A 144,179-nucleotide genomic window follows, 5' to 3' on the forward strand; every position below is an offset into this window, starting at 1 on the left:
TGTGCATTTGTGCCAATTCCTGAATACTTTTGTAAATCACAGCAAATTCAGATTTTTGACAAGTATATACAGGAAATGTTTATTATTCAGAAATCCAACGGATGTGATTTAAAAGGCCTCTTTAGGCTGTATGTATGAAATGATTGTAAAGCTGTTTGTCACACACACACACACACACACACACACACACACACACACACACGGATGCCTGCACTGTGGCAGCTGAACAGAGCCGGTTTCCCAGGAAAATTAAGCCTTTGACCTTTAATTTTACACTAACTTGCTGTTACAGCACCACTCTGTGGACATTCCTATTCATCCCAGTGAGCTGATTTATAATAGTTTTACAATTTTCATCTCATTTCAGTTCGACTTAATTTGCAGATTCATTCTGACAGGTCTTGGCTGATGCAAACCGAGATTAAACACACGTTTCCTGTTTGCAACCAGGCACAGCGAGAAGCACTGCATTCATGTTCTGACCTGCTGCATGAGTATTTTCACATTACGTTCACATTCATAAACGTATAGATACTTCTTCTTTTTTTTCTTTTTCTTCTTTTTTTTTTTTTACCATAGCTTGCCTCCCAGCCATCCGGAGGTCTGCAGGTGCTTCTGGGCTTGCCAGATGTCTTTGGTTGCTTCACACAGTGAGTGTGATGGATATATTTAGAGATACAGCACCCTCTAGAGGCAAAGGTGAGACGGCTTTTTCAGGCCAATGCTTGCTGGGAAATTGATTCCCTCTCCCCCTAATTAAACTTGCCTTTTTAACCTTTTAAGATGAATATTTAATTGAATTTTTACACTGTGTGAAAGAATCATGAATATAATGTATTACAGTTGTAGCAGGTGAGCATTGAACAGTTGATGCTGAAGTCAGTGTATATGAAATGGTCTTTATTGAGAATTATTATTAAATGAGTTGTTGACATGGTAAATTTTCATAGAGACATTTTACAAATTGAAGATAAAATGATACTGAAGATGTAAATTTGCTTTCAAAGGTAAAGTTTCATGTATGTGATACTTTTTTACTTAAACCACAATTTACGTAAGTAATATAATAAAAAAAGGCAATAAAAGCTGAACAAGAAATAAGAAGTACATCAATTAGTTATTTAACTTCTTACTTTGAGATACAAAACATTGTTAATACTAAATCAAGGGTGCAGGTGTCGTTTCAATGTCAGGGGTTCACCACAAAAAAATGTTGAGAGTCAAACACTCAATTTCCTTCATTCTGGTCATTTTAATGTGCCAGTTTGTGCCTTTTGTGCATCAGATTTTGGTGTAAATGTCATCAATTTTGCACAATCAAAGTCCTCTGCTACATTCATGTTGTTGTTGTGGGGAACAAATGCACATGTTCTAAATATTGAGGGGGACATATCCCCTGCGTCGCCCCTGAAATCTAGATGATTAAAAAGAAAGATTATATAATCAGATAGATTAAACTTGATATAATTGTTGAAAGAATCACGTCTCCATAGAGTGATGGAGCCTGTAAATGTGAAAAATGTGACACAACTGATGAGCTTGAATAAATTTAAGATATTTCTGTTTTTGTATAAATTATCAACAGAAAACTGGATTGATTGTTTCAGTCTTACCTTCACCGTTTGTCCCCTTTTGAGAAGAAACTTAACTGCAAAACATTTCAGAGATGCTCGTCACTGCTTCGTCAGGCCTTCATGTGTGTTTACTGTAACTTAATGTCTGTTTTAACTCCAATAATACACAGTAGCACGTAAACTTTATATTAATACATTCATGTTAACTTCTGCCAAGCTTTCTTACTGGCAAGTAAAGTAAACTCACATGCTGTCCTTTGAGTGGCTTGCTGTAAAAATCAGACTCCGCTGCTTGGCTTCCTCTTCGACTTTCAGTCACCGAAACACCTGGAGGGAAATCATCCAATATGCACAGCTGAACAGAGGATTGTTCAGTAAAAGAAAATAAAAGACTTCCATTTAGTGCAAGTGAGACTCGCTCGATCAAAACGTGGCACTGGGGATTTCATTAAATAACACTTCCCTGAGGATTAATTCCCCACCACTGCAACTGGGACTGAGGAAACTACAAAGGCATGCAAACACAGGTTTTCTCCACGCACACTGAGATAAGTTTTTAAAGACTCACTTGGCGTATGATGAACGATGTTGATTTTATCTAGGGGTGGGGGGGGGGAGAAGAGTTTCTAAGCCATTTACAGTATGCGGTTTAATACAGTCATTTGTAAGGTTGCTACTTGTTCCAACTTTAACTGCACTGCACGTTATTTATTTTCATGTGGAAGTTCCAGGAAAGCTGAGCTCTGTGGAGCGTCTCTGTGATGACAGCAAAGCTTAACCCTCATATCCAGATGGAGGAATATTTACCATAGACACTGTCATCATCCTCTCTGCTGCTGGTCATACTGGCTCTCAGCTGACTCGACCTCTCCTGCAGAGACAAAGATCACTGCTATAATAAAAGACTGATACACAGAAAACATCCATTTATTTACCAAGTGATGAGATTTCCAAGTATCTGTGTTCTGTTTCCACAGAATGAGAAAATAATATATCAATATTTTGTTATGAATCCTTTCGTACCTTCATGGAGGTCTGCTGGAAAACTGACTGTAAATAATGTCTAATGTCTTCCTCTTGAGGAAGCAGTCTACAGTGGCAGGGAGTGAGATGGAGGGATCATGGGGTGGCTAGCTAGCTAATCCTTGTCTCATTTGGAGTCTGATAAACATAGAGAGAAAGAGCAGGGGAAGGAGGGATGGAGCAATGAGCTGAGAGCAACTCTACAATGGCATAAGATTAAATAAATCAGTGTATGGGAAACACTGGGTTACTGTATGAAGCATGTGCGTATGCTCATGGTCGTCTGATGGGAGGGGCTTAGGACAGAGAGGGGAGAGCTGCAGGAGGAGGGTGTATTTTTAAATGCTGCTGTTTTTGTTAGCCTTTTTTTTTAGTTCTTCCAACCCCAACATTTTTATTTATAATCGAGTATTGTTTAATTATTTTCATTGATAAGTAACTCAAGTAAAGAATGTGAATACTTCTACCGTTAATTTCACTTGACAGTTGGGATTATTGTGACTATTATTGTAATATTTTTAGGAAAAATATAAACAAGCATATTAGACTGCGTCTTCTACACAAGCATAAACCATTGCTTTACAGCCTCAGTCATGATACCTCTGACAAGCCTTTTTGACATGTCATAGCAGGAGAAGCACAGGTGTTGCTAAGCTTCTAAATGGAATGCAGCCATCATTCATTTTGTAATTTTGCTTCCCCTACTGTGATATTTCAAACTGGGGTATTACAACAGCTGGAAGCTAGGGAATTTAGTGTAAATTAACATTCATATCAGTCTATTGTCATGACAACAGCACCATTGCAGTTTATTTTTGTACATTTTTCAACCATTCGTCATGTTCTAACAGCTCCTGTCATCCCCTCCCCACCCAGCAGGTGTCCTTAACGCTTTGCACTACTCCCCAACTGCCTGATTGTCACGTGACTGCACACCTGTTCCTCATTCCCCTGATTAGCCACTTAGTATATGTACTGGTTTGTTTTTACTGTACAACTCTTCTTCCTCTGTGTCCAGCTTCATTCATCTATTTTATTAAGTATGTTCTGTTGTTAATGTTTGCTTCTGAGGCTCTTTCTTTAATGTTCCTTTTCCTTTTTTCCTCAGCTGACCAATCACTGATTAGTTTATTTGACTGTTAAACGGAAGCTTGAGATGATGCCACCCACACCTGCAATCACGTTTTCCCTTCTTGTCCTGGGAAAGTAACACATGCAAGAAAAGCAATGGTAAGTGGGCTTCATTACTATCACCCTCCAAACATTTGGGTCTGAGCTAGTGTTAATGGCCATTTTCTTTACCCTCAGGTTAATGCTTCTTGTGTTTTCATGTTCCACTGTGAGCACATTGTGTTGCAGCTTGGCATAGCACGAGCAGCAGATGGTTATAGTTTTATTAGGGTTTGGTCCTGCATGCTTATTAAAGTCCAGTGTGAGTGCGATCACAGCGTGTGATAGTCTTACCTGCTGGAGCGCATCCATGCCCTTCTGATCCCGCTGCAAGTTGCTGACGCGCTCCAGGGCCCCGTCCACGGTGAGCGAACCGGCCTTCACCCTCTGCTGGAGCTCGATGAGCTGCTGAAGCCCGTTTATCTGGTTTGGCACAAAGGTGTCATAGGTGGAAGAGATGCTGTCTTCTCGTTCCCGTGCTGCAACAAACAACAGCTCAATAAAAATATCTGGGGAAAAAAATCTTTTAAAAATTTCAGCAAATTATCACCACACGTGAGGATTTCATACGTAACATCATAAATTAAAGTGTTCATTTCTGTGACAGGAATAAGACAAGACAAGGTTTAAAGCCACTCCAGATGGCATCCATAGAGAGGATTGGTTGGTAATGTGATTTTGCTTAGCACATCTGTAATGTCAGTGAGTCATGACGATGGTAAGTAATTTTCTGGGTGACTGTGATGATCTATGGACCTGTCACTCAGTGTCACCAACAGTACAGCAAAGCAGAAAAATGGCTTTGTATCTCTGTGGGTGCGCAATAGCAGCAGCAGCAGCAACTCTTTTCACACTTTGATTTTTTTTTTTCCTCATCGTCTTGGCACCCAAATGTGTTGAAATGTGCTACCTTCTCTTTTTATTGCCTTTTTTTTTTTTTACTGTTTGCGTGCCCATTACTGCCGCAGTGACTTCTTTCCCCATGGTGATCACTGCCATTTTAATTCATTTAACAAAGCACCACAAATTATCTAAGAATATCAACATTAACTGATAACACCCAGCAGGTAGCTCAAACAGGTAATCAGTCAGAAGAGAGAAGTCAGCAAAAATATTGGCACAGTAAAAATCCTGCAGTTATGAGTTAAAAAAAAAATTACAATCTGCAGATCTCAGTGTCATAACACAAATTCTGTGTGGAAATAGGAAGTAAAGACACATTTTTGGAGACAGTGCAAGCAGAAATAAACGGCAAATACCTACTGTAGCTGAAGTGTGCCTCACATTTTTGTTATTTTTGCTTCAAAATTGATGGCCACAGCTGTCCTTTTAAAATGAATGATAAAGCCAGACCTCCCAACTTGAGCAGAGAGTGAGGATTAAATCATCAGTGTATTTTTTACACAGATGGAAACTCTCAAGTCTGAGAGAACAGGGGAATCCTGGTGGCCTTGTGGTTAAGACGCACACTGCATGTCCTAACGTTGAGTTCGACTGAGGCTTTTGTTGCATGTCATACCCTGCTCTTTTTCGTGCATATGTTCCTCTTGTATATGAATACCAAAAATATCTATAAATGCCAAAAAATAATCTTTAAAAAGTTGGAGTAAATATCTCTTAGGATGTTAACAGAACTGCTGTGTTTGCTGTTTCAGGATCAAAAGCTAATTATTTCATTATCTTGAGATAACAGAGCTCAATTTCTGATTATAACAGGTTCATTTATGCCAATTCTCAAGAAAACAAAAGGCTGATTTCTCATGATAACAAGATAATCTATCACAGTAAAACAACTTTTGTTTTCTTGAGATCACGGCATAACTAAGGAGACCTTGAAAATGAGTGTCTGGTTCATTTGATCACACCTGATTTCAGCATTTTTTGCAAGCATAGTTGTTCTTGGCTTCCATAGTCATTATTGTGGACAAACCACAAATGTATTTACCTGGACAATGCTTTAATTCCACTTTGGCCTTCTTGATGTCAAATGTCAGGTTTGATCAGACTTTAATGGACTAAAAATTAAACAGGAATCCAGCTACAAACTGGGATTGTGGAGATTAAAAACATGGATGTTAAAGAGGCAGGGGAAGTTGGGATTCTAGGGACTATAACTCCCAACTGTCCCACTGTCCTCTTGTGCTGCTTTGATATTGATCATTAATTTTTGTAATCTGTCTTTGAGTTCTCAGGGTTTTTAAAAGTGCAATACTAAGTCGTTGGAGTAATGTGTGACATTAACTGATCAACATTTTTCTAGCGAGTCCCATATCAGCTGACACTCACCTTGTTTATTTTGAAGTGATATGAATGAATAGAGATCAGCCTCACTCTGTGGTGTTTTCTTCTTCTGGAACACTGTAAACACAGAGCAGCTTATAATAACACTCTCTATTTTTATATAACATTTATCTAATAAGCTATATCATAATTTTTTACTTTTTTCTGTCTAATTTTCTCAGAGTGACATTTCCCTCACTGAAAATGTTGGAAACAACCCAGGGTTGATGCTGCAGATTTCTACAAAAGGTTTGTGCTCCTGTCTATAACCACAAGATGGCGCCATCACCCTAAACTTACAAACAACCCACAGCCTGTGGAAAGCTACATGTGAATAGCCAGCAGGGAAAAAAAAGTCCTATTCGTGTTCCAGAAAAACATAATTGAATCTTAATATCTGTGAAATAACAGGTACCCTGCTTTGCTATCCCAGAGCTTATATCTGTGTCTCTCTGCGAGAAAGACACACACATTCAGCTCTGGATTGAATTAAATGCCATGAATGATGCTTTTGGTTTGGTAGTGAGCACTGAGAATGAAAGGCTACACTGTTTAGCTGTCTGAGGCGGTGGAGCTGCGGCTGTGGGACCAACGCTGGACTGAAATTCAGCATCCACACCCTGCAAGATAATCCCACCTCTGACTGCTTCCTCCATGACAGCGTCTCTCTTTTCCACTTCATGTTCAAACACTGCGTGCTCATAACACAAGCCTGGCTTTATGGCTTCATTCAGAGTGAAACTGTGTGTGGAGTGCAGCTGAGGGGCAGGTCCACACGACTGTAGCTTTGCCTTGCTTTCAGAGTGCGTACATTACTCTCCATGTAGTTTACATGCCGAGTAATTCCATTCACATTTCAGCATTTCAGTCTCATTGAGCTCGAAGCCGCTGCTGCTGCTAACAAAAGAAAAACTCCTCATTATTTCCACTTGTGCAGTGGACTCCAATAACTGGCTCCTCGCCTAATCCTCCACCAAGCCTCATCTCTCCTCTCACATCTTTCACTGCGGCAGTGGGAGTGAGGAGCAAAATGTGATCCTTGTGTGGTTTGAAGCTCCACTGTCTCAATAGATGGAAACCTCAAAATCCCTCTCCTTTCTCTCGTGCGCTCTGGGGACAAGGACGATGGAAAACATGTGTAATGACTTATTCTGGCTGACTTGGCCTTGGTCTGGCCAAGATTGGTTGCAGATGGCAGCCCGGTAGTTCCCTCTCTGTTACAGAGGGGATGGTTGGGATGCAGGGAGTTCAGTGGTGCACTCAATTTCTTCTTTGCTTTGTAGGTCCCATTGGGCAGAGAGTTAGCTTACTGGATACTAGGGAGCTCAATAAAAAGCCGCATAATGGAAATAGAGTGCCTGTTGCACACTTCTAATCTTTTTTTTTGTGTATTTTAAATGTGCAAGTTGGTTACTAAGAGGCTAGTGTAATATTATCTGTGGGAATAACAATTAATAGTGGGTGCGTGTTTGCATTTGCAAGATGAAAAAGAAACGTCACAGCCATTTTTAATGATTTATAAGCCTTAATAATACCAGTCACTTTTGGATGTTTCATCTTCATGAAATATTCACGCAGCTGAAATTGAACAGTTAGGGACTGTGGGCTCTCAACGCAGGCAAATGGGTCTTTCTCCGTCTTCTCTCTTTTGTTTGTTTTCGCAGCAGAGGGAGCGACCCTGTTCTTGTTGTTTAGGGGATCAAAACAAACTGCATCGCAAAAAAAAAAAAAGGCATCTCCTCTCTATTCAGCAGTGCTCCACTGACAATGGCAATGCACATTCCAGGCTCTTCCTCCCACCCACATGATCTCTTAAACTCCCCTTCGCATACTGTGCATAACTCAGTGTTGTTTTTACTCCAAATCAGCTCAATCATGTCTGTGACTTGGAAGAAAAGGATGCAACAAAAGAGTCATTTTTGAGTTACCTTGAGTGATGTAAGGGGTTCTGTCCTCCTTCACATGGGTGCTCTCAGGCCGAGGTGTGGGTGCTGGCGGGCGATTGGCAATAACCGCAGCTTTTGTTGACTTCAGGATGGTGTCATACTCATCACTCACCCCCAGTGGTGCGTAGATGTCCTCATCCTCCCCCTCTTTATCCTCTCCTTGTTGCTCTTTCTGCGTATGTTTGGTGGAGGGAGTCCCTAATGCACAAAGTGTTTACTGCACTATTGCTTGCACTTGAGTGTCATGATGAAGTTCTGCATGCTGCTTTTGGCTACTGTCATTTCACAGCTAGTCGGAAACAACACTACACAAGCTGTGCCCATCAGCAAGGGGAAAATATTCAGTGGTCGGAAATGAACAGCAACCCAGCATAATGATGTGCTGGGGGGAAAAAAACAAAACAATTCCATTACCGGCTTTCCTTTGTCCTCCTTCCACTTCCCATCAGTCCTTCACTCACCTGCAGCGCGCATCATTTCGTACACACTGGCATCACCATTGTCCTCGCCAGAGTTGAACATATTCTGCAACAACAGAGCATGAAGAGATGCCTCATCCAAATCACAAAGAAGCAGCTCAATAGAGGAAATTTAGAATTCAAGGAGAAAAATGTCTAATCTGTTATGTTGCCGAGCATTTGCTATGTAAAAAGGACATTTTTTGTCTCAGTGTTCATGCAAATCTTGATACAATGCAGGCTGATTTTTGTAAGAATGTGAATTTATCCTTGGCCGGCTCACTGCGTCCTTCCTGTCGACTCATTTTCTCACCTGTATCTCCCGTCCAAGGCTCAATCATGAGGTATAAAAGCAAAGATGATTATCCATGAACCACTTTGTAAGCTCTGTCACACTATAGGCTGATATCCGCCTCCGTGCTGTGCTTTAATATGCAGTGTTTTTTCATGTCAGATGTTACAAACGTCCACATTATTAATTGCGGTTTCTCACCGCATGCGTTAGGGCTTCGATTGTGGAAAAGCAATTTCAGGGCTATAGCAGGAGGTGTGCTGCTGTAACCCTGCCTGCTGCTGGCTAACAGAAAGCAGTTTTCCCCCTGACAGCAAAGCTGCAGCAGAGTCGGCCTATTTGCTAATAGCATGTTGAGGGACAGACAGGGGTATGATCAGGGTAATTATGAAATCAGACAATCTTCCCCTTTCAGTCTAAACATATCATTTAGTGAGCAATTCAAGACCCTTGGCTTGATGTTTAGACTGCATCCGCAATTAGATTGAGATACAGATATTAATTTACTGCCATATTTCAACTTCTGATGGAGATGTGAGGAACGGAGGCGTTGCATCATTAATTTTGAATTTACTTACAGTGAAAAGCTGCTTTCTCATTTGTTTTTACAGAACAACAAGAAAGTAAAAAGCAAAAAAATGCTGTTTGACGATGTGAATAACCACTACTCATTTTAAATCAAATAAATTGTATTTACTATGTGTTAAAACAGCTGCTGTGCTGTGTTGTAGATTTTCTTTCGAACAGATTGTGGCAACAAAAGACTCCATTATAATACATATAGTAATGCATGCATGACATATTCTGAATTCAATAAAAAAAAAAACCTCAGTCAATAATACCAGTCTTTGCAGAACACATGAGATGCAGCTCACTTTGATCAAGATATCCTCGGTATAACCCGCCATGCTCTGTGTGCAGTTTCCAAGCAACACAGCCACTCATGACTCAATTACAATATTACACTGTTCCTCGTACTGCAAATTACTTATTGGTTGCCATGAATGCATTACTTAACAGTGGAGGTTCATAACAGGCCCAACAGGTAGAAAGGACGGGTTAATTACCACCGCAGCGTGAACATTGAATTATAATAGTTGGATGCTGTGCTTAAGCACAGTGTGGTATTTTCAGAGGTAATTTCTGGACATGGGAGGGGAATTTATTTACTAACCGCCAATGCTAAATCATTTTTACAGATGTCTGAAACTGCAGGAGCCCCGGGCATTCCAGACACATTCAGTTTCACCGCCGCAATCCAAGCAGCAGTGCTTCAGACGAAAAACAGCAGGCATGATTTTGTTAGAGGGGGAGCAAATCTCAAGTGAATCTAGGAGAAGATAAGGAGTGTAAATCTGTTTTCAGCAGCTGAAATGGTCAATTCACGGGCGGCCATGTCTCGGCTGTCAATGCCAGCATGCTGGCTGTCTTTTGACATGGTGGTTTCAGGATGAGAGTGTTCGATGCATGGCAGACTACAGAGTGCAACACTGAACCCTTCACTTAAGTGCCATGCAAACCTAGTCTGTCCATCTTATTTTTTTGGCTTGGGAAAATAAGAGGTGGTCAGCTCAGCAGGCAAAGACACACTTATGTAAAACTAGATTTACTCTATAAAGCGTTATATTTATTGTTTTAATTTAAACCAGACATGTATCATAGTAGGCTATTATAACAAGACTCTAGTGATACTCAGCTTACTGCGATAGGCTGCTGACCATTTTCTAATTCACAAGGATTCCCCGGACCCCCCGACAGAGGTCTGGTCCCTGAATGTCCTCCAATCCTAGAAACGCCGCTGTGTACTCCTGAAAATATGCAAGGTATGCAGGGTTCCTGGTTCAAATCCGGGTTGGGGGAGCCCTTCTATGCAGAGTTTGAATGTTCTTCCCGTGTCAGGATGAGTTTTCTCTAGGTACTAGGGTTTCCTCCCACCATCCAAAGACATGCAGGTTAATTGGTGACTCTAAAATGGCTGTAGTGTGAATGGTTGTCTGTCTGTGTCAGACCTGTGATAGTCTGGCAACCTAGGATAGGCTCCAGCCCCCCAGCAACAGGATCAGCAGTTACAGATAATGAATAAATAATGTTTGTTTATTAACTGGCTCCTGGCCTCCTGTATTTTTTAAAAGTGGGCCCTGGGCAAAGCCAGCTGAGTATCCCTGCTGTACAGCCATGCTAGCAGCTCTTTGTGTCCTTAAACACATTGGTGGTAAGAGCTAAATGCTAATGGCAATATGCTCACAATGGAAATGCTAACATGCTGATGTTTAGAAGGTACGGTGATACCATTACTAACCAATAACTTAGCATGTTAGTATGCTAACATTTGCTAATTAGCACTGAACATAAAGCATGGCGCTAAAATAGTGGCGCTAAAAGAAAAGTCAGCAGATCATCAAACTCAGTAGGATTCATCGTGTAGGAATTGTAAATATTTGTGTAAAATGTTGATGATGACAATCCATTGACTAGATGTTGACCTATTTCAGTTGATAAGGAAAAACGCTGCCCACCTGATAGCACCTTGGGCGGATTATGAGACAATGGGCCCCTGGGGACAGACATGCTAAAGGCCCCACCACCACTTCTAAATAAGAGCAGCACAAACAGTTATTATGGTGTTTTTGTCTTTTTTTTTTATTTTTTTTTTGCTGTCGTTGCATCTCTTTGTAGTCATTATGCATCTTCTTTCTGGTTGTGTCTGTTGGACGTTATTTTGTGTCTTTTCTTGGTTCATTTGCGTCTCCTCGTGGTCATTTTGAGTCTCTTCCTGAGCCCTACATATTACTTTAAGTGACAGTGTGCAGGTGAAGGCTGGGGAGGGGGGTCTTGACACTTGGGCCCCTGGGCCTGTGCCTGGTGGGTCTGTTTAGCAATCCATCCATGGATGGCACTAGATGAAACGTCAGGGGATCACTGGAGTCAGAAAGATTCATCTTCTGGGGAACATGAATGTAACATTTTACTGCCAATCCATCCAATCGTTGTTGAGATATTTCTGGAAGTGGTGGACTGACATCCTGAAAGCAACTCTGCTAGCATAGCTAAAGACTGACTCAACATGGTTGGACCAATGCAACATTTTTTCAACAGTCCTGCAAAACACATGCAATATGTTTCTTTTCAGCGTGTGGACGACCGTAACATGCAAATGATAAACAAATCTCTGGACTTTGCCGGTAATGACTTGTGCAGCTCGTGGCCGAGCAAACATAACATGCAAAAGACGGTCGTCAGAATCAACAAATCCCTGGTTTAGGAGTGTCACCTAATTTGGCTCTCCTGCATTTGGATAGGAGTACACTGTACACAAACACAGCACGCAGCACATAAATAGCTCTTTGTAGTCTTTGGAGCACCATACAGTTGCAAGCTAATTTGTGTTTATCGAGCCCAGCTCTACATCTGAGAGCACACAGTGGAATCTTGGTTCAGAAAGCGGAGTCCATCCAAATGCCAAGTGACACTCAGCCAAATTTGTGACCCAGTATTAAAATATTAAATAAAGACAATGTGTGTTTGTGTTAGTGATTACGATGAGCAGGCACAATATTGCAATCTGAGGACATGAACATCGTAGATAACAGCGGAGCATTTTCTATATTTGTATTCTAGTTATGCTCTCCCTGAATAATTCAGCTTTCCCCTCTGGAGCAGTTCACAGCTAATTAACAAAGAAGTGTGGTGCCAGGGCAGACTAGTGGATCTGACGCAGGCCCTGTGAGTGATTCAGCCTGTGTATGAAGCAGGGGACCGATCCATCTAGGATTTATTGACAGAGTGCTGCTACACTGACGCCCAAATCACTGATGCATCATGGGTTGATTAATTGGAGGTGGGGGGAAACACTGCAGATGAGTTAATGAAACTGCTGTGCAAGAAAAAAAAGAGCGGGAATAGAACCCCACCCCACACTTCCTCTAATACTTCCTCTAACGCACCACACGGGCGCAGTACGCATTTTAACTGTTAAGAGGAATTTTAATTACCCTCCAAGAAAACCACAAATGTCAGTTGCTTGAATCTGTCTGTTATGCTACATCTATAGGCCTGTTGAAGTCCCTGCGGGGGGACCTCTGTTTGACTCCACCGCTCCCCTGTCAGCTCAGCCGACTCACTGCAGACTCACAACGAGCACTTTGACTCACTAGAGCGATCTGATCAAACCTTGCTCCATCTGCAGTCACTCTCAATTAGCAGTGTTGCTAGGGGGATAAATACGTTTGCAACAGCTGTTGGAGTGTCTAAATTTCCCTCGAGGCGGAATTCTCTATAGGTCGATCCAAGCCATCAGAGAAAGTTAAAAGTTGTCAGTATTGTAAGGGAAGCGGGGAGATAAGAGCAGAGATTTTCATATGAATAAATGAGCATTGTGCTGCTGCCTGTTTCAAATTGGCACATCGGGGATTCAACTGCCGATACGAGCTTTAAAGGATTACCCCAATACAATGGAGGTGAATGGGATTTTGTTTGTGCTCAAAGCACTGAAAAATAACACTGAAAAAACTCTGACAGCAGCATTTCTTTTTTCATCTTCTTTTTCTTTTAGAATCAGCACCCAGTGCTGTAAAGTAACACTTGAGTGCAATTTCAAAGTAGCTTTACTTAAATATTTGAATTGAAGTATATCTGAGAGGTATTTTTAAATCCACTACCTTTTTATGACAGGTCTAGTTACTATTTATGTTGGAGAATAACATCATAGGTATAAAACATGTTAGCTTGCGAGTATGACACAAAGCTACAGTATAGATGAAACTCAACAGCATATAAAGTAGCTAAAAATAGCTCCACACTGACCTGCAGCCAGTTAGCTTAGCTTTGCGGACAGACTGGAAATGGGAAACTGCTAACCTTGTTTTGCCCAAAGATAACAAAATCTACCCAGCAGCAGCTCCAAAGCTCTTACAGGAGGTTATGTGCCACCACCAGTATCTTAATGGAGTCATTTTCACCAGCCAAAGTGTCAAAGTCATGATGGCTGGTATCGTTCTCACTTTGTGAACCTGTGTGTGTGTGTGTGTGTGTGTGTGTGATCATGGCAGAATGTGGTCCTGGTAGTCACCTATTGTAGCAGAAGAACTATCACAGAACCCATTATGAGTATCTTAGCAGGCATTTATATGTCTGTCTGTTTGTGGACAGATTTTGTCATTACATTGGCATCATCACAATAAAAAATGCAGTCACAGAACATTAAAGATGTGTAGCTATACAAAGATGGATCTGGTCTGAGTCAGGGGGCTGGGAATAGAGGCGTAGGAAGTATGGAAGAGGCCATTACCCCTCCACTTTACGCCCCTGGCCCACATTCATTGTAAGTCACGCATTGCTGTATCACAGCTGGAGTGATCCCATCACAAAATGGTCACCAGTTTTACTTTGTTTTTGTACTGATTAAACACAATGTGATGTTTTAATTTAAATGTGAGCATTAGATTTGCTAGTACGTGGATTTTTTTCACCAGCTGCGACAACGCTGTGACAGCTGCAAAATGTGGTACTGGTGGCACCTATTGTAGCAGGGCGGACTACCACTGAAGCTGCTTTGACTATTTTGCCGTGCGTTTACATGTCTGTCTGTCCATCTGAGAGACTGTGGCAACAGGATGGCATAGCAACCTTGTAAGATGCAGCCATGGAACTTGACAGATGTGTAGTTGAGATCACAATGAAGGCTGAGTTTGAAGATGGACGCCGGAAGTAGGGGGATAGGAAGTACAGAAGGGACCATTGCCTCCCTACTTTACACCCCTGTCTCTCACTTTAAGCTGTGGATTGCTGTATTGCAGCAGGAGTGATCCCATTGCAAGATGGTCTCTAGTTGTTTCTCTGTTTTTAGCTAGGCTAGCTGTTTTAGCTCCATTCAAATACATACAGGCAAGATCTGAGGGACTCTAGGTATTGCTTTTCCCCCCATAAAAACAGATCATGCTCAAGGGGAAATGTTAATTTGTTTCTTACATTGTGTGCATCTGTAATATCTGGTTAAATATTTGCAGGACACATCAGAATTGATGTGGTGTTTTCAGCCTGCCTTCTTGGCTTTACCACTGGGCGCATCATGTGTTTCCTTTAATGATAATGTCCTCACTGCCTAATGAAATTAGCATCGGAAAAAAACATTATGATCCCAGTGTCCTCCAGATTTATTAAATAAAGGGATGTGCATGCATGCAAGGGATCTATTAAATCTGGATTGCAGCGAAACGTGCTGCTCTTGTGTTACTCTGCGCAGTGAAATGAGAGGTTGAGCAGGAAGAAGCTCTTTATATTAACGCAGGGAAATGGCAGCCATTACGCGAGAAAATCTCGATATTAGTGGCTGTAATAATTGTCTGAGTGTATGCAGACGACCTGCGCTCTGAGCCTCTGTGCATGCATGAACAAACACAGCCTCTCCAGTCTCTGTGGGGGTGTGCATATTCAGGACGAGAGGAGAGGGGTTCACCATCAATCCACTAACTGTGCTGTGAGCTGGATGCAAAGACACTAGTTAGGATGGAGTGAGGTTGCCCCTGACATACAGGTCACTCCTCCTGCTCTCCACCTTTCTGTCCTCTCCATTCTGTTCATTATTGATAAAGCACCACTCACTCATAGTCCTAACGCTTTATTGGTGTTAGTAAGAGCTTTCCTGAGTGCTGCGCTGCATCCTCTGGCTGTCAGTCCTCAGGCACTAAGGTGCATTGCGCTGTTTTTCACAACTGTAACTGAAACTACGGAATTCCACTGCGGCGAAATTACATCCAGACAGCTCTAGAAAGACAGTAATATCATTGGGAAGTTTTGATTAGCTCACAAATCAGTGAACATGAGACGCTGTCATCAGATATTGGCATTTTGAGAAATGTCTTCATTGTAAGGAGGGTCAGTATAGCTAATATCATATTTTTGTAGTATGTTCCAAGGGCGAATAACAACTGGAGCGGGGTGAAAATTATCAACAGATGAAAAAAAAAGAAGAAATAATACGCTGTTTGAGAACTGTAAATATGGAAGTAGTTACCAGTGCTTCCTTCAATAAGACGTGAAGCTCTCTATGGCCATGACTCTTGGCAATCTCAGCAGGAGTCTGTCCATGGCGATTGGCCGTGTGCAGTGCTTGCTCAGCACCAGGACACTGCAGGAGCAGGCTGGAGGTGCTCTTGAGTCCATACTGGGCAGCAAAATGGAGGAGCGTTGGTGCGTCTGCACGGTGGAGCTCTGGTGTGGATATTTGTTGGTTTTATCAGATGGGGGGAATAATTTTTCAAAAGTTAGGCCTAAAAATAAGCATTTGTACACACACTATTCACCCCACAGCCAAGATTTCCCCACTTATATTACTTCCTTTACAGGTGATAAATTGAAGTTGCCCTGATGTGAGCAATCAAACACAACCAGGAGTCGAAGAAAGACAGCTCGGAGGCACTTATTGACCTGTTTGTCATGGAAACATTTCCCTGTGCCCTTTATAGCAGAGTTAAGGATCAATCTCAGGAGCTGATGAAGCCATCAATCTGCCGCATAATGAGCCAAGAAATAATGGAAGGCTTTCTTTTCATGGTGGATAATGTGCATCATGCAACAGGAATGCATTCCAACTGTGAGACTTATGTTCAGTCCACATTGCTGCATAAACACATGCTCAGAGGCATGGGCGAATTATAGACAATGGGCCCCTGGGCACATATATGTGAAAGGCTCCACCACCTTTCCTACATAGGAGCAAGATACACAGACTTTGCAGTGATTTTAGCTCTTTATTTTGTCTCTGTGTGGTAATTTTGTGTCTTTTTTTGGTAATGTTTAATTTCTTTGTGGTTGTTTTCCCCCTTTTTGCAGTTATTTTGTTAATTTTTCTTAATTTGAGTGACTTTTTTGCAGATGAAAGCATGGAAAAGAGTGGAAAAAGTAAATTAATAAGCCATTTTGTTGCATTTACATAAATGCTGCTGATGTCTCGTATGGCATCATTTCAATTAATCATTATTTGTTACAACATGAACCAACTATATGTTACTTATGTGTACATATTATGAAAAAAAGCATTTTCCACACAATAAGGGACTAAATTACTGTTGTGTTTTTGTGTTGTTTTGGGGTATATCTTGTATCCGATCAGACTGCAATGAAATATTTTACAGATTCCTGTCAAACACAAACAATTTTTGATAAGATATACTGTCAGCAAATAATTTTAGATCTTTGCGTATATATCCCTTAAATAAATCAAATTAAATTAACTTAATTAATTCAATTAATTAATTTAAATTTAGTGAAAGTTGGACTGGATTGGGTTTTTCTCTCAGTGTACAGTAAATGCTTGTAATTTTTCATTGCAAAGTTGTGAGTAAGAAATCTCACAGTGCTGTACCTCGTTCAGGTTTGTTTTCACACTGCAGTCCACAAAATCCTCCACTGGGCATGCGCTCCAACAACATGGACAACAGCTTCTGATCCAGCTTCTCCACAGAAGACAACTGAAGAGACTGAAATCCATAAACAACATACAGTTTACGAGCAGAACACATTTTGAAATAGAATATTGAGGCAAGGCAAGTCAGTACAAGCAAATTACTAACTAAAAGTTGAATTTGGTGAGGAATCAAAAGCACCTACAAATAATGGATTTTATGGTGAAATACAGTCTACAGCGGCACAATAAAGATGCCATCCGAGTCTCCGTCGTGTCAGTCCAGTCTCGTACTTTGAATTCTCTTGGCAAATTCTTCTTTTGGCATCGCTCGACTTTGCCTCTTCAGCAAAAGAGACCTAATCAAATTAAGTGTTCATGGCAGAAAGAGGCCTGAAACCTGCCGTCTCTTCATTTCCAGGGAGGAGACAGTAAACAGTGGCGCATATAAACATCAGAAGAAATATGCTGATTCAAATGGCTTGAAGTGGATCAATTATAAGCAGGGTTCTGGGGCGTCGATTAACTAATTTCTATTACTGCGTTACATAACGATGAGTCACTAAGTAACATAACACATTCAAAGTGCCTGAGAAGAGTCACTTTTATTGAGGAGGAGAGAATAGAACAGCAGTCAAATATGCTTCCTACATTGCTAAATCAATGATTGATAGTCATTTGAATATATTTGCAAGTGTTAGAGCTTTAAAACTTGAGGTGTGCTCACTGCTTGTTCTACACAAATTAACAATCTTTGCTTACAGAGAGTAACATTAATAAATGTATTTATGACATGTTGTAAGTGAGAAGTTTGCCAGTTCTTCATGCAGACTACAATTTAATATTCAAATATGAAATGAAATTTCTACTACTAGCTATGTATTAAAGGAGTCCTCCATTCAGCATTGCACTTTCATGAAGTTTGGGGACTGACAACAAACAGACCGAAGAAATAATGGCCAAAATCAAAGCAGCAGAAGCCGAGATATCCTGACTTTTTGTTCATAGTATGGCAAAGGTTTGAAAAACTCTTAATCCTACATTTCCACATTAGCATTTACTTGTTAGACCCTCTTTGCCTGGTGTTGGGGCAATGAGTAACTTGGACAAAAGCACCAAAATAACTTTGATTACATTGCCATGGCTAGTTTTTCAGTTGTGAAGAAAGCTCCTTCCGAACCACAGATGACATTATACAGCTGCTGTCACAGGCAGAACTCCTCATGACTCGTACTCTTACCGCTACATGTAGAAACCGTGGAATTTCCCATGTAATCATAAAGCTCAGATAAGGAACAACAATTGAAGTGAAGCAACCCTTTAATGTCTTTACCTGACACATGAAGTCTACAGGGTCTGCTGCCTTCGCTAAAAGGCAGGATATTTCCTCCATGTTGCTGTAGTACTGCAGCTGTGCCTTGCTCAGTGGCATTCCATTGTGATATACCGTCACTCGTACATTTCCTGCTGGAAAATCTTCAACAGAAAACATACAGAAACTGTACACAGGCAGTGTTAAAACAGCATTCAGACAAAAGATGTTATTATCTACTGTAAGTATTTTGTTAATCACACATCCATTACTTAGTTATCATTTTGTTTACCTGGTGCACTGAGACACAGAATCCGTTCATTCCAGCACACAGGCTTCACTCTCAGCATCTGATTCTCACCAGTGAACTCAACCTCAGCGTCGCTGCCGACCGACTTATTTTTCAAAAGAATGAACAATTCCATAGAGCTCTGCCAAAGAGACAGTTCAGTGCAGTCAATGTTAGGGACGCTTTATAAAAAAAACAAAAAACAAAATACTGACTGAGTGTCTCACCCTGCATGGAACTCTGGAAGGAACGACCACAATGGATCTGACACTGTGGGCTCCAGCTGACTGCATTTGTTCCGCCTTTTGCCCTGATCCTGATAGTTTCCTTGTCAAGGGGGTGACGTTTGCCGCTGAGGGTAGCACACCTACAAAAGATGGGACATTGAATCTCTTGCTGAGTTATGTAGCCTACAAATGATGTCTGCAAAATTGGTTTCAGATACCATAAGCTATCCAGGTGCATTTTTGGCCATACTAGCCAGCCCTAATGTGGCGAACGTGGCTCTAATGTCAAAAATACACCAAGTGCGGCCTGCAGTGGGCTTCTATGTAATGGCAATGGAAAGCAGCTGCAGCCATCCCAAGCTGCAACCTTTTGATTCTGCGGCGAAGTGCAACCAAACTAATAGTCAACAGTTAGTGCTAAATTGCAGCCAGAGAATACCCATTGCCCGCTGCATGGCTGCATGTTATTTGCAACAAGCTGCACTGTGCTGCTGTTTGGTTTGTTTTCAGCATCAGGAAATCTATCTCCCTAACTTGACGCATTGCCATGAAACTTGACATTTATGGTCCCCTGAGGACAAATCCTACTGACTCTGGTGATCCTTTGACTTTCCCTTTAGCGTCATCATGAAGTTCCCATTCATGGTTTTGATTTGAATGTCTCAACAGCTGCTATAAAATTGCTTTTAACATTCAAGTCCCTGTCAGGGTGAAGTGTAATCACTTGCCAATTCCATTACCTCTCTACTAGCACCATTATCTAGTCAAAATTTCAAAAGGTTTATGGCTAGCCTAAATACCTGTTAAACTATTGACGTTCTCATCAGCCTTTGCTGTACTTGGTGTGGTTAGTGACAATTAGCAAATGTTAGCATGCTAACAAACTAAAGTAGCTAAGGTGAAAATGGCCAACATAACATTACACCTGTCTGGCATGGAAACACTGTCAGATATTAGCCTACACATGCTATAATGTTGTCATTGTCATTCTGAGCATGTTAGCACGCCTTTAGCTTCACACCACATTGTCTGTCAGTAGTCTGACAGAGCAGCATGGCTGTATAGAATCTTTGTTTCATTATTAAAACTGGTTTAATTACACTGAAGATCCAGTGTGTAGGATTTAGTGTCATCTAGCAGTGAGGTTGCAGAAATGAAACTTCCCCCATGTGCCAAGGCTATATTTGAGACATGTTTTTGGGAATCCTGTGGGTCACGGGATTCCTGTGGTTTACTGCAGGATGGGAGTCAATTTTACTATTTCTCACATGAGCGGAACAGTTAAGAAATAAGAGTCAAAGGAAATGGGTGAGATGGGAATCATAATATATTGAGCTAGCAATGTGAATTCAGCAGCTTATAGTTTAAAAACAAAAAAAAAAATTTGATTTTTACAGACCATATGAAATATATGCATGTATTTAAGAGCATAAATGTCCTTTTTATGTTAGCACATGAAATAGGATCAATATTATTGATATTGTAATGCAAATTACCAATAGTGCGTTAATGGTAATTCCTATTATGTGTTAGCTTCGAGCTAAGGGACCAAGCGCTAGTCATTTGCCATATGGTTGTAGTAGTTAGAATCAAAATAAGGTTTATTATCAAGTAGGTTTTCATTTACAAGGACTTTGCCTTGGTGTTTGGTGCATATAATAAACATATTAAGATGAAATTAAATTAAAGGTAACAGTGTAGAACACATGTACACAGTTCTAGACTAAAAAATTGCAATAAAATTTTAAAAACTTCCTAGAAAATTTTAAAACATAACAGCTGTATATATGTCTGGTATGTTAGAAGACATTTCATCGTCATATTATACTGTATAGTTCAAGGGTAGGCAACTTTTGGCTCTAGAGCCCCTCGGCCCCTCTCTGGTGGCTCCCTGTAGACATGACAGAAAATTATATGGAAATGAATATCTGAATGAATAACTTTTTTGTTGTTGTTGTTGTTGTTGTTGTTGTCTGTTTTATTAAATTTCAATTTTATTTATTGTTGCAGGCCTAAGGTGATTCTTACATTCTTCAACTATAAGAATGCATAGCCAATACACCAGTTTAAAAAACTGTTTTAACATTCCGTCAAGTAAAACATGCGTCATATGTCTGTGACTTGGCACCTTTTTATCTACAAACATCATTAGCGCAGTAGTCTTGAGTCGTGACAGCCAGGCTAGCTGTGGATTCCAAATCCAAAAACGGAAAAGACTCAGGGGCAAATACAGAATTTAATAGTGCGTGGACAAATTTGTTTGCTTTCATTGGCTTTGATAGGCTAAATTCGACTTAAAAGGCTGTGTTACGCTCCATATGTAGATATAAACAGCTCATTGTAAGGTAATAAAAACATAGCAATTCTGATTTTCAGGTGATTATAAACTAATTAAAACCTAGTTATGAATATGTACTATTTCTGCTAATAGATGCCCCTCAATCTTTCCCTCTGGACAACTCAAAATCTCTCTGGTATATATTGTTACAATCGACATTTTGAGTGATGCAAATAGAAAACAGAAAGACAAAAGGTCTCATTATTTCTTCACTGTTGATTTGGCTTTTCTGGCAGTCATCAGAGAAATCCGTCCAGAAGTGTACCTTCATCACCTGTTTACTCCTACATGTCTGTTGCGTGTGCTAACAAACAAACAGCAGCATCCTGTATGAATAGAGAAGGCACTCCTGGGTTAAAATATAACTGTCCGTGGGATCCAGGCCTGAAGCACTTCACTGTATCAGTGCAATGAAGTGATACAGAGTGCACTTGAATTTGCATGGCACGGAGACTAGTCAGTGGTGGCCAAAGAGGAAAGACTGGCCTATTTGCATCAGATGTTCCTCCTGCTCGCACACACACACCTGTTTAAATACGAGCCCCCTCCTCCGCTTTATGATCTTATACAAATAGTGCAATTAGGAAAAACAGGGAAGGGAGGCAGAGGATAACTGGCAGGGCAGATGAGGATATGCTGGAGATACACCGAGTTTTGCCAAGGAAGTCTCTGCAGCTGGTGCTTAAAAAATATTGGATGTCAATCTCCAGCACACACAATTCGTGGGGAAAAAGAGTCGGTAAACAGGTTTCCAAGCTGCTGCTCAGGCACTCTTACAAATAATGAGCATTCTTTTCCCTCTGCGTTCATGGCAGGGGAGCGACAAGGCCATGTGAAATGTCTCCTGAAGGAAGGGCTACTGAAGAGGGTGATTGTGTTCTGGGTTTGTAAGACTGGGATGCAAACTGTGACTAAATTGCAGTCTGTTTTACTGTCATGCATCAGGATATTTCAATGCAGTATACAGGAAGTCATTATAATGAAATATATTAGAGTTTCAGTGGATATTTAAGATTAAAATAATGTTGAAAACTGGGCATTAGCGATTGGAATAACACCTCACAGCTTTAAATGTATTGAATAAACGCACAATAAATCAGATATTGAAGTTGCAGGGAGGCAGGTGGGATTTCACACCTCACTGGTTTCTGAAATAAGGTCAGGGACCTTTAGGGGTCTTTGAGGGCATTCTAGGAGGTCCCCAGTAAATTATAGAAATAATTGAATTTCACAATTAATTAATTCTGCAGAAGCTGGTAACATGAGAGAGCAATTACTTTGCACTTTTACCTTCCTTTCTAGAGTACAGCCACTAAGTCACATCTTAAGTCGATTTGGTGGTCCACCAAAAAAAAAGTGAAAATGAAATTTTTTTGGTGACAATGCCCTACCTTTTCTCACAATATCGGTCACAGCGGTCAGATACTCATGAGCATCTTGTTCACTGGAGATCTGTAGACACTCGCCGCCGTTCAGGGGCACCAGCTCCAGCAGTGGGCTCAGACTGTCCACCCCACAGAGCAGCACCACCACATGAGCTGCAGGACGCAAGACACGGGACAGGAAGAAGCGCCACTTCTGGCACAGACCCTCCAGCATGCCCTTGGAAAGGATCAGCAGCTTGCAGGTGTACTGGGCCAGCCTGAGGAAGTCGTCCTGCGGGCTGGACACTACAGCAATGTCATAGCAGCAGATCCCAGCCTCTGAGATTGGACCAGTGAAGACTGTCCGCAGATAGGTGGCCCATTGTTCTGCCTCTGTCTCATAGATGATTAACAGCTCCTCAGCTGCAAGAAAATTGTTTTAAAAATGTTTTAAAACGTACCTTAGCCCCACATTTAGGCTGCATAAGATATATTTATAGCAAAAACAGCTAACCCACATGGTGGAAAACACTCTGCTGTCACTCTATCACATAACAAAACTTGTAGAGGATGCAGTGACATGCCTTAACTGTCAAACATTGCTGTTAATGTTGCTTTGACATTGACATAACAAAACATGACATATACAAAAACAATCAAAGCATAGCAGTTCTACTAAATTCTATAAATATTTTTCCAAGAGCCAGTATTAATCAAACTGTTGCTCTGGGCATTGCAAACAATCATAAATAAGCAAGACTCATACATTAAAGCAATTAATCATCTTCATTACCTCAGTAAAATGTAATGAAAGAATAAATAAATAATGCAAAGGGACAGCTTACCTGTCTGGCTCATGGCTGCTGCGCTGCTTGTCTGCAGGTCTTACTTCACAGTGACATGGAGAACAGCGCTGCTATTGTCAGGAGGAGCTCAGATAAGAGGGAGTTTCCTGCTACGCCAAAATGGATAAAGAAATCAGACCATTTTTTTTTTTAAGTGAACATAAAGCTGGTTCTCTGGTCCGGTGACAGGGAAAGTTTGTTCCATGTTTTTTTTTTTTTCTTTAATTTATTTTTTATTTTACTACAGCACTAGTCCAATTGCAGCAATTCCAAGTAATTTAGTCAGCAGGATTAAGTGTACTTCATGCGATTTTATTGGGGTGGAAAATTCCCAAAACTGATACTGTGGATTGGACATGAAATGCTTGTTTTCCGAGTTTTGTTTTGCTGTCAACAAGTTGCTTGTGCTGGCACTACCAAACCTGGTGCACAAAATGGGTAGTTGTAAATGCAAAGCCAATGTCTAGATAATGTTTATTCACTGAAGAGGGCGGTACAGATGAAGATGAGATGAAAAGGTCACTTAATATAATTATTTTCAGTTACTTTTGGTGGAGAATTTCTGATTAATCCCACAATTTCTCATTATATAACTTCATATTATATAACTTAATATTTTAATGGAATAAAACTGCTAAAGCTACAGTGGGAGAAGTCAACACTGAAATGGACATAGAAACACACATACACACAAATAATGACGGATAAAAAATCATGGCCTCCTATTTCATGATATGCCATTTAAAAGACAGAGGAGGTCTATAAGTGAGCAAAACAGCAACTAGCAAACACAAAGGTCGCTGTCAGACAGACAACAGGTGATCAGAGAGAGAAAAAAACTTGAGCCACGGACTTGACCAGAGTTTAATTAAGTCTGCAGTGCCATGGGTGCAAAGCAGAACACTAGAACCTGAGGCGTGTTAAAACTAATGATCTGGTGTGAATGTCTCCACTACAGGCAGAGATAAAAGGGCTGTGGGATGTTCTGGCCTACTATGCACACGCACACACACACACACACACACACACACACACACACACACACACACACACACACACAGAGTCCCTCATTGAGAGAAATGTTAAACTTAGGGCTTCATTAACTGCCTCCACCTGCCAAATAACTGACTCATACCACACCAGTGCCCCGCTAATAGCAATTTGCCACCATTTATTTCCTTTGAGCAGCACTGGGGTAAGTGAAATGCACAATTGTGGAGAAAATGAGCAGGTGAAAGCTGAGGTCTCCTTCAGGCAAATTGTCAGTATCTGATGACTCACCAATGATGGATCATTCTGTTCCCATGCATGCAGATCCACACACTACCACTCACTCGCAGTTTCTGTGTGCCCACTTTGATCTAACCACAGAGACAGCATGTTGACTCTGTGCAATGACTCTTCTATAGTGGAGAATAAAGCTATCAAAGCCAGCTACTTTTTTATGACTAATGACATGGAGACAAATAAAATGTCAAGTTAACCGTGACCACAGTGACATATGTTATCCCCAGTGTAAACAAACAAGACTGAAGTGGCAAGTCTTGTCCTGAGGGTGGCACTAGAGTAAAAGTATTGAAGAATCAGAAAAAAACAAAAACATGGAGTTCACTGAAAGTATCAGGATTCATCCTCAGGGTACTATGAACATCCAGAGTAAATTCTATGGGAATGGGCAGTCAGTTAAAGTTTGACATGTATTTCTACTGTTATTATTGTTGACTTAAAAGCAGAAAAAAAACAACAACAGATGATTATTGTATGAATGGCGCTGATCTACGGAAGCCCATTTCGGCCTGTGAAAGAAAAAGAAAGATGAATAGCTAGCCATGACAAAAAAAAAAAAGAATATATGTGAAAATAAAGAATATTTTACTTGTTATCTCATCATTTTGATTTTTATTTAAAAAAAATTTGATTTACGAACTCAGTGTTTGACTTATCCGTTAATAATTTTGCCTTATTATATAATAGTTTTAATGTTTCATCTCATAATCTTTTACTTACTATCTGAAAAATTTATAATTAATATGTATATTATTGGGGCGGCACAGTGGTGTGGTGGTCAGCACTCTCGCCTCACAGCAAGAGGGTTGCCGGTTCGATCCCGGGCGTGGGAGCCCTTCTGTGCGGAGTTTGCATGTTCTCCCCGTGTCAGTGTGGGTTCTTTCCGGGCACTCCGGCTTCCTCCCACAGTCCAAAGACATGCAGATTGGGGACTAGGCTAACTGATAACTCTAAATTGTCCGTAGGTGTGAATGTGAGCGTGAATGGTTGTCTGTCTCTATGTGTCAGCCCTGTGATAGTCTGGCGACCTGTCCACGGTGTACCCTGCCTCTCGCCCGATGTCAGCTGGGATAGGCTCCAGCCCCCCCGCGACCCTCAAGAGGATGAAGCGGTTAGAAGATGAATGAATGAATGTATATTATTATTATTGACTTGCTATCTCTATTTTGACAGTATACCTTATAAACTTCACTTAGGGAGTGTTCATTACTTATGGGGGGCTGGATACAAAATGGGGCATGTCAAGTTGTTTTTAAAGCACTGGAGAGGGACTTGTTTTTTCATGATCTTTTTAAAATACAACTTTGGATGGTTGTATTTTGTATTTATTTTAAACACCATCTCAACCACTAATCCCGCCAACGGGTTTGAAAGGTTTTTTGTTTTGTTTTTTCGAATTACCCAAATCACATTTGTTAAAAGGCAGAAACTTGAAAAACAGAAATTATTTTTGCTATTTGTTTTGATTATAACTAAAAAAGCCAGGTTCAAAATGGACGCGGAAGCACCCTGATTTGTTAATTGCTGTGCAGGTGCTGTCAGCAGTCGCTGGGCTGTTCACACCAGAAGCACATTTCCTCTGGGATGCATATTCTATCATTAATCATAATCAGATTATTAGTCATATTCAATATTTACCAGTGTTTTCTTGCCAGATTTGCCAAGTGCTGAAATTATTGCTGCAGATTACAAGCTGGCCAGGTTGCTTGGTACCGCACCGCATCCAGTATGAACAGCCCAGCTGGGCGCCAAAAGCACGCTGGCAGTGCTCCATGGAAATCGGCAATATTTGTGGCACCTCCATGTCCAACATGAACCTGGCGTTACTCGCATGCTGTTTGTTTGTTGCTTTTGCTCCAATACCTAAAATTGGTGCGAATATTGAAAAAAATGGTTAGGACCTATTTACTGTGGATGAAGGGTCATGCATTTTCCCCAGTCTCTCAGGGAGGCTCAATGACAAATATTTGTGGCTTTGGGAAGGGTCAAGATAGAAATAAAATAAATAAATAAATAAAAAGTAACAGTAAGTAAAGAACAGTCCCTTAGTCAGGTCAAGATTATTCACATTTGTTGATTTTATAATATCTCGTCAAAGAACTGCAGTTGAGAATTAGCCAGCAGGCTAACACTGGCACATTCTTGTTTCATTTTCTGGTGGAAATTGGCTTTCAAACTGAGAATGTAATTCCAAATACATTTTCAATAGATACATGATTTTGCATGTTAAACTTAGTATTTTATCTGCTGCTGCAAACATATTTTGAGTAAAAACAATTCTTTGTTGATATAAATCTGTTCAGTCAAATAGTTATTGTGCATAGCCAGCTATATTTTTTTTTTATAAGGTATTCATACCAGGCCGGATTGACACACAAACAGCCCTTTGATAAAAGTAAATGTACTAGCATAGCGGCAGCCTGCTGCTCTCCACCAATGGGAAGCCTTGGTGTGAGTTGGGGGCGGGCCTCGTTGGTCAGCAGGTTTGACTGCACACTGCGCTCAGACAACTTGATACAGAGTAACAGTAAATCAGACAGAGCAGCTCCTACAGCACCAGCAGTGAAATTGTAACCCTGTTGCAAGTATTTTTGGCCGCTGATAGGACCGAGTGAGATCACTGCGGTCTCTTTTCTCGGATAGACTCAAGAGTTGTTCGGCAAGAGCAACGCAGGGACCGTTTTCAGTCTCATTTCTGCTATATCTCAATATTATATCACACTGGAAATGTCCGAAAACAAGCCGAATGATGAACCGAAGTTATCTACGACGGACAGGGTGGTGAAATGTAAGTGTAATTTTTCCTGCCACGCTCAAACGAGACGCTAGCACAGCGTCTGTCTTTGACCAGCAGAAGCAGACTTGGGAAGAATTCACGGTCGCAGCAGCAGCAGCAGCAAATGTAGACGAAAATTGTTTGCTGGCTATGGAGGAAGAAGGGTGTTAGCCGAGCTATGACAGCAGCAGTCAACTAGGAAGTGAGGGTAACTCCAGTTAGTAGACCAGAGCAAGAATATTTCTCGAAATGTGTCACATTCAGCCTGTGAGGCGTGATACAGCTTGTCTGTACGTACACTGTTTTCATTAGCAACGCATACAGCCAGCAGTGTGCCAGATGCATGATCCTTTGATTCATATACACAGTGTACAGCTTTACAGTATGCATGCAGATATTGCACAACCATTGCATTCAACCCAAGGGCGATTTTCCCTCGTTTTGCATGCATCACCAAGCATAGTTTTATCAAGGCTCCTTTTTTTCACCATTGCATAATACTACTTGATGTCGCCTGTGTTTTGTAATCTCTCATATGGGGGTGTTCATCGTGTGCTTTAGTGCTCATGCCATATGGGGTGGTTCTTCCTGCCTTCTGTGTTTACAGGTCTGACATTCCACCTTTGCAGTCTACCATAAGAATGCAATAAAGATCATAATCAAGTCGACCTACCCCTTGACACACACACACACACACACACACACACACACACACACACACACACACACAGAGTAGGAGCAATGTAGCTTGCCCAGTTTCATGTCAGCTGACATATTGACTTAAATGTGCTCTGCTTGAGTTGCAGTATTTAAAGCCTATTTCTGTCAGAATCTGAGCGCACTTTGTGTCATTGTGAGATCTCATGTTGGACAGCAAAGCCCGTCCTCTGAAGCAAGATGACAGAATGTGTTTATTTGTGCTTGCTGGTTGGGATCCAGCACTAGTTGCAGCCATTCTCCTCTCCAGCTCAAATAGGCTACATCACAACAGGCATTTGCAGTGATCACAGTGTGCACAGGCACGGGAGGGAATCGTTGAGTGGTTTTTATTCAGGCTTAGTTGCAAGGGTTCAACCGGTCGAAATGATTAGATCATCGGTGACCATTAAACATTAAGATTTTGTCGAGAAAGGAGGCAAGGCACCGCTACAGTGTTCAAAACACCATGGAATCATTGAGTATATTAAAGGCAAGCCTGAGCTCTGGCTCACTAAGCTCTGTCACAAATATAGTTTCACTTCAGTGCTTTCTCAGGCTTAGCTTGTGTTATTTGAGACAAGAAAATGTTTTAGCAAAATGATAACTGCAACTCTGGTAAGAGCAGAGCTAACCCCAGTTGTGTTATGGCTACATTTTGCTCAGAAAAAAAGGGGTTCAGTGATAAAAGAGAGTCGCAGCATGTCTTGGGTGCTTTTTGTGATGAATATTTCAAGAGATCATCCCCCTACAGTCTCCACCAACTTGAAGGGTGATGAAAAATAGATATGACAAGTATGGGTTTTGAAGAGATTTAACATTATCACTGGGAGACTTGGCCGGTCGTGTTATACAGATCTACTTTTCCCTTTGTCACGCTGAGGGGATGCCATTGTATTGCTCAACACTGTATTTGCAGTGCTCTGCCTAGTGTAGGTCTGCTATGGCCTTAATCAGGTTAAAATGTATCGATTAGTCATTAGAGAGGCTGTCAGGGAATCTGAGAGCAGCGTTTCAAGGGCTCACACTTGGATGTCGAGATCAGCAAAGTAATTTCTCATTATTCATTCAAGTTTTGAGAAGTCAGTGTTTTGGTAATGCATCAGTATTATGACAACACGGACGCTGGCTGTGTACAAAGCACCTCTCCAAAATAACTGCAGGCTATAGGTGTGAAGTAATTTGTTTTCAGCTGCCGAGTTTGCCCCGCTACAAGGTGTCAGTCCAACTTATCATAAGTGCTTTGCATCCACCTGTTTTCAAAATGCATTATCATAATGCTCCTGAAAGCCACTGCCGCATAGTAATTACTCATAAGAGTTTAATCGGCTGAGGCAGGAGAAGTTGCGTAATTTTCATCATGTTTTCAACCTCGGGAGGAAGAAACTGAAATATATGAGCAACTTTCAGCATGTAACCATTTCATATGATAAGCTCCATCACATGTATGTTAGTCAGAGTTTGGTGTTGTGTAGAACTCCTGCTTGTTGGTTGAGCATTGCCGCTGCTTTGTGTTAATTTGGCTCACCTGTTTAAGCAGGATTATGTTGTGACTCAAATTATAATCCTGATTATTTAGCCAGATATTGTGGTCATCAGTTTTTACTACAATTACCAGCCATACAGCTTCAACTAATGACTACTTTTGTTATTTATAAATCTTTAGTGCATAAAATGTCAGAAAAAAAGCAAGAAAATGCCCAAAAGAATTTCCACATCCCAAGTTTACATATTCAGATTGCTTGTTTGTTTCTGGCCAACATTTAAAAACCCAAAGATGTTTAATTTCATAACACAGAAGATTAGAAAAAAACAGCAAATATACACATTAGCCAACCTGAAACCAGTACGTTTTTGGCACTCAGCTCAGATTAGTCATTATTATGCATCATTCATCAAACTTGTATTTTAAATCACATCACGGTGCAGCTGCTACAGTCTTTTGAATATGTAATTATTGCCAGTAAACTATTCCTACAATTTAACAGTTGTACCCTGAATGACAAATTGCACTAGAGCTACCCTCAGTTAGATATCAAATAAATAAACAGTTCGTAAAAAGGTTGTCATGGAGCGATCGTGACAACCACCACGCTTCAAAGCAGAGCAAGCTCAGTAATGGTGTTTTTCCGTCACCGGCTAAAAAGCAGGGCCTCCGAGCCCCCGATGGTGGGTCCTTCTCTATGAGTGGGGATGGATAACATCTGACATTTGACTTTTGAGGAGGGGCCCCCATGCTCAGACATGCGTGGGTTGGAGAGATGGCAGTGGTGACAGCGGCGCAATGCCAGCCACTGATCCCAGCTGGATAGCCGAGTCATTTATAGAACAGAACATTAAGTAATGCCACATACTTGATCCTTGCCTTACATGTGATCACCTATCACCTGCATCCTGCTTCATGTTCATAACCCGGCATGTGTGCTGTCATGGTGGGTCTTTCTTATCAGGTGCAAACACAGTGTAAAACATAGACATAAAATAACCATTTGTCAGGAATGCCCTTCGGGGTGATGTCATTCTGAGCAATATCTCCTCATTAGCATGCATAAACTTCATCATTAGCTTTATTTGGATGGAAATAAGATTACTATGGGAAAGTTAAACGATTTATAATAACCGCTGTGGGTGTTTGTGGTTTTAATGCTGTGCCAGTCGGCTGTGTCTGTAATTTGTAAAGATAAAATTTCAGTTGAATTAGTGAGTCTGCCATATTTTGGTGAAGTCAGAAGTCCCTTGCTGTTACTAATTCTGAGGGAATCAATTGTCAGGAAATACATTCTTAGTTTGTTTTTGCCACATAATTTCTTCTTTTGCTAAAAGAATTTTAATAGAGTGAATAATAATGCACGTGTGCTGCTCTGTGGGATGGAGACAAAGCCCATTAGATGACATACTGTCTTACGCATTTAGCTTTCCAGTATTCCTGTGTGGTTGCTATACAGTTTGACTGGCGGCCCAGAAACGTAAGCATTTAGTGTGAGGATATACAGTGCATTGTATTCACTCTGTTATGTTGTTTTTTTCTCTGATGGATTGAATTGATCTCTGTGAGAGTTTCCTAAGAATTTGATTCATTCATGGTAGATGCTCAGCATTTCTCAGCTTACTTTCTAGAAAGTGTGAATGGAAGACAGGCTCAGAGGAAGACCACTTTGTGATTGTGGCATTGTGGTTAATATTAATTCCAATTATTAATCCATCTTTGGGAACAAAATTGTTTGATTTTACCAGAACATAATGCTACATCTGAAATGGCAGAAGTGGACGGAAAATATAACTTATTACTGTCAGTAATTTCACAAGCAAAAACGCCAAGAATTTCTAAATTGTGTTGATTTGCGGACTTGTCATCTGTGATGTGGACAAAACAAGCAATTTAAAGATGTCTTATTGGGCTTTAGGAAATTGTTATGGGCATTTTTTTTTTTTTTTACATTTTATAGATAGAAAATTCACAACAATTGTGACCACGTATGTGCATGCATCCACGCGTTGCTCCTTTTCGCCAATTGGCATGTAGCCTACATTCAGTCAGCTGTTCTTTGGCACATGAGCAGACTTTCCACAAAATTATGGGCAAGTCTGTGAATCCATTTGGAAGTTATGCATCTTTTTATGATAGGCCACTCCCATTGCCAATCCACCCACCCCTTTTTAACCTTTTTAACACACAGTTGATCTCCATGCCATATTTCAGCCTCCTACGCTAAAAACGGGATTCCACAGGTGTACAGGCTGTACAGCTCCTGGTTGCAACCAAAAAATCTCCAGACTAATTGATAATAAAAATAATCATTAACTGCAGCACTTTACAATATTAGTTATGCTAGTATTAAATATTGTTATGCTACCACTTGATGCAGCTTAAATCAAATGATTTAGCCCTTAATACACACAGGTGAGAGGGTGAATATAATCTTCTGGCAGCTGCTTCTGTGTTTAAGGAGCAGAGTGGTTAATCAGAGCCTGTGATTGGCTAGACAGTTGACCTGTGAACAGGGATTACTCGATCTGCTGCATCAGAGCAGGCACTTAAATAGCAAACTGTCAATATCATATCCAATCAAGTTTGTTTGTGGAAGGAAAAATCATGATCACAATTATCATTATTAATTGTGCATCATTGTTTGCTTTCAGCTGCTGGCCTCAATTGATTTTCAGTGTTTTCTTTCCTGGCTTCAACCTTGTCATGAACGGTGGACCCGCAAGATATATGTTGGGTGTGCAAGGCTGTTGTGTTTTAAACTTTTCTGAACAAGGTAAAGTTAGTATGTCAGCATCATAACTCTTCAAGGATGCCCCCTCCCTGCTTGCTGTCATGTCTCCTTGGCATGTGAAGGAGCCCGGGTGCTGGTGGCTGGCGGGCCGGCCACCTCCTCCTCAGCATATTTTGACAGCAGTCCACTCAAACAGCTCGACCTGGAAATGTCGCCCACAGCAGAAACTGTAAGTGACAAGAAGATAACCAAACAAGCGATCACAGCCTGTCATGTATCTGCTTGTCTAGTCCACCGTGATGAAAAAGATTCTTCTGGCGGTTTTTGATAACAGCGTATCGCATCATGGCGTAGTGGGGAAGACGTGAACTACCTCTGTTGTGATGTGATGCTCAGATACACAGTCTGGTATTCTGAACCTGAGTAAGTGCACCTTTACCGCTCATTAGATTAAAGAGGAATTAGGCTCTGTTGTGGATTTAGGGCACAGCAAAGCGGCGGATTTGGACAGATTAAGCTCCATATAGGGGGATAAAGGCGGCTCTGCTCAGAGGTTGTAATCTGACTCCATGCATTAGCTGCTGCTCTTGCTAATTCATGTGAACAAATGGATGTTGGGTCTTGATAAAGCAATAGGGGGAGAAAAACTGTTTACCTACCATGGCACTTTCAGATTGTTGCTAAGCCTATGAGTACAGTTCGGGGATTTGCAAGCCTTTGAACTCACACTGTTGATACATTTGAACCAGTACGGTTGTGTCAGCAGCAGTTTTGTAGCATATACGTCAAGAGACGGAGTTTCACTGCAGCTGTGTGCTATTGTTTCTCATCATAAGGTGCCTTACATGCACGTTTTCCTCTTTAATCACCACAGAACCATTTTGCAGAGGACCAACCAGAAAAAATTCCACTCTTGATTGCCTGTACCCACAGTGGCATCCGTGAGCCATAGATCATAATACTGCCCTATCGTATTTGGTAAAAATCAGCCTCCGTATAAACAAACCCATAGCATTTCCCTTTACATGGCTGGCAGACACCAACACATGGTCCTTTTGTCGGCTACAGTGGCTAACAAAAGCGATTTGGAACAGGGACAGGAGTCGTGTGTCATTAGATCCCTCTCTGGAGCTGGGCACAGCACAAATCAATCAGTACAGAGTCTACAACACAGTAACTACATGTTGGGCACCCAGTGCAGCGAGTGTGGGGGAGGAGAGGCTAACCCAGTGAACTGGGAGCAACTGGGTTGCTCGGTTATGTCTGAGGCCAGCAGAGTAGTAAATCTGCTTTCTCACCTCAAATCCCAAGACATGGGGTTTTGAGGGTGTTGTGTGAACACAACACTCATGTGCACATGCATGCACACATTAGCTACAACATGGGTCACTTTTAGTTAATTTAGGAAGTGGATTTACTTCCGAATTCAGATATAGAAAACCATCTGTCACAGGGCTGTTGCCAAATGCTGTTTAGCAAAAACTGAGAGCAAATGCTTTGTCAAGGGCTGTGAATCATTGGCTTAACAGAGACTCAATTCAATTAGCGACTCAGTGGATGATGATTTGGTTCAGGAGCGATTTGTGTGTTTTTATGCATGATTTAATTTTGTAAATTGCAGTCTGATTTGGTAAGTGTTAGCTAAAATCAGCAACAAATGTGTAGTAAAACATGCGAGGCTGTCGTTACTGTTTCGCGAGGCGAATCGTAAAAAGACAGCAAAATTACATTTGAAACAGGAGGAAAAAAAGGTGTTACAATTAGATGGCAATTTTTTTCACAGTTTTTAGAACAATGAAGATTTAACTGAGTCTCTCCCTTAGAACTGTGTCAAGCTGAAAATCTACTTTTAAACATTTAACACCTGACAGCTTTAGTTCTGTTGTACTGTATTAATAACAAATGAAGGTAAACAAATGAAAATTTTTTGCCAGGTTTTGCAAAATGCTTTGTGACATCAGTTCACATGGTCTTCGCTTCACATTTTCATCTCAGCAGTGCAAATAATGTGGTAACAGTAACACGAGTAGTGGCAGTGACAGGACTAATTTCACCTTATTAGTACTAGTCAAGGGAGGGAGTGTGTGTAGGTGTGGGCAGGTTGGGAGAGTGAAAGCAAATACTTGTGGGTGAGCAAGCTGGTTTAAAGCATAGACTGTATAAAATAATGGACGTAGCTACTGTGATGTCCCCCACTGAGTTGTGGACTCCTGTTTTGAGGCCTCGAATTTAGCATTTTGGCCATTGCCATCTTGGTATTTTGGAGCCAGAAGTGACCAAATTTAGACAAGATGGTTGCCACTCAAAAAGTGCCCTGCCCTTAATTATGTGCAACTTTAAGCCTTGATAACTGTAAGTTGGTAAGTTATATAAAAATTTACCCACTGTACAGTTGTCATGAACGTAAACATTTTAACATGGGGGTCTATTGGGATTGACTTGCCTTTGGAGCTAGCCTCAAGTGGCCATTTGGAGAACTGCAGTTTTTGGCACTTGGTGTTGCCTTAATTTTTCAGCCCTATAAGCTGGCCAGTGGAAATGCTGCTTCACCTTTACAGATATATATATATATATATATATATATAGATTTAAGTATTCTGGCAACATAACATTAGTTTTGCAGAGTGAATTTAAGGGAGGGAATTATAGGGAACTCTACATTTTAGGGATGTTTTGGTAGCTCTGTTGATCTGTCGTACTTGTTTGTAAAAGACAGTGATTATCAGTGATTATGATTATCTGGTATCACCCAGGAAGAAGTTGACCCAGTGAGACAGTAAATGTGTCCTTGCTGAAGCCACATTGATTCATACCTTTTTTTCTTTCAGCACATTGATGCAGTTAAATCTGCATAATTTAAAATCAATGCATCAGTGTAATGAATGAGTCCTTACATCTCCTAGCTGTATCATTAGCTAAATAATTGCAGTTTACATTTTAAATTGCCTGAATATTTATTTAACCTCAGCCCACAGGTATGCACACACGCACAGCCACCTCAAACCGCATGCTAAATGAGAACCCATTTTAGCGACACTGAAGAATGCTCTCTGCCTCAGTAATGTTTTTATCGAGGACAAACCTCTTCAGTTTGAACATGCACAGTATTCTGGCCTCAGTTGTCCTGCCATACTCGTTTCTGCTTTGAAGGAGGAGGTTCCTGGTGGTGAAAACATACCTGTGTGCTAAATGGGAGACTTGTCTTCGTGGACTGGGACGAGCCTCTGCATGCTGCTGTGTGACAGATGCAAACATAGACGCACACTCCGGTGTTGTGCCAGGTGGTGGTTTGTATTTAAATATGGGTAAAATGAGTAAAGCCATCTGCGGGCTGCCTGTAAATGGTAGATTAGTAAGCAGAGAAAAGTCACCGCAGCAGGAGGGATGTTGTAACTCTTGTGTCGGCTCATCGACTCAGCGCACGTATAGGGGGGACTGACATGGAAAGGGTGCACAATATCTCATGGTAACTGTCTAGTCGAGATTGCCTCTTCTCTGCTATCATGTAGGCATCGGTACTTGTTGACACCCACACACACACACACACACGCACACACATTGGAGCTGATGCAAATGCGACCTGTTCCTATGAAGAACTGATGAATATGCAGATTTCTTTCATTTTCAGTACGCGGAGGGAATGTGTGTGAGGGAACAAACAACACAGGCAGTATACAACCTGTTCACTTTATCTGACATTAAAGCCGGACAGGTAAAGTCAAACCTAAGCTATGAGGGAGTTTGTTATGATGACCTCACTGTGCCTTTTTATTACCACAACCTAAGCACAGACAGCGATGCTGGACTCAAGAAAACAAATTTGCTTTGAAAACAGTTGCAGCCATCGGAGCGAATCTTAGGAAAGACAGTCAGTGAGGCCTAATTTTCTCATTTCAGCAACTTCGCCCGATCATTATGGTCGATTTTTTAGTTTTTTTGCGGTGTGTTAGAGCAGAACAGGATTTCTAACGGTTGTCCTCAGGTTGTAGCTCTGCAGCTTTATTTTGGCGGGGCTTTGGTTTGGCCGATCACTGAAGCATAGGCACGGAGAACATCGGCCAACATGGCATCAGCGCTGTGCATTCAGACAATTTGCCCAGTGGGTTCTGGCCAGCGATGGGCTTCAGGGCTTCAAATGCAGTTTGACATTTTTCAGGGCATTTTCAGCACTGGCAGTTTTCGACTATAAACCAGGAGACCTTTTGAAGTGAAGTATGTGTGGGACTTAAAGTGAACGTCATGTGTGCCAGCTTGCTGGTTGTTTGCTGCACTATTCCTCACCTTTTTATATACCACTTCATTATACCTCATCATTCAGCTGCGTTCCAAGAAATGAATCTACTGCCGGGCAGATTTTATCAGACCGGGGAGATCATGTTGTATGCACAGTTCCTTTTAATTATCAGACCAATCAATACTTTTAATCAAGTGATATGGATACACTTCATTATAGTCTTGAGTAACAGTGGGGGCAAGAATAAGAGCAGTTGAACCACTTATACTTTTTTGTGGCTGTTTTGTAAAATGTGATTTTGTATTTTTAAGGCATTTAGGAAAAAAACATTTATTTTAACCCTGCTGCACAAAACAAGATTATTCTCAGGTTGTGCTTGGAGCATTTTAACAGTAAGGATCTTTTTTGTTTCTCAGCTCCATTAAGCAAATGAACAAAAATTAGCTTAATTGAGGGAAGCCCTAATTACAGATGGGTAAATAAGCGCATTATATGCCACGTTGTTTTTCCTCTGTTCATTCACCGTTGATCCTGCTTGAAAAGGACGACCCCGGGGGTACTTTTTCTTTCTTTCAGGTGTTGTTAGCTAAAGTACCCAGTGTGTGGACGAGAGAGAAACTCCAGCTATACAAATACAGCTGGAGGTGAGTCGAGGCCCCAAGGTTTATTTACACTTATTCACACGTGTTAATTATAGACCACCTGGCTGAAAATTAACCCTCTTATTCCTCGTGGTGGCCAATTTGGTGTCTGCTTGTCTTGGTTGATGACAAATAGTCTTTTCATTGGTTGTCAGCTTGTTTTATAATTGACCTGACAGGATGTTGTCTCGTGAGATTGGCATTTGTGTAAATAGATGAGACAGTACTTCCTGATGTTGGTGAACATGCTTGTCATCTTCATATTTATTTATTTATTTCCAGAATTTTAGAAATCAGGGCCTCGTTTAAAAATTTGCACTTGCATATTTTCAAGTTTAGGTCTGGATTATGATTTTTTATTTATGCATGAATCCCTTTTTTTGGCCCTCGGCTAAACCCTTCTCGTCGATCTCTAAAAATGCATCATGAGACGACCAGGCAAACAGGGGTTAAGCTGACGATGGCAGGCCTCTCAGTCACTTGCGCCCACATGGAGAGGAGAGGGAGGAGGACCGCTGCCTGGCCCACTCACTCAAAACACGCTCTGCAGAGGCTGTCCAAAGCCAGAGTCATGCCTTAGGTGTGTGTGTGTATGTGTGTGGTGGGTAGGTAGGGGGTGGACATACTGTAGAGGTTGTGTGTATTTGTATTTGTTACCATGCCCTTGCTGTTTGGTCTGTTGAATCAGGCCAGGGTCAACTCAAAAGAGACCACCAGGTGACACCTCTGGCAGTTGGCCCCCAGCAGTTTTCTTTGGAAATAGTTAAATATATCTCGGTTAAAGTTAGATTGAATTTGCGTTAGAGTTTGCCCACGATGTCACAGTCACAGACAGTCACAACCCCCTGGAAGTAAAGCCGACTCGGAGTTGGGCTCCGCAGTTGCCAGGCCAAGACGACCACGATGATAGTGCAAACTGATATCTCATCAGTCTGAGCTCACAGTGTGCCTCTGTTAGCCAGATTGTGGAGAGGTTAGTGTGTCCCAGGGCTCCGATTGATTTTGTGCCTGTCCAAACCACACCAGGGAGCCATACATTACAATGACCAATCATTTGAGCTTTAATGCTGTCCCGCTCCCTATCGGACCATTAGGAGGAGGGGGAGGGCTTGTGGATTCCTATTGTGTCGTTCTGCTGTCCAGCGAGCCTGCTGCTTATGAGCAGTTGTATTCTGCTTCATTGATTGCATGCAGAGAGATCCTGTTTCTCAGTAGACTGTGGTAGCTGTCATTATTGTGCGTGTTCATACATGTGTGTTTTCATACGATGACTCTGAAGAATGTCAAACTCAAGGAAGTTGAAGGAGCCTCCCATTCCACTGATTCCATTTTTGTTTGTGTGAAACCTGCTGAAAACTGAATCATGGGAGACACGTTGTTTCAACAAGCTAATCTCCTCTCTGTGTTAACTCCTCAAGCCCAAGATGTGGGCCCCATTGTTGGTAATTAATGCCGTTTTGTCACACCCCAGTCCTACACACACGCACACAAACGCGCGCTTGCTAGCTGTCATGTTTTTTGGCAGCTTGTTTGTTGCTTTGCTATATCATGCAAGCCTTTAATAGTGGCCCAGCCCCCACAGAAACTGGCAAGGTTGAGGAGTGACACATACTGGCGCTCAGTTACCGCTGTGAACACAAGTACGGGTATGTCCATGACACACACAGTCTCAAGAAGACTAAAGAGTACCATGTCTTTGACAGCTTTTCTACCCAGCCTCGACAGCTACTTACAGTCAGCGCTGTCTTTTTTTTTTGTACTGTAAAAATGTGAGACATACTCTACGATGCCGCTTATTTTCTTTATTTTTTTTTCACATGCTCAACTATTTTTTTGTCCCTCTGTCATGTATTCCAGCCACCCTCTGACAATATATTTCTTGTCTTTTTCCTCTGTTTAGTTTTAGCTGTGGTTCTGCCATCCCCGCTTTCAACCATGACTACAATGCTTCCTCCAGGCCTCCGTCTGCCATTCATTCAGCATTTTCTTTTATTCCTTTTTGCACACTCGCTTGCTCACGCTGCTGCTCAACTATGCCAGACCCATGTTGTAAGACCAAAACACCCATAATGCTGCAGGCCCGTCTCCCTGTATAGAACGTAATCCGATCCCCCTGGAGGAATGTGGCAAGCCCTGGGGAAGGCCAAATCGAGGTACAAATCTGCCGGTCAGCCGGCAGATAGTGTATCTCCAAGTGGTTTTAAGCCAGTGCTTCGGCAGCAATTGGCATGAGTCAAATCAGTTTAGCATTCCCCCCCTCCATCAGCCCAAATTCATGTTTTCTTTTCTTTCAATCTTAAACACTTCATGAGAGTAATGTTGGGACACAGTAGTTGTAAGCTGCGTTAAACATTTGTTGAGCACTGTCTGTTTTGTAGACTGCAGTTTAGAGGGCAGGGACTTCTTTTCAGCCTAACAGATGGTGTATATAGTACAGAGCTATGCACTCAAACAGTATTAGGCTGCAGAGAGCATGGGATGTCTTTATAAAAACACATTTGCTTTTGATAGAAGTAAATATAGTGTGTGTTTTAGAATCTGTCAGGATTGGCAGCGTATGCTTTTGTCTCCTTGCATTTGAAGAAAATTGCTATAAACACTTTGTAACTTAAGATAAAATACAGTTCAATACAGCTTGTACTGCATATTCAGTCGTACATGTAATAGTGACTCTTATATAATGGTAATAAATGAGAAGCTCCATCTGAGGCTCAGGAGAGCTCTGCAGAAAACAAGTGGGAATGTCTTTAAAAGTTTACGGAAGTAAGGAAAGAAGCTGAGCAAAAGTATCTGGTCTGTGACTGTTGAAAGATGCAGTATGTATGTACAGTCAGGGCAATGCAGGAGGCCTTTGACCACAGCAGAGGAGAGTCTGGGAGTCCAGACTCCCTTCAGGCAGTCAAGCTGTCAAATGTCCCTTTCTGAGTCCTGATCCTACTCACTGACCTGATCCTCAAGGACACATGACCCTTGTAGCAGGCCTGTTTGGCCAGAGGGGGATCAGGGTCTTGACCTCGGCAGTCCACTGTTGCTTGACCCACACTGCCCAGCAGCACCTAAGGTTATATAAAGGCCCTGGCCCTTACTTACACCTCTTATCTTTGATTGGACGCTGAATGCGGAGATGGCTTTCGAATGTGATGCTTTAACTGCCTTTAATCTCACGGCTGCTAGTAAAGCCTGCACAGATGGTGCCTTCAGCATAATACTCCGCTAGTGAATTTTTGAAAGTGCTTTCTCTGCAGTATGGAGGTCAGGCTGGCGGCAGAGAAGGATGATTTACTTTACAGTCACTTTTAGCCCAGAAGGGTTGCATAATAACAGCTACTTCAGGGGTTCCGTCACAGCTTCTCCTGATATATAGCGCTCCTCGGGGGGGGGGGGGGGGTCTGGTGCTGGGAATGGCGAGACAAGGAGTGTGTGTGTGTGGTTGGTTTGGAGTTATATCCCTTGCTGACTCAGGATTCCTTTGGTCTTTAGAGAAGTAATTCCTTTGTTGCCCTCCCTCCTGTCCTAGCCCTGTGTCGTTTTTTATTTTTCTTTTCTTTCTTGGCAGTCAGGTGCCCCTGCTGGCAGGAGAACCCACCACACCCGCGCAGTCATGGCCTAGATACAGAGATGGGCTTGAGAGGTGGGCGTGGGCAAGGGGGGAAAAAGGAAGCGATGGCAAAGGAAGGGGACTCTTAGGGGCCTTGTTGTCTTGGCAAGAGGTGGGAGGAGGTGGCTGGCTGCGCCATCCCATTGCCTCACCACCTGTCCCTCAGAAAAATCACAGTCAGTCTGCCAGGAATGAAAACTCAACCATGGATCTCTTGGACACAAATATTTGATGCCAGAAAGATGCTTTTTACAATATTAGATATGTCTTATTATACTTGAATCCTTTAATACGATTCAGAATTAGATATTTCGTCTTGATTTATGTGTGTTTATTTTATCTTTGCTTGCCATTTGTGACCCTCCCTCTTCCTTTTAACACAGGATGAAGGAATGCCATTTCACATATGTAATAAGGCTATTCTTGTATGGTCGGGAGGGTTTGCCCCAGTTCACAGATCATTGCGATAGTGGCAGAGAGGTATTCGCTTACATGTCAAGCAGGTGACCTCCCCAGCTGAGAGGAGCAAGGGAGAGAGGGGTTAATTAATGATGAGAAATGTTATCTACAGTTCAGGCACTGTTTTATTTGGGTCAGCCTCAAGTCTTGTATGCTCCGTTTACCAAGTGTGGGTGCAAATATAGACTGGCCTCATCCCCTCTGTATGCGTCTAGTAATTGCATTCTGGAAATGCCAACATCTCGGCTGCCAACGAGCCCTCCTTGGGAGGTGCGATCACGCCTGTTGAGGCATATTATCTCAGAGGCAAGCTGTGAATGAGTACAGAAAACACTGAAGTCAGTTGGAGTTTGTGCAACGTAACAACATTTTTCTATTGATTTGCATACCATATTGTATCGTATTAGATAATGCGGTATTGAGTTAGACTGTGTCAGGAGTTGTGTAATTACCATGTGTCTGGATTTCTAATTTGTGAGTTGAGATGTGGTAGAACAACTTAGGTCAGGACTGGTATTCATAAATATCTATAATTCATAAAGTTTGAGGCATTGTATATGGATGTCATCCTAGATTTTTTTTTAAGTCAGTGTTATAGGCCATGAACAAGACATAATCCGCCTTGATAGTTGGAGCAAATGTGTTCTGCCAGCTGAAATTCCTTTTCATTGTTCTCTCCAGAGGGTTTACATGTGTGGATTGAAATATTTAAAAGGGGCTGGAAAAGAAGGAGCCGCAATATGGCTCTTGACAGTTGACTGTAGCAGGCAGCGAAATAGATAAAATCATGCAGTAGCAACATTAAAAAAAACAATCTCAGGTGCAAAATGTAGAAGTAATTCGCTTAGGGAGCTGACAGTTTTATGACCAACCAACATTTTACAGCACTTCTGCAAAAGTCGCTGCAAGGCTGTCCAGTTTAATTGTGGTAGCGTACTGCAATATATTTTTACCTCTCTGTCATGGTATGATTATAGTATTGAGTTTCACATGTTTGACTTAGTAGTAAAGCATTTGAAGTCAAACTTTTGGTTTTGTGACAACAACTGCAACCCCAGCTGAACTCCACACAGCCGATCTGTATAGTGTCAAGCCACCCGCCTGCATGTCACTACACACTCATAGAACAAGCCACCAACAAGAACGCTTTGTAAAGTGGCTGCCCGCGCTCTGGCGAAGCTCTCCAGGGTTAGTGGGGACATATGTTCTCGATAGACCTGTGTCGTCAGTCCTTCCCAATACAAGCGCCAGTTGACAGCATGATGGAGAGGGGTGGAGAGCTCGCACAAAGGTGGTTCTGTGCACGTGCAGGGCCAGGTTTTTGTCCAGACTGGAATCCAAATAGGCCCTCCTTATAGCTGCCTGACCTTTTCTGTTTACCATCTGAAGGAAAAGGTTGAAATTGTAGCCTTGAAGCTCTGAGGAAAGATGCCGTCATTGTGTCAAAGACCAGATACGTGATAGCACAGACTTCATGGATAGCCAGATTTACTGTCATTTGATTTATGAATTACAATTTAGAGTTGTGATCTTTTGTGTCTATTTGCTTTTAGGGAAGCAATTTAAGACTACTGGATTTTTGCCTGTGTATTTTTTTAATGGCAGAGCACATTCTTGATCTCACTTTGTGCTGTTCAGAGCACAAAGATGAAAGCAGACAGCCAGTTGACCTCAAACGTTTACATAAATTCTGCACGTTGCTTTGCTCTGCATTGGTGTTAGCTCATGGTCTTGCTTGAATGGGAGCTATTAAGGATAAACTAGACTAAATTGGTGAAATGACAGATTCAGTGGTCCAAACAGCCAGTCAGATAGCATTTTCTGTCATTTTAGGCTACCAATAAGGGTCTGCAAATGCTTAAACAGTTGGTGTTGGTCATCCTTAAAATGCTCAATGGCAGCTCAATAGCACCTTATAAATACTTGTTATTGTCAGGGCCCAAATTGACAAGTGAAGCAATTAGCATGTCGCCTTCATGCTGTGTTTTTAATGACAGCAGTCTTTTAGGCTTCGTACATAACACTGGGGAATATGCAGATAAGTGCGGCTATGAAAGTGTTATGTGTCACAGGTCCCATTTGTGGGAATAGCTTGCATACACCCAAGCATGCACCCATAGCACCCCGTCTTCCAGATCCTTTCAGCCTCCTCCATTGTTCCGTCTCTGCTATGCTCCAAAGCTGATTACAGCGCCTTCTCTAATGAAAGCTAATCCTGTGTCACGGCATTGTGGAGGAGGAGGAGGAGGCGGAGGGGGGCAGGCCTCAGCACGGCAAAGCTAGCAGGGAATGTCTTCTTCAGGGCCTGTCAGAGGAAATGCCAGAGAGTGTTAATGTCTCCGCAAACCTGGAAATCTGCAAACTGTTTAATATTGTGATTGAGCTTTTTTTGTGCCTGTCTGTTGGCCCTTAACACCTTGCACACAGCACTGCCCAAACTTGTAATGGCCTCCAATAATTCACTTTAACTATGTTAACTCCAGCCATTCATCATAGCTTCACAGTAGCTGGAACAGACATGTCTAAATTACTTTAGTGATGGTACCTAGCGCTTGCTGTTCTGTTAAACTTCTGGTCTCTCTGACCTGTGTTGTGCCTTTACCTGCACTGAAATTTAACATCTTTGTTTCTTTCTTTCTTTCTTTCTTTCTTTCTTTCTTTCTACATACTTAGCCCAATTACACAGAAATATGACGTAAATATAATGTCTTGAGCCAAGGACAAAACTTCCCACCGCTCTTGATTCTTTGCACTTTGGTTTCCATGTAGTAAAAATGCAATCCCATTCTTTTTGCAATCATTTGAATTTGCCAAAGTTAACACATATCCTGGATTTATTAGCATAGCTTGTCATCTATCATTTGTTTTAGAGTTTTGTTTCAATGTTTGTGGCAGCTTGGGTAAAAACTGCGGTTGTGTAGACTTTATAATGGTAAAAACTTTGTCAGAATTGTATTGACACCAAAATAGGTAGATCTCTAGTTTTCAGTAGTAACATGATTTATGATTGTGTAAATTCTAAAAGCACTGAGGTACAAAGAATCACTGAGACAGAAAGAGCCAGTATGACAAAATGCTTACATATTTCCATAGTTTTCTTTTATTTACTATACTTAGTATTTGAATCCTAAATGGCTGTACGAAACAAAAGCCACCTTTGTTGCTGAGCGACTTTGACAGTTGAAAAGCAGACCCTTATAGATTCCATACAAGATGTGTAATAGGGCTGCCACGATTAGTCGACTAATCGATGACTAATCGACTATTAAAATAATCGGTGACTATTTTAGTAGTCGACTAATCGGTTTGAATCATTTTTCATAGAAAAGCACTATAAAAGTACCCCAAAATACTCTTACTGCAGCTTCTTACGTTCAGATATTGGCAGCTTTACACACTCTCCTGTGACAGTGAACTAAAACCCTTTGGCGTGAGTATGAAACAAGACATTAGATGACATAATTTTGGGGTTTGGGCGAGACAGACCGACATTTTTCAACATTTTAACACATATTTCGATGAAATGATTAGTCGACTAATCGAAGAAATAATCGACAGATTAGTTGACAATGAAAATAATCGTTAGTGGCAGCGCTAATGTGTACAAGCTTTATTATCTTCAAGGGACAGTGCACCTCAAAATGAAAAATGCATATTTTCCCTGAACCAGATGGCACTCAGCTTGTGGTTCTAAAAGCGCTAAAAAAATACATTTGAAAAACCCAACAGCAGTACCTCTTTTCAGAAATCATGACCCAGTTATTCGAGATAATCCACAGACTTGTTGTGAGCAGTTTCATATTGGAACTATTTTCTTATTACATTTGCCCACTAGGAGGAACTGTGCATCTACTCATGGACAAGAGGTTTGTGAGATGTAAATGTTAATGGCGTTGTCCTTGTCTGAGCTGTAACATTGGCTAGCTCAGTGGTGCTAGTAGAGCTAGGCAGTAGATGCGCGCTATCTTTAGTAAACAGCTCATAATTTCTGTAAAGAGACATTGCTGTTGAGTTTTTTGAATTATAAATAAAACTCTTTTGAGTACCACTGGCTGAATGCCACCTGGTTCCATTATATTCAAGAGAAGCCAGACATCTCTACAGCTGATATCTCCAGCACTCGGCAACTCACACTTAAACAATCTAGTTTGATAAAAAAAAAAGCACTACTTAGGTAAGAGGGAAAATATTTGTTTTTGAATTTGGGCTGAATACTGCTCCATTTTGTCAGAGGAGAAATAAGAGCTCTTTTAATGGTGTCAGTATTTAAAATGACTTTCTTGACAGTGGACTGACTTGACTGTCTGTCAGTAGGGCATTGCTAATAATTTGCTGTAGACTATAAATTGTGTGAGAATGGCAAATCTGCAGGGACATCCCATCAGTGGACTGGGAGCCAGGGAGTGAATCGTTTTTGAGAGATTGACAGGTGCTCTTTCCCCAGCACACTTGATGCATTTTTATTTCATTGACTGATCTTTTCACTCTCCCTGACTCATGCACCTCCCCCACTCCAGCTCCAAATCACCGTAGTCATTTGCCAGTCGTGATCCAGGTCCCTGCCGGCCTCTCACTGTGTCATCGATCGGCTGTTACATTGATGGCTCGCCTCACGCCCCACCACCCCCGGAAAACCAGTGCAGGGACATCCCTTAGAAAATGCCGATCCACCCCCTCTCACCGCAGCATCCGCCGCCGCCTACTCCCATCTATCCATCCTTACATACATACATTTATCCATCCTTCAATTCACCCACGCCAGCCCTCCCACGCTTCAGCCCTAACCTCACTAATTAATCAGGGACTTAGTCAGAGTGCTGTCTGAGCAGCGGTGCATTTTGATCACCTGCTGCTGCTAACACGTTCTACATCTCTCATCTAAAATCTGTTGAGCCAGCAGTCGGATTAACGTTTGCTTGTCACTCACTCTCGCGCTGCTGTCGCCCGGGTCTCTAAAACTCTGCTATGGGCTATTTCCTGTCAGAGCTTGATGATCTTTGATAACCCTGACAGCCATGGCGGGTTGGATGCAGGTCTTGGGTGTATTGTTGGCTTGTTTGGTATACGACCTGTCTATCTTAATAATGAGCATCCCTAGATAACTGTCATTGATGGAAGCCTCTGCGGAGACAGCCACACATGTTATTGAAGTCAGCAGCTGTAGTTTCAAATGCACCATCACACTCCTTTTGTTTGTGTTCGCCACATTCTTCTAACATATAATATATATGATAAGGCTTCTGCTCAGATTTCCAGCCTTGGATCACGTCAGTGCAGAATCTAACATGCTGCCGGCGACTCATTTTTAAGCCAATATTTTGATGGATGAAAGATTAAGACTGAGACTCTACAGCGCTGTTTCCCTGGCAACCCCTTTTACTCACTTGTATCTAATATCTCTCCTGTTTGTTGATGCAATGTAAAAGCTTATACCGCTGCAGCAGATGATGATGATGGTCAGCAACTCTTTAAAGTACAGTAATAGTCCACTGGCAGCATTTAATGGAAGTTATGCTCATTACAGTGATAATTAGTGATGAAATTGACCACAGGCTGTTGACTGAAAATAGTGAAAATGTGCAGTTAGAGTCATTTAATATGTTTTCAAAGCTCACGGTCTACATGCCAGTATAACATGACGTTATAGAATAGAAACAATATTCTACTCTGCAAAATAATAAAATGGGGTCACAAAGATAACGTGTTGTGCCAAAACCTTTAATATATATATATGTTTGCTTTTTTTTGCAAAATCAGAATAAAGCTATTAAACCAAAGTGACTTATCATAAATTATAAAGTTTGTTTTTCAACATTTGTGGCCCATGTAGCCAAATCTGACCAGCAACAGTGCAAGGAGTGCTGAAACACCATCCAGCGTAGCTCCACAATCATATAGGCAGTGTGCTATTAATTTAAGGAAATTAATTGAGTAATTTGAAGGCTCAATTTTGTAATTTTAGGGCATGAATTATTAATTACAGGGAGCAAATTAAGTAGTGCAAGAGTACAAATTATTAATGCGAGGGAACGATTGATAATTTGTGTGCACAAATGATTAAATATGTTATTCTTAATACCTGCTGGGCTCTGTAGAACTACTCATCTTCATGGCATGATACCTTTGATGCAGGCCCCCTGAGTTTTTGTTGACAGCTCTGCTCAGTCCCCTTTTGCATTTTTGTTTCCTTTGACGCAGCCAAGGTTTCTTTTTCCTCTGTCGTCTTCCTTTTTTCTCTTTTCTCTCTCCTTCTGTCTGACTGTCTCTGGGAAAATGAGTGCCATTGGCTCTGCTCTCCTTCCTGCCTCGACCACAGAGGTAACCACTCCATTCCCATACTGCGCAGATATATTCGGCGGACTCAAAAGCAATGAGCTTCAAAGCTGTGTCTGTTAAGCGTTTTCTTTCAGGGACGGCTTCTATCCCTGCTAATGCATGGTAAAGAGGTTCACAACAATTTATAAGTGACCTTTTCACCGTTAGCCCTAAAGCCTGCCGGCCTTTCAAATCTCTGGTCTGCGCTCGGTGGCCAGATGGGAGGCTTATATGTTATATAGGCTGACTTCCATTTTAAAGCATATTCATATAACACAATATCCTTGCCGTACTGAGTCACATTACAAATAATAGGTGTAAGGTTTCAGTTGTGCTACTGCATCAGCTTAGTGATGGAATTCTGCCTGTTAACTCTCGCTTTTCAGAGTTCGACATTATAGCCTGCCTAGGGCAAATAAACTCTGTGTTCGGGCAAATGGAATGCCTCATGCAGTTGTCTGATTGCGGTAAGAGAAAAATAAATGTGATTTCTGATGTAACGTTTTCTTAAAATAAACTGCGAAGCTTTTTCAGCCGAGTTGCGTGCTCGAGTCTGTCTCACCAGCAGCTGTAAAACAGGACTAATGAGAAAAATCAGACACTATGGAAGTTAACTCTGGAGTCAGTGATATTGTGTATGGCATATCATCACTACATTTTAATATCTCTGGAAAGTTGCATTCAAGAGACTTACTTTTTTTTTGGAAAGAAGCTAATGTTAGCCATTGCGATGTTCCTCGGGGGCTTGTTGCAATCATATTCCTTTCAGAAGATTTTTAATCCAGCCTTGAACTACAGCGTCTTTTTGGAGACTTTGTTAAATAAATCCATTATCATACATCCAACACTGAACTTTCTAACTTTGATACAATACCTTGAACAATAATGATATTTGACACAGTTTTTGATACCACAGGGGAAAAAAAATTCTATGAAAAAGTTAATAGAATTTAAAACTTAAAAGATAAATATTACAGGGTATAACATGACAACAACAAGTTTTCTTCTCCTGGTTAGTAGCAGGAAACAGCAGACTGACTTCATAAGCATTGCCGTAAAATAGGTATTGAAACCATTTCAAATATTCAGAACCGATATGTATCGAGAAATCAATATATTTGATAAAATTACCACTGCTGTGATATTTTTTTTATCAGTTTTTCCATGTTGAAAAGAGTTATTGTTGTTAGCCGTCCAGTAGCCATCCTGTTGGCCAATCAGAGACTGGGTTTCTGACTTGTCGACCAATCAGAGGCTGTGTTCCTGGACACGGTGCAAAATAAAATAACAAGCAACCTTCTTGTTTTTGGCTTAAAATGTTCCTCCATTCATCTAAAACCACATTTTCGACAAGTAAGTTTGGCTATAGGCCAAGTAAAACAGGTGCAGTGTAGGATCATTTTGAAGGGCTACCTTCACCCAAATTTCACCTGTCATTCTTAAGCGCAATTCTTAACTTTCTAGTAAGATAAAAATATGCAACACACCAGCCAAAAAAACAATGGTAATCTAGTGGCTGGTAAAATATGGACATTCAGTAGCCATGTGGCTGGTGGACAAAACTAAGTAAATGTTGCTCCCTGAAATTGTTTCTATAACAAACTAAATGTGGAGAATATTGTATTCCGTGCTGACTCAGAGCAGTTTTGTTCAAAGCAGACTCTTAATCAAAGAAGGGAGGGTTTTTGTTTGATAAGCTTAACATTTGTTTCTGTTTTATGATTTCTTTGCTCAAGAATTAAGATGGCAGTCTCTTAAAAGTTGTTTTAAACCTTTAGATATTGTAATACACCATTTCTGCTGTGGACTGTGGGCATCATTCTGCAGCTGGGATTTACAATGTGTTAATTGTAAGTAAGGAATGCTTTATATCTATGAACTCATGAATTATTGATTGGCAGGTTTTAGGCTCCTAGATGGGAGGAGGGGGAGGTGGAGTTGCTGAAAAACCGAGGCGCCGGTTTCAGACCTGACATATAGATATCATGCTGGTGTATCCGGTGTGTGTGAGGTAGACCATATTGCAAATAATTTATCACCTCGTGAGTGTAATGCGTTATATGGTTCAGCTGCTGCAGTTCTTTGTTGTCGGCAAAGACGGCCATATCTTCTGCATTATGCATGTCAGGTAATCAGCTTCCAAATGGACTCTGTGGTGGTGTTATAATGAAGCAATGAAACTGCTGCCAGATGACATTTGAAGTTGAGGTGCTTTCTGATGTACAGTATGTCCTTTGTTTCCTACCGCCTACAGAGGCTCATGCATTCTGTTCATCCTGGACTCCTAAACATATCCCACTCTAACTGAATGCCGTTGCGTAATTAAATTAACAAACCCTGGCTATCAGCGGAGAGTGACTTGCACACTCTTGGTGCCCTATTCAGCACTTGGCAGTCTTCCTCTGTGCATACACCACACAGAGTTGATGCTTCATCACTAAAAGGCTTCCAACTGCAAAAAAAGTCTGAGTGTGATTGAATTTCTTTCATTTCCGCACTGTCAATAGAAGATTCATCTCATCATATAGTGCAGCTCCATTATACTGTTACTCTGAAGCATTATCCACATTCGTCAGTGTGCTTGTGGGTGTTTTTACTCTTTATGTGCATTGCCTATTGCAAACAAATACTGCTGCATGCCACTATGCTGTGGTAGTGCTGTCTTACCTATTGATGGATACTAAAAAGGGCCTACGGGGCACTGGCTAAGGGGCCCCTAGTCCTCACCTGTCGAATATTCCAGACAGAAACACAAAACAACCACAAAGAGACACAAAACATCCACAAAGAGATGCAAAATGACCACAGAGAGACACAATATGACCACAAAGAGACACAAAAAGACCACAAAGAGGCATAAAATAACCACAAAGAGACAGAGAACATCTAGACAGAGACAGAGAATGACCACAGATGACATGGCTGCGTGGTTTGTCATTGCTTTGTCTCTCTTTCAGTCTGGGTGTTTTGGTCCTGCGTAGGAGTTCGGGGACAGGGGCTTTTACATGTCTGTGGCTGTGTGTCTGGGCCCGTCATAATCGGTCTTAGCTGGCTCTGGTGTTTACTTACCATTTGATCAGACAGTGAGTTTCCACTTGATTCATTACACAGAGATCTCGCTTCTGCTGCCAGCCCCTTACCTTGGATAAAGAGCACTGCACCGTCATTCGAAAAGGCGAATGCATCAAATAGTGACTGCTGTTTTGTGTGAGTAAGGAAGTTAAGCTATAGATCAGTATCACCCTGTGGATCAGACACCATACTGCCTTTGCATAATAACGTCTGCCCATGCAGTCAAATTACTTCTGGTATTCTATGCTTATATGAACTGACCTTTGTTGCACTGGCACATAGTTCAGGAGTCTTTGTTCTGCCTCAGATCCCTGTCGGTCATGCTGAGATTTCCACTGGTCATGCTGAGTCTTAGGGGAGGAAAATTGCTGGTGCGGTGGCTTGTCTGGTGGAAGGGGGCGGAGGGTTTGACGTGGGCAGTGACAACCCGAGTCTCACCCACGCTCCGCGAGGACTCCTGCTGCATCATGCACCATCAGCAATTTCTTGGGGGTCAATTCAGCATCTGATGGAAAGATGCTGTGCATCGCAGGATTTAGGTGTCTGGCCCTGGAATTGTAAGAACATTGTTTTGGTTTTTTTTATACATTTTTGCATTTGTCGCCAACCAGTCTGCTGTGTCTGTACAGTTTTAAAGGAATTCATTTGTTTTATCAATGCCCACTCATTGGCCACAATCCCAACACAGCTTGGGCCGTGCTGATTTAATACAGAGGCAGTTATTAGCAGATAGCTTGCTCTTCATGACCATCTGGGGCAGCCACAGTCAATGTTTGCTATAGGTATTGCTGTGCAGTTAATGAAAATAAACTGCCACCATGGCTGCCAGTCATGGCACTAGTGAGATATCGATTGACTGACCATATTGTGTAAGTGGAGCTGGGTTATATCAATAATTTCTGGTGCTATATTGCCCACAGTACAGGCATGTTTTGTTGTTTAGAAGTCATTTTTTGCTCAGTTATCTTCTAAATTCCAGAAATCTCTCCTAAATATTAGTGAATGTGACTGTTATATTGTTTTTTTCCTGTATTCATAATGTAAGGAGCAGCACACACAACTTTCAGACAGCTGTCAAGGCCAAGAAGGAAGATGATATACAGGAATTGTAGACATCTGGGCTGCCAGTTCAGGCAATCGCGGTTGCACTTCGTGTTCTTCACTAAATGAAGCCAGAGGCTGGTCGGTGAGCTCTGCAACAGTCTGTCTCACTTTCTCCAATTAAGCTGATCTGTCCAGCACCATATGACTGCGCACCTCCCGCTGTCTCATTCCTCAGAGAGATCGCATTAGCTCTGAACTGCACCAACCTGAACATTTCAAGCTGCCCGTTTCCCCCACTGCTTCTCAGCAGTTTCAGATGCACCGCGCCTGTTTGATTCAGATTTCTCAGGAATCACACCTGAATGTCTGCTATATTCTGCGGTAATTATTCTCCTCACACATGTTGCATGAACAAAGGCGGCCGCTGGGGGTGATGGTCTAAAGCTTTGTGAGCTCAAGACCTAAGACTCTATGCTAATTCACTGAAGAAGGAAATCATTAAATGTTGCTATAAACCTTGCTGACCAGCTCGAGATTGTATACTTTTATTAGACAAACTTTAAAGTTTATTTATCGCACTCTCCAGACATTCAGAGGTTTAGTGGTCTAGTAGTCTTTTAAGCTAATAGCTGATGGATGGCTTTAATTTGTATGTTGGAAATTACAATGCTAATCTGAGACAAAATTGCCACGTAAAGTAAAAACCAGACTACAGAGTTGTTTTCTGTTTTTTTTTTTTATCCTCTCTGACCCTTTCTCACTCTCGTCATTTCTCTCTCATGCGAGATTCGAGGCTGCAGTGCAATTTGCCCATTACATAACAGAAGGGAACAGAGAAATGGTAAAATTAATGAAGGCAAAAGCGAGCGGCTAATGGAGACCATTTTTGAGTCATACTTAGGTTTCAGGCAAATAGCCTCAGGTCAGTTTTTGCTCTCACTGCTATAAAGCTCTGTATGAAAGGAGAGACGCAACAATTGCTGCGTGGGAATGTTCTCATATTGATGTTTGGGAGGAAAATGGTTAAGACTTTGCCATTTTTGTTCTGCTTTGATTTTAAGTAGCTCACGTTTGAATGTCTAAAGACTGCAGTGGCTGAAAGATTTGTTGTTAGAGCAGTATTTGACATCGCCATTTATTTTCTTGCTCAAATAACCAAACACAACCAAAGTTTGATGCTTTTTCTTCCTTTGCTGAGTTGTAAATCCACACTGTGCTCGGGACTTTTAATTTTTGTCATGGGGGTACTGCCTTTTTCTGTAGAGTGTAGAACCTACCATTACAATGTGTCATGTAATGTTTTGGCAGAGGTGGGTGTTAACTCCTTTTAATAAGAGGGCTGTTAGAAATTCCGCAGGGGGAAAGTTCACAGTGTTTCCATTGTCATGACTGTAGGAAATGGAAGGATGATGTGCTGAAAGGATGCCAGTGCGCCAACAACCACAGCTTTCACACAGGTTATTTCTAAAGAATAATGTTATTCTTTAGTGTTTGAATTTTAGGATGTGTTGGGTTCTCTCACTGTTGCGGTGAAGGAATTTCCCCTGATTAAGGGTGGCATAACAGCGCCATATGTAGTATTGCCGCCATTTTTTGTTGATTTTGCAAATTATTACAGTTATCCTGATTTTAGTGCGATACAGATAAGCGTCACTGTTAGGTTTATATTAGGTATATTGTTGCTAAGATGACAAAGATTGCACATTGTTGAATGCTGAACAGAGAGGGGCAGTGAGGTGCAGAAATGGTCGCCACGTTTTTCCAGCTGAGACGCTTTGGTTACGACTGGTTGCTATGATACAAAATATCCACAAAAGTAAAGCTGTCAGCACAAGTTGGAGAACTTTCTCTGGATGAAGACGAGGCTGAAGAACGTAGGGAAAGAGGATGGAGTCGCTGGTCTGTGTTGATTCAGTATGAATTTCTTCTCCTTTGCTGTCATTCAGCAATGTGACAGTTAGTCGTCGTGGTAGACCCTATTTGTCTCACCCCTCCTCCACAGTGATGGTTGGGTTGTAGGTGTCAGTGACAAGCAGCCACGGCATTTTACCCAAAGATGAGTATTTTTCATCTCTCTGCAACTGGGAAAAAATGGCAAATATACAGCAATCAGCGCAGAATAGACGCTTAGCGCTTCGTCAAACTGCTAGCATTCGTAGCAGACAACCCTACCTCAGTGGGAGCAGATGTGGTCAACATCCACAGCTACGCTGTTGGTACCTCTGCCCTGTTTGTGGCAGCCAATCTTCTGCAAAATTGCTGCAAACTCAACTCACAGGCTGACATTGTGTTGCATCACCTACAGATGTGCATGTTCATTATAGCCATGGAGATATTTAAATGGCTTGAGTGACACTGATTGTTTGTCACTGGCACAAAATCCAACTAAAAGGGCACTCGGGAGAGCGCAGACCTTCGCCAGGGCCAGTAAGTCTAGTCTTTTAGGATCTGCAAATATTAAAGTACAACCACTATATATCTGTCTGGATATGTTTTTCCAAAACTATTAGAATTATCAAGAGTCATCATAGTTCTATAGTTGGCTGTGTTTTGTCATGTTTTGACATGTACTGGATTTTAAGATTTATGGCATTTATTCCACCAAGGCTGAATGCCCTATCACGCAATACTACAAAAATGGAAAAATAATCATGTGTTGGCCCTGTGATTCGCATCCACCCCAAAATTTAATGGGTTCTCCTTTGGCTCATGCTACATTCTTCCACCAAGTTTCAAAAAATCAGTGCCAGTAGTTTTACCATGATCCTGCTGACAATGGGCAGCCAAACAAAACCGAAAACATAACCTCCTTCCTTGGCAGAGGTATCAACTGTTACAACCATTCGATGTTGGATTTTCCCATGCACCGTCCTTATGAAAGTCAGTGTTGTTACCAGCTACCTGTCCACACACACTGAATATGTTTTTTGCAGAGATAGTTGAAAACAACTTGGTTTAGTCTCCAAAAGTTCAGATTCAAGAGCAGCATGTGGTTGTGGTAGACTGCCATGGGAGTTCACCTGCCATTGCAGCGCTTAATTGGCCAACAATATTGGCTGAGGAAAATACTGTACACTGTACCCTCTGCCCTTATCTGACAGTTCTATACTTTTACATAGTTTATTATGACAGCCAACTGAAGTCAAAAGCAATAATACTCAGCCATTCATGCTCTTAATCCATCAAGGGATATTTGTGACATAATAATGTTACAAATTCTTGACCCAGCTTGTCACGTCATTCGGTTCAGGTGGAACAGTTTCATAACAGTTCACACGAATGTTCACACTGTCTCTGTGCAACATCTCAGGGGCCAGTATGGTGTAGTCGCTCAACTCAAAAGCCCCAAGACCCTGGCCTCGGGCTAGAGTTGCACAGCAGGTGCTCAGGGGAGGCCAACCTCGGGCCTTGGGTAATTCAATCTCTCTATTTCTGAATGCCCCAGATAACTACTGGAGACATCGGGCTGATATTGTTTGAAAAGATTGTTTAAAGGCACATTGAATATTTGTTTGGCCTGAATATAGTTTGTGTTGAGGGCCCATTGGCGTTAAGTATGCAGATGAAGGTTGCAGGAAAGAGGGAAAGTAGTGTACCGGCATCATAATGTTGACTTTCAGATATCAGAAATAGGTTTCCACTTCATTTGTTGGCTTTAGGCAATGTTACAGTTTAATCTAAGTGGATTGAGCAAGTCAGGACAAGTGTAAAGAAGTCCTCATTGGTCACATTGCCTGCCTCGTGCGCCTCTATTATTTAGACTTTTCAAGACTGGGAACATTCAGGGTACAAATCTGCAAGTCCAGTAAATCTGCAATTTCAACATACACCTGTTAGTAAGCTTTAAATACCGCTGCCTGGATCCCAAATATCATCTGTCACTAAGCACAGTGTGACACAGATAAAGTGCAGGTCTGGTTACCACTGATGTCACCTTTGGGAAGGATGGATGTTAACAGAAACACTCGAGCACATAGCCACCAACTCAACAGCATTTGCCACTGGCTTAGTGCATTAGTCGCACCCGTGTGCTATGTGCAAAGTCTGCAAGTAGATGTTAATTAAGGGCATGTCTCTTTTTTTTATAGCAGCTGAATTGAAAAGTCCTCAGGATGTGGTCTTTAATTATGTCCTTTTAGTACCTTTGCTGTCAGTTAGTAATATACTCATCGGGGGGTGTAAAAAGGAAATATTAACACTGGGCTTTTGTTTAGGCAAAGGCCATAAAAAGTTCCTTTAAATAATAAAACCTCAAGTTCCTTTTTACCTGCTTGATGTCAGCTGCTGAAATGGCAGTGACATGAAGGCCATTTTAAAGAACTGCATTGTGGGGTTTCTGTTCTTTTGTTTGAAGACCATGATTTCCATTTAAAGTCTGTCTAAAGACTCATTGGGCGATTTGCATAGAAAATGTGCACAGTCTCCCTTTTTTCTGCTGCGATTAGATTGGAAAGTTCACTGTTTTAAATTAAAAAGCATGCAAACAGGATTCAGGCTTTTGAATGCATCTGTTGTATCCAAAATTGCCAGAGAGCACATTGAATTGCTGTGAAAAGCTATCCCTTTACAAGCCACTAATTAAATTGACAGTAACAGAGATTTGTTGTGGATTTGGTTAGTCTAATTTCCACGATGCCTTCAAGACCCTCCGAAATAAACATAATTTTACTGTTTCAAATAATTGTGACTGACAAAAAAGTAAATGCACATCAGGCTGGAGATGATGCGTCTCTTCTTCTAATCATACACATAAAACGGAACATGTTTAAATATAGAGATGGTTACATATTAAACACTGCAAGATAATGCTCATATGAAAGGCTTTTTATGTTAATAAACATTTTTATTCTGTGCTTCATTTTCAAAGTGTAATCTCTTCTGCTATGAATATTGCCAAGCAAACTAGAAACTGTGTGGGTCTGTTATAAATATTGAAAACTGAATGACTCACAGATCATAGCAGCAATCTGGTAAATTGTCTCAGAGGGTGGGCTGGAAGCATGGGAGTGAACACTACCTCCCCCTCCTGTGGGGAGTAGATCCCCTGGAAGGTACAAAGTACCTGCTAATCAAACAGCTTAAATGCCTTTTGCTCAGTGATGTGGAATTAACTGCGTATCCTCATAAGCCTTTTGTCAATGAAGAGATACATTGAAGAACTGTAAATATGTTATGAAAGCAGCCATAGTAATGCTTTTTCTTTTTTCTTTTTTTTTTTTTTAACTCTTGCAGCTGTCCCGTTCCCCCCTAGTCACCGGCTGACGGCTAAAGAGGTGTTTGACAGCGATGGGAAGCCCAAAGTGGACGTGCTGAAAGCTCACCTAACCAAGGAAGGCCGTGTGGAGGAGTCGGTGGCTCTGAGGCTCATAGGAGAGGGCGCCGCAATCTTGCGTGCAGAGAAGAACCTCCTGGACATCGAGGCCCCTGTGACAGGTCAGCAGTCTCATGTAGCACATTAGGTTTGTCACCAGAGTAGAGCTTAAAGGGTAAGTTAAGTATTTTTCAACCTGGACCCTATTTTCTCATGTTTTTGTGTCTAAGTGACAAATGGGAACAACATTTTTTGAAATTGGTCCAGTATTGAGCAAGACATCGGGCAGGCTGCAATGTAACGTTTAGGGGAATTTGTGCACTGTCAATGTACGCCCACTAAAAGTGCTTTTTTTTGTACACTGACAGGCTCAGATTATTGCTCTTTGTGTCTGATAACGCTATGGAAAGGATCCTTCAGAGAGAGACCTTTATGTTAAAGAGTAAAGTCATTTTTGTTTAACCAGAAACATCCCTGACATCGCTGTTGCCAAACCCACCGGACTCCATTTAAATAAACAAGAATTTTGTCATCATAATACACACTTCATTTAAAGTGGACAGAAACAAAATAAAACTGTCAAAGCCATGTTGGTTCGTCTTTCCACTGTTCCAACAATCATCATATCTGGTTTTGTTAAAATAAACCCGTAATCACCAAGTTAGAAATGAACAAATGCTGGTTCTAAAATGTGCTAAAATTTCTGTTTATTTTAAGGGAGTCTGGTAGATTGATGATGGTGATTTCAGGGTTGTTGCTGGTCAAAGAGTAAGGATCATACTCTTAAGCAAAAAGGTTTAACCTGACCCTGTCAGTGGCAAAAACGAGCACTTTTGGTGGATATACATCAACGGTGTGAGCATGCTCCGAATAGTCACATTGCAGCCTGTTTGGCTGCTGGCTGCAGTGGTCTCACTCAACAGGGCTTGACGCTAACCTTTTTCCCAAGGAGCACATGTGCTCCTAAGTTGAAAAAGTAAGGAGCGCACAAAGAACTTTAGGGGCACAATGTAAATTGATCAAATAATGTGTTTTCCGTAATAAGCATGATGCAAATAGACATTTACAAGCAAAATTATTTAATGAATTTGTATACAAAATGTACAGAAAGGTAAAATCATCAAGTTTTGAAAAATTTAATTTTTTCTTTAATGTTATTATCTTATATATATATATTATCTTTGCAATATGATGATCTTATATAATGTTATTACTATCCTAAAACATTTTCCAGGTCCTCTGAAACTCTGCAGGACTTAAGCCTCTTTCACACAGAGCTTTCGCGTCGCCCACCGCGGGGTAGGGTGCAGAGGACAGGATTTGGGGGAGTACAGGCTCGTTCAGGAGCTACAGCTCCATGGTGACCGCTTCCGGGTCTACTTCAGGCTCTTCTCTGCTATTGGACGTGCGGCGCCGAGGTGTCGTCACAGCGCGTTGCGGTGAAATTTAAAAAAATTCAATTCGAGCGCAGGCTGGCGGCACGCAGACACTCGCACCGCTCAGCTCGCCGGTAGAGCGGTGCGCTCTTGCGCCGCAGTAGCACATACACAATGAATGGGTTCATCGGCGGAGGTCTGCGCTTTGCACGCTCTGTGTGAAAAGGGCTTTATTTCCACCCTGCCCAGCAGCGGTACCGTGGCGAACGGTCCCTAAAGGCCTCTACACATGATCAGCTGTAAAACCGCTTTGCGCTGGCTGTCCTATTGTTTGTCTATGGAGAGGGCAGCAATGCCTGACAAAGCGGCACCGCTACCCTTGGCGTCGCGCACCGCTCTGATTTTCCGCCCGAGCGCTGCGCTCAGAGTTGAAATTATTTGAACTACGGGGAGAACGGAGCAGGCTTCCCCAGAGATCCACCCAGTCCATCTCCTCCACACTTTGACTTATTTCCACGCTGCCGACAGTGGGACTTATATTCAGACAGTGGCTTGGAAAACCGCTCATAACCGTGTCACACGGGGAAGAGGGAAGAGGGAAGGCTGCTGGAGTTCCTCCAACATTTGCGGTTAGATTATCATATTTTTTTATTGACAAAAATATAGGCTGCTTCGGCTGATTTTTTTAATGCGCACATGTGCCCCTAAATATTTTTTACAGTTTGCACACACCTACTTTTAGTCGCAAATGCAAGTGAAACGCTCGCACTGTCGAGCCCTGCTCAATACTGAAACAGTTTCACAAACTGTTGTTCCCATTAGTCACATAGGCACAAAAACATAGTAAAATAGGATCCAGGTTGAAAAATACTGAACTTATGCTTTAAAGAATGAACCGATTAGTCAATTGAGAGAATATAAATCAGCAGCTATTTTAATAATCAATCATGCTTTTAATTAGGCTGCACGATATATCATTTTCTTTTTATTATCACGTCATTGCAATGTCAACTTGCATGATAAACACATTGCAGAAGACTGCGATATTGCACTTTGAATATAGTACTAACATATACAACTACATTTTGTCTGTAGGAGGTGTTCAGTCTAATGTGCACTGTGCTGTTAACTCTGTGGCCCTTGCACGAGTAGAGTGGCCACTGAAGGCAGATGCAGCTTGGCTTGTTTACTACATAGGCAGTTAGTCCAAAACAAGAGAATAAACGCAAAAGAGCTCAGGCTGCCCCCTAATAGTCAACCAAACGTTAGTCAACCAGAAAGGTCATTAGTTGGCAAGATTTCATTGGTCATTTAGTCGCAGAGAAAAAAATAATAATTTGAAAGGACAGACACAGGAAGTGGCCATGCTCAGCTGTCAGACAAGAGTCACGTTAATTTCCAGGGCTGGTACTTGTGGTTATTCCACAGGCTAGTTAATAACATGTCGGGCAAGAAATGCAAAGTGTGGGATCATTTTGAGAAGGTGAAGGACGAACCCAAGGTGATATGTAAACTCATCTTCATTGGTCGACTACAAACATGACGTATCATCTGAAACATGGATGTAGCTACATGCCCATTAGCCACTTAGCACAATCATTACTGCTTTGCCCACAGCGTCATTAACAGGCGGCTCGCTCAGTGTGTGACGTGCAGTTGTAGATAAAATATAGGCCTATATTAATGAAGGTTCATTAGTACGGTTTTGTGTTTCTCTGTAATGTAGGACAGTGTTAACAATGTTACTGACACCATTCTTTCTCACACCTTGATCAGGTGAGTAGTTGACTAATAGCCCTAAATGACGACGATTGGTCGACAAGGAAAATTCATTGTCTGGGGCAGCCCTAGAAAGAACATTGACTGTGTCTTGGAGAAAAGCATACATCTGTGTTGAGAATGATAACTCTGTTATAAGAGCAGCGTAGCTCCTTCAAGAATAGCTCAGTGCGTAGCAAATGTGTGGTTGAATGAAAGGGAGAGAGTGGTGGTGGATGCACTCAGAACAGACAGGCGTTGGCAATCCAAGCAAAGAAGAAATTAACAGTGAAGTTGTCAAGTCGAGATAGATGTACAGTGTTTGTCATGAGGTGTGGGGCTGCACACTTCATTGTTTCTAGCAAAGATAATGTGCTTGAGGAAATTTTGACAGAACATTTTAATGAATTGATAAATAAAATGATTGGTGGTTCTGCACTTTAAAGTCCTTTAAACTGTGTTGTATGTACATTACTTATTGTGATCCTGATGATGCCATTAACTACGATAGTCGTGCAGCTCTAAGGGAAAACTTGACCAGCATTTGTGCTTGTTTTTCATCATTACCTTCACAAATGAGCGGTGATGATTCACTTGAAGAGACAAAAACAGCGTTTGCATGCTGACATGGCTAGAGAAGCAAATTATTCTCCAACTACTCAGTCATTTTCTTTCATGTTTGTCACTGTGTTTTTCTAAAGTCAGCCTTTAGTAGGTCTACCATGGGAATTAGTCCAAATCACTCACCAGACTGCGTTGTGTGTTAACCTAAAATAACCTGTGAGGCTCTTACTTGCAGACAACTCACAGAGACACGTGTTAGATTTGAAACACACTCCCTGGGTTCTTTAAAGAGACGACTGCAGGCTCACATTCATATCAAAACTTCATTTTCTTAATTAAGTGAGTCATTGCGCTTCCAGGGCCACACGTGGGCCACGCGGCTAGCCATAGCAGTGTGTTTTATTTTAGGAATCACACAACTTCAGTTCATCCAATTTGCCAAAACTAACAAGCTTGTTGACACTCACTCAGTTGGCTGCTTCATGCTTCTTGCTTAAAACACAGCTCTGACACAGAAAAGCTCGGTGGACTTAAAAAAACCTGCTAACCTTGGAAAAAGGACATAAGACTAATTTCTCTTTTTTATTCAGATAAATTAAAGATGACAACAGCGTTAAAAGTGAAACATTTCTTTACGGCTACTAATTTTTCACAAGATTTATTTATTTATTTTACAGCCGAGCACTTATTCAGTCTCAGAAGCACCCTGAAGCTGGAGTTCATTCATGCCTGCCTCGGTGAAGGAACATACTGTAGTAGGAGGCTCGCTGATGCATATGCACAAATCTAGTGCATCTATTGTTGTCTTTCTTCCTGGTCAAGTGCCCTGTTCCTCCATTAGACTTTCTGATGAGGCTTCTTTGATGTTGTCATAATCAGAGGCACAGATCTACTCAAAGGATCTATGGCAACCCATCATTTCCTAGTGCGAGATCATTCTCAAAACAGAATACAGTCTAGAGAGGCCTATGCTCATATTTGGCAGGCGTTGCACTTACTTAAATTCATGAATGCATGGCTGTTTTGAAACAAAAGTGTGGGTCTCATATATTTACTGAGGCCATTATAATAATAGGAAAATCTTGTCTGGCTATTAGAGAGTGGGGAGAAAAAAGATGCAAGCAGGCTGGACAATCATAAGCCTTATTTGCTGCATCTGTCTTTGTGTTTCCAGGCACATAAGCAAGGGATTAAGAGCAATCCTGTTTAACATAACGAGATTTCTGATTATTTAGCCACGTATTAAACATAACAAGCTTTTGAGTGATTCATGTGCATGACAAAGTACCGCTGCGGACACAAAGTAGAGGGGTGAATGGAAGAATGTGCACCTGTAGCCATGCTCCATTGTATTCAAGCGAATTCAATTTCTCACTCAGACTGAAACCCAACCAAATTGTATTGATCTTCCAGTTTAAAGTAAACACCACTAAATAAGTTCATTTCCACAGTGAAACAGTGGGCTATTTATACAACTTAAACACATATGCACAATAAGGAAAAGCTGTGATCTTTCTCAGAGCATGTCCTCTCTCCGTGCAGGAGGAAAAACATCTCTTAAATGACAGTGTTTATTATATAACACGTTCATTTAAGTACACTTTAAATACGGCAATAATGGTTTGAAAATATGGCAGTGGGTATGAGGTGACATAGGGAGTTAGTGCGACATGTAAGAAATGTGTTGTGATTTCCTGCCTTAACCTGATTTCGTGTGTGTAAACATGCTGTAAACGTGACCCTTCAGTGCAGTCACATAGTCATTTAAATTCATAGAAGCTCTGTCATAAGCTGGCATTAACAGTTCAAATGATGGTTCAACCAATAAACCTCTTTCTTTTGTTGTGTTACATAGAAACAGTGGACAGCTCCTGTTCTGTGTGCAAGCCCAGGATCCTGAGGAGCTGTGTGTGTGTGTGTGTGTGTGTGTGTGTGTTTGTGTGCACGAGCATGGCATGAAGCACTTCTTTCCCTCCCACTCAACACCCCTGTCTCAACCCCTCTCCCACTCAGTAGTCCTTTTCAACAAGGATTTCTCTGTTCTGCGTGCTCGTGATCCTGCTGTGTTTCCCTCTCGTGCATGCTCCCAAACTCACACACCATTATTTCTTTGTTTCTCTCTCCGTACTCCTCTTCCCTCTGTCTGCCATGTTTTTATTCCTCTGTGTCATGCTCAGGAGCTGCTTCTCTCTGTGTCTCTATCTCCCCTCCTAAGCACACCTGCAACTCCAACACGACACATGTTCGGCAAATTAGTGAGTAAATATTTATCATAGATGTAAAGCACCCTGACATGTCAGCCATCTCTCTCCCTCTCTCCCTCTGCTTCTCGCATTCACAGTCACTTCCTGGTTGGGCCAGATGGCAGGTGGGGTTTTCGTGGAGGGAGGGGTGCATGTGACGAACAGAGCTGGCTTAGGCCACTGAGTACAAGCTGCTCCCATGGCCTTCGCACACCCATCAATAGAGCTCCTATAGCCACATCACCAGGCAACAGCGAGCTTTTACACTGTTCATACACCTGTTAGCAGTGCGGGCGCCTGACCCTGTTGGAGCTTTGTCTCTAACATACTAGACTAGTAGAATCTGAAATGCTTCCAAGGCTCTGTCTTTTTAGCCTTAGTTGTTTGTAGTTTGATATTTCTTATGAAATTGCGATTTATTCTTAGTGAGGAAACATTCAGACCTTGGTTGTAGAATTTCCTGTGTGCACCTTATAAACGTCCTACTAAGACCTTGATTAGGAAAAGTAGTTTTATCATTTTAATTGAGTTTTAATGAAGTTTGATTTCTCTGTGCAGCATTGGAAGGCAGCTAAGCCCTTCCAATAGGTTGTTATACAACAGTCTTTCAATGAGAAATGCACTCAATAATGTGGATGTTTGAGCCAGACAGAAATGGGTTGAAGTCGCACATTCAAGTCTCAGACAAGTCCAAAGTGACTGTGGTGAGAATCAAGCAAGTCAAAAGTCAAGTCATGCAAAATTTTGATGATCTGGTCAATAGCTTTGTTTTTTGACCCGCCAGTATCCTAAAAAGTCAAATAAAAGACACATTCACATATCCTTCATTGTGGGTTTTGTCGTGATGGATGGAGTTGGATGTTGCGGTGGTCGTGTCACTGATTTTTGAGCCATAGACCTTGTGTGCTGCTTGAATGCATTGCACTAGAAATCACCCAGTGGTATTTCGAAAACAAAATGTGACTTATCAGTATCTAGGAAAATGCAAAAATGTTGCAAAAAAAGTCCTTCCAAGTCATCTGTCTCAAGTCTAAGTCAAGTCTTAAGTCATAAATACCAAGTCAAAGTCAGGTCGATTCTGTCATCAGCGTAAGTCAAGCAAGTCTCAAATCCTCGAAATTGTGACTCGAGTCCCCCACCTCTGCAGCTACATGGATAAATAGGCCATGATGATATTCGCCCCATGCAGATTTAGTGGCATTGGTAAAATGACGATTGGCGGATGTTTCATTACCAGATTTTTTTTTTTTTTCTTTTTTTTTTTTTTTAAATCTCAAATATTGATCTTTTTTTTTCTTTTTTTTTCGACCTCAAAAAATGCAGTCTAGGTTGGGCTAAAATGTCACCTCAGTTTACACCAATTGTTCCAAACCTGAAGGTCAGGACCCTCTTAAGAGCTTACAGAGTAAATCCAAGGAGTTTGAGAAACCATAGATGAGAACAAAAATATTTCTGTTGCACAAAATTGTTAATTTTTTCCTCTTTTATCAATTTTTTTCGTTTATTTTTGTAAATGAAATACTGGGACGTTTTACCTCTTCCTGCCTCAAAAAATAAAACTGCTCAGAGCTCATATATGACAAAGGGTTGGGGATATTACTTGGCTATAAAGGGTCGTTGGGTTGGGAGCCCGTGGTTTACACCAACACAGTAATTTAAAGTTGGTTGAGCTCTTCAAAGTCCAACTCAAAAGCAGAACATTTATTGTTGCTGCTGTACCGCTGATAGCAGCTTATTAAACATCACATACAATTTGATGTTCATAACAGATTGCAAGCTCCACCAACGCATTTGCATAAATGCATGCTCTGCAGGATGTAAGCTCCCAGAGAGTGCCATCACAAAAACTGGGGGTACACTGTTATCATCCAGTCTCAATCAAAACATGATCTGGCACAGTCCGCCTCACCGTGGTTTTCTCTCGCTCAATGAGCCCGGCCTTTGGAGTGGCCTGTGTAGGTTCTGAAGCCAGGTTGTGTAATGCCCACCACCCACTCAATAGCTGCTGCCCGCTGATATGCTGCTACTCAGGGAGATCACTTTAGCGCACAAGCAGGAGATGGCCAGAACCAATTGTTTCTCACTCCAGATAATGTACTCCCACCTGCTCTTCTTATGTGGGCTCTGGTTCTCACCTCGTTTTTGTGTGTTGTGTGACAAGAGGGAGGGAGGCAAAGCATGTCTGTAGGTGTACTGGAGCAGAGCGATGGATGGATTGTGTGTTTGCTGTGATAAAGCAGCTCCCCGAGCTGGAGGAGTGAGCCATTGTAGCGCTTCTGTTTGTTTCGCATCGACCAGCATCGGCCACACTCTGACTACAATTTACAGTGACCATCACATCGGGTCCTTTTGGTCAGTGATTAAGCTCTCGCCATCACCCTGCTGTTTTCTTCGCCAGCAGGTGACAGCTTTCCAAAAGGTCAGCTGGAGATGCAGTCCTCCCACACACAGTGTCTTTGACGTGTGCTTCAGGTGAAATTGCAGCCTCTGACTCCCTCGCCGGACTCTCTCCTGCAGAGCTGACTTCTAAAAACATGAAAAAAATTGTTAATTTCCCTGTGAAAACTGTGAGCACTACACTTTCACAATAATTGCTCTCTTGGTGGCCATCCGTCCGGACAGTATTGTACTCTGGGGCACAGTTCTATGTGTTTTCAGAACAATTGCTATAGAGATGAGATGGCTGCCTCTTGCATCCATCTGTGTGTGGAGAGAGATTGCAGTAGATACATTGCAATGTTGCCACTGGTGATACTCACAGAGGTTCTTTATCAGGTCAGTAACAGCTTAGATTTGTTTGTTGTTTTCTCCCCGCCCCTTTCAGTGATATAAACTGCCATTGTTAAAAGGATTTGACGATTCGTTTCCATAGCAATCACACACATTCTACATAAAGCCACATGAATCACTTGGACTGCCTTACTGTGTTGTCCCCTTAAAGATAAAGTCACATTTTATTGCACCCTAATGAGGACTGCAACTCATAGTTATTTTCACTGTCTATTAATCTGTTGATTATTTTTGTGATTAATCAATTAGTCATTTGGTCTGTGAAATCTTCTGTATGTGCACAACCCAAAGATACTACGTAATTGTCGTAGACAAGTAAAGAAATCAGAAGATATTCACATTTTCGAAGCTAGAATCAGAGAATTTTGCCTTTTTTTTCCCTAAAAAAAATTACTCTAACCGATCAGTTGATTATCATATTAGTTGGCGATTAGTTTAATATTTGAAACTGATTAATCCATGCAGCTTCAATCTTGACATTGAATAGTGCATAACCCTTGATGTGAAGCCTTAATAGTGGCCAGGATGCAAAAAAACAAAACAAAACAGGATGTTACCGAAAAATACCTGCAAAGAGTTCCTTTTAATATTCATTTCTTTCAGGAATAGTTACGTTTGGGATTTAATAGGCTGTAAGGGTCGATGGAGGTCTTTAATTTTCTTCATGGAGTGTCAAATTAGATAAACACAGGCAAGTTATTTTGATCGTAAATTAGATAATGTCATGACTCAGCACATGGCCACACAAAAGTCAAAAGGTGAAGCATTATAATTTTGCACAAATTGAAGGCTTTTTTGTTGAACATAAATTGGACGAAAAACAATCAGGGCACTTGAAACAAAGCTTAACCCTTTGTTGTTTCACTGTAAAAGACAAATTATGGGCTATGCTGATCTTCTGACAACAGACTTTAACTGATTTTTATCAAAGAATATGACATTTATTGTAAGAAATAAGAGCGTAGATAAAATTTCTCTTTATTGAAATGTTGTTTGAGCCATTTTGTTCCAATAAATCAATTTTCCTGGTACTTTACAACCATTTAGAAGTAACACTAGACATCTGTACTGTAGCAGCATTGGCTTGATTGCAAAAGGGGAAAAGGACATCTTTAGAAATCGGACACAAATAAAAGGCTCCTTTTTTGAAGTCGGTCCCCACTGTGGATTTAAACAGTACACAGTGTGGGTTTAATAAAAGACAAATGGTAGAGCGGAGGTTTACGATACAGTCAAGGAGAGCTGATTCTCGGAGCTGTCTCACGAGGCTCGCAACTTGAGATAATTGCTCTCCAATGTTGTACTCCAGCTCCCGCTAATTGGGTATCTCTCTGAAAGCCTTTTTTTTTTTTAACAGGCTCTTATTGTAATTCTTCCTGCTAGATGCAGTTCTTAAAGCGACAAACAGCCTCGTGAAAAATGAAGTCTGGGTCCTTTTCAAGTTAGATTTCCATCTATTCACCCTGTTGTTAATTAACTCAATTAGCCGATTGCTTGAAGAATAGATCAATTGCGACACTTTGGCATTAAACATGGATGCCACACTTATCGCTGTTGTCGCTGCAATAGGGTTCACATTTTTAAATAGCTGATTGTTGTCTTTTTGTTGTTTGTTTGTGACAGCTCCTAGGTAGAGAAGTACAGAATTGTTTAATGAAGTGGAAAGGCTTTCAGTCAGTCAAGTCTGTTAGTTTTAATTTTTTGATCACACTCAATGTACAGATTTAATTCTGTGCGTTACATATCTTGGTATTCGTTGCCCACAGTGACAGCAGATGTGATGATAGAGGTCATGGCGAAACCTTATGATATAAGACACCATTTGGTCATTTAAATGAAATAATAAGCACCAAGGAAATATAATCAGGGCTTAAAATAGTAATTTAAAGAAGCATTAAATAGTAGTTAGAACGCATTCAGGTCTATTCCATCTCCGAAAACAATTCAAAGCATCTGTAAATTGGCCCGATTAAAAGACCGAGAGAAAGGGCAGTGCGACAGCTGCTGAATATAAATAAAGAGAATAAAAATTGGTTTCAAACCCAGACTAATACTTCACTGCATAATACTGTTTTTCTTTGTGTGTGTGTGTGTGTGTGTGTGTGTCAGTGTCAGTAAAACTGATTAGAATACATTCTGTGTTCACCTGTTGTGAGGTAAGCTAGCTTCCCCTCAGGGAACGACCGCTACAGTAAGGTTGAATGCCAGGAATTTACAAACATCTGCTCTCATTTCCCAGAAAAAATACCTGCGGATATAATATATATACCTGGGATTTTTAGGGGGTCTGGTTCGTGTGTGTGTGTGTGTGTGTGTGTGTGTGTGTGTGTGTACTGAACTGAAACAAAGACACCTTCTATAAACCTCATTAAAGCTACCATGTATTTATGGTGATATAACTGGATCTACTTTTCAGCTGCAGGTTTAAGCTGACAGTTTACAAACCAGCTGTGTGGCTAAATATTTTTCACGACGAACGGTTGAACTGTCAGGTACTGCCTCAGGTTTCCTAAACAAACGCTTGCACCAAATAAGAGAAAGCTACTCGATAGAAATAAATGCAGATGTCATTGGCTATCTCTGCACACAGGGCAACATATGAACGTTGGGTTTCTTCTACATGTAATTACCACCTTAGGTTCATAATAAACAAAAAGGGAGTGCAAAAGCCTAAATACCTGCAGCCATCACACAGCAGCAGATTTAACTTGAGAGATGCACTGTATACAGTGGTAACTGTTTGTCTAACCACTTGTCTGGGAGCTGTTAGACCCAGATTCCAAGTTTAGCAGTAAAATAATTCGTGACCGAGGAGTCCTGAGATGTGTCAGAGCTACCAAATAACCCTGCAGACATTGAGGCATTGAGACCATTGTCTGAACATCTAATCAAGACATCCTGTTATGGTTTAAATATAGCTTCAAAATGAAAGTTGTGCCAATGTCCACGATGCTACCTCGTTGTTCTTGCTGAGCATCCTAAAAATGTCAAAATACAACGTTACCATGACAAAATAAACTAATGTTGACCCACACAGGACTCAAACCACAGTCTCATGGGTGATAGCCTCGTGCAATACCCATTAATTCCCCACCATGTATTATCGATGGTGACTTTGTCACTATTTGTATTACATCAACTGACTTACCGACAGAAAGCCCTAAGGGCCACTATTACCACGTGTGTTTAAAGACAGCCTGGATAGAGATTTTTGCCCTTACAACCACCTCAGGCCCCAAACAATGAGACAGGAAATTTAATTTACAAGTAGATATATATAAATGGCATAAACATCATTTTTAGATTTAAAAAAATGGGAATGAATAATACTAGTCTTTGGACTAGGAGTGGATGTCACAGTGTGGCCATTTGACACAACCACACAAATACATTTTCAGTAAGATGTCATTGAATTAAAAAAACAAAGATACATGGATTCATAGCAATAATATAATCAATATTTATTGGTTTCTAAGAGAGGGTCAGGATGAACCATTTTAGACATGGAAACAATGGCACCATCTGACCATCTGCCACTTTTGGCCAAGGACACAACACCACCATGCAACCAATGGTTGCTGGGAAACTACTAAGTTGAATACATATCATTACAATGCTAATTTTATAGTATATGTTTTGAATATTCTTTGGTTTAAATCAAGTGTTATTTATATGAGAAATCCCAGCATGGACTCGTTGTCCTAAAGTGGACCCACCAGTTGGGAACCACCACAGATAAGGGGACTCTACCAACCTTTAGAGTGTCTCGGAATTGACCAAAGGCCCTCAAATCAAACGACCTCACATGCACCCTGTCAGTCAAAAGCAGCTAAGCAGCAAATCTCTGCTGGCCTCTGATCCTCTTGTCTCCCTTGAGAGTAATTTAGTATAGGGTCACTCAGGGTGATAGGAAACCAATCCAGGTTGAGTGATATGCGGTTCCTGGGCTTTGACGCGGATGGGTTCGTCCCAGAACGCTCCCCTGACACTATTTAACAGCTGCCTGCAGTTCTGTTAGGATCTGCACAGAGTGGATATGACACGAGCTATATTGCGGATTTAACTGTGCTGAGTGTACTGGGATTCCCGAGAATACCAGCAGAGTAGCAGACCGCTAGTCGGATGAAATGAAAGTGTTCTCAGCGATTATCTGTTTGTAATCGCTATGACAAGCCAGATTTGTGATTGCAGTTAACAGCACGTGTTTAGAAATGGATACAAGTGAAAGCTTTGCAGTTGTTTCAGCCAATGAACTTTTAGTGTCTTTGGCAAGTATAGGTGTGTTCGAATTACGAGCCAGTTGAGACACCTCAAGGTTATAAGGAGGCTGAAAGAGGATGTGGTGGAAAAGCGAGGCATGAAAATGCAACACTGACGCCAGTTCTTTGTGATTATTTGGACTTTATAATGAAAATAGTACGCAGTGAAGTATTGACAGTTCGGGATAGTTAGGCTTGTAGGGAGATGGCAGTAACACTCTAACAGCAGGTTTGACAGATCTTGTTTGTGATGTGATTCATGACATCTAGCATGTGTCTGCTGCCATGGATACTTAAGGCTAAATGCTTGATACAGGCTGGGTTTGCAATTCCCGTTTTCTTTGAATAGAATGTATTCAGATTAAATGGCCCTATTTTAGAGAATATTGATTTAGGGAAACCTCCTGTTATTGGTCCTGTTTGCTACAAACCAGTGTTGTTTTTATGTTTTGAGTCCTTTTCTTTGCATAATTTCCTGCAGCAAGCGTGGGCTGTGGAGCTGACAGGGAACAGTGGTCCGTCTATAACGATGCCTTTTTCAGATACAAATGAGCAGTTTATATGAATACATTTCACATCGTTTAATAAAATGGATTAAATGTGATACAATAAACTGCCAGAGAGAATGTTGCCTCTTTAATTATAGATATCCACTGAAGCAGGTTTTTCCAGGATACTTATACATGCCGTCCTCTGTGGTCCTATATTGAAGGTTTACAGGGATATCATATACTGTCAGAGCTCCTCTCATCTACAGGAAAATATGGAAATAAGCAAATCGCCTCTCACGTTGTCATAGAGGCTTTCATCTGTTGTTTCTCAGCTGTAAAAATAGCAGTTATCCTGATGCGCCTTTGTTCCCTCTTTCTGCCTCATTCCAGTGTGCGGAGACATCCATGGGCAGTTCTTTGACCTGATGAAGCTGTTTGAAGTCGGAGGATCACCAGCATCCACGCGCTACCTTTTCCTGGGGGACTACGTTGACAGAGGGTATTTCAGTATTGAAGTGAGTCTGCGTATTTGTTTTTGTCCTCACGAGGGCCTAATCAAGTGCGACACGCTGTGTTTATTAATAGCTTTCTTTGAGTGGAGATCAAATCAGGCTGCAGATATTGGAGTGGCAGTAGGCTTTTGTAATAACTTCAAATGTAGCCTGGATAGCAAATGTCAGGGTGGATCTTAGGGTTATGTAGAGAGGGATTTTTAATATGAAGCAAAATGCATGTATGTAATCTGGGACTGCAGGTTGGAATTTATTTAGATATGTATTTCCTGCCATCTCATCGTCTGAAACATTATACTTTTATTAATAAAATATATTGTAATGGAGTGTGTCGTGCCTGTCCTCTGATGGTTCCTCTGAAGGATTGTCATCTCTCCTAGCAAGCCTGAATCGTGCCACAAAAAGTACTGCATGAATGTTTCATTATAAGCAGAATTGCTTGTATTGTGCCACTCTGTGAAATTGACAAACTCTGACTTGATGGTTCATGTTTCCAGTGTTATTTAAAGATGCCGAGCTAACTGTTCCCCAATCCTTTTTGTGCTTCTTTGTTTCAGTGTGTGCTGTACTTGTGGGCCTTAAAGATCCTTTACCCCAAAACACTGTTTTTGCTGCGTGGGAATCATGAATGTAGACATTTAACAGAGTATTTCACATTTAAGCAGGAATGTAAGTAATGCTTTGGTACTTTGTTTTCTTTTTTACCTTTGATCTAAATTGAGTCTAAGCAGTCTGCTCTGTGAATCTCTCTGCAGAGTGGAAGGAGAATTGAGTTATTCTTTCTAAAAGCTGTTTATTATGCGTCCAGTTCAGCCATCGACCTCAAACGCTCACTTAAAAGTGCCCTCTGGCCTGGTGCAGGATCCAGTCGGATTTTTGCCCTTCTTGATATTTACACATGTCAGAAGTATTTCTGTTGGACTCGGACAGAGAGGGGAAAAAACCACAAAAGCGCTGTGAAATTGTGCTGTTTTTAAAATGTGTTTGGGAAGTTTTCTGGCACTTTGGAGAACCTTTTCCGTCCCAGTCTAGCACACTGCCCCAATGTATGAGAGCCGTGTTGTTTGACTTGGCATGACTCTCCTCTCCCTGCCCTGTTTCCCCCCATGACAGGTAGAATTAAGTATTCAGAGAGGGTGTATGACGCATGTATGGACGCCTTCGACTGCCTTCCCCTGGCTGCACTTATGAACCAGCAGTTCCTGTGTGTACACGGAGGACTGTCTCCAGAAATCACAAATCTTGACGACATCAGGAAAGTATGTGTCTGATTCGAGACCATTTTCTCTGTAATTTCATAAATCTACAGTTTGTGTGTGTGTGTGTGTGTGTGTGTGTGTGTGTGTGTTTAACAGCAGGTGGCAGTTAATGGCTTTAAAAATACAATTGAAACTCCCTGTCTGCCTCATGTACTTCCTGCATTTATTCAGAGTTAATGAGAGCAAAGCTGTATTCGTTTTAGCATGATGTGTTGTGAAAATAACAACTTCAGTTGCAATGCATGAAGCGATTCTCCCAGATGTGTCTCAAATACTGCTCAGGACTTGGACACGAGGGAACGTAAGCACCGGGTCTGGTCCTCACTCTGATTAAAAAACGTTGAAGAGTCAGATCCTGCTTTCATACTAATTCAATAATTCCAAATGGATTTTGTGGCTGCAATCAGAGGGCATGCATAATAGAATTTGCTCTATTGAAGTGTCCATCATGCTACCCATCCAGTAATCCACAAGCTTTTGTTCGAGAAAGAGCTATCCTTGGCTGAAAGCAAAGTCATTTATGTTCATTGCTCGAAAAGAATGGCTGCCATTGGGTTTTTTCATGTCTTTCCAAAAAAAGCCTTCTAGGTACAGAGAGATGAGTCTTTGACACGTCATCCATCCTGTATATTATAAATATTCCTCTTGCAATGTATCTGATATATCCAATTTATTTAAATGTCATTTTATATGCAGTATGGCAGATGACAATATCATCATATCAAGATATTCCCTGTGCATTTTTAGTAATTTATTTATGCATTAAAAGCAGGATATATTTACGTGCAGAAGACCCGCTCTCCCTCTCCCACACACAGACACAGCACACTAATCAGCCATGGCCACTCGTTTTTTACGTCAGACATTGTCCTGAGTTCACATCAGTTCAAAATGGAGTAAGATCCCAGAGCAGGTCGGCAAAATATGTCACGAAACAATTAATGTTAAAGGAAGTAGTACCAAAGACGAAAGACGATCAAAGTAGCCCGCACATTTTTCTGTGGTACATCGTCTATACTAGGCATTACGGTAAAGGGGTGTAAGAAGTGACTTCAAAATAAAAGTGGCCTTTTGTTGAAAGTGATTTGCATTTTCACATTTATTTAGTCAGTCTGTCAAAAATAACAAATAAATAAAAATACACAAATAAACTATGGCACTCGGAGAACACAGATCTCTGCAATAGCCAAATGTCCTGTCTGACAATGTAAATAAAAATGAAAAAAAAAAAAAAAAGTGTGTCCCCACCCCACAATTTGGATCCATGTCAAAATTTAATGGGTTCTTCCTTGACCCATGCTACACCCCTCCATCAAGTTTAATGAAAATCAGGCCAGTAGACAAACCAAACACCAACTGCACCAAAATCATGACCATATAAAATGTTATTTTATAATGTGGTTATAAAATGAAATAAGAGAAACATTCAATAATAAATAATAAAACATCATAATAACTGCCAGCACCCATTTCAGAGAAAAATTGAATTTCAGTTGTGTAAATAACGAGTCAAACTGAATAGTACAGAAAAATTGTCATCAAAACATCGTGTGCAAAGGCCGGCTCGCGATCTGCAGCAATAGTATTGGCAGTATTTATTTTAAAAGCAAGCTGCAAGCGAATCTGGCAAGACATCACACTGCAAATATATTGTAAATGATATAAAATGTATATTAAATATGATGATAAATGATCTGACTGTGATAAATGACAGAATGTGCATCCAGTGCTTTCACATGTCTAAACAGAGCACAAGAGAGACGAGCAGAGCCACACACAGCCACACTCACACAAACACACACAAGCAAACAAGACAGTGATCTACATATGATTTAAACAGAGCAGAGAACAGATTCACTTGCTGACCAGCACGGAAAAATGTGCTTCTGGTGGAAATGGCAAGGCAACTGCTGACAAGCTGCTGCACTTCAATTAACAAATCAGGGCATCCGTGTCCAGTGTGAACCTGGCGTGACAATACATCACCTCAGAGTGTCCCTCAGACAATATTAGGACATTTGGATGTTGAATTTAAAAAATAAATCCCTCTAAAATTTAATAGGAGCTGTGTTCCCTCTAAATATACATAAAGAAGGGTTAAATCAAACAAAACATTGTTTTAGAGAAAGTCTTAAAATACCAAGATATATATATTGTGTATGGCAGCATTGCCTTGAATAATATGGAGATATTGTTCATAAGCCTTATCGCCTCCAGCAAACATAGAATTGGGAGTCATGATTTAATTATGATCATGGCAGCAGCAGCCAACACGCCTCACAGAGGGAGCAAAGATGTTTTCTCTGCAGCAGCGTGCGCACGCCACGTGCAATTTCTGCAGTCAAACAGGCTGACAAGTGTCCTGACATTTTCTTCCACAGCTAGACAGATTCAAAGAGCCCCCAGCGTACGGACCAATGTGCGACCTGCTGTGGTCCGACCCCCTGGAGGACTTTGGGAACGAGAAAAGCCAAGAGCATTTCACACACAACACAGTGCGAGGCTGTTCCTACTTCTACAGGTGAGTATTCTGTCTCTGTTGTGTTGGTCATTTTTTATTGCTACTTTGTGAAATTACATGAAGGCACAAAGACAGATAACAGGCTTTTTTACTACTAGCATCAAATAGTAACTGAAACTTTCGGTCTATATGACTCATACACAGCCAACACTTTGTTTAATATTGGACTGTGGAATTTAAAAAAAGATTTTAGTGAACGTATTTCAAAAAGCTTGTATTCTAATTTGGTGCTCTGACTGCGTTTAGGAAAAATAAATCACCTTCTGATTAGTTCTGGCTGTACTATCTGTGGAAACCTTATTGCCAAACAGATTTTCAATACAATGAACGTTTTCCAAGATCGAATATTTGAACATAAAGACAGGTATGGATGTCGTTGAAGTGCGTCAGTAATCATCAACAAATGTTTTAAAACAAAAATGGAAAAGAAATAATCATCATCTTGTCAAAGAGTTGATAAATTAAGAGGCCCTGCTGCCAAATTTCCATTTGTCATCTCTTCATTTTCTTACCCCTGCAATCCCTCAACTGCGAGAAGGCGACCAACAGTTGTCAGAACATGGCGTGCATTAAAGTGGTCCCTAAGTCTCCTCCGTAGACAGTCGCCAGTGTTTATGTAACCCACATTACCTTCAATTGAGCTGAGTAACTGAACAAACAGAGGAAATGCTCGGAGCAGGCAGCTCGCACTGTCACAAAATGTAATGAACTGGCACATTACCACAAGGCACAGTCCTGTCTCTAAATGCGTTCGGCGCTCCCTCCGCTCATTATGGCCTGAGCAATGCTTGCTTGGCCCCAGCGTGCCTGGGGCAAGCCAGCAGAAGTACTCAGAAAAGTCCTGAGGCTCCTGATTTGCATTTCTTTCTTTCTCTTTTTTTTAATAGCAGGTGTTTCATAACTACTGACTTAATAGTATTTTAATGTCCGTGCTTGGAAATGAACTCCCAGCACTGCTGCTGTTGTGGATTTGAGAGGGCATCGTCTGATTGTCTTTACATCTCTATGCGAGCCATTACACTGCAGATCCACAACACTAATGTTATCAGTTTACTGCAGAGAGCTCCATCAGAGATGTTATGAAATGTTAGGTATGTGGCCTTTTCACCTCAAACGACTTGATTTGACTGTTTGTGTTGGACCAGTATCCTGGTCAGCCTTCTGCCATTTGGTCCAAATTCCTCCGCAGTCTTGTTTTCATCAGTGTCCCTCACTTCATCTGCCCAGGGTATGGTCGCTAATTGGCATCACACTGGCATTCAGGATTTATGAGACAGTCTAAGCCAGACTGAGAGAGAGCCATTCCTCAACACCCCTCCCCAAAAAACCATCAGCCTCTTTGTTGCTTCTGTCTTGCAGCAACCAATAATTTCCCTCAGCGCCGTAGGCCCGCTCGTAACTCTTTTACAAACGCAACTCAGGCATGAAATTGCACATGTTTGGAATATGGTCGCTTTCATTTTAGCCTCTGCTCAGCTGCATAGATGAATCAGCCTAAAGTGATTTTCCTTACATCTTTTTTTCATTGCTGTTAATCCAAAGCTATTGATATTTAACCAACTTTAAAAGCTTTAATTTTAACATGCAAAGTGCCACTTAGATTGCACGCGATGAAGTCATCTCTTGCACAACTCCTCATGTCGTCCAAGGAGCCCATCAACATCTGTGCCCTGTTGTCGGACAGATGGGAGACGCTCTAAACTCAAAATGCAAAACTGCGAAGAAAAAATTTAAAAAAAACTAGGCCAAAATGTATCTTGTCTACCGAATGCCTCCATATGGCACAAATCTACATCTGCTGCAGGAAATCAAGTGAGAAATAAAGCATTTATTCCTAATTTCTTCACCCCTCCCCCCACAAAAAAAAACCTCATTGCATTTTTAATTCCCTCTCGGCAACTGCTGTGTCCTCTTCACATCCCTCCCAGCAGATGTTTGTTGTGATTGTCAGGAATGCATGTGTTCTCATGTCTACATGCACCAAGATTGTTAATGAACCTTTCCTGGCTCCTTCAGTTTCAGTCTCCCATGATGGGTTTTCACACAATTTAAATTTAGAATAATTTACCCCTGCACCAAGCATGGTATCACATACCAAATTAAATTTACTTTTATAACATTACAAGCCTGCCCCAAAGGACTTTACATGAAGGGATGCAATAAAGCTGCTGTAATAGTGAAATCTGTCAATCAAACTTGGCCAAAACTCCACAACAGTTATGAAGAAACTTCAGCAGTGTATCGAGTCGACGATAAAGACAGATTTGTGTCTAAAAAGCAATTTAAAAACAGCCGATTTTGTTGTGCAGTGTTTGCTGAACAAAAAAAAAAAAAAAAGAAAGAAATCTCTCAATACTTTTCCTGAGAGGTCAGAAGCTGCAATGTATAGTGTGGTTTTGATTGCTGCATGTGGGTGTTGTTCATTGCTGTGCTGTGATTTTTGCAGGGGCGTTGAGCTAGGATTACAGAACTTAATACAAAATCATTACTTTTTTTTTTTTTTTTTTTTTTGAACAAAGACAATATACTTCTTCATTGAACCACATAGGTGTGTGTTTCTTTTTAACAGTGTAGAGTTACAACCGATGGAAGTGATCAAATGTTTGCCATTATACATTGAAATGGAGACTCCCTAAAATGTCATGCCTACACTCTCAGAAATAAAGGAGCTAACTAGAACCATATAGGATACTTCAGCTTGTCCTCATAGGGGAACCATATTTGCCTCGGGCTTCATGAGGAGAAGGGCTGCGGCTGATGTGGTCCAGCACAACCAACAACACTTATGAGCCACAATGACGTTTTCAGGGGATGGAGATTTCATGAACTTCTACTACAGCCTTTACTTCTTAAGTGGTGCAGTAGGGTTAGGAATTGAAACTTAGTTCCAAATTACAGCTGTATACTAAATGCCAAGTAGTGGGTACCCACAACAAACAAAAACAGTGGGTTCTTCATGGAGACCTTAGACTTACAAGAGCCTCTTTCACACTGCCTCTTCAAGGCAGGAATTTCACGCCATTATGTTGTTGCACTATTTTGTGTAAAAGGAGAAAATGCAGACTGGTGGGACTGAGTTGTCTCACCTTAAAGCCAGCATTGGAACTAGTGACAGCACCAGGACAGCCGGCAGGACACGGGTGTGGCATCTTTACGATGCGTTATGTGTGCGACCCATTGCAGGAGCTTTAGGTCCCATTTATTTCAACTGAAAATGGTAAACTTTAGTTGCGTTTTGGCCGATTGTTTACACGACAGCGACGTTTTGGATGTGCAATTTTTTGTTATCAAAACATTGTCGTCTAAACGCGGAACTTTTTTCGAAACGAAAATGAGAAACGATTCTGTTTTCAGTGGATCGTTTTCGTGTAAACATAAAGCAGCTGTTAGCAGTAAGCAGCTACCTCAAAGAAGAAGAACAGCAGCCGAAAATGTCTGTAAATTGGAAAATCAATGAGGTCCAGGATGAGATCAGCCACTAGAAGGGACAGTAAATGATTGTTATCCCCACGTTAATGCTACTGTTACTGTTAATAGAGCACTTTCTATGAGTGTGTTATATCTCACACTACAGGCCGATCTTGTCGTGCCTGTCATGCCTTTTTTGCTTCTGTGATGCCGGCATGCTGTCTGAAATCACACACTGGAGTGGCAGCCGTTGTTTGGTTCTGTGTAAAAATGCAAATATAGAATAAAGACAGGACTTCTTAGCAGCCCTTTAGCACAATTTTGTGTAAAAAGGACTAAAGAATCCTTGAGGCTTCTTCACAAGAAAATGGTTCTAGGTAAAACTTCAACCACTCAGAAAGAACCCTTTTATTTTCAAGAGTGTATTAATGGAGGAGTTGTTAAGTGACTTTTATGTTAATCAGTGAAAAATTCCAGAGATGAAACCACAAAAACAAGTTGAGTTTACCCCCTGTTATTGTTAAAAAAAATCCTCCCACGTTCACTAAGTGTTTCAGATGTAATGCAAAGGTGCCAGTCATTCATCGTGAGCTGTCACTCACTTTGTTCATTACACAGCATCCCACGATTCACAAATCCTGGCGTCCACTGGGGTTTTTAATCATGTTTGTTAGAAGAAACGCTCAAAAGTGTTGCGGCGATGCTGTTTAATAACAACTTGTTTAACAGATCAAGAGATTTTAGTTAAGAATTGCTGCTTGCCAGCGACTCGTCTTCTGCCTCTCTCATTGTGAGCAAAGGAAATTTCCAGTGGAAGCTGGTGCTGGAGACTGAAAGGTTGTAGCATGGAAAACTCCAAAACCATACGGTAGTTTTGATAGTTGGCAGTAAGGTTTTTGGTCTCTCTGCACACAGACTGAATACATCAACTTGAGCATAAAACATGCTTTAACACTCCCCAGCGATCGCCTTTTTTTCTTGAAGAGACAGTCTGTTATGAATCACGTGTCACACTTGACATTTTTTTGAGTTTCATTCTGAAATAAAAATCCACCATTTGAGAAGGATCACACCCTCTCCCTTTACAGTATGAAAGCTTGTTTAAAAGTAAAGGCTTATTTTATGTTATTATTTAGATTATGAGTCATCAAACTGTTGCTGGCAAAAGTGTTTTAGATATTAAAGGGCAAAGTTAAGAATTGATATGAAAGCCTTCACTTACAGCCAACCTTTCAAGGCAATATACCTCTTTCTGAGCCACAGTTGGTTTGAGAACAAATTTAGCTTGAGCCCAGTGTTGTGTATCCACTGTTTGTCTGAGCACAATCAATAATACCCATGACTTATTTAGTTATTTCTATTGATCGTTCTTCTTGATCTTACTGGGATTTTTCTTGATGTATGACTAAACCAAATGTTTGTCTCCTTTATTCAACAGCTACCCTGCAGTCTGTGACTTTCTACAACACAATAACTTATTATCTATCATCCGGGCCCATGAAGCGCAGGATGCTGGGTGAGTGTTGTGGCATTTGGTCTTCTCCCATCACACTGTCATACAGCAGAGTGAGTCAGACCAGGGTATTAAATGAAAAGCTTCCCCGGTGCTCCAGGGGGTTTTCGCAAGCCTGTCTGGCGAGCCGGTTCTGTGCCGTCTGAACTTTGAGAGAAGTAGCGTTAATCCGAGAAATGAAAATGAATCCAGCATGAGGAGTTTGTCGGCCAGATGTGATGTGACAAGTATGATTCACGCAGACCTCGTCAAGAACTGTGGCTTAAAAAGTTTGATTGTGAAGTTTTGTCATTATGTATTGTTTGCTTCACATTCAGACACGTACAGTGCAGAGCTTTATGACCAGCCAGTGCGTCTATTATTCATCGCTTCACCCTGGCTTTCTAACAAAGGCAGTGGAAAGCCTCTTTGAAAAGTTAGGTTCTTAAAAGGGGCAGGTGGGTGGATGTGTTAAGCTGATTTCCCTCTCAGCGAGGTGAAGGCGGTGGGATGCACAGCACACAGTTGTTTACCACTGCACTCCCACAGCATGGTCACATGGGGCACCTCACCACGTCTCAGGTGGCCCCAGGCCGCCTTAGACCACACATGTAATAGTGTTATTGAGTTCCATCCATGTTTTCTTTACACCTTTTGCTAAATCTCTGTAAATAGTATCTGCAAGGTGTGGTGCAGCAAATAAATCATCTGAGTTAGCGCTTTGTTTACCTAAAGCTCACTTCCATTCCAAGTATCCAAACCACCAAACACGGCACAGACACTCGCTGGGAGATCAGAGTAGGTGGGTTTGAATGCTGAGTTGGTTCAGTGTGATGACTACTTAAGGGCATGTTTAACCTGTAACACAGGGATTTAGTCTCCTGGGGCGATGCCGAGTTGCCCCCTTTGCTGATGCATCAGCTTCTGAGACAAACACACAACCATGGTGAAAACAAGAGGCCATAAAAACTGTCGCTGCTAATCACATCCCAAGGGCCGAACACCAATGATTAATCCACTAGTAAAATGTTGTAATGTTTACTGATGCTTCCCTCTCCTTTTTACCAGATATCGCATGTACAGAAAGAGTCAGACCACTGGCTTTCCATCCCTTATCACCATCTTCTCTGCACCCAACTACCTAGATGTCTACAACAACAAAGGTAAGGAGAAGGAGATCGATCTTCAGCGGCTCATTACACGAACACCACAGTGTCATATTTATGAGTTGCCTCAGGGTGGCACATTTACACACGGATGCTTCTGAGTTGGAGAATCACTGTTGGTCTCAGAGTTGTGCATTTTAGTGTCAGCTACGGCGCATTTCTAAATACTCTTTTCATGCCATTGTGACATCATAGCTGGAAATATTTGTTAACATTATGAATGGCTTTGTTCCATTTAAGAGTTTCAGCATGTTCATTGCACATGCCGACTGACATCGCTATCAAGGACACTTCAGTAGAATGGAGCCTTTATTAATGTTATCAGTAACATATGCTGCTTCTGCACTAACAAGTGGAAGTATTTGTTGCAAAACAAAAAAATCCCACCTGTTATAGCTCTGGTTTAGTCCGCTTACTCCTGAGAAAAATGTCTCTGGGTCTCTGTTTTGCTATCTTTTGTCTCTCTCCTTCTGCTTACTTGGGTTCTTCACCATTTAGCACTGGGCACGCTGCAAACAAATTGAGTTTGAGGACAAAAAAAAAAAAAAAAAAAAAAAGCTGAAAGTGACTTACAGCGGCACAGAGCTGCAGACTGGACTGTTGATTCTCAGTGGGATTGGTAGTGCTAACAACCTCTTTACATTACAGGAGACCTTTGTTTTAGTGTTGGTGTGAAAAATATTGCTTAATGGAGCTTTAGAACATTTGCTAACACTGACACATTTACAGTGATGTTGATAATTGTACATGCCCCCTATAGAAAATAAATAAACACATCTTTTATTGCTATCCTTTAAGAAAAGTTGATATCAATGCTTCACATTTATCTTTGAGTGTAATTTATATTTAATCTGATATGGTATTAAAAAGGTCTTCAGGAGTCCTACAGTGTTTGCAGTTGTTGGACAACCATTTTCCCCTACATCCATTGTGCACAACATTTTGATTACAGTGTTGGACTTGGCCAATGACAAAAAATCTCTGCAACAGGGATTTTGGTCAGGTCAATTCAGGGACGAAGCTGGCGAGAAATGAAATGGCCTGGTGCCGGTTGACTTGGCACCTGGTGGCACCCTACGCTGCGCTACGGTGCCCACGCAGCAAGATAGGCTTGCCTTTGTGCTGTGAGTCAGCACTTTTCCCCCCGGAGAACAGACAGTATCTGCCTTGGCTGTGGGGGCATGTTTGGATGGAGGCGGCGGTGGGCAAACCACAGGAAATGGAAATGGGAAGGGAAGAGTGATGGTGCTGGTGCACGCTGTTTTTTTGCTGTGTCTGTCATGATGAAAGGCCATAACAGAGCTCCATGCTGCAGTGCTGCTGGTGAGAGTGTGATTCACAAGGGAGTAGGGGCTGTCCTTTTTTTGTTTTCTTTTGGCCCATTTGCAGGTGTGTTTCTCTGATCTGAGAGTTGGTTGCATTTGTTTACTCCTTCCCCCACGAGCTACCTCCGTGCCTCCTTCCCTGCACAATAAGGATAGTGAAGGAACAGCGTGGCAGTTTGCCCGTCTGGATCGTTGTTTATTATTAGGACCCCATTTGTTCCATGCCAACTAATCTTCCTAGGGCTCACAGTCAACACAACACAATACAAACAAACAAACAAAGTGATGTCAAGCGCATGTTGTTTTTAGTTTTGGCAGCCAATTGCCTGGCAAATCACTTGCACCTCTCGAGCTCAACGTGGAACAGTCAGAAGTATCTAAAATGATTTGGTCTGCGCCCTGTTCGTAGCTGCAACTGGCTGACCTTCAGTTGATAAAATGCCTCCCAGAGTAAGAGCGGTTATCAGAAAGAAAAAAAGATTACTCTGTTTGTTTTTAGAGCTGCCGTCATTTAGGCACACAGATACATCTTACCTGGCAGGACTGCATGTTCCTCATTTCTCTCATCAGTCACTGTCTGCTTGAAAATGGTACACGCTTTTCTCTTCAGCTAAATCTTTCATAAAGTGGCAAGATCTTTGGCTTAAAAGGGAAATATAAGAGCAGGGGAAAAGAGCAACTCCCAAGCAAATAAACATCCCTCAAGCTAAAGGTTCTTGCCAGATATTTTATGTTAAAGCTCTTAAAATTTCAACAAGTTGTGGTCATGTAATTACTTGGTTCCCAATTCACTTTATCAATCATCTGCTTGATGTATTTTCCCCCCACAGCTCCATAGCACAGGCACAGCTAACCAGTTCAGCCCTATCAGTCCTGTTGATGCTCTTCTAATCAGTCATGTGGGTGGGGTTCACCGGTAGAACCAAAGCCTCTGTAATGAATCGGTCTGCTCTTAGCTTGCCGGAGCTGGGAGCCCACTGAGCATGTCCCGTGATTGATGGCCAATCGAGTGGGCACATAAATCTTGAAGGGGAGGGAGGAGGCATCAGCAGGTCCCATCAATATAGTGTTGGGAGTTGGCCAGATTAACCAATGAGACCTCTTTGTGTGGGGAGGGGGAAAGTAGTGAGAAGAGCCCCTCCCGTTAGAGAGGAGGAGGCGGAGGATATCTATGAGGCACTACTAACGGGGAGAGAAAAACTCCTCTTCTAGAAGTAAATGGAACTCAAAGCTGAGTCAGAATAATCAACACATGCACGACGCTTAGGATTCTATAAAGATAAAATCCAGCTTCAGGGTCGCCAGCCATCACCCCTTTTTTCTTTTAAGTCAAACTGTTGGCTTTGCAGTAAGTGTCAGGCGCTGACCAGCCGTCCATCGCAGCTCTGACCCCTGCACGCTGCACCCCTCAAGCAGGCAGGGGAGCTGTGTTAAATGAAAACACAGCGGCAGTGATTTAGCAGTTTTCACTGGTTGAGCTTTTGAGTCCTGAAGTGACTGCAGTGGAGAGAAAGAGGCGGAGAGGAGGGGGTTGTAGTTGGCAGTTGCACACTTTGGAGATTGCTTGCGGTTTTGTATTAATGGAATGTTTTCTGCTGCATCATTATTGACTGGTCCCGAAAGCCAACAACTGAATCCTAATGGTTATGGTGCTTGGATGGAATAAAAAACTAAATGACAGTGTTGTTGCCAGCGCCGCTGACGCTAATTTTTTTATTTCAGCCTTGAGACAGTGAATGATTGGTTGGGTTAAATCCATCTCACACCTGTTAAAGCTTACATAACCAAATAAATGTCTCATTCCACTCTTGTGTTATTGTTTGATGATGAGGTGGAAACAGGAACGGAGTGATGGAGTGGAAACTTGAATGGATTTTTCTAAAAGAAAGAGGAATGCGCTGTTGCCGAGAGAAGGGGTCACTGTGGTTCACTCGCAGGTCAAACTGGACAGGGTTTTCGCTTTTTACACTGTTTCCTGCTGGCAGTTAGGCGCTGATGGGTAGGTAGCAGAGATGGGGGATTTGAAGAGAAAGGAAATGGAGTGGCATGATTGGCTCCTGGCCCTGCCACTGGAATAAATAGCAGGATGGAAGCTAGGGCAGCGATGACGCCAGCACAGCAGGGAATTCATTTTTCCCCCCTCGTCACGAGTGCCAGTGAGAAGAGTATCCCTGGCTGCAGATGCCCACCCATCTGTTATCACTCTGGTCGTTATTGGGCTTCCCTTCACTTTCCTGTAAACATGGTTCAGTTACAAAACTTTTCATGCTGCATCAAACAAGAAAAATTAACAGCGTAATGTCATGCAGAACAGGCTCCTCTTGTTCAGACCAACTGGGATCTAAACCTCATTACAGTTTATTAAATGCCCAGTTACAGGTCACTGAGAGTGCGCAAGTGTTGGGTATTGTTGAGGTTTTATTAATTCTGATTTGACTTGTGCTTATTGATTAGAATCATTGCTCCCATTCCCATCATAAAACTCCCCAACATACTTTACAGGGTTCAACATTAATGTTTATCTTCACATGCCCCGTCTGGCAAGTGGGTCAGAAACATACATGCCCAAAGTCCAGTTTTACTTGCCGATACACCAAGGGTGCTTTCACACCTGCCCTGTTTGGTTCGGCTCGGCTCAGTGGAACTCAACTTTGTTTGCTCCCTAAGCGCAATTCGTTTGGGCAGGTGTGAACACAGCAATCGCACTCGGATGGGCACCAAAACAACCGAGACCTTCTTGAAGAGGTGATCTCTTTCTCTCGCAGGCATCATTATCATTATTATTATCTGGTCCGCTTATAAATGCTGCCGTGGGATCTCAAACTAACTCGAGGCAATTATGCAACTTTGTAACAAAATTAGTCCCTGATTTGGACCAAAGCAAGCGAACTCTTGATCTGAAAGCACCCTTATTGTTTTATTTATTAGCTGCCATCCCAAAACAAAATAGACACAAAGGTAAAGGTAGGTATTTAACGAAGTTAAATATCATGTTAACTTGATGTGCGTTTGACAAAGACCCACATTTTATCCACTTCTCAAACTTGTGGCTAACTGTGCAATACATACTGTAGTTGGAGTTTGACCCACATCCTCTAATGCCACCCAACTGAACTCTTTTTCCAGTATAATTGAAATGCTCGCTTGCGCTTAACTTTGTTTTTACCCACCGCCATTTTGTTGCCTGATCAGTATTGCAAATGTGCAACTCTGAATAGAGATCAGAAGGACGTAAGATGGCTAGCTTCCTTCGTTGTGTCCATCATCAGCTCCGGAAAAAAAACAATGTGCTGTTTTGTTTTTTTACCACTTGCCCCATCAGGCATGTGAGTTGCCAGATTTATTAGCCCGACGTGGCATTTTACTTGAGCCCTGCTTTATTTTGAGCGATACCCATGACAACTGAGCAAATTCTGTCCACTGAAGAAGACTATGAGATGCAGTTGAAAGCTCCAGAAAAAGCTATTATTTGAACCTTGAGTTCAGTCCATAGGGACTTGGGTTGGGAACCAGAGGGTTGCCTATTCAAGTCCCTATTCGGACCAAATATTGAGTGTGGACTGGTGGCTGGAGAGGTGCCAGTTCACCTCCTGGGCACTGCCGAGGTGCTCTTGAGCAAGGCACCGAACCCCCCAACCGCCTGGGGCTCCTGACCAAGGCAGCCCCCTCACTCTGACATCTCTCCACTTTGTGCATGTATAGGTCCTGTTTGTGCATGTGTGTGTCTTTCGGACCTGTGTGTTAATGACAAAAGAGTGAAAAAATTGAATTTCCCCTCAGGGGGATTAATAAAGTATTTTAAAAAATAATAATAATAATAAAAAGTCATCAGAATTTTTAAATAAAAAAAACAAACCTCAAGATATCTTTATTTTCAAACTAAAAAATTTTGAAGTCAAAAGCTTCCTTTGTCCAGACCGTGAGATGTAATTGAAAGCTCCAGCAGAAGTTAATAATTGAGTCAACATGTTTTACTTTAAAACCAAAATAATCTGAAATTCAAAACCACCTGTTGTCAGCTGTTCATTTGTCATACATGATAAGGTTTTTGTCCCAGCCCTATCTTTGTGTGAACATGGGAGCTGCAATTTTCTGTGCTGCTGCAAATGGTCTCATTGATTTATTAACTGAAAATGAATTAGAAACCATTCATGCATTGTCCAGCTGTACGCGGACTACATTCAGCCCCTACCATCCACATGTCTGACATCAAATGGAAGTAGAGCACTGAGCGTAATGGACCAAGAAGCTCTAAACGGTTGGCCTGGAATACTAATCCAGTGGAACTTGATACAAGAGGCCTTGGAGACAGATCTGCAGTCAGCATTAAGCGTCAGGGCAGGACGGTGGGAATCTCCCCCTCATCTCAAAGCAGATTTAACAGTCCTCGTTACCGGGGAAACCAACTCAAGGCACTCCCTCATGAATAATTAATGAGCGGGCGTCGCCTTGCAATATATGTGTTACCGTGACAGCAGGCTTGGCCTCAGCTACCCTGCCAACCACCACCAGAGCAGCAGAGACATCTAGTGGCTGTCATGCAGTGTTAAACACAAAACTCACAGCTGGTCGCCACAAAGGCAGTGCCATCCTGCTGGAAGAGAAATAACTTTGCATATAATTGTGCATTTGTAATAAAGCATGTTCTGATAATAGGGAAGCAGCAAAGTGCTGCTCCCATCACCCTCACCTGCATGTTTAATGCATTATCTAGGAAAAAAAAAAGAAAATGGGCCTTGACCTGCTCGCACCCAGAGCTTGACGAGTGTGTTTGTTTGGTACGGGGGAGGTTGTCGGGTGTGTCTGTTCCTTTAAAGGGAATCCGATTTGAAGGAGAGACGGCAGGGGAGCTGACCTTCTCCCCCGCTCTGCCTTTTTCCCTGTGGGCTTCCATGGCTGCATTCAATCAAGTGCCTCGACCATGTTTATGCAGTATGTGATGTTTATGCAATGCCTGCCCACGCGTGCGACTGCTTTCATGCACGCCAACGCACACGCATAAACACCCACAGCCCCGTCTGAGTGGAGTGTGTTGGATTAATGCAATACTTTTCTTATTGGACAGTGTTTTGTTGATATTGATAATAACAGTATAATAATTATACAGTTTGTGGATGTTCCCCTGCAGGAGAGTCTTCTGTTTGTGTTGGAGTATGTGTGTGTGTGTGTGTGTGTGTGTGTGTGTGTGTGTTCATTTGTGCAGCCTGGGATAAAGAGGTGACAGCGATGGAATGTAATGCTTTGCAATACTTAAGGGACCACTTTGATTGCATAGTTACTGCACTATATGCATTACCATGCCTCATTGATCTCACACACACACACACACACACACACACACACACTAAGGCAAACCCCAGCCTAGCAGGATGTCTTCTGACCCCATTTGTGTTGCGACTGAGGTTATAGCTGCTTGGGATGCCAGGTTTGATGACTTGCTATTCCCGACCGGACAGGGGCAGAGGCAGGAAAGTCCCCCATGGTGATCCAGCCACGGTGTCCGCTTTCCTCAGATCTGGGCCACCAGACTGGCCTTGTATATGTAAGAGGCTGTGGGCCTCTATATACAGCACAGATATATTTATGTTGGGTGGCTCTCATGTTTTCCTCAGCACCCAAGTTCACACCGTGCCTTAATCATGGGTGAGGTCACAAGGGCTGGGGCATGCTGTGGTCAGTGTTTGGGAGTTGGTTTCTATGTCAGCAGGGCACAGAGATCATGTGATAATGATAAGGCATTCTGTAAAATAAACTCATATACTGAATAGGGCAAAAACAGAAAACTTAACACAAATCCTGTCTTGTGTTTTTTGGCTTTAATAAATAACACAAGACACAGCTTATTTGTTCTGCTGTTTTTATTCTGCTGCACTTTCCACCCCCTTGTGAACACCGACTGAACCACACCCACTGGTGTCTCAACTCTTACATGATTAATATAACAGCCTGAATAATTTAAAGCCACTGTGTGTAGATTTATTTATGGTTGTAACATATTTTTAATTCTCCTGATGGGATTGATTTTAGTTTCTTACTAAAATTAAAACAAAATACATGTTTTAAAGGAATAGGCCAACATTTCGGAAGATCCACTGACTTGATCTTTTCATCTAACTCTCAGCAAGAAAGCAAGTGCATTTGCAAACTTTTGAACTATTGAACTTTCTCCTGAAGGTAAACTTAGTCATTAGCCCTTTTTACACAGAGAGATTGCGCAGTAGGGCCACACCAAAGTCTCTTCATGACACTGCCTTTGCTTTTTTTAATACAGACCCAAACAGGGCAGGCATAATGCCGCCTGATTTTATATAGCATGTTGGCGTTCCAGAAGTAAAAGAGGCGTGATGGGCATGCTGTTCAACACAACAGCATCGACCTCTAGCATGACATAACTAGAGGTCCCGAACCTAATATTCATCCTAATTTGTGGCCATTTTCGGCTGCTGTTCTTATTTGAGTTAGCTGCTAACTGTTCTAGCCACTTTCTAAATCACCCGGCAGGGGGTCGGACACATAACATGTCAGAATGTCACACCCTTCCAGCCTTTGGTCCCGTCCTGCTGTCCCCTTTACACACATAGCAAAGACTTCAGCCGATGGCCAACCGTACATTCTTCGGCTTCATGAAAGGAAATAACTCTTCACACAAGCAGATGGCGGTCGTCTGTAACCCCCATTCAAAAAGGGGAATTGGAAGACTGACTTGATGCTAGTTAGCCAGTTAGCACATTTATTTACCATGGACCAGTGAACAGTAACACAAACCATAACAAACCAAGAGCTCAATCGCTAGAGAAAACTAATCTTACTTTATGTAACAAGGTTGTTTTGGTCTTACTCCCTCTTGACTTCAGCTGTTTGTTTACTTTCCTCACTTACGTTTCTTTTCTCCTGCATTAAGCTGAACTGCACAGTGATTTTATTCACCGACGGGCTCTTCAGTCACCAGTACAGATGATTGTACCCTTAGTAAAGAATGTTGAGGTGGAATAATGGCATTGACATTCCTACCTTGAACAGGCAGTGTAAAAGGGGCTATATAAATTCCCCCCCCCCCCCCCCCCCCCAAACCGTGGTTACCTGCATTTTGATTCTTGTGCAGATTTAGCTCCTCAGTTTACACAGTTTATTCTGCATATATATTAGTCCTTCTGTCAGAGTGAGAGATTGACAAATGCTGCTGTTACATCACCTTAAAATGTCTCTGTGTAGGAAGTTTTATACCGGATCCTTTTATTCACTGTCATCACCCAGAGGCTGACTGACAGTGTCTGACAAAATCTTGAGTGACATCCAGGCTTTAGTTCAGTCTTGGTGTTGATGACAGTGTTTTGGCCACTTTTCTTGATTGTTTTTTTCAGCCAAACAGAGCTCTGTACTGTAGCAAGTGGTGATTTTGTTTAGTCACAGGTCTGCGCAGTACCTGCAGCTCATCAGTCATTAACTAGGAAAGGTAAACAACAAAAACAGCCAAGGACTTTTCACATTTAAGTGTTTATTAATGTGACATTGCTCTATTTAAATGGGAAATAAACATATTTTTTGTGTTTAATTTATCAAGTAAATGTCGATTTCAGAAGTCTGTCTGCCACCAGGTACGCTCTGCAGGGAAAATGAAGGTTCAATTTTGTGCATCACCATTTGCGAACAAAATGAGAAAGAGGATAACGTTTTTGTTTTCCAAGTAGTTATCGGCAGCTATCCCCAGTTACCAAAGAGTATGAATGGAAGTTCTTTGCAGTTACTATCCCCAGTAGCAAAAATGGTCGACGTGGAACAACTGAAGTAACTGTGGAAACTAGTTCCTCGACTGAAAACAGAAAGTTATCCAGTTACCTTTGTGACAGTAGCGCCAACAATAATAAGAAATGTCTCTGCCCCTCGGGGACTGACTTAACTAGACACATAAAGACACAAATTGCCAGTTTGTTTAAAAAGTATTTACAAGTGAAGCATATCTTGGTCGTCTTTTTTTCGTGCTCAAAGTTTTATTTCCAAAACAATCCGTCAAACCATTCTTTTGATATTTCCATTTAATGTGCATCCTGTTAGCTCTTCAGACGGTGATGTTTTCCAACAGCCATGCGTGTTTCTTGGTACTTTAGGCTGAGTACTTTTGTGGGTGACTCTCTCCGGGCTAATAGCATGTTGGGCTAAGAGAGGGATACGTACCTTGGTATGTGAAGTTGCTGAGACCACACAGTGTTTCTAAGTGGTGGTTGGGAACAGGATGGAAGCTGGTAATGGACCTGGACCTCATTCAGATGCTTTCTCTTGGTCTGTTGAAGTATGGATTCAAGTATCGATTTCAGACTGCTGTGTACGATCTGAGACTAGAGTTGTCAGTTTGCAACATGTATTATATACACAAATGTTACAATAATCAGAATCGATCTGTACATTGAAGGTTTTGTGAATATTATTCATCTTGTTGTACCTCACACATTTTGACATACTTTAACAACCACCTTCCTCTTCTTCTCTTCCCTTCCCCAGCGGCAGTGCTGAAGTACGAGAACAATGTGATGAACATCCGACAGTTCAACTGCTCGCCTCACCCTTACTGGCTGCCCAACTTCATGGACGTCTTCACCTGGTCCCTGCCCTTTGTCGGGGAGAAGGGTGAGCGCGCACACACATACAAGCTCAGTATGCTTTCAATGTAATATACATCAAATGAGAACATCGAGTACACGCATTATTGTTTATAAGACATACTGGTTATAAAAAGTCTGTAAATAAGCAGTAAGTACAAGATGAAACCTTGCAAAACATGAGCAGAGGTTTGCGTTTTCTCTCTGCTTTGAGGATTGTTCCAGGCGTTTGGTTTTTAGGGCTCCCCACTGTCATATCTGTGACAATGAATCACACAGAACTATGACTGATGCACTCACTCCGTGAAGCCTATTTTGGGTGTGACCTTTCCGCGCAGGGCCACTCCTAGCAATGCTGCAAGGTCACTGATGGACACTCCTCACTGGGTGTGTGCGGAGTCCGTCTAACTAGCGCCACATGACTTGGTGTGGCTGGACTTCTTCCCCAGACACATGCACAGATGTGAAGATTACTCATGAGGTGGCAATTTAATAAATGAGTGTCATGTTATAAAATCTGTGTTTTTCTGATTTCTTTACAGTAACTGAGATGCTAGTGAACGTATTGAGCATCTGCTCCAATGATGAGCTGACAACTGACGAGGAGCTTGACGGTAAGCACGGCAGGCAGACTGCAACAGTTCTCACTGCAGTTTGCTTTTGCTCCACTAGAGGGAGTCCTCTGCTAATAGGAGCACCAGACACTCATTCGAAGTCTCATACACACACATTCCTTGGGTTTTTGCACATAGCATGGCTGCTTTGCTCTAGTTGCAGACTATTCAGTTTAAATATATTACATTTTTTAAACCTTCTTTAACAAAAAGGGACAATCCAGAAATGATTTGACTCATGACACAGTCGAATCAATAAACCTTTGTTGTATCGCTCTCAGCAGCTTGGAAATATTTCATTTCAACACCTATTGTATCAGCAAATCCTCAGAAAGTCTGACAAGAAAAAAAATCAAGGCCTTGAATGTGTTTAAATGCCATAAATGCAATTGTTGGTGTTTTGTTGCACTAACTCGATCACTCTCCTCCTCCTGGGTTCACACATCACAGTTAGTCATGCAGTAATCATGCTTTTATCACCATAGAATAGTGGCAAGTGCGAGTCATCTGTTTGATCCCGGGTCAGAGCCTATCTACAATGAGATGACCAGTTTCTCTTCACCCGCCACACCCTTTACTGCCAAACAGGAAATTATCTCACCAGTCCTTCCCGCTCCTTCTCACTCCCTTTTTTTCTCTCTCTGTCTGTGTGTTTACTAATGCACACAGTTTGATTGTGTAAACAGCACCCAGGGGTGGAGTGTCAGGATGTGGACAGATTTCAGCTTTATTTTAAACTTTTTAAAACATGTAAATGCTACATTTGAGAGAAGTTAAGCTCATGTGATTGGGGGATTAATAATCGGGGAATATAAGTAAGTAATTAAGGCAGTAAAATTTATTTATATCATTTACCACCCAGCAGAAATGTGTGGTGGTGTATTTTTCTGCACTTTTCTCTCCCCGCTGGCTGTATTTTCTGATTTCCCTCTTATTTTCTGTGCTGTGGACATTATGGGCTGCACCCCCACAGCGCTCAGATGAGGTCGGGGCTTTGTAAAAAATAAGTAGCGACCAGTTGCCAGACTGTAAGCAGCAGGCATCCGAGACAAAACGCCAGAAAAACACAAATATAGTGAGGCAAAGCGCCAAACGAGAGTGAATCTGGGGTTGGCTTATACTTTGACTTTTTCTGGCGAGCATGTGTACAAACAACAACAGATAATCCTGGGTAGTAAACCTTTAAATTCTAATTTTGAATACGTAATCCAGGTTTTTAAATCTAAATTCAAAGTATTTTTATTTGTACTTTGGCACAGCTCACACACAACACAGTCCCTTGAATAATTAACCATCCTTTAACATCTCACCATTTCCTGCCATCTCATCCACTCAGTGCTTTTAGTCAATTCACTTTATATTCTTTGCCCTCATTTTCACTTTACTGTTTCTTCTTAATCTCATTTATTTTTCTGTTTTGTTGCCATTTGCACTCATTTATTTTGTTTGTATTCACTCTGTTGACACTGGGATTTCTCTTTCCTTTGTCTCTCACTCATGATCTTGTTTTCTGTGCCTGTATAATCCTTTTGTTGCCCTGCTCTTTATCTGCTATTGTTTCCATGGTTTCCAATTGCCATTATGTTGATATTTCATTATTATATTTTTTTTCTCCACATATTTCTTTGCATTCTTCTCCTTTCTTTTTCTGTCTCATTTTCTGTGATGTTGTCACTACCTTGGTTTACCTCATCTAATTTCTCTTTTCTATGTTTTCCAGAGTTTTGTGTTCAAGGCATCGCTTTTCTTTACACTCGTTGTGCTTTCTTGCCTCTTATTTTTCGCCATCCGCCCCCTCTCCGCCACCTCCTCCTTTCATTCTACAGCCATCCACTGATCTCTCTGTCCTTTCTCTTGTCTTCTCTTCTGGGGGTGTTTCATGAGAAGGACAGCTAATATATCCCCCCAAAAAAGGTACAAACATTAGTCATGATGGTGTGTGCAGAGGTAGATAGACCTTTGTCCAGTGCTTGCTCTCTGCGTTTCAGAAGTCTGTCAACTAACGGCACTGTTTAAAGCACCCTCTAACACTACTACTGAGCCTTTCTATTGATCTCTTTTTAATTGGTTTCCTTGAAGATGTGTTGGTAATGTTACAATTACATGCTCCTGCTTTAGCTATGGCCAAATCTGACACACAGAGAAAAAAACGATTTAAAGGAAGGTCATTTGCTTTAGTTAAATTAATGTGTTTGCTGTATACATTAAAAATAATCCTTGCTGCTACAAGGGATCAGTTGTGTTGAGACACACGTGTTAAAGTAGTAGTAGTTTATTCAATAGACGATCAAAGGAAGAGTCTTAAACTAGACATGAGACTGTCCGCTCTTTCCTTTACCCGGCCTTTCACCACACATCAGCTTCATTTCCATCCTTCATACTTCATGCATTTTCCAAGCAGGCTCCCTGGGGCCTTGAAACTGTTATTCTGTAATAAAGGTCTCTTTAAACAAAGTTTTGTTTTCCAGTCCAGGAAAATTCCTGTTTGAGTCCCCGCAAACCCAAACACAGCACAGGAAAATTCATATAGAGTGTGCTCATCGAACGTACGGAAGAGACATGTTTGGACAAGGGCCAGGCCATTTACAGATGATGTAACATGGTTTAATATAACCTGGGGAAAATAGCGTGTAGGAGTTAAAGGGACTTCAATTGTGGGACGATACACACAGGCAGCATGAGTGTACTGAAACCCAGTTGTTGTGATGTGTGGATGGATTCAAACTATTTCATATGAGCTGAACCCTGGGCTTTAATAACCACACTGTGTTTGCATCGTGTTCGTCTGATGCACTTCACGATGAAACTAATAGTCAACCAGACTCGCTCTGACTCAGCAGATTTACTAAATGTTAAGGGACACAAAACACAGACAATGGAGTCTATGTTGAACTTCCACAGGACATGGTTTAACATGCATGAGTCACAGTTTGTATGACTGTGTCTGACTTCTGACCCCTCCAGGTGCCACAGCTTCTGCTCGTAAAGAGGTCATCCGCAACAAGATCCGTGCCATTGGCAAGATGGCCAGGGTATTTTCCGTGCTCAGGTATGCAGACATGTAAAAACACCCTTGTTTGCTGTATGTTCTACCATGTCCCATGTTGCTATTCCATTACAGGAACTTGAATGAAATTTGTAAAGGTCCAGTGTGTAGGATTTAGGGGGACATATTGGCAGCAATGGAATATGACATAATAATAAGTGTGTTTTTTTTAGTGTAAAATCACCTGGAAATAAGAATCCTTGTGTTTTCGTTACATCAGAATGAGCTGTTTATATCTACATAGGGAACAGGTCCTTATTTATTGAGATTGCATGTTACACCACCATGTTTCTACAGTATCCCTGAACGGCCAAATCAAACACTGGCTCACGATAGCTTTAGAGTTAGCGTTTTAGCCTCATCCACCGTAGTTAACAGACCCTCCATGACAAGAGCAATTGAAAAAAGATTCTTTAATGTGAAATTGCTTTATTCCATGTTTTTATTGGTTAAAATCACCATGTCTGTTTGCTCTGGAGAGGATTAGACCTCTGTGGATAATTCGGCTCACGGTAACAACTTCCTAAACCATAAACACTGAAGGAATTATAACTGGGAGAAGTTTCAGATGATTGCTATCTGCAATCCTTGCGGCTATATGCCATTAAATCCCCCTAAACCTTACACACTGGACCTTTAAAGCTGCATTAATCAACATTTTTATATAAACACTAGGTCAGATGACTGTTTGTGGTGTTAAAGGTGTCATTTGTTGGGACAGAGAATTATCACCCAACTGCAGCTCCTCTCAACCCTATGATTGTTTTATCGTATTTCAGGCCACTATTGTGGTTTATGGCCGAGAATTTTACTGTTTAGGTTCAGTCTAATCGCTCTCATCAACTCGGCACGCAAGTGTGTTTGATAACCTCATTGTGTACAAACTGCCCAGCAACTGGCTTGTGAACATAGTGGAGCATTTAGCTGCTAAAGATTGATGCTATGTTTTCAGCTTGTTTTACTGCCCCCAGGTGTCCAAAAAAAAATGAATTGTTACTGCTTTAATATAACGCACTGTAAGTGAGTGTGTTCTCACATTATTTTTTAGTTTTAAGCAGTTTATACTTAAGTTATTTAGTTTGTGTTAAGTTGTCCAAAACAATCACGATTTTGATTGTTCTACAGTAAAATAAGCTTCAAGAAAGTAACACCTAGTAGATAAAGCATACATATCTGTGTTGGTATTTCAGAGAGGAGAGTGAGAGCGTGCTGACACTGAAGGGACTGACCCCGACAGGCATGCTACCAAGTGGAGTGCTGTCCGGTGGCAAAGAAAAGCTGCAGAATGGTAAGACTGTCACCAAGTGCCCCGAGACCCCCAGCTTTGGCCCCTCAGAACGGATTCTCGCACACACATAATAAATTCCCCTTACCCAGCAATACCCTGAATAAAGTGCTAGCTCAGTGTTTAGGGAATATTGTATGTACAGACTCCTTCCCTTTTCCCTCAGTGATGGTCCAGGAGTTTGAAATTGCTGCCTTAAAGTAATACTGTAAGTGTAGTTAAATGTTTTGGCAGCTTCACTCAGTATCATCTCTATACTGCATGTTTTAGTGAAATACTTGAAAGTAAAAGCAGCTGCTCTACAGAGCTTTCTTTCAACTTTAATGTAGTTCAGCATTTTTTCCTGGATAAACAACGATAGAATATTAAGTACCTATAGATAGTCCCCTCTTCCCAGACAATGCCAGATACATTCAGCAGATTTTCTTTGTCCCTTTGTCTTCTCTAATGTGTCTCCCTCCCGATGTCTCACATTAATACCCTGTCTCCCCGTCCCCGTCTCTTTCTGTATTCCACTGGTTTTATCTCAAATATTACCTGTATCTTTTTCTTTCTCCTTTCTTTCTAGAAACTGCAGGTATAATCGGTTGTGCAAGTATTCTGTTGTGGTTTTTTTTTTTTTTTTTTAAATTTATTTATTTTTATTGTGAGACAAGTTTAGAGTTCAGTCCACCCTCTTATGTTGAATTCCAAACACTTCCTAAATGAGTTTGACAAAGCTGCTGCAGCGAGGCTTTCTGGAAACGCCTTTACAAACTTCAAATTTAACTTGGGACTCCTGACGGAAATGGTCGCTTTATTGTCCAAATTTGCTAGTTGCTAGTTGTGGATCTCAGCAGTGCTCCGTCGGGATAGACGCGGGACTCTCTGTGATTCAGAGGATGAATTGGAATTGACACAAGCAACTGTGAATGAAAGGGGGATAGCTGCTGTCTGCCTTTCCTTTACAAAATAAAGCAGAAATCCAGACAACTTCCCTCTCCTTTCACAGGTTCTCACACATCAGCTCGCACTTTCCTAAGCACACACGATGTTGCGTTGCACACATAAACACCATATGAAGCTATAGTTTTTTACATTAAAAAGCAAAATCTGTTATCTCTATGAGAGTAAGTACTTCTTTATATTAAAGCAAATTATGTAACATTTACTGAACAGTGACCACTGTGCAAACACCTATCAATCATCAATCAAATGAGAGTATGACTATATAGCACTACACAGAGTCACGAGTCATGTAAAGTTTGTTCACCATACCAGACCAGACCAAGTAACGCTATAAATGCAAAACCCCTAACTTAATTGAATTGAGGAAGAGTGTGTTTTGCCCCCTATGAATTCATGAATTCAGTGTTTCATTTCAACATGAGAGAATGTGTCACTTTTTTCTTCCCAAAGTTCAGTAGTTTTACTTTCAGGGACAACAGCACTCAGTTTAAGCTTTTGCAAATAGCACAGACTTGATTTAGGAAGCTGCAGGTAGCAGATAGAGTGACGGGGAATTCTCAGCTGCAAACAGCTGAAGAGTTAGCAGAGCATTTTAAAGTCTTCCAGACATCAGTCTTCAGAATATTGGTCAGCTACAAACAGCGTGCAGACTCTGTGCCCATTTGAAACTGCATTGTAAGTTTTGATTTGTGACAGAGAAGTGACCGAATTGGAATGAGAAAACATCAATAACGTGTCTCTCAATAAAGGAGGCTGTGATGCTCTCCTCTATGTCAGCCCCATGGATTTAAGCTGAAAGGACAGGGCTACTTTTGTGTTCGTTTTGCATTAAAGGGATAGTTTGGATTTTGTTGAACTGAGGTTGTATGAGGTACTGATCCTTAGTCAGTGTAGAAAACAGTCAGTGCGCCCTGAGTTTGGAGAAGCAGACAGGTGTAAGGAAGCTAAGCAATGTACTGCTGTGTTTGGGGTCAGCCACAAAATGTAGTCAATATCAATTTTTGTGTAAGCTACTAAGAATATTTTCACTGCTGTACTTTGCCATCAGTCAGTGCTTTGGGCCAGGGAACTGAAGCTGTTAAATCCCTCTCTTTGAAGCCACCAGACTCCATTGACAAGAACAGTGATTTAACATTGCCGAACACAGGAGTTGCTGGTCTACAGCTGACTTGTTGGGTAGTTTGTGGTATTGTGTGGCTTCGGTAAATTCAGATTAGCCCTTTAAAACACCTAAGTCACTCAGTGACACAAACAAACAAACTGATAAAGGCAGCAGTAGACCAGCAGTGAAAATATTCTAAATACTGTAAACCCAAAGTGATTTTTTTTTTTTAGGTAGCTAACATACATTTTGCTGCTGCGCCCATCCATAGTAGTCCATAGCTTCTGTTGCAGTACTTCTGCCCATTTCTCCAAACTGTGGGCATGTCGACCTCCATCTGCTGTAGGCAACACCCTGACCATGGATAAGTTATACAGCCCCACCTTAAAAGATCCAAACTATCCCTTTAAGTAATAAACAAAGCTACAGCTCTTAACACAAACTCTAAATTCATAGAATGAAGCATGTCCAATTAAAATGTGTAGTAGACACAAATACCATCTTTAATAGACGACTCTGAGACCAACATTAATTGTATTTTCAGGGGTTTGAAACCACTAAACACACTAGCACCTTTAGAATTATGTCTCTGCTGATGATCTGCATAACAGTATATGGTTATGGAAGTTGAAGAGTATTTGTTTGTGAGCCGTGTGGAAGCAGCTGACACTAAAGAGAACCCCGGTGAAGGTAGAGTGATGTTCAGAGATTCCTGTTGCAACATTGGTAGAATCACATTGCTCTTCTCCTTCAAAGCCGACGCCAGTGTGCTTCTACTGTAATGTTGACTCCATCAACCATTCCGTTTACAGTCTGTTGCTCTCGTGCCTTTTTGTAATTTTTTCTCATCCTCATGGTAGTGTGTCCCGTAGTCTTCAGTACGGTATAGCTGTCACTTTGCTGTCACCTCCTGCCTCATCCCTGTCTTTGTGTAAAGCTGATTTTACACAGTTGTACTGTATGTTGATTTATAATCTCAAGGACGACTGTCAGAAATTGGTAAGTGGTTAAAACACCGAAGGTTGTTTTTTCCTCCCCTCGCACTTCACAAAAAGTAAGCCAGCATTTTTGATATCTGATATCAAAAGATGCTAATCCTGCAGTTCCAGATGCTGCTTCATGTCGCACACAACACAAAAGTAACGCCACTCCATGTGTCTACAGCGCTTCGATTTTACATTATCAATTAAGCCTCAGCCATGAAACCCACAGCCACATACGTATTTAAACCTTATTCCTGTTTTCCATCTGTCCTATTTCCCTCTCCATGTTTGCTCTGATATGTGTAGTAGTAAAGAACTAATATATTTCCAGCTTCAACGTCTTGTATTGGCTATCAATGTTCGTCCCCGCAGTATTCATTTTTTTCTGTCACTACATTGATTTCTTTGTCAGACTTTTTCAAAGTACCTCAAAGACGCAGTCCTCTCCATGAGGTCGTTCGCTGCCACAAACATGTGTCACCTTCCCTTTACAGATCTGGAACTCATCAAAAAGCTAAGGCTCATCCCTCTCCCTCCTCCTCCTCTCCCCTCTCCGCTAACATCCATGTGTCCTTTGTCATGAAATGTGGAGATGACGTTAACCTCTGTTGTCGGCATTGGCTGTCTTTGCTGCTCATTGACTTGTTCCTAGGACAAAATGAACTCCTCTGCTCACTTCTCTCATTCGTTTTGCAACCCCCCTCTTCTTCTCTTCAGCTACTATTGAAGCTATTGAGGCTGATGAAGGTAAATGGGTCTGGCTGCCCTCTTCTGTTGCTTTTCATGGCAATAGACAGGGGGTTTCCACTGGGTTTTCATCCATCTCGCTGGTGCTTGAATAGAGTGTGTTGGGTGTTTGGGCTAACAAAATGTGGCATAGTATTAACAGAGAAAAAAGAAGTAAGTAATTAGGAAATCCTGTGGTCACACACGTTTTAAAGGGGAACGGATTTCATAGCATAGATTTCAAAGATCGCACTGTGATTTTGAGTGAGAGCAAAGCAAATGCTGCATATCATTTTGACCAGAATCTGCAGGTTATCCTTAATTATCATAAAAAGTGAAAAGTTCTAGAAAGAAATCTATATATAGAGTTGTTCTAGTCTTAACAGCATGCTATTATAACACTACAGCTATACTCTGCCTCTCATTTTCAGAAGATGAAATATCACTTTTTATGCATCTTACAGGGAAAATGATGGGACAATCCAGGTTCAGGACAGAGATTGCACTTGAGAAAGTGCACATTCACACTCACATATTGTGGGAGGTGTAAATAAATGGGCATCATCAGGTTGTCTGGCAGCTGTAATTTGCTTTTTACCAGATATTAGAGACACCGGCTGGATCAACATACTGCATTCAGCAGAGCTAGACCACTACAGTATCTAGAATTCATACAGTGCTTGTCTATATGAAGCATCCCTAATGTCCTGCAGACTGCAGACACAGAAGCAATCAGCAGTTTTGTGTACAATAATAAAGCCTCAGTATACAGTCACTTAGAAGGCTACACTTGTTCTCTTATCTGAAGCTTTGTAAGTTAAGAGAGAGGGGGGTCCCTTAAACAAACGGTGTTTAATTAAAGTCACTCAACACTGTAATTTAAGTGTGGCTAAGATAGTGCGCCCCCTGCTCTGCCCTCACACAATCCAGTGAAGTCTTGCTATGAAAGCTTACATGGTATTTCCCCTTTGAAACAACTGAAGCAGTTGTGCATTGTTGTTGCTGTTGTATTAATGTAATAATGCTGCAGTTTTCTTTAGAGTTGAATCTGAATTAATAGCGACAAACGCTCCACAGGAGGCTTTGGAATCCAAATTGGATTCTCCCCCAAATTTGTTTTATTTACATCGCCTTTGGCGCAAGAACAACCTCAACTGCGAGCTAAATAGTAGTTTGCCAGCTGCTATTTACGTTGGAATTGTCCAGTACTTCCTCTTTAGCCCCATTAGAGGACAGTCCATTGTAGTGTCGAGACACTTCTCTGCTTCTCTCTCCATGTGGATCCTCTGTGGCCCTGCTGTGTCGTGTTCTTTCCTGTGAGCTGCTAATAACCTGTGTCTGACGTGTGCTATGCAGCAACACAACTACGCTACCCATCATGCCCCCTTTTCCACGCTCCCCGATTTGTCGTCTAAAATTACATCCTAGTAAAGGGCCATCTTCTTTGCAATCATAGTTATCACCATTAAGATCCCCAGCCCTTTATGAAAGGTGGAAGTAACAAAATGGTGTAATTTTTGGAGTTAAAGTGGGCTGAAAGGACACTGGATCAAGCTGAATATTGGAGCAACAAGGCGACGCTTATGAACCCCACTGAATGGAATAAAACAGTGTCGAGCTGACAAATGCGATGCCATTTTATCAGCTTGGTTTTATTCACCTCAGTGGTCATTTCATAAACCAGCCAGTATTTTTTCTCCTCATTGCAATATTCAGTTCAGTTGAATCTTGTTTGTCTTTAACTCCGGTCGGTTGTGACCTCCACCCCTCATAACCTCCAGTGAACCCGTAATTGCTGCATGCTCCAAGCAGACTAAACAAGTCGTTAGCACCCCAAGTACCTCTGTAGTGTCTTTGTACGTGAGCTCAGTCTCAACGTGGTTCTATTTTGTGGAAGTGAATGTCTCAGTGGGCTCCACTCTAGTGTTTATTTCTCCCTCCCCTACTCCTTTTTTGTCTCTTTGATCATTCTCCTTCTTCCCTTTTTGTCATTTTTTTTAATCTGTGACGTGACGGGGCGATCTGGATGTTTGGGGTCCTCAGGTGTTCTGGAATGTGCCTGAGTCAAGATATTCTTTATTAGCCATTTATATATTCTTTACCTTTTACAGAGTGCACACAGTGTTTAAGATTAACAAAGCAGCAGTACAAGATGACTGTTAGATGGTCCAGTGTCAGCGATTAAAGCGTAAATCGACGGCACAGTGAAAACCTGTTGACCCTGACGCCAGGGGTACCCTCTATAGATTTAGAAGGATTGTTTAATCCTTTTGTCTGTGTAGTTATATCATTTGAAACTCTGATAAATGGTGTTAATGTGTTGTCATTTCATAAAAATGAGTTTGATATCCTTTGATATTAATTGTTCATCTGTTACTAAACGCTAAACACTCAAAATGATGAATATGTAAACATGCTGTACAATATATGCTGTTGTTCTTAAAAAAAAAACACATTTATACAATTTTATCAACGGTTCAATAGCACAGATTTGTGTCACATCATACACTTGTATGTCCAGTTGAAGGAACTGGTGGGTATTTTGGGAAATGTGCTTGATTACTTCATTGCGCAGAGTTAGATGAGAAGATCGATACCTCTCTCAAATCTGTCTCTTCATTTAAGGCTACAGTCAGGGGTGGCTAGCTTAGCCCCGCTAATTTCCAGCAAAGAGTTAAAAAGACTTGTTACTCCGCCCTGCCAAGGCATAAAATAGTCCCACATTTAATTCCACATATGGTCACAAAATTTGTTGTAATATGGATAAAACAACATAGTTCAGCATGTTAAATAGTGAGCTGTAGAGCTATGTTAGCTGTTTCCCCCTTTCCAATATTTATGCTAATTATGGCAAACTGATCTTCTCATCAAACTCCGCCCAAGAAAGTGAATAAGCATATTTGCCAAAATGACAGACTGTTCCTTTAAAGTAAGGTCTGTAGGGCCCTGACACACCAAGCCGGTCAATCAGTGTCACGTTGTTGGTGAGCATCTGTCGCTGTGTCCCGCGCTGCTGGGCACTAGTCGGCCCTTGTCAGCTTTATTCGACCAGTTTAGTGGCGTTTGGGACGGCAGAGCCCGTCAGTGACAGAAATCACTCTGATTGGCAGTTCAGCTCAGTTCACAAGAAGAGAAAGAGAAGTGAGGAAAATAAACAAATGACTAAAGTCAAGAGGGCGTGAGATTGAAACAAACTTATTCTATTAGGTAAGATTATTTTTAGCCGTTGAGCTCTTTAGCAGAAAGAGTTAGTAACTGTGTTATTGTTAGCGTCACCATAAACATCATTTGTTCTTTCAAAATGGGATTGTGTTGTTAATGTGCTAACTGGCTAACTAGCGTCTTAAATACGATCTGTTAGTCTAATGGTTTCCTTCTTTTAGTGATGTAAACATAGTACTGCCACCTGGTGCTATGGAGTGTGTCCTCTAACACAGCCGCAGAACGTATGTGCTGGTTGGTGGCTGGCTGTAGTCTTCGCAGTGTGGTCAGGCAACATGAGGCAATGCAACACTCAGGCTTCATCACCGCAAGTTCTTTGATGTTGGTTTGGTGTGTCTGGGCCCTCAGGGATCAACATGATGCAGTTATCAGTAGTGTTAACAGGCCCCTCAGTTACTCATTTTTCATGGATGACTTGCAGTTTAGTAAGCCAGCAGCTCCGCAGATGCTGTCTGTATGTTGTCGTGTTCTCAGTTAAACAAGTTTTCTGTCACAACAATTCCATGAATCGAGACCAAACCAAAGATAAGCCAAATCTGGTGATGTGTGGGTGAATGTGAGCAAGTGTGACCCCCATTCTTACAATCATTTCATCTCTCCCCTCTAAAACCACTCCTGATTTCTCCCCCGTTTTCCCTTTTTTTTTTCTTGCATCTCAACAGCCATCAAAGGCTTCTCGCCCCAGCACAAGATCACCAGCTTCGAGGAGGCGAAGGGGCTGGATCGCATCAACGAGAGGATGCCGCCGCGGCGAGACGCCTTGCCCTCGGACGCCAGCCTCAACTCCCTCAACAAGGCCCTGTCCTCGGAGACCAACGGCACAGACGCCAAAGGAAGCACCAGCAGTGGCAGCAACATCCAGTGAAGCCCAGCAGCAGGCGCCACCTTGGCCGACGGGGCTGCCCTGCCCCCAGCCTCATCACGGCCCGCCACCGCAGAAAAGGGGCAAAGGGTGAAAGAGTGGAGAGGAGGGGGAGTGTTGGAGAGTGGAGAGTGGAGGGGGGAGGCATCTATGGCTCACACTGGGGGGACATCTCACTTTCTAGTCTTTGGATATGCCTTCAAAATATTAGTTCATAGTCAAATCTGCTAAGTTATTGCTGGGTCACATTTCTGAATGGTCAGGCCTTTATCGCGCTTGACTCCCCACCACACCGCAGTATGTCAGAGAGAAAGAGAGCGATAGAGAGATCTTAAAGGTGATTTATTTTTTCTTTTATTTCTTGAAAGACCCTTGCTCATTTACACCGAAACGGAAAGTCGTGTAACTTCTTACTAACTATTGTACGTTTACAAAAATACAGCACTAAAAAGGACAGAACATGAGATAATGTTTTTAACGTATAAGGGTGTACAAACTAAATAAGGACTATTTATTGATAACTTTTTGTTTTGCTACTCTTATAAAATAGCTCTGAAATTAATTAGGCAGTCTTAAAAAGAATGTTGCAATGTTGTCGAAATGCCAAATAATGGAACGTTTTATGGTTTTGTACATATTATGCTTACCTCAGGTTCTTTTGGTGTGTGCTTTGACCTGATTTTTCTGTATAATGGCTAAATAACTCGGTAATGAATACCTATTTTCTTGAGTTTCATAACTGGAATTTACATTTACCTATCTATCATTTGCAAATATGTTTATTTTTTGTCTCTTTTGGAAGGGGTGGGGGGGGTAGATTTATCGTGGCTTGCTGGAATTGAGTGTTAATTTTTTCTCTTTTTAAGTATTGCGAACAAAGTAAAAATAGAGAAACCTATATTGTGTAAAAAAAAAAAAAAAAAAAGAATACAATAAAGTGTCTGCCTATGCATGTTTTATAAAAATCAAACAAAGGAAATAGAAAATCTGAATACCTTGGCTGTGGAGGCCTGTTTTGAAATATATTGCGCTTTAGTGAACATATACTGGAAACGTATACCTGCATACTTTCAATTAACACCATGATGCTCTATGCCTTCAACTTCTTTTTGTAATTGAAGCATTTAATTATCTAAGATGGATGAGAAATCATATTTTTAACCTGCGCTTGTAAGTGCACACAGTCCAATTATTAAGCATGTTTGACAATTCTTGTGAGGTGTGTGGTTACACGTGTAACTCAAAAATGCATGATTAGCTGTTTGTGTCATATAACAGGTAAAATCGGTTTTGTTCTGTTTTGTAAATGTGCCACAGAAAAGTGTAATTTGATTATTATTACTATTATTATTTGGAACTCTGCTTTGTATATCAGTTACAGGTTTGATACTGCTCAATACTTTAAGATGAAACGAAAAAAAAAATACTTCGATCTTTTTTAAGAACTGCTTAAGTGCCCAAGTAATTCACTACACGACATGAAGCCTTGCTTTTGTAATTTAACTTCAAAACTGTTGGCAGATGAGGCATGCACTTGCAACTATGAAAAGTATTTTATATAACTGTTCAATAAAAATGTGCATGAATTTCAACTTGAAATGAAGCCGCTTCTCCTGTATGTGTGTGTGTGCGTGCGTGACTCAGGCTGTCCTACAGTCCTCCGCTACATGAATATGCAACCATGTAAAATAAAATCATCAAATAATAATACACAAAAGTCCTTCAGGCATTTTTTTTTGTATCATGAGTTTATAAATCTGTTAATAGAGCTACATGATGGTTTGTGTTTTCCAACAAGATTACAGGAAATGCACTCGCCATTAGGCATAAGTCAAACCTATGAGGAAACCAGGCACTAACAATAGAGTCACAATCTGAAAGTCACACCTCAGAGGTCGACAGGGGGACACATGCGTGAAAAGAGAGCTTTAAAATCCCTCCACTTGCTCTAATCTATATGGAGCTGTCATCCTTAACACTGCTGCGAGTTCAGTCTCTATCGAGTCTTGTTGTGCTCCACTTTGTCCAGTTCCTCTCAAGAATTTGGCATTGACTTGTCAGTATGTAGATGGGAAATTGCTCCTTGGCAGTTCGGCAACAAAGGTGTTTCCTTTTCATCAACCTCAGTGACTTCTTTGATTTAAACTACAGAGACTAAGCCAAGATCGTGCAAACATACCTGTGTACACAGACCAAGATCTGCCGGCTTCCTCCTTAATATGAGGATAAAATGTTGTATTTTATGCGCAATATGTTTTTAGATTTGATTTTATGGGTGTAAACCTTTGAAATCTGGAGGGACATCACTTTTCTTGTGCTGCTTTCAGACACCTTTCACAAGTATTTAAACCTTTCAATCTTGCATAAATTGGTGCAATTTCTTTCTTAATTATTATTATTATTATTACATTTTAAAATGATGTTACAGAATTTTTAAGCACTCTTTCAGGTCATTTCCTTGTCTTTTTTATATCAATTTTCTTGTTTTTAATTTTCTCTTTTTACTAATTACTTGCAACTTTTTTGGGTCGTTTCTTCTTTGGTTGCTCATTGCCTTCTGCCCATGTTTCTAAATGAAATCAAGCCAATTTGCTCAACCATTCAAATGGTTAAAAATGTATTTCAGGGCAGCTCTTTCTCCAAGAAGTGTTAGAAGTTAAACCTCCAGTTGTCAAGCACATGAGTGGACAATCTATGAAGCTATCAGCAAACCTTGCCTAGTGGTCCACATAAATAAAATACTCCGACATTAACTTCACTAAGCAGCCTGCATTTTCTTGCCCTTGGCCTCTGAAGTGTCTCTCTTTGGTCTCTTCAGCTGAAATCAAACACAATGCTCAAATGAAAGGAAGTAAACTCTGGCATCCTGTTTTTTCGAGAGGGCCAGAAAACAGGAGCTAGATTGTTGTAGCCTCAGAGGAATAATCTGAAGACCAGCAAACACAAAAACATTGTCAAAGTGAAAATAAGACTCGCACAAGATGTTCGGTGGTAGAAAACAATTTCTTGGTGTTGTGTCCTCTGCGTTAAGATGGTAACTGATAATCCTATGAAATGATAAGATGTTTTTGTCACACCATCTGTCTAACTCATAAATAGAAACTTGTCAGTGCAACAGTCTGCACTGTGACCCATCTAAGGTCATCTCCATGCTTTCTGGAAGCACTGTTACATAAACAATGAAGAATAGTAAAAGCGTCATGGCTGGTATTTGAGCAGCTCCCCTGGGCTGTCAAGACTTGGCTCCTTGTCATCTGTTCCAATCATTATTTAACAAAACAAACTGCCTTGGTCTTTTTTTTACTCTGTTTTGTTGGTGCAGTTGGTATGAATCTAAAATGTAAGGGTGTGTGCGTGCATGTAATCAAGTGGTCCCTGCTTCTGAATCACTATCCCAATGTACTTTACATCTTTTATATCTTATCAAATAATTACTTACACATAGTTCTTGGATACCGTATTGTTTATTTAAAGCTCGATAACATCCTTCACCTGAATGATCCCAAATGAAATTGTTTTTGTACCAGTAAGTCCCAGTCTCCTCCCAACTGCTCAAGTGGTGTCAGAGCAGGAAAAAAATAAGAGATGGTTGTTGGGCAATGCATCCAAACACATTACTCAAAACTGAGATTCCACTTACATGGACGCAGGTTTGCACCCACTGGCCTGAGCTTGCGCTGGTCTCCACAGCCACCCACTTTTACGTCATGAAGGGAAGCCAGTGTATTTCCTCCCCTTCTTTATCTAAAGGAAGTGCCAAAATAAGCATCAGCAGCGGAGCGCCCGAGCACCTTTTCCACTGGCCACTCAGTTGGAGTCTGAGGAAGAAGTCGGAGGAGTTAACGCCCGCTGAATCGCCATGAAGACCATCAGGCTTCTTGTCCTCGTCCTGCTAACATCCATCCATGTCTACACATCAGGTGGGGGAACCATTCAAACTGCTTTTGGTCTGGATATCCCAGAATCAGAGCTGAAGGCCCTTAAAAGTCTTCATCTCTCTTGAACATACATGAATTGTTTCAACCTTGTTTCTGTGCATTGTCTGTGCAGAGAGTATCCAAGCTACCTTTAGTTACTGATGTATGAAACTAATTTTGATTTAATATCTTACAGCGTCAAACATTTCCATAGTTAGAGTTTCCTGTCAAGTTGGTTTGCTGCATTGTGAAAAAATACATTTGAATTTTTGTGTTCGCAGCAGCAGTTGTTCTAATAATGGATAACGAAATATGTTTTACTTGTTCCTATGTAATTTAGTTTTGATTTGGTACGTGCAAAGATAAAGATCACAGTGTTGTTCAAAAGACACTTTGAACGGTACCTTGGAGACACCCACTCAGAGTGTGCTTCCGTCAATTTAGGCTGAGATAAGCTCCTAAGTTATCCTTTGTAGTAGTTGGGGAAAAAAATATTATTCGGCCATATTTAGCCAAAGTGATGGTCAAACCTATTTTTATTATGGGCACAAGCTATCAAGCACAAATCGAAACCTACGGAATGGAAAATGTAGTGACAAGTGAGTGTCTCTTGGTTGAAGGAAAGGGAAAAAAAGGGTGGTTCTTGATTTGTTTGTTTTCCTTGTGCCGAGCCAAGAGAACCTTTATCTGTTCTGTGCTGGGCAGATAGGTGATCTAACAGCAGATAGCCAGTGGGAACAGAACTGCCCCCTCTCTCACAGAGACAACAGATCATTGTCCGGAGACTTAAACGTCCCAAATGGCAACAAATCAACTTCCAGCGTTTAGCAGTAAACATCTGGAGGAAACACCCTCGCCCTGGCCACTGCTCACCCTACAGAGGCATTTTTACTTTAATGAGCTTTATTTTCCTCCACAGCACGAAAAGAGAAGCAACAAGGAGAAACTGAACATAGATTTCTCTTGAGCCTGACTTTTCAGCACTGACTTGCACTTGGACTTGCACCAGAGGACTGTAGACATGACTCAAGGCTGTGCTCACAGGACTTGAGATTTTAATTGACACTTGTACCGAAATACTTGAGACTTGACTTGACTTGAACTTGTCTCGAATGACTTGAAGGACTTGTGACTGACTGAAGTTTTGCTTCAGGCCTTCACTATCAAATTACATCAAGGACTTGAGACTTCACAGGTGACTTGCCCCTAAATACTTGGCATAAAGACTTGTCTCAGATTATTTACAGGACTTGTGACTTGATTTGAGACATGCTGCAAAATACCGGAGACTTGACTCTGACTTGTTTCCAATTAATCAGGACTAGTGACTCAATTTGGGACTTAGAAATATTTGAAGCTTGACTTGAAGACTTGTCTGTCTGTACAGGACTTGAGAGTTGACTTGGACTTGTTTTCAATTAATTAGGACAAATGCCTTGACTTGTGACTTGCTTAAAAATACTTAAAGCTTGACTGGAAGACCTGAAGACTTGACTTGGATGTGTTTCCAACTAATAGGATTTGTGGCTTAACTTGTAACTCACTCCAAAATAATTGAAGCTTGGCTGGACGACTTGGACTTGTTTTCAGTAATTAGGACTAGTGCCTTGACTTGCTCAGAAATACTTAAAGCTTGACTTGAAAATTTTTCTCAAATGATTTATAGGACTTGAGATTTGACTGGAGCTGTTTTAAATGAATTATAGGACTTGTGACTTGACTTGTGACTTGCTCAGAAATACTTAAAGCTTGACTTGGACTTGTGTCAAACAAATAATAGGATTTGTGGCTTGACTTGTAACTCACTCCAAAATAACTGAAGCTTGGCTTGAAGACTTGTCTCAAATAAATTATAGAACTTGAGACTTGACTTGGACTTCTTTTCAAATAAATAGGACTAGTGCCTTGACTTGTGACTTGCTCTGAATACTTAAAGCTTGACTTGAATTTTTTTTTTTTTTTTTTTTTTAATAATTTATAGGACTCAAGATTTTAGTGGACCTGTTTTAAATGAATTATAGGACGTGTGACTTGACTTGTGACTTGTTTCCAATAAATTATAAGAGTTGTGACTTGACTTGTAACTTACTCCGAAATAATTGAAGCTTGGCTTGAAGACTTGTCTGAAATTATTTATAGAACCTGAGACTTGACTTGGACTTGTTTTCAGTTAATAAGGACTAGTGCCTTGACCAGTCCGCAACGCCAGGGATCAGCACGCCAGGGTGACTTGATCTGACACACTTGGAACTTGGTTTTGACTTGTCTATAATGACATAGTACTTGAGGTTTGACTTGGATTTATCTGGAATTAACTTAAGTACTTGACTTGAGTCTTACACCAAAACACGTGAAACCTGACTTGGCCTTGTTTTGAAAGACTTAAAGTACTTGAACTTTATTTGGATATGTTCCAAATAACATAAATAACACTGAGATTTTAGGACTGCAGACTTGACTTGAGATCTGCTCCAAATACTTGGGACTTGACTTGGACTTGTCCCCATAGTCTTGCAGATGAAGCCAGACAGAGCTGCAGGTGGTCAGCGCTTCAGCGACTGCTCTGGGAAGAAATAGGCTATGTTGAATAGGATCGTAACTGACAGTAGTGAAGACAGGATGCTCTGCTGCTCAGGTCAGGGGACAACAATAGTGTGTCTGGGACAGGATGCAGCTTCACACTGCCGCAGCGCTTCAAGCAGAGGATATCCACCTCAACACGCTGCGACCTCCACCACTATCTTGACTTCTCATCCTTAGTCTGACACTTGGAGCGAGGGCACGCCTTTGTCTCAGACGCTGGGCTTTAAAGTCGTGCCAAACAGGAATGATGCAAATATGCAACTGTGAACCTAAAATAGAGAGTCTGTCTGTCTGAGGAAATGTTTTACGTAGACAAACTGATTCTAGTGTTTTCATGATGGATGCATTATGGCTTCCTAGATAGCACATTTGTTTTTAATGTTGCGCTCTGACATCAGACTGTGAGGATGTAAGGCTGCATGGTGGTTAGTGACTGCAGTGACTGATTACTGATTTAATTTGTCACTAAAAAAACAGCTGTCAAATACATGTGTTTCTGCTTTTACAGATGCATCAATTGAGTCAGGTGACAAAAAGGACCAACAATCCACAGCAGCACCAGCAGGCACAACATTGTCACAGGGTAAGAAGAGCATTAAAGCAATAGTTTTACATTTTGGTAATTTTTTTGTTCTCCAATGGAGTGTAAGAGGAGAAGAACATAAGCACTCACTTTTATTCGCACAAAGCCAGGCTAGCTGTTTACCACTGTTTCCAGTCTTCGTGCTAAGCTAAGCTTAGGTTCTGCTGGTTGCCTGGCAACTGCATTATACAGGGACACAAAAAATCTTGTGAAACGTCAAATTGCTGTTTCGGTTGTTGTGTAAGGACACATGAGAGACAGGCTGACATGTTAAATATTAAGGTAACTTACTGGTAGGCATATTTTGTTATCTTGGGACAAAGCCAGGCTAACTGTTTACCACTGTTTCCAGTCTTTGCGCTAAGCTAAGCTAAGCTTAGCTAAGATAAGCTACTCTAACTAGCATCTCACTGTAGCTATATACTTAACAGACAGATACCTAGTAGGTGCTTCTCACAGTCAAAATGTGTAAGCTAAATACAGTTTAAGGCCACTATCAGTAGCCTCTTAGCTTAGCTTAGCTTAGCTTAGCACAAGACTGAAAATGGGGAAACTGCTGGCTTGGCTCAATGTGAAAAGGACAAAATCCACCTACCAACAACTTTATTGCTCAGCTAACTAGTTTCTTGCTGTAGCATTATATTAAACAGACAGATACCTGGTAGGTGCTTCTCAAAGTCAAAATGTTTAAGTTAAATACAGTTTAAGGCCACTGTCAGTAGCCGCTTAGCTTGGCTTAGCTTAGTTTAGCTTAGCTTGGCTTAACACAGACTGGAAACAGGGGGAAACTGTTGGCTTGGGTCAATGTGAAAACGATAAAATCCACCTAGCAACAATTTTATTGCTCAGAAATTCATTTTTTGTCTGTTGTTTAAGTCATACAAAACAAAAAACAATGTAAAAACAACAGTTTGCAGGGTTTTCGAAGAGCCGTAACTTCAAGGAGTTTCTGCTGGTTGCCAGGTAACTACATTGTACATGGACACAAAAAGAAAAAAAAAACATGACACGTCAAATTGCTGTTTCGGTGGTTGCGTAAGGACACCTGAGATACAGGCTGACATGTTAAATATTAAGCTACTGGTAGGCCTATTTTGTTATCTTGGGACAGGCTAGCTGTTTTCCCTTGTATCCAGTCTTTTGCTAAGTAAAGCTAACTAGCTTCTTGCTGTAGTATTATATTTAACAGACAGATACCTAGTGCTTCTCCCAGTTAAAAATGCTTCTTTGGCAGGACCTAGTCTGGGGCCGTTAGTGGCCATTTTGGTAAGGAAACGGAACCAGGGCGAGTGAGACAGGATCTGGAATTCGATGGATGTGCCTTTCCGTAAAAATAAAAGCACCAAGCTAATAAAAATGCGGTGAAACTTTTAATCTAAAGAATATAATTTACGAGAAAAGCCCCAAGCCATTAAGTTAATCGATTTTCTTACACCCCTCATCACTCCAAATTGATGGTGCGCCAGAATTTAAAGTTTTACTATTGTGAACACTTTTAGTTTGGTGAATTTGGTGAATACCGCATCCGCTCTCTAGACTGGAACCAGAATCCAGACAAAATTCAGAGTGAATAGACACCAGGCTCTTTGCTTGAAGAGCCTGGTGATGCGAGGCTAGTCAGGACCAAGGAAACTGTAAAAGAAAGAAAGGACATGATGTCAGTCACACCATTCAAATTTTGCATTGGAGCCAGAGTGTGGTGCCGATCTCATTCTTCTCCTGTTGTGACGAATAGAGCCATGATCTATTTGGAGACCAATAACAAGGAAAACAAACACACACATTTAGATAAAAAAAAAAAAAAGTCACTCAGTTTTTAATCTGGTGGAAGCATTTTTTTAAGTCAAAGGTCTAACAGCACAGATATGAGAGGTCAACATGGGACTTGCTGTGCCCGCCCCACTAACTTCAATAGAAGTGGCTCCAAACTCTGGCCCTGATGCAAAATTCAAACGCTGTCACTGACATCATGCCATTTTCTTCGTCAGTAGTTTCCTTGGGTAGGATTGGGTGCTCTTCAACTGCTTTGTTGAAATGAAGGGTGAAACTGAAATGGAGCATCAGTGTGCTGGAGACCATACTGTCGGTGGTTTTGCCAACTACGTGGGCAAGTGTGTAAAAAAAAATAAAATAGGATTAATTACTTATGATACTCACACTTAAATGCATATTGCGCTGTTGGCGATGCCGTCGCTTCTCTGTCGTTCTGTGCCATTTTTAAAGACAAGCATGCCCAAGAACCAGCAATGCATCAGTACCTTACAGAAGTCAGAGCAAACATTAAATTAGATCTTGGTCAACATCCAACATGTGTGACGTTTCAGCAACTGCATTGGCTCTTTCTCACCTCGAATTTGTTCAGAAACAGATCTTTACTGCTGAGCTAAATTAACGGACAGTTTAGTAGCATATTTTTCTTGTTTTTAAATCAGGGGACAGGATCAACGTATCATGCGTAAAGGATTGTGGGTGCTTTAAGAGCGCTGAGGACACACACAGGCATTCTTCAAAATTCTTTGAATGAGGGACTCGATCCTTGGTACAATTTGAAGGACACTGGACCAGTCCTTTGGCGGGATCAGATGATATAGCATTGTTGAAATGCTACACCAGATCCTTTGTTGACATTGAGAAGAACTGATAATATGAGAGTGGTATCAATCCTCTCATCTCTCCACCAGAAAACAAGTCATTTTAACACATGGAAAAACTGAACTGTGGGAACTTTGGTGTGGAGTCTCGTTTTTCATCGTAGATTCCAAACTCTTCCTACCATTATCACTGTAGTAGTGAGAGTCTGCAAATGATCATAATCTGGATTCTGTAGAAACATGACTGGAGTTGGGTTCTGGGTATATATTTCTACAGATCTCAGCCAACCACATCAGTGTGTTTCTTTTTGTATATCACCAGCACCGGCAGCACCAGTAACCCCAACACCAGCACCACGCACTTGGCTAACAGCAACACCAAAAGCAACACCAACAGCAGCAACACCAACAGCAGCAGCACCAACACACCTAGTTCTATCTTCCACTGCTGCTCCTGATGCCACCAACAAATCTCCTGACAGTGAGTTTGCATGTAATTTTGGTTGACTGAGGATAAATAGAATAATGCTCCATACTCAGGGTCTTGTAGACTGAATCGGCCATGATCCTCTTTATTTTCCAGAAAAAACTGAGACTCCAACACTTGCACCAAAGACTGCTTCACCTACAACAGCATCTAATGACCACAAGACTGTGACCGCTACATCTCTTGCCGGGATGGACAATGATAGTTAGACTTTATTTTAATTCATCTTACAATCCTTTAATTGGGTCAGTGATGATCCACAGCTGTATATCACAATTTTAACAAATATTTTCTGTTGGACTGATGAATGAACAAGCATGTCAAAATGTGCACCATTGGGTCCATGTTAGAGAAATTCATTCATCTAACATCTGTCATGGAATTATGCTGTACATCCTTTTTGGAAGAGATATAATAATCAAAAGTTTCAGTAATACGAAATGTTGCAGATAAGGAGCAGGAGGTGAAGGTCTAAAATTAAACAAGAATATTAACATTTTTTTTCTTCTGTCTTAGCTTCGATAAATGACACTCTGAAACCAAGATCTCCTCAAATACATCACTATCCTGACCCAGGAAACTTCTCTGATAGCACGCCAGCTGTGTTGACTCCAGGTAAAAAGAAATTTTGAAATTGTACATCACCAGAAATAAGCAAGCTTTTGGACTATAAACTTTTAATTTTTTTTACGAAACATGATTACAGTGTGTCAAACGTAATAAATGATGTATTTTTCTGGCATGAGACCAAGGCATGACCATCATGATTTTTTAAGCAACTGTTTAAAGAACTGTTTTCAAAGCTGCATTTGAACTATTTTGAATTTTGTTAGGTCCTCATGAGACCATTGAAAAACCAGGTAAAGGTATGTAATGAAACAGCATCACTTTTTGTTTTCATAATTGTGTCAAAATCATCTCAGAAGTTGTTTTTAAACAAATTTAACATAGACTTAAATGAAGGTAGCACTATCTTTATTTTCTGCAGGTGCAACTACTCCTGCACCAGGTACAGTATATCATTGATACATTTTCCTTCTCCTTCTTATTTTTCTGCTTTGTATTTATACATTAAATAAAATATATTGCCAACATACTGACATATGATTCCAAAGCAAACATTATCTTTAGTTGATGCAATCACATTTGCAAGAAAATGTATATCTTAAAGTGCATCAGAACTTAAAGCTGGTTTCCTTAATGCATTTGTGATTAATAACTCCACAGTACTTCCATCTAGTTGGATGGTAAAACACTAAAACCAGCAGATTTTCTTTGTTGATGTAATATTGACCATCTTGTACTGTTTTTGTGGCTTTATTCAAGTAAGAAATTATTCATTTCATTGTGACAGCATCACATCGAACCATGGCACCTCCAGGGATGCCACATGAGACTGAACAGAATAAAGACAAGAGTGCTGGTAAGTTACACTGTACAACCACACTGTATATAAATAAGCTGCATGTTTCATACTGTTCAGTATAATGGAGCAGGAAGCTAATCAGCTAATCAAAAATGCATTAATTTAACAGGTTCTCCACCTGGCACTGAGGAAAAAGCACCCCCAAAATCAGGTAATGCACTAAACCAGGGATCCTCAGCCTGCTTTATTAGGGGGGGACTTTGCAAAATGACAGGAGTTAATAAACAAGCATTTATTATAGTTACATAGTTAGAAATGCTCATTGAACTGCTACATCAGTGGTCTGCCATTTGGGTAGACGTTAAAATTCAAATCAGACAAATCAGAGTGCACTGATGTTGATGACTGTCTCCTGAATATGTGACCCCCTTAGACAAAAGGTTGTGGTGGATTCTGTTGCCTGTCATCCTGGTTGGAGCTGCTGCGGCCATTGTCCTCAAATTCAAATGCAAGAAGATCCACGATCACACAGGTACGTATGCAGACAGGCTGTACCACACAGTGCATGTATATACTGTCAACTGTAGTGGCATATTGTTTGATTTTGAAATGATGAGATATTTTAGACAATGAATGAGATCAGCAGAAATAGAATAAGTCTCTCATCTTCTCTTCAACAGAAACCATTGACACTGGAACTGAGAAGTAAGTTTGAACCTTTTAGTAATGAGCTCTGTTTTAAAGGTGTGTAAACAGCTACAGTTTTCATCTCTTTGTCCCTCTAACTCTCCACAGCGCATCTTTCCAGAGCCGACCCGAGAGCACCAAAGATGGTGTCATGCTCCTCGGAGTGAAGTCATCAGGCGGGGAAGAAAATGGTGAGCTGCCCTTGCATCTATTTCCTGCTAGAGTCGCTTCCAACTTCATTCTGTTTGTGCATTCTTCAATCACTTGGTAAAGCTGTTTCTCCCAGACACAGACTCGCAATGATTGCAGGGAAGTTGCAGGCTTTTAATATCTCATTGTACTGTATGGGCTTTTGGGGCTTTGCTGGGCAACAGAAGGTGTTTCCTGTGATTTTGCCGCCCCCACCCTCGAACAAGCAGCAGGGCTTGAAAGATAGGGACTTCCTAACATAAACACAGATTATTTTGGACAGGAGCTATTGTGCAGTCAGTAAATGTCAATGTGGCCCAGACGCTGTCGGGCGTGTGCATGTTTGTTGGTGGGTTGAATGCATGTGCACATCCACGGGGGTGTGCATGTGTCATACAAGGTTTGTACACAGACTCAGTATCCCTTCACCCCACCCATGAAAAAAAAAGCATTGGGCACTAAATGTCCTACCTTCCTTCCCTTAAACAATCAGGCCTCGATGACTTGGCTGCGAGATTCACAGGGAAATGGAGTCATGCTTTAGGAATTCTGCTGAGGAAGAACGTGTTTATGTTGTTACAGACGACTGGATTTCTTTAGATTGTTGCTTTATAAATTCTTATCTGACTGCAAAACTTGTTACTCGTATATGCCACACTCCACACAGACAAACTTTATAATCCGACATGCAAAGCTCATCAACAAAAACTACTCTTTTTTTACTAACTTAATGAACTTGAAAAGTCCAAATCAGCAAGTACTACCATAAAAATGAGTCGTCCTAACCGTCCTAACTTTAATATAATGTAATGATTCATTAAATTTATAGACAGTTTGGCCTCAGGAAAGTTTACAGACGGTTTCAGATAACCTTTTGGTTAGTGATGGAATGTAACTCTGTATGTTTACTCAACAGTTCACCCCTGCTATTTATCAATCTAGATTGCTTTGGTGTGAGTTGCCGAGTGTTGGAGCTATCAGCCGTAGACATGTCTGCCTTCTCTGGAATATAATGGTTGAAGGCACTCAGCTTGTGGTGCTCAAGGCGCACAAAGCGTATGAAAGATTTTCTTTCTACCAAACTACACCCAGCAACCGAATCACTGCGCAGAAGAAAGTGTGCATCTAACGCTAGCATACTTATCATCACTGAGCTAGCTAATGTTACAGCTCAGTCAAGGAGGACGTTATCAATATTTAGATCTTGCGCTGCCACAAGCACGAGCCACTCGTCCATGAGTAAGCATGCTTCCTTCTGGGCAGTGGTACAGTAAGTGGGTGTGGTTTAGTAGAGGGAAAATAGTTCCCACATGAATCTGCTCACAACAAAGTCTGTGGATTATCTTTGGGGGTTGCATTTTTGATGTATGAAAGGCGCTATATAAATAAAGTTTGATTGATTGATTGATGATTGATAAGTAACCAGGTCATGATTCTGGAAAGAGACATTGATGTCGAGTTTTTAAAATGTATGTTTTGGCACTTTAAGCACTACAAGCCGAGTGCCATCTAGTTCCATTATATTGGAGAGAAGGCAGACATCTCTACAGCTGATATCTCAGCAACTTACACCGACACAATCTAGATTGGTAAATAGTGCTACAGGTAAGGGGAAAAATATGTAATTTTGATTTTGGTGAACTGTCCCTTTAAGTCCTCCTTAATTTTCATCATATTTCTACAAATTCTTTACTGTATTTTGTGAGAAACCGACTTAAGTGAAATCAGTTAGCTGAAATTCTTCATTTCTTGATTTTGGATTTTGGGGTAAACTGTCCCTTTAAATACAAATGGTAGCTTGCTTGCACTGTACATGAGTCTTTTCTTTTCATGCCACTCTGTACTTCTACTCCACTACATTTATCTGCTAGCTTTAGTTACTTTAGATTTTTGAACACAAAACATATGACAAGTTCATCAAACACACTATTTTCTTAGAAGAAGAAACAACTCCCAAATTGTTTATACAAGTGCAACTGAAACCATTAGTCGATTAATCAATTAGTCAACTGACAGAAAACTAATTAGCAACTGTTTCTATCAAATCATTTTTCATGTAAAACATTTCAACTTGAAAATTTGCTGCTTTTCCTTTTTATTATTTTTAAATTCTATATTGGAGACATTTTTCTTTACTTTTAATGCCTTAACTACGTTTTCCTGATTACATATTTTTATTTTAGTATTTATTATATACATTTTCAATGCAGGCCTTTTATTTGTAACAGTGTTTCTACAGTTGCATTGTTAGTTTTACTTAAGAAAAGGACCAGAGCACTTCCTGCACCACTGGAGAAGGAGGAAACAACAGGTACCAACTCCTAACCATGGTGACATAACATCCTCCACTGCATGCAGTCAGTGCAGCACTGCCGTCTAGTGTTGCCTTGACAAAAAGGCACACATGATCATCTCAAAACACAATTCAGATTTTCATCTTGATCAGTTTTCAGGTTGGATCAAGGTCTCTTTTCATCGCACAGATGTGGTTTTATCTTAGCATGGTTTTATCACTTGTCTCTGTTTTTATGTGTTTCAGCTGCTGCCAGATAAAAAAGAAGGGCGTCGAGATGGGCCAGTGGATGACTCAACACGCTGATGGTCTGGAGGAACTGTTTAGATGTTTGATTTTTTTTTTAAAAAATATTTCTCTTGTGAATGTTGTGAAAAATTTGGTGAAGCAGAAAAGTATGTTTGATTCTGTACGCTGAGAGCAGTTTTATAAGGCAGGGTTTGCGACTGTGATCATAAATCTCAGAGGAAGTGAACTTATTTTCAACCACAACTGACTTAATATAGTAAATCCTTGAACAGATAGCACAGGTGAAATACTGTAAGCAGATTAATAGTTGCCTTTGGAATATATGAAATGAAAACTTAATTTCGCCATCCTTTTATATCAGTTTATTCTCGACCAGGACCAACCTGAATAGCTCATTTCTGTCTACATGTTAGGCCACAACACGTTTCCTGTACAGTGCACTGACCTCAGATCCATCGCATATTTGATGTAATAAATCACTTCATTTCATAGTTTCATAATTATCCATTGAGTGTGATGTCACCCAGCATTTAAGTGCCTTGAATATTTTGTAGATTTTGGTGTTGCTGTTGTTTTTTATTTCTTTTTGTGTGTGTAATTGAAATTTTGAAGATGGTATAAGAACAGACTCTTTTGAGGTGTACTCCATTTTTACCTATCACATATCTCAATAAGCATTTCTTAAAGAGAGGTATTTAAACATTCCCCCAGGCTTCACCTGAAAATGCTTTAAAGCCTTCGGTCTTTCCTTGCACGACAGTTACAGTGTACATTCACCGGTGTGTGCATAGCTACAGCAAGATTTGCAGTAATGGGGGTTTTTAAGATGTTTTTGTCAGTACATATAACATTCAAGCATGAGGAATAGATAAAGCAGATGCAGGAAACTGTATTTAGAGACACTGGAATTTTTTATGGCTGGACTTTGTTGCTCTCGACCTCAATTTCCTCAATAAATCACTGGAAAACTGTTTAAGTTGTGCAGCTTCAGTTTTTTAAATTTCATCTTAAACTTGTTTTTGTTTGTTTTTTGTTTGTCTGGTTTAATATGACATACATTCAGCAGCCACTTTATTAGGTACACCTTGCTAGTGATGGGTTGAACCCCTTTTGCCTTCAGAACTGCCCTTAGTGGCACAGATTCAAGAAGGTGCTGGAAACATTCCATGATGCAAATCTCCCAATGGTGCAATCCTGCAATCTTCCACCACATCCCAAAGGTGCTCTATTGGATTGACCTCTGATGACTATGGAGGCCATTGGACTACAATGAACTCATTGTCATGTTCAAGAAACCAGTTTGAGATGATTTGAGCTTTGTGACATGGTGCGTTATCCTGCTGGAAGTAGCCATCAGAAGATGGGTACACTGTGGTCATAAAGGGATGGACACGGTCAGCAACAATACTCAGGTAGGCTGCGGTGTTTAAACCATGCTCAGTTGGTACTAAGGGGCCCAAAGTGTGCCAAGAAAATATCCCCAAGAATAAGAATATTCCCCACACCATTACGCCACCAGCAGCAGCCTGAGTCATTGATACAAGGCAGGATGGATCCATGCTTTCGTGTTGTTTACACCAAATTCTGACCCTACCATCTGAACGTTGCAGCAGAGATCCAGACTCATCAGACCAGGCAACGTTTTTCCAATCTTCTATTGTCCAGTTTTGGTGAGCCTGTGTGAACTGTAGCTTCAGTTTCCTGTTGTTAGCTGACAGGAGTGGCACCTGGTGTGGTCTTCTGCTGCTGTAGCCCATCTGCTTCAAGGTTGGATGTGTTGTTGGTTCAGAGATGGTCTTCTGCAGACCTTGGTTGTAACCAGTGGTTATTTGAGTTACTGTTGCCGTTCTATCATCTTGAACCAGTCTGGCCATTCTCCTCTGACCATCCTCTGTAAACCCTAGAGATGTTTGTGTGTGAAAATCCCAGTCGATCAGCAGTTTCTGAAATACTCAGACCAGCCTGTCTGGCACCAACAACTGTGCCACATTCAAAGTCACTTGAATCACCTTTCTTCCTCATTCTGATGCTCAGTTTGAACTTTGGCAGCTCGTCTTGACCACGTCTACATGTATGTATTGAGTAAATAATAAATGTATTGAGTTTCTGCCACTTGGTTGGCTGATTAGCAATTTGCATTAATGAGCAGTTGAACAGGTGTACCTAATAATGTGGCCATTGAGTGTATGTTGAATGATTTGAAATATCATCGTCTTTATTTACCATTAGTTTTTTATCTTATGTGGCCTCATTGAATGTAGTGATTCTGACAGACTGAGAAAAATCTGCCATGTTGCCCTTTGTTTTGCTGTCAGTTCAGTGATTCACCACCAGAGGGAGCAGACAGTCAACACAAGACTAGGACAGTAATGTAGCTCTGCTCCCAGTTCATAAGCTGGTGTTTATTGCAGAGAGGTTTCATGAGTTTGTTGACAGAGGAGTGAGATGTAACCCACCGGTGTAAAAATCACACACTGCTTGATCTTCATAACACACACTCACAGAGAACAGCATACACTCATAACTTCGACCTTTCTAGTTGTTACTGTGGAGGTAACTCAGTTTGATTGCATGAATTCAAACGACTTTTATCATTTTGCAGCCATGACCTTTATTTTGAATTGATTCACACACAGCAGGGTTATAGGGCCCGGCTCTATCTGTGGCTTGTGTAAGCTGAGACTGTGGGCACATTTCCCTCAAAGAGACAGCGAGCAGATTGGCACAAGGCCCATCACAGACAACTATAATGCCAGCTGTGGAAAGATGGGCTGAGTTACATTCTGGATGTCATGCCAGGCCTTTCTCCTTCAGCGTCACTCAACAACTTACTGTGTTAAGTCTCTGTCTTTGGGCCAGATATCTACTCATTCTCATTTACACTTTCAAAGTGGATCCGAGCCTCTGACAGTGAGAAATCAATAGAAATGCTGCCCTTTGAATTCATTTCAACAGAGTGCCTTTTTCTGAATATTGCCTTTGTAAGGCAGCAGTCTCATTGACTGAAAACTACTGTGTGCTTCAGGGAACTAATGGAAGTCTTTTCGACATATTAAATCTCTAAATCTGTAATGTTTGCGTTAAGAATTTGGAGAAATTCATGACTTAGTTCAAATTTCCATCAGAAAATGGTATCGTCAAGTTCAGTCATTGTCTTGAATTCATAAGTGACACAATAACAGGACCACATGACGGCTAAAAAATGACATTTTATTGTAGCTACTACATAATCCGTTTGTAAAATGTGTTATTATTACACAGAAAAGTTTTATCAGTATCAACTAAACAAAGTCTTGAGGAAACTTGCTTCTTTACTTAAGGCATGTCAGCTGTATGCAAGGCTCTGACATGCACAAGGAGCTCACTTGCACATGCAACCAGTGATCTCCTGTGGGAGAGAAATGCAACTCAGCAAGAAGGCTCCTGTTGTTAAAATTCATGAGCGAGGGCGGAGGGTGCAACCAGAGGCACGTTTCACTGGCATAGCAGGTGTCTGGAAGAAGGATAACACAAGGTTCGTGGATGGATTAGTAACCTGAAACACAACACGTTTTATCTTTTGCTCCAATAAGGGAAACAGGAGTTGGCACATAGCAGAAATTCAGAGGGAGATTTTGGTTACCGACAGAGAGTGAAGGTCAAAAGCTGAGTTGCTTAACATTACACAGCCTGCTCTCTGCTCTGCTGTATCTAGTGTTGCCATGGCAAAGATTAATTTTACTTCTATTAAATTCAGTGTAATGAATTCCAAATGAGAATCCAAGTCTTTGCCAGTGTGGCAGGAGCACAGAGACAGATGGGGCCACACATAAAAAAGCAAAGATAAAATAGAGGCAGAGTGTAACACAGAGGCATGGGAAACATCTGAAGCACTGACAGCAACAAATGGACTGATCTTCCAGAGATCTGACAGTTGCTGTAAACACATGAGCTCTCCTGAGCTTTTAGCTGCACAGTATTACTGTATGCATGAGTTCAGAGATTACAGGGGCTTTCTTTGTGAACTCTGTTTGAGCTGCAAGGGCAAAATGCAATATGGGACCTCAAACTAATACTGAGCTCTTTACAGTATCCAGAGCAAAGGCAATCTATGATTCAAAGGTTGTCTGCATATGGCTCTCAATATGGAGGGGGCTGAGCTGGTGGCTAGCAGCTAACAGTGCTAGCAGCTGGGGGTGCTAGCAGCATAAAGAGTGCTAAAAACATTTACTAGGGGGGAATCAGACAGCACACTCTCACTCCGACCTTGTCCCATATCAACGTTTGGTCATGAACTTTACACGTCCACATACGACATGTCAAGTTCTGCCTGTTACATGCATTGTTTTCTTTCAAAATACACTTCCACTTTCACAGGAAATTGACTGTTTCGTACAGTCTCTTTCAAAATTAACACACTATGTCGGTAAAACACCGCAAATTGACTTTTTTTTTCCTTCAACACCACTCTCCCGGGTGAAAGTAAATATTTATTGGACCCAGTCACCACACCTCCCACCCACCCCACTCAGATTTCTGCCACCTTAGCTTTCGTTCTTGTCCCGCTGCACCATTAAACTATAACAACGACCCGCTACATATAACTCTGACGTTAAAGCACAGCTTTTTTCGTCAGCGTCTGACACCAGAAAGTCACTGCCCAAGCGTCGGATTTCGACAACTTTGGAGTAAGACCGGGTTGAATCACAGGGGGGATGTTTCGCTTCTGCACCGCCGCCATTCTGATATCAGCGGTTACTGCCACATGAATGCATTGCAGAGCAGCCGCGATTAGCTAGCCAGTGGGATACACACAGGACTCACTTGCACAAACATGCATGCTCGCCGGCCGGGCTACCACAACAGCTAACAGAGAAGCTCGAATTACAGCACACACAGAGGCACCCTGACTCTGTTTTGGACGTCATTACTCTGCCCTATCTTTACGTAGCAAATAGTTGTTTGCTGCTATGCTCCGAGTGTTGTTAGAGCTCCTGCTGGGATGGTTGCACGGCAGAAAGGCTTCACAACTGTATAAATGAAAGTCAATTTTTCTGCTTCACTCTCAAGATAGCATGTTGATCCCAAATTATATTCAGTTGTATGAATGTGCTGCAGTCTGAATGCATCTGCTGTAGAAACTGCTGTAATCAGTGCCATACAATATATTGGCCCAGTTAACCCACATGCATTATTGCAACTTATGACAGTTATGACTGTAGATAAGGGTTGAAATCTACAGGGACAATTTACAGACATTGTGTGGACTATAAAAGTTTTTTTTCCTCTTCACAGCAAATGTTTAATAAAAGGCTTTGATCTGTACGTGAAGCTCACTCTAAAGATTTTAGGTTTTTATCTGAGAAAATAATTAATCTGATAACATTTTCAACTTTACTTGGCTGACCTGCATGGACATTATTTTAAACATTTAACAAGCATCTTCCTGCTTGTTAAGCTTTTATGATACAGTATAAAATGTGGGCAACTGGCTCTGAATACAGCTTCCTCAGCAACTGTGTTGACCTTATATGTTCAACATAAATTTAGGTCAGAATGCCTCATTAAAACCACAGTGATAATGAGAGCTGATGCTGTGCATTTCTGAACTGTGGTCTCAACACCTGGTTGAGAAACGTGCTCTTTCTTGCATACATTGCAGCTGAAGGATGATCAAATAGCCAATATTGCTATTACTGATTTTTAATTACGTCAAACAGGACGCCTTTAAGGAGACTGGGTGCAGTGCATGACTGTGTCTTCAATGCTCGTGCCTAAACCCTTGATTTCTTGGCAACACCAAATTCAGTATTTAAAGTGCAGTACGGTTTACATAGAAGGCAACATGCACGCAACTTGCTTTGTCTCTTTGTGGTGAAGAAAATCAATTCCAAAAGCAAAAGTCAATTCCCTTGAGAAAGCTCCTTGTGACCGAAATGTCTACTCTTTTTAAACAAATCAATGCAGAGGTGATAAGCATGTGCAGGAATTGACTTTTTCTTCACGCAGTATATGCCTGCACTCACAAAGGCAGTAACACTAGCTAAAGCATGTGACTTTTTTTCTGAGACATATCTAGTTCTCCCCATGTGACCGGAGGAAAGCACTCTCTCCTGCTCTCTCGTCCACTGGATTCCATTACACTTTAGCCAGCAGAGCTGCTGGGGGTAAGACAGGCAGATCCAGTTACTGGGAGAAAATTTCTGTTGAGACAGTGTATGATGAGGGATAAACTGCTGATGAGCTGAACAACTGTGCTCGATGTTTACCTGCCAAATGTACAAACGCATACACGTACATATACAGTATACAGTAAGCTGAGACATTTTGGCTCAGTAAACCTGGTCAGGCAGGGGCTTCCTCTTTCCTCGTGTAAATAGGCCACAGGTGTTTGTTTGGATTTTTTGAGGACATCGATCTAGGAAAATGTTTTTCTTATTTTGCTCGTGATTGCGTGTATAGATTTTACTCTCTTTACTCTCTGGGCTTCTATCTTTGAGGTAGTTTTTCATATGTCAACTTCTAGTAAAGTTTTGCTGCAGACCCCTGAGCCCTCTGGGATTGGTTGGTATGTGACAGTTCCAAAGCAATGCTCTAGAGGTCAAACTCCATGTTCATGTTTCTGCTTCTTATTTCAAGACCAGCCCCGAGTTTGAATGTGTTAATTCTGTTGAAAATGCAGTCATGCTGAAAATAAAGACTGTCCTGACCGACAGTTCTTTGTTAAAATTCGAATAACTACAACATTTCATGGATAGGTCTAGTTTTCTAATCAAATGTGTAGGTCAGAAATATGAACTTTCTCACTGCTTACTTTCCCATGTGGTTTCTTTAATCAGCAGCACTGAAATATGTTTTTTGAGTGTTCTGACTATAATAAAACCTAATGGGGATCTGATACAGTAGCCTACTTGATAGTAAAAACATCTTTTTAACAAAGATTTAAAAGAAAAATAATGATTTTCTTGTGATTTGAAACAACATGGCACACTACCCAAGCCTCATGGGTGATGCAGTAGCCTTGATGCTGTAAAAAATAATAGTTTTGTCTTATCTTTAGTTTTATTTGTGCTTTAACAATATGAACTTCTGTTAGGGATGGATTACTGAACTGGCCTACTGGACAGTGTCAGGGGCCCCCTGCCCTTCATCTGCAAAAACGTCACTCACATTAACACATACTGACCACCAGGAAGACATTCAAAATTATCACAAAGAGACACAAAAGGACAAAGCGATGCAAAGGGACTGAAAAGAGACACACACAAAAAAAAACAAACTATGAAGAGGCACAAAACCACAAGAAGTTATATACTGACTATAAAGAGACACAAAACAACAAGTAAAAGAGGTAGCACCACAGAGTGTGTCTTGCTCCTCTGTAGTACAGATTGTGGGTTTTATTGCATATCTGTGCCCAGGTGCCCATTGTCTCATGATCCACCCATGACTCTTGTTTTTGCATCTGAATCATTATTATCTACTGCATGGTTGTACTTCCAAAATGTACTAAAACCATCATGTTAGGCACAGTGACAAAAAAATAAAAAATAAATCGTATAGGTTGCAAGTTTTTCGGTAATGCATTTTAGTCAAGATGGACTATTTTGAATATCAGCACTGACTACTGACATTAAGTGGGTCACTGAGTTTTCATGAGATAGGCCCAATGTGATGTCATATTAGAGGTTGGCTCTCACGCTGTATTTCAACATGTAATATGAGTTGTGTGTTCTTTGTTTAGTTTTAGTCGGCTTCATGGTGTCAGTAGGCGACTGCAAATCCTACCAAACAGGTGGATGAATCCCTATGTGAGAACAAAAACCAGCGTTGAGGTGGATTTATCCCACAAAATCCGCTTTGCAAAGCAAATACCAAACTTCACTTTCTCGTCTTTATCCAGCATTTTGCCCCGTCCACATAGCAACAGAAGAATCCTCCCCAAGTAATTGGTCAATTATTTAATTCAGACACTATTTCGAGCCAATCAGAGAAGAGCTATCTTTAACGTTGAGAGGCGCGCTCTGATTGGTCAAACCCTCGGGTCAGCTGAGTTGAGTGAGGTATAAATGTTGCTCAGAAGTTTTGTCAGCTGCAGTGTGTATGTGTGTTTGTGTGTTTGTGTCAGTGTGGGAGAGAGAAATCAGCGTGCGCGTGAGAATTTATTTATGAGAAACCGTCTGAACTAAATTATTTTGCACTAAATAATATTTAAGGTAAGTAATTTAACACTCCGAACTATGTTTGTTAGCTTAAAATGAGCAGCTAAAGTTGTTAACTTGTTAGCGGGTGACTTGCTGTAGCTAACGTTAACCTTGCATTTTAACGTTTGAAGCGCTGACGTCATATTGTAGCTTCCTTAATGAGCCACCTGCCTCTTAACGAGCTGGAAACAGCCCGCTTCGACTGTTGCACTGACGCTGCTACGTCGTTTTTCAGGCAGCTTTGTTGAAACCACAGGAAAACACCCCTGAAGAAAGCCGGACTGTCACCATGGTCGCCACAAGCACACTGAAGACCAAAAGCAGCGAATGCATCTCAGAGCTGGTCGACAGAAGATATGACCCGGCTTGCATTGAGAAAGGTAAGCGTGCTGGCTGTTTCTGTGTTTTCTGTCTGTGTAGATAAACCTGCTGGTTGCTGGATACTTCCAGTTGTGTGCTTGTTTATCCCTGTGTGGTGCATGGCTGCAGCAGTGAAGGGGAGGGGTGATGGGAGAGGGGAGTCAACAGAGGATGAAGTCATCCCTTTAGCCTGCCTGTACAACAGCAGCCTGCATAATAGCAAATATAGCAGCATTTCTCGTGTCCAAAGCTAAAATATTGTATGACAAAACCTATTTGTGATTGGCCTGATCTCTATCTTAGGGTTTTTGGGAGGAAGAGCAGTCTGTCTCTGATGTTTATCCTCCTTTTTCTCATGTGAGTGAGAGAGGATGCTAAAGCAGATCAATTCTCTCAATCACCTTTTCATTAATAATTAAGGACTGGTCAGAAGTAAAGGAAAAACTGTAGTGTTATTTGTGCACGTTGTCATCTTGAAATAGCCACTGATTGCCCTGTAGCTCTTTAGTTAAGTAACATATCAGGCACTGGTCCCTAAACGTTCAACTTGACTTGTTTTCCCAGAACTGGATTTCTGGGATCACTGCTTGGCCGAACCCCAGAGGAACGCAGATGTCACTGAGGACAGAACTTGTCAACAGCTGGCTAAGATGTTTGAAAACTGCCTGTCACGAGCAAAGAAGACAACGCTGCACTGCTCCTCTGTGCTGGTACCAGAGAAGCTCACGCGGAGGATAGCTCGTGAAGTCCTGCGGCTGGCGTCTTGCGAGCCCTGCGGCCTTCGAGGCTGCGTCCTCTACGTCCACCTGGAGCTGGACAAGGGCTGCAAGCGGCTGGAGCGCATCGTGTACGATGCCACTGTGGTGCCCACATTCGAGCTGACGCTTGTCTTCAAGCAGGATGGCACTGCCTGGCCCAGCCTACGGGACTTCCTATTTATGGGGACCTGCTTTGCACCAACTTTTAGGCATGCACTTAAACTGAGTCCAGGTTTCCGGCTAGTCAAGAAAAAACTGTACTCCTCCTCGGCTGGCACCGTGGTAGAGGAGTGCTAAACTATGGGAGGGATTAGAGTGGGATATCGGGTTTCCTGTGGGTAAATGCACTTCTGCCCAAATGTAAATGACACTCAAGCAGTGTCATGTTTTCTACAATGTTTTTGTACAATACTGTTTGTCAGTTCAACTATTAGTAGCCAGTCAGTTCAGTTTGGAACTTGGGATGTAAAGTTAAAAGCTTAAAACATAAATGAGCCTGATAGTTCTGGGTTTGGCTTCAGTGTTTCTAAGTGCATTTTTTTTATCAGCACAATTGTAATATTCTGGATGTTTTTCTCCCTAATCAGAGCATTTGTTGCTCAAACACAGTTTTGAATTGTACATTTTGCAGATGAATGTAAAACAATGTTCACTTCAACATGTTTGAGAGGGACATACTGTGGGTACACTTTTGTTAACGACACTAGCCACTTTGAATGTGTTCAGCAGCAGTAAACACACCGAGGCTTGAATAGGAGACTGATATTGTAGCTTGTTGTGCAATGCTGTATTTAGGGCTGCGGATGTTTTTTAAAGACTGAATGTCTTGTGAAGATGCTGCTGTCATGGTGTGGGCTCATCACACTAGGGGAATGTGGATGCCTTAAATGTCATGATTGTCAAATGTAATTTTTTTTTTTTTTTTTTTTACTCAGATCACAGTTGTGTGTTTAGTGTAATTGTTTTATTGCATTTTTATTTTTATACCCCCACCCTTCCCCCAGACACATCTTTTCAATGCAGAACCTTTAAAGGTTAGAGGTGTTTCACCCAAATGTAAAAGCTTATTTGTTGTTGTTTTTTTTATAATTCGTTAACTCGGACACGCAAAGAAATAACCAGAGGTCCAGCGAGTAGTTTGTGATTTTTGGTGAGCTCCCGAAATTTTTTTTTTTGTTCATTTAATTTTTTAAATGCCATTTGAACCTCCTCTTGAAGGAAACTAGTTCTTGTCTATTTGACAATAAAAAATTGAAACTTCATTTCACAGTTGTGGACTTGATTCAGTGCAGTGGTTCAAAGTGAGAGTCATTTTGTTTGTCCAGTCACAGAACATTACTGTGTGTGTTCTGGAGCCATGACCGAGCCTGCGAGCCTGGAGTGGGCAGAAAACAGTGGCACAATGCAGGCTTTCTAAACCGACACAACAAGAGCTCTACAAGAATGTGCTGTGTTTATTATGCGTGGTCCTCGCTAGTGTGGTGAAGAATTTTCAGCTTGACATCATGGAGGCCACCAGCAGTCACTTCAGAACACTTTATACTGTTTATTTGGCTAATTCATTTAAACTAAAACTTTGGTAATCGCATTACATTTCCAACTACACATTCCTGAATCATTCAGTTACTGCTCTTGGCATTATTTTGTGAGTCCCCACACTTCCCAGTATTAATATTTGATGGATCCCTCCTGCGATCCTTTGGGGCTGCTGAGCAACATTCAGGTAAGATCGTACTTCAGTAGCAGTTTGTGTGCCGCTGAGGCTGTTTATGTAAGTGCATCAGCTGCTTGTGGTGTGAACCTGCAGAGTTTGTGTGACATTTCTCTCACTGTCTTTAATGGAGGTGTCTCCATAGTGATTTTGAGGGCCTCTGTTTGACAGCTGCGCCAATGCAAGGCAGATGAACCAAGATTATGACACTTGTGTGGGACATTTGTAGTCGTGACATCTGTGCCTCCAACTCAGCCTCTCATCTTTGTAAATGCATAATTTGAGGCTTAAGTAAGCGTGTCGATTGCATAAAGGTATTGCAGGTTATAGTGTCACGTCAGTCTTGCACAAACTGGTGAAAGGGGTCACATGGTTACAGTAGGTTAATGACAAAAAAGCACATGATCTTGTGCAAGACGCATCACCGTCATTGTGAAGGGACAAAGCACTAGTGATCATTTACTCTGTCACACATACACAGCCTCGTCTGACCCCTTTCCCTTGCTGTGCTAATGTGGGTCAGCATTACAAGTTGGCATTGTGGGGCCCGTGAAAGTGTAGGGTCTGTCTCTTTATGCCAGTGCTATACTGAATATAAAAAGGCTGCATGGTAAATGCCAGCATTATTACCATATTTAAAATCCCTATATATAGTTGATAATGAATGTCACACTGTTCCTTTAATAACCAGGAGTTTCTTAAGCCCATTCTGCTGATTTGTTAATTGGTTTAGATTCACTGACAATGTGACATTTGTAGTTTTACATCTTTGGTTTATGCTGTGTGTCCAAAGGAATGCAGAGGGAGCAAGTAGTCCTACCGAGGGACACATCCAGCCTCCTCGAGCCTCTTGGAAAAGTACTGAAGGCCCTTTCACACTGCTGCAACCAGAAGAATCTGAGCTGCAGGCTGCACCGTACTGGCTTGGCAGCTCATTCACTGAAGCTCATGAATCCATCGGTCGTACTTGAGATTCTCACTGTCAACGTGATTCATCTCAACCCCACAAAGTGTGGGTTTCAGTGACAGCACCGTGTTGTGAAGCGGGTGCTCCCCTGCCACAGCTGTAGAGTCAATCACAGTGATTGTACATGCCCACTGCCTATACAACACATATTGTGGCTGCGACAGCCTACAGATGTTTACCAGCTTTGAGTCCCACTCCATCCCCAGGGGGGTGTCCGAGTCACTGGATAGGCCTGTTTGCTCCCGAGATAAACTGGGCTTGATTCCATGTTTCCTCCTGACCCACGGAACTCGTCTTTCTGGGAAGGTGGATATCTGATGAGTGTGGCTTGAGGGTGCACGCATGTTACACTGGGATCCAGTGTAATTCAGATATGTTTATCTGTCTCTTGAGAGTAAACAATGCCTCTCTGGGCTTTGCATTATCATCTTTCCTGTACAATGATTTTATCAATAGACAGAGACTCCCAAACAGCAGAGAATGAGGTCTCCATCCAGAGAAAGTTGAACTCCTAAAATGCTGGAGGTTGGTTGATAGTCCATGACTTCTGGGCACTAAAATTCAGATCTTTCCAACACTTGCCTCTTGCTGCAGTCGGTGCTGGCAGTGTCAATGAGTGGAATTTTAAATCTACTACGCATTGCCAAGTTGCACATAAACACCTTTGCACTGAGGGCAATTTGACAGAAGTTAAAACAGGCTGAGGGACGGTGCCCATAGTGTAGGGGAGACTGGGGCCAATTGTAACATCTCAAATTGCACCAGTCAGAAATGAAAAAGAACCATGAAACTCGGTATGCACATGACCTTTAAGGATCTGTCTCTGCCTGCCAGTGGGCAAACTGATGTCTCATACTTGTCAAAGTTTTGTGTTTTATATTTGTACAACTATATATTTAATTATAGGCCTACTGAAACTTGAATTAATTGTTCTATTGATATTTATTGTTCTAACTTTATCTTTATTCTTGGGAGTTTATTGTGGCCCTTTGCATTTCTATAAATATATTAAATGTGGAATTACAGTTGCCTCGATATCTTCCCTGCACATGTAGGTGCGCAGGTGTAGGCTAACATTTGACTTCTGGTGTTTCAGTCAGTATTGTGACTCTAACATTGCCTTTAAAAACATTTCTTAATTGTCACCAGAACACCAAATTTACTGACATAAAAACTGTATTCAAAAAGTTCAAGAGTTTGTTTTAATAATAACATCAAAACCAAAAATCGTCCCTGGCCTCCTGTATCACTGCAGTCAATAGAAACACAAGTAAAACAGTAAAAAAAAAATATGTAGCTTTGAATTTAAGGTAAGAGATATATTATTTTTTATGTTAGCATGTGCACACACTAAACAAAGATTGTGAGTATAGAAAAAACACTTACTAAATAGTAGCATGTTAGCATTGTCATTGGTAGCATGCTAGCATCCCTACATTAGCATTTAGTTTGAAGCACGGCTGTGCCTAAAATCACGAGCCTTGTTCCATGCCATTTAACAAATGTCTGCCACTAAATGTTATACTCTGCTAGCATACTTTGCTAGCCAAGCACAATACCATGAATAACCAGGAAAAAAAAGTGTTTAATGTGATAAAATACAAAGAAGCTGCCTTGAAATAAAGAAAAATGAAATGTAAAGAAATGTAAAATGTAGTTTGTGTGTTCTATGACATTTTGAGGCTGAGGGTGTACTTTGTAGCAGTGTCAAGGGTGTAATATGTGACATTTATAAAGTGAATTGTCTAAAAATCATTTGAAATACGTCATATAGGCTTATTTTGGTGTGTAAAATGATCCCAAATATTTCGTACAGTGTTCAAACCCAGGCAAATCTATAATTTTATTCAAGGTAGGCTAACAGTGCATTACAGTTAGATGCCTGTCAATGGCGTCACATCTCCTTTACCCTGTCCAATTCCTCTAACTATTGGGCAAGCACAGGAGACACCAGATGATACATCATTGTAAATCATATCACAGAATTTTATTCAATAACAGTAAATAGCAGTTTTGCTGCTACACAGAATATAATTTTTGTGTTAATAAAATGCCATTTTGCAACACAGTAATCCAGTGCAGACCTTATTTACTGATATAATATTTCAGTGGCTCACACCAGCCACCTGGCTAACGCGCAGTCTGCAGTGACATTCAAGCGTTACAACATTCAACACACTGATTCAGTTATTCTTAGTAGCCTATGATTGTTTTGATCACAGATAACTGCGCTGAGCAACCCCGCCATGACTGAAATCGCAACATAGCATTAGCAACAGTAGCTGTATGGGTACTCGACTCATAATAGTGAACAAGTTAACGCTATGTCATCTAAAAGCCTGTCTTTTTAGCATAAATAACTTAAATGTGCGTTCGAACTGGACTTCCGTACGGTCACTCAAGCCTCTTGCCCTTAACATTTCTTTCAGCACTTGCACTTGCCTGGTTTATTGACTGTTGATTTACTTGATATCTGACACAAGTCCAGCTACCCATCATCTAAATACAGCGTTAAAATGTTTGCGAGCACATGACTTAAAATTAATTGCAGCATGTGGTCATAAATACCTTGATGTCCTGAGTGTAACACAGTGTAAAGTACAGCCGGTGCTTTCCCAAGAACTTGGTGTCTTATTTTATTTTCATTTTGTGTCTCAAGTATTTTTTGGTTTTACATATGGTGTTGAGCCGCTCTTGAATTGTTCATTATTCAGCAATTTCCCTCTGAATAAAGTTGTTTTTATCTTCTCCTGTTGTAATAACTTGGGTAATACTTTGAGTAACTGAGTAGAAAGTGGACTAAGTTCTTAAATAAATCATTACGACAACGACATGAAACAAAATAGCCCCAACAGACACATGATGCACATGTTTAACAGCAGCGTATTCCTAAAAAAAATAAGGATATTTTGAGATGTTGCTATGCTATTTGCAGCATGTGGATAGGGTGTTATCTAAGTGTCACTACAGTGTTTATCTGGCTGCTGGTGTGTGACCTTCATAGGACGCTGCCTGTGGAAGGTTTGAAGCTGACAACTCCTCCATAACTAACACACTACTGGCTTCAAACGTGGATTTCTCTGGCATCTGACAAGTGGGCGTTGTCCCACTTTTGACCTTTTATGGGGAGCTGTTGGAAGTAGGTTGTTCATTGGGTGAAATCACCTTCAGGACAATGGCTCTTTGCATTGATAAATCTGCTCCAGTGGTGCATAAAATTCTTTACAATAAGCTCTGATCAATAGAGCAAGAAGCACTCCATAAATTCAGTGCTACTGAGTAATTCTTAACAGAGGTTCAGCATGTGTACCACATTGAGTCATTACTTTTTAAATGGAGTATCTTTGCTGGCAGTCCAAAAAAGCCTCTATCATACAAATGGTGTATATTATAGATTGTAGTAAGTGTACTTGCCGAGAGGAATCCCTCAGGAAAACATAAAATAAGCAGCCAATGTGACCCTCGACATGAGAGCATATCTCTGGTGTCAAACCTGCTGATAATTTCAGATGAGCTGTACAGAAAGTAAAACAGGAAGTGCTTTAGGCTGACTGTTCATGTTTAACTTGCTCATTCTTTTCCAGTAAAATGTCAAAATACGGTCACGAAAGTGTCTGTCTTCCCCTAAAAGGCATGACAACAGCTCTGTGCAAACTGGTTTTTAGAGATGTGTAATTATATGACTAGTTGAATACAATGCACAGAGGAGGCATATTTTGTGAGGTTTGACAAGATTAACACGACTTTACTTGAAACAGTAACTGTGAATTTTCTTTTCCTTTTTTTCTTTTCCTTTTTTTCAATTTATTAAAAATTTAAAAAAGAATTATGATCTCTATGATATGTTGTGTGGCTCTTTTGATTGTTACCTGACAGTGTGTAGGAGTGGTGAAGTGGCCACAATCCCTTTTTCACACTTCACTCTTCATTATCATTAATTTAATACAGCATTTTTATATTTATTCAGTATTTACATAATTGGCATTCAAAATCACCCTCTCTCTGAATGAAACCAGGCCAATGTTAAATCTGCTGTGTCTTTTTTGTGTATTATTATGGTCCAAAAATAGATTTATATTCTACTCAAGATTCATACAGTTTATCAAAGAAGAATAAGAAACCCCGGGGCAGCACGTTGGTGTGGTGGTTAGCACTCTCGCCTCACAGCAAGAGGGTTGCCGGTTCGATCCTGGGCATGGGATGCATGTTCTCCCCGTGTCAGCGTGGGTTCTCTCCGGGCACTCCGGCTTCCTCCCACAGTCCAAAGACATGCAGATTGGGGACTAGGTTAATTGGTAACTCTAAATTGTCCATAGGTGTGAATGTGAGTGTGAATGGTTGTTTGTCTCTATGTGTCAGCCCTGCGATAGGCTGGTGACCTGTCCAGGGTGTACCCTGCCTCTCGCCCGATGTCAGCTGGGATAGGCTCCAGCTCCCCCACGACCCTCAAGAGGATGAAGCGGTTAGAAGATGAATGAATGAATGAATGAATAAGAAACCCTTCCTGTTGGTGTTGCTAAAATTTTATTTAAGTGCTTCATTCAGTGACTGGACCAAGCAGAACTGGTTGATTTTTGGAAGTCGGATGTTTGCATGGATTACTCTCATGTGGAATGGCTGCACAGTGTACTATTATAATGACTACAATTTATGTACACTTGTGAAAATAATGTGTAAACTGTTTCTGCTATTTGGGGATTTATGTTTTAGCTCCAGAGGTTTGGAGTCTCACAAAAAAGAGATCACACTGCCATCTTGTGGACAAAAGGAATACTTGACATGATACCATGAGAAATGATTTCCATTTCCATTTAAATTGTTGATAAGGGATATTCTGTAACACACAGTGTGACATAATTATGCAGCAGATACTTCAAATGCATTTTTTCGTTTTAAATTTATTATTTCATTGCTTTGTCAAATGATTTGAAAACCAAAATGCTTTTGTTTGGACGTGATGATGGTCATGGTGTTTACAAATTCTTAATAACAGCCAAACAGTGCACTAAAATGTGTTTCTGAACACATTTTAGGTGAGAAATAGACAATATAGTAAGTACAGTCTATGGTGATATATAGATCCATGTGATAGATAGATAGATAGATAGATAGATAGATAGAAGAAAACACAAACAAAATTATTTAAGTATCATATATATATATATATATATATATTATTTCATTAGTTTAGTTGTATTAATTAATAATACTTTCAGCAATTAAAATATGCAGTGAAGCTCAGGTGTCTGCATCACAGGTACCTGCAGCTATTGCGCTCCATTGATCTGCAGGTATTCTGTCAAAATACTGGGTCAGGATAGGCTGAAAAGCCTCTAATACGATTCTGTAAATAGTATTTTCCATGTGAAGCCCAAGAGCTGCCAAGTTTCAGGAGCAAGTTATAGAAAAAAAACAAAAGAAAAGAAATTAATTTGACACCCCTGATATAGGCTATAATGCATTAAGTGTCTGAATGCATTATAGCCCATATCAAGGGTGTCAAACACTGTGGGGTCAGAACCGGTCCACCAAAAGGTTCAATCCGACCGAATGGATGACTTACCAAACCTAAAATTGTTGCACCTGTGAAGCCCAAGAGCTGCCAAGTTTCAGGAGCAAGTTATAAAAATAAAGAAAAAAATTTGACCTGATATAGGCTATAATGCATTAGTGTCTGAATGCATTATAGCTATATCAGTGTCAAATCAGAACCGGTCTGCCAAAAGGTCAATCCGGCCGAATGGATGACTTACTAAACCTAAAATTGTTGCACCTGTGAAGCTCAAGAGCTGCCAAGTTTCAGGAGCAAGTTAGAAAAATAATGAAAAGAGACAAGAAATGAATTTGACACCCCTGATAGAGGCTATAATGCAGTAAGTGTCTGAATGCAGTCTTGGCGATATCAGAGTATCAAATACTGAAGGGTCAGAACCGGTCTGCCAAAGGTCCAATCCGGCCGAATGGATGACTTACTAAACCTAAAATTGTTGCACCTGTGAAGCTCAAGAGCTGCCAAGTTTCAGGAGCAAGTTATAAAAAAAAAAGAAAAAAAAAAAAAAATTAATATGACACCCCAGATATAGGTTATAAAGAATTAAGTGTCTGAATGCAATATAGGCTATATCAGGAGTGTCAATACTGTGGGTCCAGAACCGGTCTGCCAAAAGGTCCAATCCGGCCGAATGGATGACTTACTAAACCTAAAATTGTTGCACCTGTGAAGCTCAAGAGCTGCCAAGTTTCAGGAGCAAGTTATAAAAAAAAAAGAAAAAAAAAAAAAAATGAATTTGACACCCCTGATATAGGCTATAATGCATTAAGTGTCTGAATGCATTATAGGCTATATCAGGGGTGTCAAACACTGTGGGGTCAGAACCGGTCCGCCAAAAGGTCCAATCCGGCCGAATGGATGACTTACTAAACCTAAAATTGTTGCACCTGTGAAGCTCAAGAGCTGCCAAGTTTCAGGAGCAAGTTATAAAAATAAAGAAAAAAGAAAAGAAATGAATTTGACACCCCTGATATAGGCTATAATGCATTAAGTGTCTGAATGCATTATAGGCTATATCAGGGGTGTCAAATACTGTGGTGTCAGAACCGGTCTGCCAAAAGGTCCAATCTGGCCGAATGGATGACTTACTAAACCTAAAATTGTTGCACCTGTGAAGCTCAAGAGCTGCCAAGTTTCAGGAGCAAGTTATAAAAAAAAAAAAACAAAATAAAAAATGAATTTGACACCCCTGATATAGGCTATAATGCATTAAGTGTCTGAATGCATTATAGGCTATATCAGGGGTGTCAAATACTGTGGGGTCAGAACCGGTCTGCCAAAAGGTCCAATCTGACCGAATGGATGACTTACCAAACCTAAAATTGTTGCACCTGTGAAGCTCAAGAGCTGCCAAGTTTCAGGAGCAAGTTATAAAAATAAAGAAAAAAGAAAAGAAATGAATTTGACACCCCTGATATAGGCTATAATGCATTAAGTGTCTGAATGCATTATAGGCTATATCAGTGTCAAACACTGTGGGGCCAGAACCGGTCTGCCAAAAGGTCCAATCCGGCCGAATGGATGACTTACTAAACCTAAAATTGTTGCACCTGTGAAGCTCAAGAGCTGCCAAGTTTCAGGACCAAGTTATAAAAAAAAACAAAATAAAAATGAATGTGACACCCCTGATATAGGCTATAATGCACTAAATGTCTGAATGCATTATAGCCTATATCAGGGGTGTCAAACACTGTGGGGTCAGAACCGGTCTGCCAAAAGGTCCAATCTGGCCGAATGGATGACTTACTAAACCTAAAATTGTTGCACCTGTGAAGCTCAAGAGCTGCCAAGTTTCAGGAGCAAGTTATAAAAAAAAAAAAAAAAAAATATTTGACACTGATATAGGCTATAATGCATTAAGTGTCTGAATGCATTATAGGCTATATCAGGGGTGTCAAATCCTGTGGGGCCAGAACCGGTCTGCCAAAAGGTCCAATCCGGCCGAATGGATGACTTACTAAACCTAAAATTGTTGCACCTGTGAAGCTCAAGAGCTGCCAAGTTTCAGGAGCAAGTTATAAAAAAAAAAAAACAAAATAAAAAATGAATTTGACACCCCTGATATAGGCTATAATGCATTAAGTGTCTGAATGCATTATAGGCTATATCAGGGGTGTCAAATCCTGTGAGTCAGAACCAGGTCTGCCAAAAGGTCCAATCTGGCCGAATGGATGACTTACCAAACCTAAAATTGTTGCACCTGTGAAGCTCAAGAGCTGCCAAGTTTCAGGAGCAAGTTATAAAAAAAAAAAAAGAAAAAAATAAAAAATTAATTTGATACACATGATATAGGCTATAATGCATTAAGTGTCTGAATGCATTATAGGCTATATCAGGGGTGTCAAATACTGTGGGGTCAGAACCAGTCTGCCAAAAGGTCCAATCTGGCCGAATGGATGACTTACTAAACCTAAAATTGTTGCACCTGTGAAGCTCAAGAGCTGCCAAGTTTCAGGAGCAAGTTATAAAAATAAAGAAAAAAGAAAAGAAATGAATTTGACACCCCTGATATAGGCTATAATGCATTAAGTGTCTGAATGCATTATAGGCTATATCAGGGGTGTCAAATCCTGTGGGGCCAGAACCGGTCTGCCAAAAGGTCCAATCCGGCCGAATGGATGACTTACCAAACCTAAAATTGTTGCACCTGTGAAGCCTAAGAGCTGCCAAGTTTCAGGAGCAAGTTATAAAAAAAAATAAAAAAAAAAAAAAATGAATTTGACACCCCTGATATAGGCTATAATGCATTAAGTGTCTGAATGCATTATAGGCTATATCAGGGGTGTCAAATCCTGTGGGGTCAGAACCGGTCTGCCAAAAGGTCCAATCCGGCCGAATGGATGACTTACCAAACCTAAAATTGTTGCACCTGTGAAGCTCAAGAGCTGCCAAGTTTCAGGAGCAAGTTATAAAAATAAAGAAAAAAGAAAAGAAATGAATTTGACACCCCTGATATAGGTTATAATGCATTAAGTGTCTGAATGCATTATAGCCTATATCAGGGGTGTCAAATACTGTGGGGTCAGAACCGGTCTGCCAAAAGGTCCAATCCGGCCGAATGGATGACTTACTAAACCTAAAATTGTTGCACCTGTGAAGCCTAAGAGCTGCCAAGTTTCAGGAGCAAGTTATAAAAATAAAGAAAAAAGAAAAGAAATGAATTTGACACCCCTGATATAGGCTATAATGCATTAAGTGTCTGAATGCATTATAGGCTATATCAGGGGTGTCAAATACTGTGGTGTCAGAACCGGTCTGCCAAAAGGTCCAATCCGGCCGAATGGATGACTTACTAAACCTAAAATTGTTGCACCTGTGAAGCTCAAGAGCTGCCAAGTTTCAGGAGCAAGTTATAAAAATAAAGAAAAAAGAAAAGAAATGAATTTGACACCCCTGATATAGGCTATAATGCATTAAGTGTCTGAATGCATTATAGGCTATATCAGGGGTGTCAAACACTGTGGGGCCAGAACCGGTCTGCCAAAAGGTCCAATCCGGCCGAATGGATGACTTACTAAACCTAAAATTGTTGCACCTGTGAAGCATAAGAGCTGCCAAGTTTCAGGAGCAAGTTATAAAAAAAAAAACAAAACAAAAAATGAATTTGACACAGCTGATATAGGCTATAATGCATTAAGTGTCTGAATGCATTATAGGCTATATCAGGGGTGTCAAATACTGTGGGGTCAGAACCGGTCTGCCAAAAGGTCCAATCCGGCCGAATGGATGACTTACCAAACCTAAAATTGTTGCACCTGTGAAGCTCAAGAGCTGCCAAGTTTCAGGAGCAAGTTATAAAAAAAAAAAAACAAAATAAAAAATTAATTTGACACCCCTGATATAGGCTATAATGCATTAAGTGTCTGAATGCATTATAGGCTATATCAGGGGTGTCAAATCCTGTGGGGCCAGAACCGGTCTGCCAAAAGGTCCAATCCGGCCGAATGGATGACTTACTAAACCTAAAATTGTTGCACCTGTGAAGCTCAAGAGCTGCCAAGTTTCAGGAGCAAGTTATAAAAAAAAAAAAACAAAATAAAAAATTAATTTGACACCCCTAATATAGGCTATAATGCATTAAGTGTCTGAATGCATTATAGGCTATATCAGGGGTGTCAAATCCTGTGGGGTCAGAACCAGTCTGCCAAAAGGTCCAATCTGGCCGAATGGATGACTTACTAAACCTAAAATTGTTGCACCTGTGAAGCCCAAGAGCTGCCAAGTTTCAGGAGCAAGTTATAAAAATAAAGAAAAAAGAAAAGAAATGAATTTGACACCCCTGATATAGGCTATAATGCATTAAGTGTCTGAATGCATTATAGGCTATATCAGGGGTGTCAAATCCTGTGGGGTCAGAACCGGTCTGCCAAAAGGTCCAATCCGGCCGAATGGATGACTTACCAAACCTAAAATTGTTGCACCTGTGAAGCTCAAGAGCTGCCAAGTTTCAGGAGCAAGTTATAAAAAAAAAAAATGAAAAAAATAAAAAATGAATTTGACACCCCTGATATAGGCTATAATGCATTAAGTGTTTGGATTCATTTTAGCCTAAATCAGGGATGTCAAATACTGTGGGGTCAGAACCGGTCTGCCAAAAGGTCCAATCCGGCCGAATGGATGACTTACTAAACCTAAAATTGTTGCACCTGTGAAGCCTAAGAGCTGCCAAGTTTCAGGAGCAAGTTATAAAAATAAAGAAAAAAGAAAAGAAATGAATTTGACACCCCTGATATAGGCTATAATGCATTAAGTGTCTGAATGCATTATAGGCTATATCAAGGGTGTCAAATCCTGTGGGGTCAGAACCGGTCTGCCAAAAGGTCCAATCCGGCCGAATGGATGACTTACCAAACCTAAAATTGTTGCACCTGTGAAGCTCAAGAGCTGCCAAGTTTCAGGAGCAAGTTATAAAAATAAAGAAAAAAGAAAAGAAATGAATTTGACACCCCTGATATAGGCTATAATGCATTAAGTGTCTGAATGCATTATAGGCTATATCAGTGTCAAACACTGTGAGTCAGAACCGGTCTGCCAAAAGGTCCAATCTGGCCGAATGGATGACTTACCAAACCTAAAATTGTTGCACCTGTGAAGCCTAAGAGCTGCCAAGTTTCAGGAGCAAGTTATAAAAATAAAGAAAAAAGAAAAGAAATGAATTTGACACCCCTGATATAGGCTATAATGCATTAAGTGTCTGAATGCATTATAGGCTATATCAGGGGTGTCAAATACTGTGGGGTCAGAACCGGTCTGCCAAAAGGTCCAATCCGGCCGAATGGATGACTTACTAAACCTAAAATTGTTGCACCTGTGAAGCCTAAGAGCTGCCAAGTTTCAGGAGCAAGTTATAAAAATAAAGAAAAAAGAAAAGAAATGAATTTGACACCCCTGATATAGGCTATAATGCACTAAATGTCTGAATGCATTATAGCCTATATCAGGGGTGTCAAACACTGTGGGGTCAGAACCGGTCTGCCAAAAGGTCCAATCTGGCCAAATGGATGACTTACCAAACCTAAAATTGTTGCACCTGTGAAGCTCAAGAGCTGCCAAGTTTCAGGAGCAAGTTATAAAAAAAAAAAACCAAAATAAAAAATGAATTTGACACCCCTAATATAGGCTATAATGCATTAAGTGTCTGAATGCATTATAGGCTATATCAGGGGTGTCAAATCCTGTGGGGTCAGAACCGGTCTGCCAAAAGGTCCAATCCGGCCGAATGGATGACTTACCAAACCTAAAATTGTTGCACCTGTGAAGCCTAAGAGCTGCCAAGTTTCAGGAGCAAGTTATTAAAAAAAATAAAAATAAAAAAATAAAAAATGAATTTGACACCCCTGACATAGGCTATAATGCATTAAGTGTTTGGATTCATTTTAGCCTATATCAGGGGTGTCAAATCCTGTGGGGTCAGAACCGGTCTGCCAAAAGGTCCAATCCGGCCGAATGGATGGCTTACTAAACCTAAAATTGTTGCACCTGTGAAGCCTAAGAGCTGCCAAGTTTCAGGAGCAAGTTATAAAAATAAAGAAAAAAGAAAAGAAATGAATTTGACACCCCTAATATAGGCTATAATGCATTAAGTGTCTGAATGCATTATAGGCCATATCAGGGGTGTCAAATACTGTGGGGTCAGAACCGGTCCGCCAAAAGGTCCAATCCGGCCGAATGGATGACTTATCAAACCTAAAATTGTTGCACCTGTGAAGCCTAAGAGCTGCCAAGTTTCAGGAGCAAGTTATAAAAATAAAGAAAAAAGAAAAGAAATTAATTTGACACCCCTAATATAGGCTATAATGCATTAAGTGTCTGAATGCATTATAGCCTATATCAGGGGTGTCAAACACTGTGGGGTCAGAACCGGTCCGCCAAAGGTCCAATCCGGCCGAATGGGTGACTTATCAAACCTAAAATTGTTGCACCTGTGAAGCTCAAGAGCTGCCAAGTTTCAGGAGCAAGTTATAAAAAAAAAAGAAAAAAAAAAAAAATGAATTTGACACCCCTGATATAGGTTATAATGCATTAAGTGTCTGAATGCATTATAGCCTATATCAGGGGTGTCAAACACTGTGGGGTCAGAACCGGTCCGCCAAAAGGTCCAATCCGGCCGAATGGATGACTTACCAAACCTAAAATTGTTGCACCTGTGAAGCTCAAGAGCTGCCAAGTTTCAGGAGCAAGATATATATATAAAAAAATAAAAAAATAAAAAATGAATGTGACACCCCTGATATAGGCTATAATGCATTAAGTGTCTGAATGCATTATAGGCTATATCAGGGGTGTCAAACACTGTGGGGTCAGAACCGGTCCGCCAAAGGTCCAATCCGGCCGAATGGATGACTTACCAAACCTAAAATTGTTGCACCTGTGAAGCCTAAGAGCTGCCAAGTTTCAGGAGCAAGTTATTAAAAAAAATAAAAATAAAAAAATAAAAAATGAATTTGACACCCCTGATATAGGCTATAATGCATTAAGTGTTTGGATTCATTTTAGCCTATATCAGGGGTGTCAAATCCTGTGGGGTCAGAACCGGTCTGCCAAAAGGTCCAATCCGGCCGAATGGATGACTTACTAAACCTAAAATTGTTGCACCTGTGAAGCCTAAGAGCTGCCAAGTTTCAGGAGCAAGATATATATATGTATAAAAAAGAAATATGAATTTGACACCCCTAATATAGGCTATAATGCATTAAGTGTCTGAATGCATTATAGGCTATATCAGGGGTGTCAAATACTGTGGGGTCAGAACCGGTCTGCCAAAAGGTCCAATCCGGCCGAATGGATGACTTATCAAACCTAAAATTGTTGCACCTGTGAAGCCTAAGAGCTGCCAAGTTTCAGGAGCAAGTTATAAAAATAAAGAAAAAAGAAAAGAAATGAATTTGACACCCCTGATATAGGCTGTAATGCATTAAGTGTCTGAATACATTATAGGCTATATCAGGGGTGTCAAATACTGTGGGGTCAGAACCGGTCCATCAAAAGGTCCAATCCGGCCGAATGGATGACTTACCAAACCTAAAATTGTTGCACCTGTGAAGCCTAAGAGCTGCCAAGTTTCAGGAGCAAGATATATATATAAAAAATAAACAAAACAAAAAATTAATTTGACACCCCTAATATAGGCTATAATGCATTAAGTGTCTGAATGCATTATAGGCTATATCAGGGGTGTCAAACACTGTGGGGTCAGAACCGGTCTGCCAAAAGGTCCAATCCGGCCGAATGGATGACTTACCAAACCTAAAATTGTTGCACCTGTGAAGCCTAAGAGCTGCCAAGTTTCAGGAGCAAGTTATTAAAAAAAATAAAAATAAAAAAGAAATATGAATTTGACACCCCTAATATAGGCTATAATGCATTAAGTGTCTGAATGCATTATAGGCTATATCAGGGGTGTCAAATACTGTGGGGTCAGAACCGGTCTGCCAAAAGGTCCAATCCGGCCGAATGGATGACTTACCAAACCTAAAATTGTTGCAC

General features: G+C 41.1%; 4 protein-coding genes across 8 annotated transcripts; 3 read left to right on the forward strand and 1 right to left on the reverse strand.

Annotated features, from left to right (window-relative positions):
• Positions 1-845: 845 nt before the first annotated feature.
• Positions 846-23,567, reverse strand: LOC125884023 (B-cell scaffold protein with ankyrin repeats-like). Of its 2 annotated transcripts, XM_049568723.1 has the most exons (16): positions 23,520-23,567; positions 22,702-23,097; positions 18,973-19,112; positions 18,749-18,887; positions 18,478-18,620; positions 17,106-17,220; positions 15,756-15,952; positions 8,455-8,518; positions 7,976-8,191; positions 6,054-6,125; positions 4,062-4,246; positions 2,382-2,445; positions 2,143-2,172; positions 1,822-1,901; positions 1,614-1,648; positions 846-1,504 (listed from the first exon to the last, which is right to left on the reverse strand). In XM_049568723.1, exons 1-15 carry the CDS (start codon positions 23,530-23,532, stop codon positions 1,616-1,618), a joined length of 1,887 nt encoding a protein of 628 aa, XP_049424680.1. In that variant the 5' UTR covers positions 23,533-23,567; the 3' UTR covers positions 846-1,504; positions 1,614-1,615. The 2 variants fall into 2 exon arrangements, with proteins under 2 accessions (XP_049424680.1, XP_049424681.1); XM_049568724.1 differs by lacking the exon at positions 2,143-2,172 and having other exon boundaries at positions 848-1,504.
• Positions 23,568-27,306: 3,739 nt separating this feature from the next.
• On the forward strand, positions 27,307-104,655 carry LOC125884025 (protein phosphatase 3 catalytic subunit alpha). 4 transcript variants are annotated; one of them, XM_049568732.1, is made up of 15 exons: positions 27,307-27,594; positions 57,094-57,294; positions 71,044-71,168; positions 71,723-71,834; positions 72,279-72,424; positions 74,806-74,945; positions 79,792-79,869; positions 80,914-81,008; positions 90,833-90,958; positions 91,473-91,544; positions 93,432-93,458; positions 94,509-94,593; positions 95,781-95,878; positions 99,626-99,655; positions 103,519-104,655. In XM_049568732.1, exons 1-15 carry the CDS (start codon positions 27,534-27,536, stop codon positions 103,719-103,721), a joined length of 1,599 nt encoding a protein of 532 aa, XP_049424689.1. In that variant the 5' UTR covers positions 27,307-27,533; the 3' UTR covers positions 103,722-104,655. The 4 variants fall into 4 exon arrangements, with proteins under 4 accessions (XP_049424689.1, XP_049424691.1, XP_049424690.1 ...); XM_049568734.1 differs by lacking the exon at positions 99,626-99,655 and having other exon boundaries at positions 27,308-27,594; XM_049568733.1 differs by lacking the exon at positions 93,432-93,458 and having other exon boundaries at positions 27,308-27,594.
• A 2,816-nt stretch (positions 104,656-107,471) lies between these two features.
• On the forward strand, positions 107,472-119,634 carry LOC125883648 (mucin-7-like). The gene is made up of 13 exons (XM_049568100.1): positions 107,472-107,638; positions 110,727-110,801; positions 113,715-113,873; positions 113,976-114,083; positions 114,396-114,494; positions 114,713-114,745; positions 114,868-114,888; positions 115,234-115,302; positions 115,415-115,456; positions 115,679-115,777; positions 115,926-115,950; positions 116,041-116,123; positions 118,661-119,634. The coding sequence occupies exons 1-13, from the start codon at positions 107,578-107,580 to the stop codon at positions 118,672-118,674; spliced, it is 888 nt and encodes a 295-aa protein (XP_049424057.1). The 5' UTR covers positions 107,472-107,577; the 3' UTR covers positions 118,675-119,634.
• Positions 119,635-126,705: 7,071 nt separating this feature from the next.
• Positions 126,706-129,226, forward strand: LOC125884365 (DNA damage-inducible transcript 4-like protein). Its single transcript, XM_049569261.1, has 3 exons — positions 126,706-126,858; positions 127,082-127,226; positions 127,771-129,226. The coding sequence occupies exons 2-3, from the start codon at positions 127,136-127,138 to the stop codon at positions 128,259-128,261; spliced, it is 582 nt and encodes a 193-aa protein (XP_049425218.1). The 5' UTR covers positions 126,706-126,858; positions 127,082-127,135; the 3' UTR covers positions 128,262-129,226.
• Positions 129,227-144,179: the final 14,953 nt, after the last annotated feature.

Source organism: Epinephelus fuscoguttatus, linkage group LG23 (assembly GCF_011397635.1).
Source record: "Epinephelus fuscoguttatus linkage group LG23, E.fuscoguttatus.final_Chr_v1".
NCBI classification, from domain to species: domain Eukaryota; kingdom Metazoa; phylum Chordata; class Actinopteri; order Perciformes; family Serranidae; genus Epinephelus; species Epinephelus fuscoguttatus.

Bases quoted from the DNA above. Each gene is read 5' to 3' on its own strand.
- LOC125884023 (XM_049568723.1), bottom strand. The intron at 8,192-8,454 runs GTGAGTGAAGGA...TTTGTGCATTAG, and splicing joins CGAAATGATGCGCGCTGCAG to GGACTCCCTCCACCAAACAT. The intron at 4,247-6,053 runs GTGAGTGTCAGC...TGTTTGTTGCAG, and splicing joins ATCACTTCAAAATAAACAAG to CACGGGAACGAGAAGACAGC.
- LOC125884025 (XM_049568732.1), top strand. From the start codon at position 27,534: ATGTCCGAAAACAAGCCGAATGATGAACCGAAGTTATCTACGACGGAC. The intron at 71,169-71,722 runs GTGAGTCTGCGT...TCTTTGTTTCAG, and splicing joins GAGGGTATTTCAGTATTGAA to TGTGTGCTGTACTTGTGGGC. The intron at 79,870-80,913 runs GTGAGTGTTGTG...CCTTTTTACCAG, and splicing joins CATGAAGCGCAGGATGCTGG to ATATCGCATGTACAGAAAGA.
- LOC125883648 (XM_049568100.1), top strand. From the start codon at position 107,578: ATGAAGACCATCAGGCTTCTTGTCCTCGTCCTGCTAACATCCATCCAT. The intron at 113,874-113,975 runs GTGAGTTTGCAT...TTTATTTTCCAG, and splicing joins CACCAACAAATCTCCTGACA to AAAAAACTGAGACTCCAACA. The intron at 115,457-115,678 runs GTAATGCACTAA...TGACCCCCTTAG, and splicing joins AAAAGCACCCCCAAAATCAG to ACAAAAGGTTGTGGTGGATT.
- LOC125884365 (XM_049569261.1), top strand. From the start codon at position 127,136: ATGGTCGCCACAAGCACACTGAAGACCAAAAGCAGCGAATGCATCTCA. The intron at 127,227-127,770 runs GTAAGCGTGCTG...TTGTTTTCCCAG, and splicing joins CCCGGCTTGCATTGAGAAAG to AACTGGATTTCTGGGATCAC.